At 30.4% G+C, this 144,179-nt stretch overlaps 8 protein-coding genes, 1 non-coding gene and 2 pseudogenes across 11 annotated transcripts; 8 read left to right on the top strand and 3 right to left on the bottom strand.

Moving 5' to 3' along the window:
- Positions 1 to 3,134: 3,134 nt before the first annotated feature.
- On the top strand, positions 3,135 to 23,089 carry LOC129289858 (sterol 3-beta-glucosyltransferase UGT80B1-like). The gene is made up of 14 exons (XM_054926624.1): positions 3,135 to 4,020; positions 5,100 to 5,248; positions 5,549 to 5,788; positions 6,902 to 7,013; positions 8,086 to 8,256; positions 9,497 to 9,560; positions 10,181 to 10,238; positions 10,340 to 10,517; positions 10,766 to 10,896; positions 19,632 to 19,734; positions 21,208 to 21,284; positions 21,447 to 21,494; positions 21,853 to 22,002; positions 22,665 to 23,089. Exons 1-14 carry the CDS (start codon positions 3,876 to 3,878, stop codon positions 22,869 to 22,871), a joined length of 1,833 nt encoding a protein of 610 aa, XP_054782599.1. The 5' UTR covers positions 3,135 to 3,875; the 3' UTR covers positions 22,872 to 23,089.
- A 1,645-nt stretch (positions 23,090 to 24,734) lies between these two features.
- Positions 24,735 to 25,364, bottom strand: LOC129317801 (uncharacterized). Its single transcript, XM_054962221.1, has one exon. The coding sequence runs from the start codon at positions 25,362 to 25,364 to the stop codon at positions 24,735 to 24,737; it is 630 nt and encodes a 209-aa protein (XP_054818196.1).
- Positions 25,365 to 37,349: 11,985 nt separating this feature from the next.
- Positions 37,350 to 41,964, top strand: LOC129304124 (protein PHLOEM UNLOADING MODULATOR-like). The gene is made up of 4 exons (XM_054943782.1): positions 37,350 to 37,794; positions 39,755 to 40,149; positions 40,699 to 40,892; positions 41,331 to 41,964. Exons 1-4 carry the CDS (start codon positions 37,502 to 37,504, stop codon positions 41,721 to 41,723), a joined length of 1,275 nt encoding a protein of 424 aa, XP_054799757.1. The 5' UTR covers positions 37,350 to 37,501; the 3' UTR covers positions 41,724 to 41,964.
- Positions 41,965 to 51,497: 9,533 nt separating this feature from the next.
- On the top strand, positions 51,498 to 53,914 carry LOC129322879 (NAC domain-containing protein 62-like). Of its 3 annotated transcripts, none has more exons than XR_008596304.1 (3): positions 51,498 to 51,793; positions 51,884 to 52,808; positions 52,928 to 53,914. XR_008596304.1 is itself a non-coding variant. In XM_054969336.1 (3 exons), the coding sequence occupies exons 1-2, from the start codon at positions 51,619 to 51,621 to the stop codon at positions 52,108 to 52,110; spliced, it is 402 nt and encodes a 133-aa protein (XP_054825311.1). In that variant the 5' UTR covers positions 51,498 to 51,618; the 3' UTR covers positions 52,111 to 52,136; positions 52,480 to 53,914. The 3 variants fall into 3 exon arrangements, 2 of the variants coding, with proteins under 2 accessions (XP_054825311.1, XP_054825303.1); XM_054969336.1 differs by having other exon boundaries at positions 51,884 to 52,136; positions 52,480 to 53,914; XM_054969328.1 differs by having other exon boundaries at positions 51,884 to 53,914.
- Positions 53,915 to 74,089: 20,175 nt separating this feature from the next.
- Positions 74,090 to 78,515, top strand: LOC129307409 (protein PHLOEM UNLOADING MODULATOR-like; annotated as a pseudogene).
- Positions 78,516 to 84,098: 5,583 nt separating this feature from the next.
- LOC129322017 (NAC domain-containing protein 83-like) lies at positions 84,099 to 85,988 on the top strand. Its single transcript, XM_054968050.1, has 3 exons — positions 84,099 to 84,411; positions 84,500 to 84,780; positions 85,108 to 85,988. Exons 1-3 carry the CDS (start codon positions 84,237 to 84,239, stop codon positions 85,729 to 85,731), a joined length of 1,080 nt encoding a protein of 359 aa, XP_054824025.1. The 5' UTR covers positions 84,099 to 84,236; the 3' UTR covers positions 85,732 to 85,988.
- A 2,669-nt stretch (positions 85,989 to 88,657) lies between these two features.
- Positions 88,658 to 92,040, top strand: LOC129308979 (thioredoxin Y1, chloroplastic-like). The gene is made up of 4 exons (XM_054950334.1): positions 88,658 to 89,038; positions 90,172 to 90,260; positions 90,387 to 90,564; positions 91,759 to 92,040. Exons 1-4 carry the CDS (start codon positions 88,835 to 88,837, stop codon positions 91,822 to 91,824), a joined length of 537 nt encoding a protein of 178 aa, XP_054806309.1. The 5' UTR covers positions 88,658 to 88,834; the 3' UTR covers positions 91,825 to 92,040.
- Positions 92,041 to 95,610: 3,570 nt separating this feature from the next.
- On the bottom strand, positions 95,611 to 97,485 carry LOC129284518 (40S ribosomal protein S18-like). The gene is made up of 4 exons (XM_054920028.1): positions 97,355 to 97,485; positions 96,958 to 97,118; positions 96,590 to 96,778; positions 95,611 to 95,976 (listed from the first exon to the last, which is right to left on the bottom strand). The coding sequence occupies exons 1-4, from the start codon at positions 97,355 to 97,357 to the stop codon at positions 95,871 to 95,873; spliced, it is 459 nt and encodes a 152-aa protein (XP_054776003.1). The 5' UTR covers positions 97,358 to 97,485; the 3' UTR covers positions 95,611 to 95,870.
- Positions 97,486 to 98,769: 1,284 nt separating this feature from the next.
- Positions 98,770 to 98,929, top strand: LOC129296488 (U1 spliceosomal RNA). Its single transcript, XR_008589809.1, has one exon. It is a non-coding gene; the product is annotated as a U1 spliceosomal RNA (small nuclear RNA).
- A 31,545-nt stretch (positions 98,930 to 130,474) lies between these two features.
- Positions 130,475 to 132,842, top strand: LOC129321669 (abscisic stress-ripening protein 3-like). Its single transcript, XM_054967525.1, has 2 exons — positions 130,475 to 130,793; positions 132,389 to 132,842. The coding sequence occupies exons 1-2, from the start codon at positions 130,578 to 130,580 to the stop codon at positions 132,572 to 132,574; spliced, it is 402 nt and encodes a 133-aa protein (XP_054823500.1). The 5' UTR covers positions 130,475 to 130,577; the 3' UTR covers positions 132,575 to 132,842.
- Positions 132,843 to 136,013: 3,171 nt separating this feature from the next.
- Positions 136,014 to 136,533, bottom strand: LOC129317881 (AP2-like ethylene-responsive transcription factor CRL5; annotated as a pseudogene).
- Positions 136,534 to 144,179: the final 7,646 nt, after the last annotated feature.

Genomic DNA, 144,179 nt, shown 5'->3' on the forward strand with positions numbered 1-144,179 from the left:
ATATCACTATTTAAGAAAATTTTATCAATATTAAAAGATTTAATGTCAAAACTTTTTGTTAATATAACTAACAGTATTAAAATTAAAACATTAAAAAGATAATTTATAAAATTAAGGTATTAAGATAAACCTCATGTTAAGTTAAATAAATAAAATTATACTGGAGACGATATGTTTTTTTTTTTTTGGGAGCAAAACTGTAGACGATATTTTATTTGGCTACTTTTTGGTTTGGACGATCAAACTTTAGCCAGCCAATATGTCGCTGTTCCTTCACCCTCCTTCACATACGGAAAGCGAGGGCCGGGTTCAATCCATGAAAAACTTTTTTTTAAAAAAAATACTTTATTTATTTAAAAATATAAAATATTTTTAGTTGAATCTCATTTTTTAATAAAATTATTATTTATTTTAAAATTAATTTTATATTTTTATATTTATCTCAATTAAACACCCTGTAATAAATATAAAATCATTATTAATATGGGTACTTTTGAAAAAGAAAGCAATAATTACACTTTCAAAACTTAAAAATACATTACATTTTTTAACATTCAACTTATCAAAAAATGATTTACATTTTTGAATGGAAGGAGTATACTTTTTTATGGTGTGTTTAAATTAATATAAATTTAAATTTAAATTTAGATTTGAATTAAATTCTTTATTTGGATATATAAAAAAATTATAAATTAAGATTTGGTTTAAATCTAGATTTATTTTAAATTATAATTTTTTATAATTTTAAATTTTCTTTACAACTTAATCATCTAAAATTCTAATTATTTTAGATATTTTATTCTTTTCATATTTTTATTATTGATATTTCTATAACTTTTATATTTTTTATAATCTCTCGTCAATTGAAAAACAACAATAAACTTGTCATTTTTAATTTTTTTTATTTTTATTTTGCATCTCAATTCATCACTCCTTTTCATTTAAAATTTTTTAAACTATTTAAATAAAATATTTTAAATATATAAATTTTAAATATATGATTTAAAATATAAGATTTTAAATCTAAAATTAAATTCATCAATTCAAATGATACTTTAAAAATTTTTGAGGCATTTGTTTACACTTTAAACAAGTAATCAGAATTTTGAAAAAAAATTCTAATTATTTTAAGAAGCTACTTCTATAATAGATATGTTTTATAAGAAGAAATAAAATTAAATGCAGTAGATATGAAAAAATATTATTGAGAAGCATAAAAAAATGCACAGATGTTAGGTCTAAAAAAAACACTGAACAATAAATTATCTTATATGATTATAATAAAAATGTAATTTCAGCTTAGGTATTTTGAGTTACTAACAAGTATCTTCATAGGTAATCTTATTGATATTAAATCTTAATAATTCATAAATTTTAATATTAAAAATTTAAATCTTAATTTATCACGTTATAAAAAATTAAGGTCCCATTTAGTTATTAAAAATGAATAAAATAGAATAGATTAAAAAAATAAAGGTAAAAATAAAATAATCAAAGGGGATATATGAATAAATTCATAAGAACGATGAGTAATTTCATCATGAAATTAAAAATTATAATTTATGAGATTTTTAAAAAATGTAATGATTTTTATATATATAATATATATTAATAAATTTTATCATACTTATCACGTAATGAAAAATAATTTAATTTATTTTTAATTTTATTCTTTTAATTATTTTATTTTATTTTAATAATCAAATGAGACCAAATTTCTTTACTAAACCAAATCCTTATTAATTAGCTGCAGCTTAGGTTACACGTTGGAAAATAGGTTCCGGCTTTTCATAATGAAAATCACTTTCTTTGCTTAAAGATACGGGCCCTTGCGGCTAAAGTGGGCCTTGGCAATAAATGGCTCTCATAATAATTTATGAATTTTCCCGTGACTTTTCAACTTTCATATTGATATTAATCCATTTTTATCTGATCTATACACGATTATCTATCCAATAATTCGAAAAGTAGAAATCACGTGATTGTGACTTGACTTTCCATTATTTTTAAAGGTAATTTTAATTTTGTTCTTATTTTTCATGTTTTAATTTTGAATTTCAATAAATAACAACCCTATTTATAAATAGTAAATAATATTATTTATTTTTGAATAGCTATTTATAAAAAATTAATGATGATCCAAGTGGTGAAAATGAGGTGACCGGTTTAAATTAAGGAGAATTACAATCGAGTTCTAATGCAATTATTCTAAAAGTAGAAGTCACTTGATTGTGACTTGACTTTTCATTTTTTTCAAAGATAATTTTAATGTTGTTCCTATTTTAAATAATTACAATGGAGTTCTGAATGAAAAAATTAATTATTTTTATTTATAAATCAAACTTATTTTCTTTAAATATAAGGACTGGATTTCGTTGGTATAATCTTCCCAAGGTACCGAGAATAATTGGGCAAATCTCTCCTAATTCAATTGCCACATACACAAAAGATTTGAATTCACATTCATTTACTTTTAAGTTCATCTTATTTAAGACTAAAAATAAATAATTTTTAGATAGTTTAACAATATTTAAAAAATAAATTTACTTTATATATATTTAATTAAAACAAGTATTAATTTATATTTAGTTACAATAATTAAAAAAATATTATTAATTGTATTTAATTTTAAATTTTATGATATTTTGGTTAATTTTTTAATAAAATAATTTATTATTTTAAAATTTCACCGTATCTTTTTGCATTCCATTTCATTAAAATACTCTCATTCATTTATCATATTATATTATCAAAATAAATTTTTAAAATAATAAAAAATTACCTTTTTTAATATTCTAATTATTTTTAAAATTTTAAATAAATATTTTTTTTTTGCCACCAATCAAATATCATGATTGGTATGAATCAAAACTGCTAAACACCACTTTTTTTTGTTTACAAGGAATTGGAACTTTAGAGTAATTAATTATGTTTTTTTTAATTTAAGGCCTGTATCTTCCTATAAATTATCCTAATTAAAAAAAAACTCTATTTGTAGTATCGAAAATTAGAAACCAGCGATATGGGCTAATTTCTTTTTAATTTATTTTCGTTTTTTTAACATTCCAGTTTTAATTTTTAAATTTTTTTACATGTTACTCGATTTCATCGGGTTCGTGTTGAACTGGTGATCCTTGTTTGTTAAGCATCTGACTGCGGAACTAGCTTCCTTGTCCAAAACAACTACCATCTAGTTCCGATTTTCCCAGCAAGAAGATTCTCAATTTATTTATTTTTTATTCACCTTCTTTGATTTTCCGTAAGAGTCGCAGCAGAAGCACGATCACTATGAACACTGAATAGGAGAGTTCTCGAATTTAGTATTTCGTCCGCAAATTTCCGTGTGACAATTTGTTCCTCAGTTTCGGAGCTTCATGCTCTGCTTGCACATGCATTTGCTGGTTCTTCGCGCAGCTTTTTCTATTTTTTGATTTCCTCTGCTTTTGCTTCAACTGGTTTAGGCTTACCAAACTTTCTTCGTTCTTGAATGACCGTTGGGTTTGCGTAGTTGGCTAATCACATTCATCACTCAAGCTTTCAAGCGAACTTAAAGTGTTCAGATACTCAGAAACTGTTGCTTCTGAGCATCCGAGTTTACAGATTATTGGTCGCTTATTGGGTTTTTTATCCTCTTCATTCTCAGCTATATGGTGACTTTGAAGTCCGTTCACAGAGTATTACGGTTTTGGTCCTGTGTGTTTTTCCGAATTTACAAGTTTTGCCGACTTAAAAGTACTAGTGTTGAGAATTGATATTGGGGATTCTCAGCTATATGGTGATTTTGCCGACTTAAGGGAGCAATGAGCTAAATTTTTTTTCCAAAGAGTTAGATAAAGAAGGGTTTTGACAGTCAAGAAAAGAAAGATTTCAGGAAAATGAGCGATGCCGGTTCAGTAACAACGCAAAATAAGTTTCAGGATAAATACATGGATTTGTCATCTTGTATGGAGCCACAGAAGTCGACGGTTATAGAGAACTCTCAAGCAAAAGAACCAGAAGCTAGTTCTTCGCCGCGAAGAGGTTAGTGCTCATTGGCTTTCAGTCCCTAGTTTATTGTCACTCTATCAGACATTTGATCACTCTATCGCCATTGTCATCGGTGTATATATCGTGGTTGTATATGGCGTTTTCAGTCAAAAGGAGCCCTCTGTTACTGATTTGAGACAATGTTTTTCCTCCATGTTTGGCTGAAATACTCTATGCTGACGCCGCAGAAACAACGGTTTGTTGGCTTAGTTTTTATGTTGTTGGCAGAGGCGGACTCTGAAAGACGAGGTTATATTATAAATAAACCATTCAGTGTGGTATCAATGATCTTAATGGTTTATAAGTTGGGGTTAATTCGTGATTAAAAATATGGGGCTAATACTATTTATGGGATTAATGACACATAGAAGTAGTGCTTCATGGCTTTAAATGAGGCCATATTTTTGTGGACTTTACTTGTATACATTTTTGTCCTCACTGTGGAGTTCTGTGGAAGAAGTGACTGAACTACCAAAATTTGAATGTAGACTACGCATATTCAATTCCCACTGCGGTGGTCTACTTTATCGCTTAATTTACTTTCTCAGACTTAGTTCTAATGAAGTTCTTGCTCTTCTTCATCTATTTCATTGGGGAAGGAAACAGACTTGCATTTCGTAGTGAAATACCAAGGAGCGTATCTATTTACCTAGGCCCCCCTCCCTCTACCCAAAAAAAAAAAAGGACCCGGGTCTTTTAAAAGCTTTATGCATTAATTATTGTTTTATTTCATTGGGCCTAGGCAAGCCAACTTTCATACCGTAAAATTTCTCATCCAATTAGGCACTTCTTATACCTATAATATGTATAGTGATCATCCTTGTTGGTGTTTCACAAATTTAAATCTACAAAGTTGGAAATAATTTCGTATCCTTTTTTGAGACCTTGATGGCATAATCTCAGTTTGATTTAAAGAACTGAGCAGTAAGCACAATGCTCACCTTTTACGCTGGGAAAATGCTGTTCATTGTCTCTTATTCTCAATCTAGCTACTGTTGGACAGTTAATTTTGATTTACTTCTTTCATAAAGTTTGTTTTTCTCGTATCGTAATATTGAAGATTGTTCTTGAAGGGTTGAACCATCGCATAACAGCACCTGTTGGAACTGAGAGGAGTCAGCTTATTTATCATAATGAAGTTACGTTTTCTAGATCTTTTACAGAGAAGACAGCGTCTCCAAGGCATAGCTTAATATTGGACAGACTTTTAGAGCGCAAAAAGGTAGACACAAATGTCATCACATGTACATGAGGTTGATATTTATAATTGTGCATTCCACTGAAGTAAATGATACTTGTATTTTTTTTGGCTTTTGATTATACTTCTGGAACAAATTTCATCTTGATATGTTTTGAAGGTTGCTTATGCCTTTCCATCCAGTTATTTTGGTTTTTGGGTTATTTGGAAATGATATTGCACGTTGTTATATTTTTCTTCTTGACCTTGAAGTCTGTATTTGCTGTTTATGCTTTAGAGTTACAAGTTAGGTTGGTCATTACACTTTCTTATTGTGTTCCTCAGAATAAATTGATTGGGAACCTTGTGAAGATACAAAGTGATGGGACTTTCAAAGTGGATTTAGAAAAGAGTGAGCCTGTTGCATCAGAATTGTTAGAACTCCAATCATTTGAAGACTTGGCAGTGAGGGACATTTTTGTTCCTGAATGCACAAAACCAATCCCAAGGTTGCAAATTGCTATACTTGTTGTTGGAACTAGAGGAGATGTACAGCCTTTTCTGGCCATTGCAAAGAGACTACAGGCATGTCTGAATGTTTACATTTGATTAAACTGTTTGCTTGAAAGAATTGCATTGTCAAATCATATTATTGTTATCATTATTATTATCAGTGTTGTTGCTGTTGTTGTTATTAATTGTTTTTTGCCTGTCAAGTGGAACAAATGAATATCATGTGTTGACAGTAGAGGATTGAACTCTTTCTAAATAATAGAATCTCGTTTATGCATGTGTTTTCAAGACATGATTCTCTGATGTCCATTAGTGACAACTGTTTGCTCTGGATTTGGTTTTATTCACCTTGGTGTAAGTCACTTTCACAACTGATGATAGCTAAACTGTGATGGCCATTGGCTATAACATGTGTCTTCTTATTCCAGGATTTCTTTTATTTCTTGTTTGAAGGTAGGAATTGATTCTGGTCTTCCGTTTACTTCAGTAGTGAAATCTGAAGTCCCAAAGTTAATTCATACTGATATGCATGATCTTGCAGTTTGATGGGGAACTTTCAAGAAAGGGTCAGGGTTCATGTTAGGGGGCCTGAATTTATCCGTGCCAGGTCTTGGGTTGGTTAAAGCCCTGGCCCAACCTGGCTAATGTACCCTGTATTTGTTAATATCATTTGAGGCATTTCCTCTGACTTCTCCCTTTGACAAGTGCATTATTTGCAAGTTTTTGTGCGGATAATGCAGTCTGTTAAATAGTAATCAACACTCATCTTGTTATGCCACTCTCTTCTTTGTATGGATTTAGTGCCTGTAGTTGTTTAATTGCCTTGACTTGTCATCTGGAAATCACTCATACCTTAAAAATAATTCGTAGTTCAATTATTTCTGTCACAGAAGCCGTAGAATGTTCAAATATCTTGAGTTAGATTCATTTTCATGTTGTAGAGATCTAACCTGTACATCTTGATTGTTGTCATAAGTACATTATCAATCTATTCATACGATGCCAAATCTTGATCTTCCAGAGTATCCCAAAACAACAACAACTACAGTAATAGTAATAGTAACAGTAATAATCATCTTGATCTTCCAGCTAATATATTCTACCTGCCAAATATTATATTTGTTGAATGTCACTTTCTTTAATTATTTGATTTATTATCAGTGATGATTTGATGTTTGCATGCAGGAGTACGGTCATCATGTTAGGTTAGCATCTCATGCTAATTTTAACACATTTGTAAAGTCAGCTGGCATAGATTTCTATCCTTTGGGTGGTGATCCTCGAGTTTTGGCTGGATGTAAGAGGTCCCCAAGTCTAACTATTAATTGTGTCATACCTAAAAGTTCTTATCACGCAGTTTTTGCATATCGTAACTTGGATATGTAGAAATCTCTACAGAGTTCCCTCCCTTTGATTCACCTATTGGATTTGGCCCGCCAAAAACATGCCAGAATGCACTTTTATCCTTTTGGTGAATGGACGATTTTAATTTTCTTTGGAGCCTGGTTTTGGCAATACCGTCTTCAAAAGTTTCTTTGAAAGCTTTGTCCAGTATTGAAACGTGAGATCTTGTTCTACGAACATACCTCTAGCTGTTAGATGTCAATAGGTTTAAGAATAAGGCACAATGATGGGAGTTTGGTATGACATTACTTATCATTTCCCAACTTGCTGGCCTAGAGCTGCATATGAACATTAAACATATCTGAAAGGAAAATATATTTCATTGGATAATCGACATGGGATATTAGCTCCAGGACCATGAACTTCAAAAGGTCAAGGATTCTTTTCATAGCATCTTAAACAACCAATTTTGAATCATAAAATGGGGAAATTTTGATAGGAAAAAGAGGGGAGTTGAAGGATCAATACATATTGAACCTCTGCAAAGGAGATAAATGTTACCTTAGGTCTAACACGAAATAGTTTTAATTCTTTTAGTGTAAGGAACATGCTTTACCCTTAGTGAACATAATTCAAATAAAAACTTCTGCTTGCCTAAACCTGTAATTACTGAAGCTGTATATATCAACATAGAAGCCATTAATTCTTGTGACCATATTACATCTCTAATGTTGATTTGTAAAATTAATTTAGAATTATATCAATATATTTCACATTACATTCTCCTTCTTATTATACTAATGCTGAAGCTCTACATAACTTGCCCACATATTTATCAAGCTCATGCACTCAATGACTGATCTATAAGACTTTCAAAATTGCAGTCTTTCGGTAACTCATGACTCTGTAATTTTCATTTGAAAAATATTGCAATGATTAATTGCTTAACTCTGTTTTAATCTTACGCTCATTTCCCTCAATTCATTGTAAACTTGTTATATTGAATCAGTTATTTCAATTTGTAGATATGGTAAGAAATAAAGGTCTAATCCCATCAGGACCATCAGAAGTATCCACTCAAAGAAAGCAGCTGAAGGTCATTATTGAATCTCTTCTCCCAGCATGCACAGCACCTGATTTGGAAAGTGGTGTTCCTTTCAGAGCTCAGGCTATTATTGCCAATCCTCCTGCCTATGGTGAGTGGTTACAAGCTCAGTGAGTTTTGTGATTCTTACGCTCAATTTAAGCATATAAATTTAATAAGCTAATCTGATTATGTTCTCAATACCTATGATGTTAGATGGTTGTACTTTTTTTTTTTGGTTTTTTGTTTTTGTTTTTGGTCTTTCAAATTGTCCTCTGTTTGATATGTAGAACTCAGTTTAGCTAACATCTATAGGTTTACAAATGATCTCATCAAATTTTTTTACTTTTATCAAACTAGTTCAAAAGAAATTCATTCTAGAAATACAAGTCTACTTTCATTAAAAAGAAAAAAGAAAAAGAAATGCAAGTCTACTTTTGCTACATGACATGCATGCACTAAAGTGCATTGGTATATTTCACATTCATGCATGTGAAATTTTAAATGGTTATGTCACTAATCTGTTTCTGTTTTAACTGTTAATGCTTACATTTTGGAAGTTGGAGATATATATATTTTTAAGAAAAGACAAATTGGAAACACAGGAAAAAAATGAAAGTGGGAAACTGTGCAACTTATCATGAAAATGGGAAGGGACGGTTAGAAATAAGAAGATGGAAAGAAAATTAGCGATGTCCCATTGAATAATTACACAGCAATTATAAATGGAGGCCGGTATTTAGAGTGTGCAGCTTAGTTGGAAAGCAGGGGAATAGGGATTTTGTGATGATCAAGAACTTGAGGGGTGGTAACTCTTAGTTGGGAGGAAATTGGTTAAAAATTGTGAGAAGAAATTGAGAGAAATTTGATAAAATCGAATATTTGGGGATTTTGTTATGACCCCATTGCATGGTATGGGATTTGAGTCTTAAATCGGAAGTGTGAGATCATAATGTGGGGTTCATAAAAACCTTGGGCTCTCCAGCCTCAAGAGGTGACTTTGTGGATAAGGCATTTCCAAATGTTCATATCAATAGTAATTAAACCTTCCACTGCCATTCGTCCTTCTCTCTTTTCCTTTCCACTGTTATATGGGATGGATGGGCTGGGTAGCATGGCGAAGTATCATGAGGTAGTTACAAAATATGTAACTGGAGTCCCACAAAAGTAGTATAGGCTGTTGATATGGGTCTTGTATCCTTGGCTTCCAATGATGGAAAAAAGTGTTGAACATGTACGTGGGAAAAATATGGGAAATTTGGGCCACATAAATAAGTATTGACATTAGTGGATGAATTGCACTTACTTTGTGAAGGATATTGATAGAAATATATCTTCTGTTTGTTTTGCAGGACATGTACATGTTGCTGAAGCCCTTGGGGTGCCCCTTCACATCTTCTTCACTATGCCTTGGACGTGAGTCAATATTGTAATATTACTTTAGTGAAAATTATGATTATAAAAGACCTCTTAGCTTAAAGATATGGTGTTACCAAGAAATAAACAACTAATTATTGGCTTGAAATGTTCATACAGTACAGATAACTGAGTAAAGGAATAACTGCAGCTTTGGATATTCTACTAAATGCCTCATTTTCCAAGCGAATTGTTTTTCATTATTCAATTGTAATTTTGTGCAATGTACCAATTTTCCATCCCAAACATGACCTGGAAAGTTCAGTGTTGTGTTTCTCCTTGTGTACTTATTCTTTTGTAACTGTGGCTAGATTTATGCATGCTAAATACTCCTAATTGTAAATAGTCGAACATTTTCTTTCTTATTAGGATTGGATTAGAATCTTTTTTGAATATATAAGATTATAATCAAATTAGAAGCTGATTCGGAGGATAGTTTACGGATTATTACCTTTCTGTAATTTTGCATCCTGTCTGTGTATACATCACAGTTATCTGTACAGACTTTGACAATCAATGAAATTGGTACAATAGCCCTCACAGCTTCGACTCCATTTTTCTCGTTGCTTAATTGGATACCTTTTGGTATCTTGTCTTACATATTTTTTTTCAATAGGCAGGCCAACATATGAGTTCCCTCACCCTTTGGCACGTGTTCCTCAGAGTGCTGGTTATTGGGTATGTCCTTTTTGAAAATTTTTGGTAATTAGTTTATTAGTATGAAAGAACTGCAGAATTACATTGACCATTAAATCTGTTTTTATTTTGTCTGGATCCAGCTGTCCTACGTTGTTGTAGAGCTAATGATGTGGTGGGGGATGAGAGGAATTATCAATGACTTCAGGAAACGGACATTGAAGCTTGCTCCTATCGCATACTTCAGTATGTACCGTGGATCGATATCTCATTTACCAACTAGCTATATGTGGAGTTCTCATGTTGTTCCAAAGCCAAATGGTATGGACAAGGATGCAATTAATCGTTGATTATAATATAAAGTTCCTTCACTTTGGAATTTCTCAAGTAATGCTTTTTGTAGGAGAACACAATGATTATGCTCTGGTTCAAATTAGATCCTACTCAATACTAAGTTGTCTATGCTTAATGAGAGTTGTGAACAATAAATGTTTCGAAATGTTTGGCAGACACGTTTTGCTTAAATCTGTCTCAATATTAGGAATAACAACATTTAATTTTTTTTGCAGACTGGGGCGCTTTAGTTGATGTTGTTGGTTATTGTTTCATAAACCTTGGATCAGAGTACCAACCACGGGATGATTTTGTCCAATGGATTGAAAAGGGACTAAAACCCATATATTTTGGGTTTGGGAGCATGGTATGGCAAATTTATTTAGCTATGCTTATATCTATCTTATTTGGCTGGTTATTCTTCATTTTATAGCATATAAAATATGCTAGCCCTTTATGAGCTTGTGATTGTTGGTATTCAATACTTCCTGAAATGTCAAACCTTTATCTCCTGCGAATGAAGCATGGATGATATTTTGCTCTCTGTTAAAAATGAAAAGATTTATAAATGACGCTCAATATACTCAGCATACCTGATGCTTAAGAATGCAATAATATTGTCTTTATCCATTAATTGCTTTGACTGTTATACAACTTAATATAGCTCTTTTAGCTGAATAATTGTTGCTGTAATTGATCATCAGATATTCTTTGATAAGTTATGCTTGAATTATATGTTACTTATGTAGGAATTCATTGACATAATGTTAACTGCATGTTTGGCAGTACTACTCGGGAGGAAGTTGTCTTTTTTTTTTTTTTTTCCTCCCTTTAAATACCTATTTGGAGAGTTAAAGAAGTTTTAACCAAGCTTCTGGGGAAAAAACTGTTTTGAGTGGTAACATGAGCGGTTTTTCTGCTCCATGAAGCATATAAATTGAATGTTCTCCTACACTAGCAGAGGTGGGAAATTATTTTTTAAAGACAATCTTTATCCCACTCAATCACTATTCCATCATACCTTTGTTATAACGTCAAATCTGTGCATGTACTTTTTTCTGTAATTTGGTAGTTAAAAGCATTTTCTTGAAAGATTGTAATGTGTCCCAAACCAGAATCACAGCGAAGAGTAATAAATAAGACAGCAACAGCAATTAATATGAGAGGAAAATATTTAGGTTTTGATATTAATGAGATGAATAACCGAATCAGATGTACATGGGAACTCTGATTCTGGCCCAAAACCCTATTTCCCCTAGAAGATGATAAAACACTCTAGCAACACAGATTACAAGCTTCCATACAAGAGTCTCACTCCCATTGGCATTCGAGAGGCCAATCTCTCCTTACTATTCCAGTCTCCTTCTTCTTCTCAGCCCTCCCTTCCTAAACAAAAGACTACTAATACCTTCAGTGACTGACACATCGCCCATACTACCCAAAAGATCCCAATCATTATAAAAGATCACAAAATACTGTTCCTTACGGCTATGGACTGAAGGGTAAACTTCTAGACTGGTTCATGTATTTCCACTAGAGTTATTCTTCCCCTTTGACTTCCTCTGATATGTCTTAAGAAAATAACGGGCCCTATCATCACCCTCCCCTAAGAGCTCCACCTTGTCCTCAAGGGGAAAAGTTGGAAACTGTGTGCAAATTGTTTCTGCACATTCCCAAGAGTTCTCAAATTCAGGTAAGCCTTGCCATTTAACCAACACTTCTCGCTGTCCATTCATAAGCCGGCGCACCTTCCTAATATCTTGAGGCTGCACTTGTAATTCAAACTCATTAGAAAGCATCGGAGGGATGGTAGGCTGTGCCATAGCAGCTGAAACCGTTTGCTTGAGCTGAGAAACATGAAATACAGGGTGAATGCGCGCGGTGGTTGGAAGTTCCAGCTTGTAGGCCACTGTTCCGATCTTCTCAAGAACCTTGAAAGGTCCATAAAAACGTGGGCTGAGCTTCTCATTGCTCCTCTTGGCTAAGGTCTTTAGTCGATAAGGGCGAAGCTTCACATAAACAAAGTCCCCAATCTCAAATTGCACGTCCCGGCGATGCTTATCAGCTTGCGCCTTCATTTTACTTTGAGCCTTAGCTAAATTGTCCCTTAGTTGTTCAATGATCTGATTTCGAGCTTGAATCTGTTCATTCACATCTTCCACAACTGACGGTTCGCCACTAAATTTCAGAAATGTGGGTGGATCCCGGCCATATACCGCCTTGAAAGGTGTCATGCCAGCCGCACTGTGGAATGAAGTATTGTACCAATATTCCGCCCAAGACAACCATTTAGCCCATTGAGTTGGTTTTTCATTAGCAAAATAGCGCAAGTAAGTCTCCAAACTCCTATTTAATACTTCCGTCTGTCCATCCGTTTCCGGATGATACGATGAGCTAAGGCAAAGTTGGGTTCCAGCTTGCTTGAACAATTCTTGCCAAAATTGGCTAATAAAAATTCTGTCTCGATCTGAAACTATGGTTTTAGGGAAACCATGCAACTTCACAACCTCATTCACAAACTTTTCAGCAACATCCTTTGCAGAAAAAGGGTGGGCAAGAGTGAAAAAATGAGCATATTTGGTGAGTCTATCCACTACCACTAGAATGGTGTCGTACCTTTTTGATTTAGGAAGCCCGGTAATGAAATCCATGCTAATGTCTTCCCAAATGTTTTGAGGAATGGTCAACGGCTGTAACAGACCAGCAGGAGTTAGCGCTTGATATTTATTCTTTTGACAAATCTCACAACTCGCCACATATTGCTGAACATCCCTTTTAATTCCTTCCCAATACACCACATTGGATAGCCTCTTGTAGGTGCGTAAGTAGCCCGAATGCCCCCCTATTGGAGAATCATGATATTCCTTCAATAACAAGGGAATTCTGGTGGAATTTTTTGGTAAGACTAACCTCTCTTTATAGTGTAGGCAGCCATGAACTAAGCTGTACCCTTCCACCCCAGTTTTATCAGTTAGGAGTTGCTGTAGAATTTTGCTCAGTTTCGGGTCTGCTTGCACCTCCTTCTCCCATTCTTCCACATCATTATATTGCCATAATGAGAACCCCATTAGTTCTAGTGATTCTTCTCGTCTGGATAGGGCATCAGCAGCCCTATTCTCTTTTCCGGGCTTGTAAATACTCAAACTTGAAGCCCATTAATTTTGACACCCATTTCTGCTGGTTCTCATCAACCACTCTCTGCTCCAGCAAGTACTTTAGTGCTTTTTGATCTGTACGGATGATAAATTTATGCCCCCAAAGGTAATGGCGCCATTTTTTAACTGCCATAACAATAGCCATGAGCTCTCTTTCATAAATAGAGCATTGTTGGGCTCTATGTGAGAGCTTTTGGCTAAAATATGCCACTGGTCTGCCTTGTTGCATCAAAACTGCCCCTATTCCGGTACCAGACGCATCAGTCTCAAGCTCAAAAGGAATGGTAAAATCGGGCATTGCGAGCACTGGTAGTGAAGTCATGGCAGTTTTGAGCTGTTCAAATGCCTTTTCCGCTTCCACTGACCACTTGAAAGAATCCTTTTTAAGTAAATCAGTAAGGGGGCTAGCAATCTTCCCATAGTTCTTGACAAATCGACGATAATACCCGGTCAGCCCAAGGAAACCCCTCAAAGACTTCACATTCTTAGGCTTTGGCCATTTCATCATGCTCTCTATCTTAGCAGGATCAGCTTGAACTCCTTCTCTTGATATCAGATGCCCCAAGTATTCAATCTTGGGTTGTACGAAACTACATTTCTTCAAATTAATCACAAGCTGATTTTCCTTTAAGATAGCAAATACATTCTCCAAATGCTTTAAATGAGTGGTTAAGTCATCACTATATATGAGAATGTCATCAAAAAATACCAATACAAACTTGCGTAAATACTCCCTGAATACCTCATTCATCAAGGATTGGAATGTTGAGGGAGCGTTGGTTAATCCAAAGGGCATCACCTTGAACTCATAATGTCCTTCATGTGTTCTGAATGCTGTTTTGTGTTCATCCCCAGCCTTAATCCGAATTTGGTGGTATCCAGACTTCAAATCCAGCTTAGAGAAAATTTTGGCTCCCTTCAATTCATCCAAGAGTTCATCTATGGCTGGAATAGGAAATTTATCCGGGATTGTAATTTTGTTTAAGGCCCTATAATCAACACAAAACCTCCAACTTCCATCTTTCTTCTTGACCAACAACACTGGACTTGAGTAGGGGCTGTTGCTTGGCTGAATAATTCCAGCCTGTAACATGTCCTTCACCAAACCTTCTATTTCGTTTTTTTGCATATGGGGGTATCGATAGGGCCTTATGTTCGGTGGCTGCTCTCCAGGTTTAATAAGAATAGCATGATCTTGTGGACGGGCTGGAGGCAGGCCTTCAATAACTTGGTAGACAGTAGGATATTTCTCCAATAACTCCTGAATTTCAGGAGAGAAAATGAAAGTACTTTCATTGCTGCCCGTGAGCCCACTATATTCAATTAGAAACCCCTCTCCTTTCTTTCCTACAGAGTGAATTAGTGACCTGAAAGTAGCTTGAGCCCGAGTGAGAGATGGATCACCCTATAAGCAAATTCTCTTTTCTTTCTTGCCAATCTTCATTGTTAACTCGCTCCAATTGACCTTCACATCCCCCAGGGATTTCAACCACTCCATTCCCAAGACTGCATCAACCCCTTTCAACGTGAAAGGATAGAAGGTTTGAATGATTTGGTACCCCTGGACACTCAAACAGAGGTCCTTACACCTTTTCCTCCCTTTTACAACAAACCCATCACCCACTGTAACTGTATATTCAGAAATCTCATCAAAAGGTAATTTCAATTTACTCTGCAGATTTTCAGCTATGAAGTTATGGGTAGCGCCACTGTCAATCAGAATTATCACTTCAGTGCCTCCGATCCTCCCTTTAACCTTCATAGTGTGATTATCGCCGAATCCTCCCATGGAATTGAGAGATAATTCCATCTGTGCCCCTTCATCAGCATTTTCGAATTCCCCTCCTTCAAGTTCAGCCTCTGCGTCATCTTCCTCTCTCTCCTTTTCTGCCCCCATCTCCATTATCAGTACCTGAAGGTTCTTGTTTTTGCACTGGTGGGTCGGGCTGTATTTATCTCCACACTTGAAACACAGTCCTAACTCACGTCGCCTTGCAATCTCAGCGTCAGAAAGTCGTCGTGAGTTTCCCGTCCTCTTCGTCGACGATCCCCAATTCGAAATGCTCGCAGCCTTGGAATGCTCTGTTTTCGTATCCGTTTTCTTCGAATTTTCGGCAGCTGAAGACGTTGCAGTGTGCGTGTTGCGATTCCCTTCAGTCACGTGCGCAACTCGTGTGGAATAAATGGGTTGAAGCGTTTTGGGTTTGGGCCCAAATTGAGGACGTTGGGTTCGGGTGATCCGGGTTTCTCTACAATCTCCAAGTATCCGATTCCTCTCCTCTATACACACCGCCATCTCCATCAGCTCTCGCAGTGTCGGAGTTTTCGTTAACTTCAACTCAGCTCTGATCTCTGGTTTTAACCCAGAACGGAACGCACCGATCAAGCATTCTTCAGAGGCCTCCTTCAGCGGCGCAGATAAGAGCTCGAATTCTTCAACAAATTCCAGCACCGTCCTGTCCTGTTTGGATGTGAACAATCGCTCATATTCCCCCCCTGGCTGAGAAGAGTGAAACCTGCGTAGCAGCTCACTCTTGAACTCCGTCCAGTGACTCAGAGGTATCCTGGTCTCCAGCCATTGGCACCAGTTTAATGCCTTTCCCTCAAGACATACCACCACAGCCTCAAGCTTATCTCGTTCTGCAATGGAGTTAACATGGAAATATCTCTCCACCCGAAAAAGCCATCCTAGCGGGTCCTCGCCTGAAAAAACAGGTAATTCTAACTTTCTATATTTTCTTCCGTCTGTATCACCGCCTGGGTTGCTCACCGAAACCTCCTCATGACCTTCCTGTTCGTTTGCATGTGGCTCGGTTATCTTCTTCTCTATTTGCACCAAGGCATCATTAATAGTCTTCAATGTTTCTTTAATACCGTTTACATCTCGGGTCAATACCCCAACCGTTTCCTTCAGTTCCTGTACCTCCAGATCAGCATACTGGACCCTTTCCGCCATATCTCCTTACACACTACACCCAGAGATTGTACCTGCTCTGATACCAAATAATGTGTCCCAAACCAGAATCACAGCGAAGAGTAATAAATAAGACAGCAACAGCAATTAATATGAGAGGAAAATACTTAGGTTTTGATATTAATGAGATGAATAACCGAATCAGATGTACATGGGAACTCTGATTCTGGCCCAAAACCCTATTTCCCCTAGAAGATGATAAAACACTCTAGCAACACAGATTACAAGCTTCCATACAAGAGTCTCACTCCCATTGGCATTCGAGAGGCCAATCTCTCCTTACTATTCCAGTCTCCTTCTTCTTCTCAGCCCTCCCTTCCTAAACAAAAGACTACTAATACCTTCAGTGACTGACACATCGCCCATACTACCCAAAAGATCCCAATCATTATAAAAGATCACAAAATACTGTTCCTTACGGCTATGGACTGAAGGGTAAACTTCTAGACTGGTTCATGTATTTTCACTAGAGTTATTCTTCCCCTTTGACTTCCTCTGATATGTCTTAAGAAAATAACGGGCCCTATCAGATTGCTTATCAAATATTGATGAAATTAATTATCAAACAATGTTGATAAACTTGAACTGCTTTTCATCCAAAGTACTTCTAAAACTCCATTTGGTAAGTAGTTGTTTAGAAAAAAAAGAAGTGGAAAATCAGAGCAATCCTGAACTGGCCTCGAGTTTCTTTAGGTAACATCTTCACAATCTGAGCTGCACAGTATTTTATAACCGCATTGTGCACGCACGTGTCATTGACAATGGAAAGGGGAATAAAACCACAAGATCTGTGAGGCTCTGATCAGACATGATCTGGGCTAAGCTGCACCTACAGCATCTTCATCTCAAATGGTGACTCAAAATGATGAATTTCGAGCTCATGATTACACGCATGGTTCACGTTGAAGTTTACACATTTGTTACGTTCATGATAGACATGCTTAATCATGACCCTCCATTGTTCATAAATCTCTGCTTGATGCTTTACAAGATAATCTCTAAAGTTCTTTCTAATCATCTAAACCACTTCTGCCTGACCTCACTCTCCAAAACCAAGCCAGCTTCTTAACTAAAAGACATATTAAAGATATATCATTATTGCGCTAGAGTTGCTGCACTCATTGAGACTTAAAAGAAGTAAAAGTGGGTGATTGGCAACCAAGTTTGACCTCAAGAAAGGCACACTTGGGTTTGGCCATAATAAAACACATCTCTCTCTCACATAATGTTGATAGGCATGAAGCATGAGGCAGAAACTTAATGGGTGGATTGCTTGAACATTGTCATTGGTTGGTTCTATACTCTTGCTAGATTGGTGCTCTGTGTAATGCTTACGTCATGCAAAACGCCCAAGATTCCATAACAAACCTGCCAGAGGATTGAAAAGCTTATATATGACTTTATCTGGAATTCTTATCCAAATAAGGAAAACTAACTTGGGAAACTGGAAGGAATGCAGAATGTGGTGGTAATGACCTTGTTTGCTAGAATTGGTCTTTTTTTTGTTAAGAATTCAGTTCAACATAAATGCCCAGACCAATAAACCTTGGGCTAAAGTGATGAGAGATAAATATGGGTGGAGTGACAGGCTGAACATGCCTTTTAAAAGAGAAGTTTACATTTGTGTCATAGCCTTGCAAGTGTGTGAGATGAGCTCCAAATGAAGATTAAGTGCGAGGTGGGTGATGACAAGGACGCAAGATTTTGGGAAGATAATTGGGTTGGAGACTTGAGACCTTTAAATTTTCTTGGAATGAGGGGTGGGAATATTGAAGAAATTGACAAACCTAACACTGCTTTCAATGATGATCTAGGGTAGTGGCTTCGGGAATCCTTTGAAGATTCATTCCCTGTATCGATTATCCTTCCAGTAGCAAGTGTTGAACCTCCATGTAGTGAAGATGGATCCTCATTGTGCTATAGGAGCTGGTTGAGTAGCGGTGATTTTGTTGTCAAGACTACTTACAAGACCATTCAAATAAATGATGAAGATGATAAATGGGATCTGGTGTGGAAATGGCTGAGAGCTCAAAGAGTAAGACTTTCCCTTTAATTGGCTATGAAGGGCAAATTGGTAGCCAATAAAGAGAGGTGCAAAAGGAAGATGAAGATTGTGTGGTCAGGATGTTAAAGACATCATGCTTTAAGGACTGCTTATTTTCTAAAAGAATGCATTGAGGGACTGCATATTTGCTGAAAGAATTTGGTGATGGTTTGTGTCTACAAATTGTTAGGGAAAATTCTTTAGCTCCCATCACCAGGAGTAGCTTGTGTAGAACCTTGAAGGATGAAGACATGGTTGAATGGAAGATCACAACTAGGCCATCACCTTGAGTATCACATGATGGAAAATATTGAGTATTAGGAAAAAATACTTGCTTATCAGAGGATAATTTCTGTGTGGATGAAGCGGTTCAACACATTCTCAGTATGAGGGAGAGCGTTTAAAAAGGCTAGGGTTGTTTTGTGCTCATTAATTACATTATATTCAGAAGCTCTTCAGTGCAGGCTCTTCATGACAGTTCAGGGAACTGAATTGAATTTTCTGTTGCGATTCAGGAAACTGAATTTTCTGGACCTTTCAAAACTGTTCTCTTTTTACGCTACAGAATTTTTTCCCCCATTTTTGTCCTATTTTTCTGAGAGCCTAACCCCATCATCTGATGTGGCCCCGAATTGCAATCATAATTTAATTAAACTATATTACAAAGGAATAAACGTTAAAATAAAAAGTTTAGATAATTTTTATGATTAATGCACTAGGGACATGCATGTCGTGTTGATCTATTCATCAAATTTGAATTCATACTAGAATCAGTTTACTCTAATGGCATACTTGTCACAAGTAAAGCTTGCTTTTGAAGGTATGCTTAGCTCCTGCGAATTTTCGCATTCTATGCTTTGACAATGCTTGACATTTGTAGGCAGTTTTGGAAATATTCTAAATGAGAACTTTATGTTTTACTTTATTAGCCTCTTGAAGATTCCAAAAAAACGACCAATGTTATATTGGAGGCACTGAAGGATACAGAACAACGGGGTATCATTGATCGAGGTTGGGGAAATCTTGGGAATTGTAAGTGTATATCTTCATCTTTACATGATACTGGCCTCCTCTATTCCAAAATCCAGAGGCTTATTTATTGGGATATCATGTAGTTATTTCAAATTTTATTTCTTCCTAAGTCATATTTGTCTATATCCAGTTAAATAATGTACAATGTACATAATGTGTATTACTGAGAGTCAATATAATGATTTCAAAAATTAGGTTCTATCTTATGTACTATGTCAATATTTCTAATTCCGGGTTTACATTATGCAGGATACCAGAGTTTCTGCTTCTTTATTTTCTGTAGTTATTTTATAGTATTTACAAGTTTTTTATGAATTCCATAACTGAATGTTGTCAATATCATTGAATTTTTCATTTGACAGTTTGCTCTCACTTTCACTTAACTTGAGGTGCCTTTTTTCTTTGTTGAAGGATAACTGATTTTGTGACGCTCCTTTTATTCTCTGAGTCTGGAATCTCCTGGGTTAGCATTTGAAATAACATGGACTGATATTGAACCTGTATATTTAGGATGTAATGAGTTAATAATCAGTTTACTGGATGATGAGGGGAACCTTTAAGGTCCAAGAAACACATCTTGTAGAGTTGCAAGAGTGATTCTGTGCATTGGAATGAGGAGTCTTATTTTATTAAATAGGCTACAAAAGTAGATCGATACTCTGAGAAAATAGTCTTGCTTGTGCTGGTATCTATTTTCTCCTACTTTCTAACATCTTTTGGTTTCATTGCATTGAGAGCTCTTGCTTTTGTTCTTCTTTTTGTTGTTTATCTATAATGAAAATTTTAACTCCTTTTTATTGTCATAAAGGAAATAGGATTTCCACTCTTTTCTATTACCATAAAAGTTGGGGAGTTGTAAAAGTTTCCCTTGAGAAAAGTCCAAGAAAACCGGAGGCCAACATTCCAAAATAACAAATTAAGAGTTTATTTAGAAAGGAAGAGCTTCTCAGGATTTTTTAGCGCATGTCCTGGTCAGTGTATTTCTTGCCAGTTGCTACATGTTTGTGTTTTGCTTTAAAAGAATTTGAGGTATTATGAACTGTGCCTATCAAAATACAAGGAAGGGAAAAGTTAACACCGAAGGAATGCAGTAAAGTAGAAGCAACCCAGTGACTGAATATTTCAGCTTTTATGGAGAAAATTCTGCTTTGATTATATTTATATCTTGTGTCAGCTGCTTGTATATTCAAGACTTCCTTTGACTAAATTTTCCGTTTTAGCATTAGCTAATGAAATGCCTTGACCAGTGTCACGGGTTTATTTTCCATTAGTAAATTGAGTCAATGATAACCATCCATTGAATTTCATTAATTCTGATGATGACTACCTTAAGAATTAAATAATTTGACTATTAATGACCAAAAAAAAATCGTCTATAAAAATTTTATGTGCAATACAATAAATACATATTTTGTTGCATGCATTTTAGAATATCAACATAGTTTCACGTGCATTATGATTTCCACCATGCAGTGGAGGAAGTTCCGGAGAATGTTTTCCTTCTAGAGGAATGTCCTCATGATTGGTTGTTTCCTCAATGTTCTGCCGTGGTGAGTTTCTGTTTGCTTTCTTATGGGTTTCTTTGGGGATGAAAGAAATGCTTTAGTTTGTGGCCGAGTTTGCATTCCCGACAAAATCTATAAGGGCCAGGGGGTGAATAAACAAACTACCAAAGGAAACTAACTGGAAGATATGTGGGTGCAAAATTGCAGGTGCATCATGGTGGTGCTGGAACCACAGCCACTGGATTAAAAGCCGGGGTAATGTTGTCTTTGTAAATCTTCTCTCTCTCTTTTTAATCTTTCTCATAATCCAAAAATCTGTTTGAATGTCTTGACTTGTACAAGACACTATTAAATAATAAAATATGAAATGTAATGCCCAGTTGATTCTTCTATCATTCGATGGGCTAGTCTATCCAATAACATCACTCACTAAATGCTTAACCCTCTCCTTACCCCATCCCCTACAATATTTAGCCAAATTGAGTCCCCCTCCCCCAAGTTTTTTGGGGATAGGCCAAGTAAGTTATTGGTGATTGCTTCTGCTGACATGATAAAGTGCTCATTAAAATAAATTGGTATTGATTTTTTTTTATTTAATGTAAAATCATGACAGTGTCCCACTGCCATAGTTCCATTCTTTGGAGATCAGTTTTTCTGGGGAGAACGAATATATGAGAAAGGATTGGGACCTGCCCCAATACCAATCTCTGAGCTCACTCGCGAGAACTTATCAAATGCCATAAAATTCATGCTCCAGCCAGAGGTAATTCTAATTCCATGCATACATTTTGGATTCCTTCCCACTATTCCCTGCTGGACATCTAGAGAATAATATGATTTATTTATAGAGGGCTACTCATTTATGAGCAAGTCATATTCATATCTGATTTGTATGAAATTTACGCGAACTTTATCTCCAACAGCTATGATATATGGCTTTCTATCGTAAAATGAATGTATACACCATAAGTGTTCTCTAATTATGGTATTCTCTATTCTGTATGTATCATTTTATGTCTCTTGCCATAGATGACTTCTGCAAAACCACTAGACATACACATGCAGAAGATGGCTATGTATTCTTTATATCAATTAGATCATAAATTTGAAGTATGACAAAAATGAATGTGTTCCTTCTTTTCGCCCCTGATATCTATTTTCAATAATTGTACTCCTCCACCTTCTATCGAGACTGCAATTGTGAAACTTGATAGTTTAGTGTTCAAGTGTATTGGTGCTCACATCTTGTGATATCTCTCCAATTATGCCCCACTCTAATAAATATGCTGTGCATAACTATGAAGACTCTTAGCATCATTGTAAAGAATCCTGGTCTTGTGAAGTATATCCAATTACTAGTGTAGTCCATGACATGAACACCATTAGTCTCAGATCATAATATGTAAAGGAATTTTAAATCTTCAGGTGAAATCTCGAGCAGTGGAAATAGCCAAATTGATTGAGAATGAGGATGGTGTTGGTGCTGCAGTGGATTCATTTCACCGTCATCTGCCTCCTGATTTACCGCTCCCAAGTCCATCGCCACCGGCGGAGAAGGACCAACCTTTTCCACTGCAGTGGTTTTTTCTTCAGGTCGCAAAATTGTGCTGTGTGCCTTGTGGTGGTATCTAGGCTTTTTGTATTTAACTTCAATCTTCTTTTCTTTATATATATAGAATAGAGGTTCCTTTTTTTTTTTTCCCTTCCTGAATTTAACAACATGGTAATTTGCTATGGTTTACCATTCATTTTAGTCAAGTATCAAACTCTTCGAGAGTTTGATTAATAATTCATATTGAAGATGTAGATTAGACTTGTATTCTACTTTGTGTATATAGGAGGTTTTGCTATTTTTGGGGCTTGTAATTGATATTTAATTATTATTATTATTATTTAGTAAAATAGGGTATGATCTTCCTTCAAGTAGTCAAAGGAAAACTCAAATAGCAAAAAGAGAAAAATAGTAATAACAAAAGGGGTGGCTTTTAAAAAAAAAATTATGTGCATAAAAATAATGAAACAATTCAAAACAAGTTTTGACTTACTCAATCATATCGACTCATATCCCTATATCTTTTATTTAAAAAATAATAAGAAGTAAAAATGATATTTAAATCAATATTTTTAAGAATAAAAATTATCTTTAGGTTTTTACGAAATAATAGGTTGTTACGATATTTTTTTCAAATCATTTTCAAGTATAACAACAAAAGGAAAAAAAAAAAAGAAAGAAAAGAAAACGGAAAAGGGGATAAATGAAAAGTAGCAAGGTAGGAATATATATGGACACAACAAGAAAGAAGAATCAATAATTATTAGAACATAATAAAACTAAAAATAGCAAAAGAGATCAAAATGTTGAAAACTTCGTTCTATTGGCTTTTCTAATGTCCTAGACGCGTGGAAGAAAAGATATATAGAGGGTAAGAGGCAAAGTCATAGACACAAATTATGATCTATCTCATATCCTTCTCAAAGTGTTCATGCTACTAGCAAGAAGGGATATTTGGCATCAACTTTCATTGATCAAACGTGAAGCTTTGTTGTGGAAGGAAAAAACTCAAGAGTCCAACATTGATGAGGGTGACGCATGATGAAGGGCTTGAATTGCATTCTCTCCCAACAAAGATAAAACTATTCCTCCACTGTTGCAAATTGTAACTAGTAAAGTACCCATGCACGGGCTATATGCAATAATTTTTTTAATAAATGGCATATTTATCATTTATGATGAACTCAAGTTTTTTTATAAATAAGTGTCATTCTTGTAGGAAGAGTTTTCTTGAAAGAATAACTTGTAACATACCATCTCTAATACTCCATATCATCCTAAATGTAGTTGGGCTATTTAATTGTCATTTTTAATTTTAAACATGCATGTTAGTATTAAGTCAATGTAAAAACTAAATTAATACAATGTGAATGGACACAATAACCATATTAACAAAAATTTATAATTAATTAGATTAAATTATCAAAAGGTTCCCTATAAATAACATTAGAAATTTTGTTTGTGGATTGACCATTCTCATCAAAAATCAATATTTTTAAACCTTCTCTATTTCGAATACGAGAAACAGCAATATATGATTGGCCGTGCATGAAAACAGGACAAGGCAAGTACAAACCGACATTACATAGGCTCTGGCCTTGACTTTTATTAATGGTCATTACAAAAGCCAACATAATAGGAAATTGCCTCCTTTTCATAGTAAATGGAACCCTAGGATCAAATGGACACATAACAATACAAGGTATACATGCTTTCATCCTTGTGGTTGACTCAAACTTTCTTGGGTTTCAATAATATGTTTTCTTGTTCTTGTAACTATGAGACGTGTACCATTGCACAATCTCATTTTCTTGTTCTTGTAACTATGAGACGTGTACCATTGCACAATCTCATAGACTTATCAATGTTTCGCATCAAGATAATTGGGACACCGACTTTCAATCTTATTTCATGATTCAGTAGTCTTGACATCGTAATTGAATTTAGAAAATCTGAAAAGTGTAAGTCATCAAGTGAATCATGTCCCTATCATCTTTTACAACATTATCAAAACTCAAGTATACAACTTCCTCTCCAAGGATCATGGATAACATATACTTGTTTATTTCTTCAACCACAGTCAATGTAAGGGCTAAGATAGCCCAATATCTAAAATATAAAGAATTATTGACATTGTTAAGGAAATTCATAAAAGTTGAATCAACAGTAGACTTTATTAGATTATCTGAACCATCTAATAACAAATTAGCTGGGATTTTAATATTCACAGATCCTTCATTAACTCCAGCAAAAGTCTCATCACTAATTGAGATTATCCAGTCAACAAAATCTTGAATATCACTATTGGATGCCATATTATTTGTTGCCATAAGTCTCATGTTTCTTATTAGTGTAAGAAATTGACAATTATCCCATGTGTACGAAGAGTTAATGGTAGCAAAAACAATCTTTTTGCTAGATCCACCTGGAATAACAGGAAGGATCTGCCTAAAGTCTTCACCAAGCACAACAACTTTTCCTCCAGATGGAAGATTGGTAGCCAATAGGTTACTAAACTTTAGAATATCTTTTAAGCATTTATCAGGAGCTTCAAAACAAAACTTGTGTGCCATCATCCCATATAATTAACGACGTGTGAACTAATAATTCAGCTAAGTTACTTCCTTATTTTATGCTACATATAGTGTCTTTTATCACAGAAAGTGGAATATAAAATTGTGAGTGAGTTGTTTGTCCTCCTAGAAGCAATAAACAAACTATCTCGCTTGATGCTACATTGAGAACAATTTTATATCTAGATCTTAATGAAGCAGACAGTGTCTTCTAAACATACATTTTCCCAATACCACCATATCCGTAGAGGAAAAACTCCTCATTTGTTAGATGCAATAGCACTAATGATTTTATCATAAATTGTCTTTTGCTTAAGTGTTAGTGTTTGCAGCAACCTTGCCAATTTAGTAGACAACGTAACCTTATCATAATTTAGTTCATTTCTTATTAGCTTGTTTTTACTTGCATTCAAGCTTGACATGTCAGGTAAAGGCATAGGCTTATAATCTGTGAGACTTTTCCCATTAGATTGAAGTAATTTCTCAATCTTAATCAATGTAAAGTTGTATAAATCAGCATCATCTAATTGTAATACTGTGAAAATAATGTTGTTACATCAGCAATGCTGTCCAATAATTTATATAAACTCTATTGATATTATTAGATTGTAGAAAAAATTAAAGAATGCAAATGCAAATGTCTTCATCCAAGTGATTACTTGACGCCTCAAGACTAAAAATAAAATAAGATTATATTTGTATAACTTGCTTATCAAAACCATAATCATAACCCACTGGCAGTAGTATAAACATGACATAACATACTAAAACAAAATTTGATAGTATGACAGACTCACCTAGAAATAAAACTAGAGACCTCTAGAATTGAAGGGTGTACAAAAACTCACAAGCAATACATTGTGCTAGAAAGCCTCCTCATTTCTATGTAAGAATCAAAACATTTAGAGAGAATGCATATATAATTGAATCAATATCGTTCAGACATTTATGTGAGGTAACATACTGTTGAACTCCCTAATCTTAAACCACTACAATATGATAACAATTGGCTTTTTTAGTGCCTCCTCTGTCAAGTTTAGTATATCATCTGCAAAGGCCCCCCACAAAGTACAACTCACCTTGTTTTTCTATAATGATAAGAATAGTATCAAATGAATTTTGATCACAGGCACCAAAAATTAAATAAGGTTTCAAGTATATTAATTGATAAAGTTTGTGTCATATTACTCTACATCTTCTAGGCTTATTTCTATCTGTTTTTGTTCTTTCCCATTCTTAATCGGCTCCTCCAATTCTCCAATTCCAGATAATCTTCCAATCACATCTGTTGTGAAAAAAAGTATACCATTTAATCACATGTCATTAAGAAAAATAGACCATTTAAGATTAAGATAGATAAAAATAGATAATTTAAATTTGATAATTGCCCTACTTTTATTTGATTGGTGAGTTTTTTCCCCTAAAAGCAATGAGATTTTCAATAGAAAAAAAAGGAATAAAAAAGGACAATATCAAATAGAGTTTTTGAAGAAAAAATTTAAAAAGTTTAAATATATACTAATTAAGTAATTATCATTCATTTCCTCCGTATCTACAATATCTAAAATATTAATAAAATTGAACTCAAAACAATGGATAGAACCTGTCTCAGGACACAACTTCACAGTAGTAGAGAACAACACGAACATGACAGATCCAATCACATTGTTTGACTTTCACAAATATTTTTTATGCAAGGTTAATTTAATAATATCAACTGATACTATTAGAGTTGTCTAACAAATAATGATTTCATGAATTGCATGTGCTGTTGGAAACATTGTATCAACATAATTGAAACAAAGAGCAGAAATCATATTCAACACATTTTTTTTATTAAAAAAAGCACAAATTATTGATAAATAATGCATAGCATTGAGAGACCCTCAATTTTGAAATCATTATATATTTTAAAGAGATGTAACCTACAACAATATTGTCCCATAAATAGGATAAATATTATATATTAGACATAATTAGGGGGATCCAAAAAAACAAAATATATAAACACTTACTCTAACATCCTAGGAGACCAATTCAACACCATTGGATTCTTCGGATATATTTCTACCTGACAATCTCCAAATATGAATCACTCTAACCATAATTCGCCAATTTTTTTTTGTTGTGTTGATAGCACAAATAGCATAGATCTCAGAAGTAGAAGCCATGGATAATATGAATAATAGTGGAGAGGAAAATGAACTTAATACAATTAATTAGAGGAGTGATTCAAACATGCAGTTGTGAAATGTGATATTAGCCTAACCTAGTAATTTATAATTGAATAAGGATGATTTGGGAGGAAAAATTAAGAGATGATTTTAAAAAAATCAAAATGATATATATTAAAAATTATTTTATTTAGTGTAGATATTTAAGGAATTTGAATTTTGCCAAACTTAATATAAGAAATTAATATATTGAGTTCCAAAGTTAATCTAAATAAACATGTCTTAAAAAAAAAAAAAAACACACACACACACACAGACACCTCGAAACTCCTTCATGACATTTTTTTTAATTTTAAATAGGTAAAAATAGGTTTTTTGAGATTCATAGAATTATGAGTGTTGAGTTTAGCTATAATAATTTGGAATATATTATGTCAAATTCCATATATTAATAAATGTCATATTTATAATCTTTGAGGTTCATAAGGATAGATTTAAATAGTAAAAACAAATATTTAATTTTTAATTTAAATAGATATGTATTAATTTAAATTTGAATCTAGCTATATATATATATATATATATGTGCATACAAATACACTATATATTATGAACCTAATAAACATATAATTTTGTGTGTGTGAGCACGCGCGCGCGTGTGTACGTGCGTGCATTTGCGTGCGCACGCGTGTGCGCGTGTGAAATTATGAACGTTGAGTTTAGCTTTAATAATTGTGAATATATTATGCCAAATTTCATATATTAATAAAAATCATATTTATAATTTTTGAGATTCATCTGGATAGATTTAATAGTAAAATAAATTTTTAATTTATAATTTAAATAGATATGTATTAATTTAAATTTAAATTTCAATATATATATATATATATATATAATTATATATATCTGCATACAAATACCCTAAATATTATGAATCTAAAATTTTGCCATATATTTAGGTTAGATAGAGTGTTTAACTAATAGATATTAATTTAAATACAAATATAATCAAATTTGAATTTCAAATAGGTAAAAATAGATTTTTAAACATATAGTAATATTTTTTATAAATATTTAAATAGATATATATTAATATAAATTTTAATCCTAATATGTGTGTATATATATATATATGTAGTAAATATATACACAGAATTATGAGTGTTGAGTTTAGCTATAATAATTTGGAATATGTTATGTCAAATTTCATTTATTAATAAAAATGATATTTATAATTTTTGAAATTTACGAGGAGGATAGATTTAAATAGTAAAAAAAATATTTAATTTTTAATTTAAACATATATGTATTAATTTAAATTTGAATCTCAATATATATATATATATATCTACATATAAATACCCTAAATATTATGAACTAAAAATTTAGTCATATATTTAGGTTGGATAGAGTTATTAAATAGATAGATACACCTAACTCCAAACCTAAATAATATATTTTATATTTTTCAAAAAATAATAAAACTTCCCTAACTTAACTCCAAACCTGACTCTAAAGTATAGAATCATACAAAAAGGCATCTCGAAGCATAGAAATGTAGCAAACCTAAAATTGGACGCGTAACATTCTTTTATAGCTTTAAACCCTACTTTTATATATATAATGATGATTTCATTCTTTTTCCTTATTTATCAAGTTTATGATGCAGTTTAAATGACTTCATTTCTTTAGAGAGAGAGAGAGAGAGAGAGAGACAAAATGTTGAAATTTTTGGGAATTATTTTATTAGAATATTTGTTAGTTGTGAATTTTCATTAATACATTATTTTATTAAAATGCACCCATTTAATTTGCATACTCCCTATAAACCATAATATAAGTTGTTTTTAGAAGTTTTATTTAATCCAAAATTTAGGTCATTTGGTAGGTGTTTTATATTTTTTTCCAGTTATACCCTTATTTATTAAATAATTGATAAGGATATTTTGAATAAGTCAAATGTCATATTAATGAATCTCAAGGGTATGATTGAAAATATGTGAAAATTTTTAAAAAATCAAGATTCCAACTAATTATTTTTTTAGATATATTAATTAGCTAACAATGACTTGTATTGTGGTTTAGAGAGAGTAATTATTTAGATACTTTGTCACATGTGGTATTAAAACTAGTCTTTAATTCTGCATTCTGATATCACGTGTTATATAATATTTCAATCCCTACTCAATTTATTTTATATAATTATTGAGATAATTTGTAACATATCTCCCATATATTCAATAGTATTAGTTATTTGATGTATAGTTATTTCTTTTTCAGTTTCATATACAAGAAAACTCACTTCAATTCTAGGGTCAACATATCATATATGTTATTTAGTTTTACCTTTTAAGATTACCTATAAATTATACGAGAGGCGTGAAGTCTCAATAATCCTAAATACCAATTTTAAAAAAGGGCAAATAGACAAAAACACTCATAAAGTTTTCCTCTAAGAGGACTCAATATCCTTAAGTGAAGAAAGGTGCAAGAGTGACCTGGCTATTGAATTGCTTAAACATTCATTATATTTTGATGTTAAATGCTGATTGTGCTTGTCAGCTGGTAAAATTGAAAAAGCTGAGTATGCTTACATGGAAGGTATGAAGATCCAATCTCCTCCATCTTCTTCATCCTCTTCCCCCTCTATTGCCTCATATTCTACAATCTCTTTGCCCGACAAGCCTCATGGCCATATGTTGGTCCTAACTTGACCCATATCCAAACCTATAGTCGCTTCGTCATAGCATTCGCCTTCTATTTAATCCCAAAAACACCAACATCAACAACCTAAGCAGACCTAACAAGCCTTAGATCAACCATAGTCCTAACCCATATTAATGTGAATGAGATTTCATTTTACCTATTGGGTCATATCGCGAGTTGTCTCTTTTGTCCCTTGTCTTAAATTGCAAGAAAGACACGGATGTCCCTCAACCCCTAGTATCTCTAAAACTTGGAAAATTCATGCCATTGTATCTTTGGCCAGGATTTGTGCCAAAAGAGGAAAAGATTGGACTCGATATGGTCTAGGCAGTAAGGACTCACCAAATTTCCTAAATGGTATAGAGAGGATAAGTGACTTTCGAGAGAATAAGGAGGGGTGGCTTTTGAATTGACTCAATGAATTTAGCCAACAACAAAGACACATGTCATATTTTGTGTTCCATGTCAACTTAAATTGGTCAACCATTTTCTTATATGCCATTTTAACGATTAACATCTAAGCAATTTAATTGCCAAGTCACTCTTCCACCCACTTAATCAACTTCATAGGTGCTCTTGCACCTTTTTTCATTTAAGGATACTGGGTACTCTTAGAAAAAAAGTTTGTGGATATTTTTTCCCTTTTTCCCCTTAAAAAAAGTATTAATTTTATAACATATTGTCATAATTTTTTTAAAAAAAGAAATAATCTTGAATCTATGATTATATGAAGAAACCTAAATAGCTAGTTTAGTTGATTAATATGTCTTATGGTAAGTAGTCTGAGAAGGTTTATTCCATGATGACTTTGTCTTAAACTATGAATTTGACACATCCAATAGGTCTAATTTCATAACTACATTCAAAAATTCTCATAAATGTTAGTTGTGGAAAATAGCCATTGGGATTATATTAGACGCCTATAAATACATATGATCCTATTATAATCTCTTATGCTAGTCATCAATGATAGATCTATGTATGATTCAGTATTCCTTTTGTCTCTTATTTTCTCTCAATCTCTTTGATTCTCTCATTCTTTTATGTTCTTCTCTCCAATTCTCTTTATTTCTCTCTCTTTTAATATGATCTACAATAGCAATCTAATTTCATAAATATACACACAAACACTCCCCAATGGCATAGGCCTTCCAAATAGTAATGATTGTTATGATGTGAGAGTATAATTAGAAGTTGGTTCTTGTGCCGACCATGCACCAACATGTAAATACCTCTTGACTAAACTGTTTCATTAAAATGCGCTCATTTTATTTTATATAACTATTTAGATACTTTGTAACATGTGGTAATGTTACATTCTGATTCCACATGTCATAAAATATTTCAATCTCTATTTAATTTACTTTGTCTTATTATTGAGATAGTTTGTAACATATCTATTATGCATTAAATGATGTTATCATACACATATCCTAAGGCCCAAAATACACAATTTAACCCAAATCATCATATAGTGCAAGTAAGCTGAAATAATATAATTTTTCTAGTTGGCAATTATCTAATCAAAATACACAGTACAAAACAATAGAGGCCTACATATTAGGAACCAATGTCCCAAGCCTCTATTGCTTTTTTCTTGTCTTGACTTGAGTTAGGACTTATAAATATTGAAGAGAAAGATGTGAGTATATCCACTTAATAACTAAAGTTAATTTAACCTATACAAATGTATGTCAATTAATTATAGTGATGCAACATTTGCACATATTTATTTCAATTATAGTTATCACATATATCATATTTATAATACAAATAACCATGTGACTTGACAATAGCAAAATGTGAGGACACAAAACTAACAACCATGTACCCTCAATAAGAAATGTAAGGACACAATAATAACAGCCATGTGAACATAGTATAATATACAAGATCACCATCCTTACAAGTATAATATACAAAATCACCATCCTTACACCTTCCTAATACCTCGAACATGAAATCAGTGGCTATTCAATAAGCTCCGTTTGAGTAATTGGACTATCTAAGCCTTCCACTTATAAGGAGCTTCCTGGTCAAGGCCACTACATTTACATGTGAGTCACATTTTTTTCTAATACTAACAACCATGAGGTGTCATATCCCTAAGATAGCTTTCTTATGAGCCGGAGGAGATTAGTTAGGTTTGAATCCCTCAAGAAACAAGTGGGACAAATAAAATAAGAGGCAAGCCATCGAGCTCTGAATGATGGCCTTACCATTTGGATTTAATATTTTCTACTCGTCTTCCTAGGGTGAACTCCTACCTTAAATGATCATGCAATGCAACCATACTTAACATAGGATATGCAATCACCCATCAAGTTCTTTGCCTATAATTTCTCAAGCATTAAGTTTATAATATGCATAATCTCAAACATCAAATTTATACAAAGCATACATGTATCATACTCATTACTCTTCATATTCTTATTCACTCCCATCATAATTTCATTAAATCATACTTAAACAAAGGATAAGACACCATTTCACACAATCAAGTTTTTTTTCACTACAAACTTTTTGAACATACACAATATGCCATAATTTGCATTCTTTTGTATATTCAATTCAATTATAAAATGTCTATAAATAATTAACAAACAAATATACAAACTAAATTTTTTTCAGTTACCTCAAACATTTGACACCCTCAATACAAGTTCTTCTAAACCTCTTCTCAAACTCAAATGGTGTCAAATGATGATTAATCCATAATTAATCACATCAACTATCATTAATTCCCTTATTAGGATGAATTCCCTCACTTTGGCTCAACACTTCCAACTCACAAAAATCGCAATCTCCCACTTAAAAACATAACCATTGGGTTTAATGGCTCATGTTAGCTCTCATTAGCTTCAATAAGTTCCTACATTACCATTAATGACATCATACTCATATCAACCACTACATTTAATGACATTTTCAGCCATTTATGGCCTCCACATACCAAATACTCTTAAAGCCACTAATGCTAGGTTCAAATAATCTAAACAATTCTCATTAGTTCTATTTAAGTCAATACATTTAGATCCATAGTTATTATGAACTAAAAATAATTATGCCAACACAAACCCTAGCTCTTCAACCAGAGAAAATGGAAGAGGAAGAGAGAGAAGGAGCTTTAGAATCTTTCCGTTGATGTTTGATGGCCTAGAAATTCTCACGCCCCTTTAAATGTGCAAGCCCTAGTTGAGGAAATTCCCATCTCTTTGTTTTCCCTTTGTTTCATTATCCTTTTTTGAATTCTGTCGCAGACTTTTTCTATAAAATCTCATCCATACACCGTGGCATGTGATAAAGAAAAGCTTGCTTCACGTTTTAATGGCTCATGTGCTACACATACGATGTGTACATTGCAGCATGTGGCACAAAGACATCTCTTTTTTTTCCCTCCAATTTTGAGGCCCAGGTGTCCTAACTCTACTTCGCTCCTAGGGCTAAAACTACAACCCAACACATTCATTAGCTCTTTATAACAATATACCACATTAATTTGCTGAATTAATCTTATTTAACTTAACTTAATCAGGTTTAATTTTCTAGGATGTTACACAACACATTAAAAGCATTAATTGTATGTAAGGTGTGAAGTCTCAATAATCATAAATACATATTTTAAAAAGATGTATTTTATAGCATGTAGTGATAGTTTGGTTGAAAAGTGATATTTTTAAAAAAAAAAAACAAATGATTTTGTCTATGTGATTACATGAAGTAACCTAAATGGCTAGTTTGGTTGGTTAGTACAACTTACGATAAATAGTGTGAGAAGGTTTATTGTAGGATGACTTCGTCTAAAAATTATGAATTTGACACATTCAAGAGTTCTGATTTCATAACTACACACAAATACTCTCCAATTTCATGGGCCTTCAAAATAGCAATGATTGTTATAATGTGAGTGTAATTAGAAGTTATTCCTTGTGCTGACCATGTATCAACATGGAAGTACCTCTTAATTGAACTATTTCATTAAAATATGGGTATTCTATTTTGTATAACTATTTAGATACTTTATACTTCTATAGCATGTGGTATTAGAACTAGTCTCTAATTTCATGTTAAACTAGTATCTAATTCCACATTCCAATACCCATGTGTTATAAAATATTTCAATCTCTAGTCATTTTATTTTATCTAATTATTGAGATAATTTGCATCATATCTCCCATATATTCAATAGTATTAGCTATTTGATCCACGACTATTTTTTTTCTTTTTCAATTTCATATATAGAAACTCAATAAACTCTTGGATCAACATTTGCAGGAGCCCTCAGATATTTAAAATAGTAGGAAGCATTACACTTGCCATTTCTAATTTGAAGTTTGATTCATCTTCAATAGTTCTTGTAAAGAAAGGTCTTTCTTTATGATTGTACTATCGCATCCCTCCACCATTTTGTTCAATTGATGGACATCTTCAACAAAGACATAGTAGAGCAAGAAGTGATACATCTCCCCAAAGACAGCCGTGTAATTGTATACGAGGAATTTTCACTAGATTGGGGCAACTTTCTCAAATGATGGGGCCATGGTCAAGGGAAGGAAAGGAGAAAGATACTTGGGCTAGAAGATTAATTTGTTTCCTTTGTGTTAAGACATTTGCATTCTAGCTTTATACATGAGTAATATTAATTTTTTATTAAGATTTTAAAATTGTATATTGGAAAGCTTTAAACAGATCTATCCAATGCCTTGGAAAGGCTTAAAACAACGTATACGTGAGTAAAATATATTGATGCTTCATATTTAGTAAAAACTGCCAAGGTTTTATTCTCATTGTTTTGTGAAGGGATTGAGTGAATTGATCTTAAAACTATTGTTCAAGTGGTGACTGATGATGCTATTAATTATGTAGCATATGGCAAGTTGATTAAGGAAAAATATAAAAGTATTAATGGGCTACCTTATGTTACTCCCTATTTGAATCTCACTTTAAAAGACATTACAAGCATGTCTCATGTGTCACAATGTGCAACAATGCATCAAAGATAACTAAAGTGTTTGTTTATAGTTATATGATCTTCTTGTCATGGGTAAGGAAAAGAAAGAGTTGAAAAGAAATTGTGCATCCAAGTACAATAAGGTTTGCTATTACATTTATCACATTGAATAGCATGCATGCATGCATACATACATATACATATATGCACAAGCATGACTTGCAAGTTTTGGTGGTTAATAAGCACTTTGTCGATCACAAATTATCAAGGACTAAAGCTAGAATAATTGTTCATTCCATCATATTAGATAACCAGTTTTAGAATGAATGATATCAAATTGTGAAGATTGTGTCTCCTCTTATTGATTTAGAATTATTGATTTAGATGAGAAATGTTCTTTGCCTTATTATTATTTATAAATATTTTAATATTTAATAATTTAAACATTATCATTTATAAATGGGTACGAGCAAATTGGCCCCTAAACTCTAGATATCGAAGTATTTAGGACTTTAAATTTATCTTTTATGTAATATTTCTCTTTAACTTTTGAAAACAATGTAATTTGACACTTGCCATTAACAAAAATTAACTTTGATTAGTTAGTTGACCTAAAAATGATATAAAAAGATCTCAAAATTACAAAAAAAAAAAAGAAAAGAAAAAGACCTAAAAATTATAGTAAAGGACCCCAAAAAATTATATAAAAGGATCAATAATTTTTTTGGGCCATTTTCTATAATTTTTAAAGTCTTTTTCTGTCATTTTCTAATTAACTAATGGTCAAAGTTAATTTTTAGTAAAGACAAAGGATAGATTGTATTGTTTTTAAAAGTTAAAAAAAAAATATTACACAAAAGATTAGTTTAAAGTTTCAAATGCTTTTAAACTTATAATTTAGGGACCAATTTGTTCATTTACCCATTATAAATGTTCACTCAAAATTTATAAATCCTCTTTAAAAAATTAACAACTCAACTAATGTTTCTCAAATCTATAGCGAATGCATTTTTTACACTAATTGATTTGTGAATTGAAATAGTGTGATAGATTATAGATTCTTCTTCAAAGTTTATAAGTCCTCATCTAAAATTTGTATATCTTAAAAGTTTGACTAGCAAGTTGTGTTTGTGAAGAATGATAACTAATAATATTTAAATTATCATATATTAAAATATTAATATTTAATAAGATGTTATGATAATCACATGGTAGCTTATCAAAGTAATTGGTTAAAATGACATTTTTATTTTTTATGTGGATGAGGAATAATATTAGTTATTGGGATTTAATTATAATTTAATTTAATTTATATAATTTGTGTTAATTTTTTTATAAAGTGTTTTTTTATAATTTTCCAAGTCTATTTTTAAAATTGTTTTTGTCAATTAATGGTCAATCTACGGATATTTAATGAGGAGACAACATTATTTCACTTTTTAATGCTTGAGGGGCGAACCTTTAACTTGAAAGAGCCTAAGTATTGATGGATGAACTCAAAAAGAAAAATATATAAAATAATTACTTGTATTTATTCTCGCTTAACGTTTTCAAAAAATAATCAAAACAATGAATATTGAAACTTCATTTGCAATTGTGACTATGAGTTTGGGAAAAAAATTCGTAAGAGCTACATGAAAGTTAAAACTAAAGTTAATTTCATTTTCTGAATAAAAGTTTCCAGCATTTGTCATAAAAAATTTTTTTGAACATTCATGCCAAACTCTTTTATTTATGGCTCTCAAAGTATAGAAAAAAAAAATTTAACTTTTAGCTCCAAATTTTTTTAGGTAAGTTGAGCTTTTGCACGAATTACTAGCTATTCTTTCTAATTATAATATATGTTATTATTAATTAATTTATATTTTTAAAGAGTTAATTAAAATATTAATTTTTTAAAAATACATCTTTCTAACCATATGCTTGAATATAATAAATATAAATATTTGGCTTATTTAAAACAATTCTATTAATTAAGAGAAAGGTGTAATTTAAAAAATATGTAACATGTATCTAATATTTTTTATTCTAAATTAAAAAAATTTTTAAAAAAATGATCTATATGGTTTGGAGGTATATATTTTATAATTTTTTTTTGTAGGAATAAGTTTTCCTTTACCTACTGTGGCAACCTCAGACCAAGGTCCAACGGCAAGTTTTCAAACAGAGACACCAACGATTCCTATCCTGTGAGAGGATCCTTGTTGCTCACTCGCTTGTTTAATTAATTCCACTTAGTCATCTTCAACACTCATTGTCTATAAGCCCCAGTCTACAGTCCGACTCTCCGTCCCGTCAAAACCATGCGGTGGCCGGGGGCCAGATCTGGCGGCTTGGGCATCGCCGCCATGTCCTACGTCGCCATCGATTACCTCCGACACATATCACCGACCTGGCACTCGCTGCTGCAACCAGCTCTGTGGTTCCTCCTTGCCTTGATTGCCATATCTCGCATCCCCTTCTACAAGCACTGGTCCGCTGAATTTCGTGCGGCGATCCCGTTCGTCGCTTCCATGGTCTTCATGCTCTCAGCTTTCCTTGTAGAGGTTATATCTGTTCGCTCTGTCACTGCCGTGCTCGGCCTCGATTGGCACCGGTAAATATCTCTGTATTTTTTCTGGTGTCTATTACGATCTTTCCTTCGTGAATTGGATTAAATGAACTTCATTTTCAGCTATTCTAGCACACAATTGTATGATATGCAGATCAATTTAATTTCATTTCCACTTTGTTGAGTCCATTTAGGTCCGCGCCTTGCGGTATGTTTCTTTGAAGCTTAGTGCACTATGTAATCTTGGCCACTTTTCATCACTGATTGAGTATGTAGGCCGATGTAATTTTCTGATAAAACTTGCTACTTCATCTGTCAGGATTCTGGGTAGAGGATCTGGTAATCAGAAATATATGGTGTTGAATTCATAAATGTCACTCGTATAACATCTGACAACACTTCAAATTGCGTGTAAATACAATACATTTTGTGGCGTCAGTTATTTTCTCTGTTTTTCCTTATTTTTTTAAGGCTTCTGTTTCACATTTTGGATTCAGTATTGGCGATTCTGAAATCTTGTTAGAAATATGGATTTAAGACAAATCTTGGACGAGTAGCTTAACTAGTTTCTTTTCATTTCAGGTGTAGTCAATAACTATAAGGAGCTCTGATATATTATATTAATGGCCACAATATGACAGTTTAACAATGACAGTGAGTTGTAAAAAGAAGAAGCAGAAGAACAACAACAACAACAATGATAGTGATCTAGTAGCACATACATTTCGAGTTTGAAAATAACTTGGGCCATTCTCGTTGAGTTAGTTGGTTTCCAGTCTGTACATTAGAGAGGACTCAAGCTTATTAGGGACCATTGTTGGCGGAGATAAAATAAATGAGGTTTTTTTGTACACTTTGTATCTTTTTGCAGCATATGCTTAATATTGTAGTTAACAAAACCAAAGCAAGATAATATTTTCTCCAAAGGATGAAACATTTTCATGGTCTATCGTTGTTCAACTCTGAGCTTTAGAGCACTTACGATATGTAAGAGATTGGTGTAGGACAAGGTAGAAATGGGGAAGAAGGAGGAAGAGGAAGAGGAAGAGATAGAAAGTAAGGAGGGAGAATTAGAGAGAAACAGGGAAAGTGATTGCAAATTCTCAAAATTATGGTATTCAATAGGCAAAAAGGTGTCTACATTAAACTAAACCTAAGGGCTACTTATGGAGCCCAGAGTATTGAAATAATGAAAATAATCTAAACTATCCAAGATAAAATGAGATAATCCTAAATAAGATAGAGTAATAGGATAAAGCTTATAAGTCTTCATCCAGCTATATTCATTTAAAAGATCATCTAAATATGCTAATTAAAATAACTATTTAAAAAAAAAATTCAGGTTACCATGAGTATTAGGGGTTCTCGTCCTTCAAGCAATGACTGATATTTCGATTCTTAAGCTTTCAGGTGTTTAACTCCTTGGGCTAACCAAATTGCGGGGAATCCACCATTTGCCCTCTGTATTTTGAGAAAGATTAGTCTTTGCTGCTGTTGGGGGATACTCCTAATCTCACAAGAAAAAAATAAAAGCTATTTAAAAATTTAGTTATCTTAAAATAAAGATAAAATAGCCCTAATTCTGGTTCCCATCAGAAGATGGCTCACAGCTCATTTTGGAGAAGTGATGAGTGATTGGCAGGATTTCTGCAGTAGGAACTGCAACTAGGTTCCAAGTAAATTCACTAGTATTGGGGCCTAGCTACCTCAATGTTCAGTGACTTCAAAAGTTTCCTTATTTAACCATCTGGCAAAATCATTAAGCCTGTTTTATTGTGATTTTCAAATGAACATGGCCCGTGTTTCTTTTAATCAGTTCAATATTTTCTTCAACAAAAGAAATTTTTCTAATAATCAACTTGTGTGTGATTACTAGTTGCTAATATCTATTTCTTTTCATAAGCAGTGTATGTGTTCAGCCTATTTCACATTGGCAACGCTTTAAACTCCTGCAGTATTTTCATAGAAAATATTGATACTAATTTTCTTCTTTTACTTGTGACAGTAATACACCTCCTCTGCCAGACACTGGCCAGTGGTTGATCCTGGCATTAAATGAAAAACTTCCTCAATTAGTTGTTGACATATTAAGAGCACGTATTGTTGGACTACACCATTACCTGATGTTGTTTATGATGCTGGCATTCTCTGTGTTGTTTGACTCTGTAAAAGCTCCAGGCTTCGGACTAGGTGCAAGATATATGTTTACAATGGCAATTGGTCGCCTTCTTCGTGTTATAACTTTTGCATCTACAATTGTGCCATCAGCCAGGCCTTGGTGTGCCACCATGAAGTACAGAATTGCAGCATATCCTCATCCTTGGGCTCAGAAATATTATGCTCCTTATGCTTCAGACCATCATGCTATCAGCCAGTTGATTAAACAAGATTTAGCTTACGGTATGCAGTGCATTAGTCCATTTGGTTTCATTTTTTTCTCCTAAAATTGTTTTAAAAAAAAAATCAAAAAGCTGATTTGCACTTCTGGTGTTAGTTCAGTGCTGCCTACAATGTATCAACACCTTGCCTAGTTACATGTGATATTTTCTATTGGAAAATGAAAGAGAAATATATTATTAAAATTTATAATTATTAAATTTCAATTTTAAAATTTATTTAAATATGGTATTAATATAATATTGTTGTTGCTGTTGCTGTTGTATTACATTAATAAATTTATAATATGGATGTTTAGATTTATCTCATGATTGATAATAATGCGAGTTAGGTGTGGTACCAGTACACTCTGGATTGATGCCCTTCTTTTTTGGGGGGTTGAATTGGGCACAAACAGTTTCCTGGACTTCTAAATGTGTGTATATGGATATTAATGTGTGTATGTGCCTGCCTGTATTTGTGCTTGTCCTGGTATCTCTGAATCCGCTTTCTTTGATATTTTCTTTGTTGCACTGAAAATCCTGCAAATACTTAACGTACTGTTCTTCCCAGTTGACATTGGAAAACCTACCATCGATTACCAGCCAGATTGGGGTAGAATGAGCTTTTTAATTGATTTTCTGCGACCTACAGCCTCAGACGGATCTAAATGGTACAATCTCTTAAAGAAAGCTGAAGGTGGGTGCAATGACCTCATATATAGTGGCCACATGCTTGTTGCTGTACTTACAGCTATGGCTTGGACGGTATGATATGTAGTTCATTGCAAGACTGTATTACTTAGGTCTTGTTTGTTTGGTAGAAATAAATGGAATGGAATGAATTGAAAAAAATTAAAGGTAAAAATAAGATGATTAAATGTGAAAGGGGATGGGTAAACCAAATTCATAAGGGAGAAGGGTAATTTAATTCATGGGATTGAGAGTCATGATTTATGAGATTTTTAAAGAGGGTAATGATTTTTACATTTGTATTACATAATATTGAGTTTTGTCATGCTTATCACGAGGGAAGAGGGTGATTTAGTATATTTTTGTTTTGAATTTTTCAATCAATTACATTCCATTTCTTTCTACCAACCAAATGGGACCTTGATCCTTTTTGTGACTTCCAAAATTTTGAGCTTAGAGTGAGGAGAGACTTTTTCTTCTCTATATTTTTAAAGAAGCTGAAACTATTTGCAGGAAGCTTATGGAGGTGTTAGTTCAGCTTTTATATGGCTTCTTGTATTACACAGTGCTCAGAGAGAAATAAGAGAACGCCATCATTACTCTGTAGACTGCATTGTAGCCATCTATGTGGGGATCCTCTTGTGGAAGGTGACAGGTTTCATCTGGTCAAGACAAGCCGACGCGAAGCTGACTAAGCTTGAGAAAATTCAAGGTAAACTTATCCAAGCTGCAAAGGATTCAGACATTGATGAAGTGAGAGACCTTCTGAAAGACATTGGGTTATCTAGTGAAGAGAACAAGAATCCGGGTGCTAAAGAACAATATCCATGGTGGTTCACTTGTGCTACAATGTTCTTCGCACTTACAATAGTTGTTCTAGCTTTCATATTGACAAGTGATGGGTGATCCTCTCAGGACAGGAATTGTTTTCCATGGGGTTGACATTGAACTTTCTGCAAGCATTTTTCACCCTTTTATTTTTCTGGTAGAATTATCAGCGGTATTTCTTCTGTTATTTCACTTTAAAAGTGTCAAGCACAAGGCATGTACATGTTTTGACAAGTGTTAGCCATGGATAGGGAGAAATTGAGGGGAAATTTTCATCTAAAAATGCGATTGATCGAGGGTATATCCCTTCTAATTTTTAGTCTGTTTGGGTTGGAGTTGTCGAAACTGAAGTTTTCATAAATTGAAATTTGTAATTTGAAATTGGGATAGAAGTTAATTGTTATAACATGATTTATGTTTTGATAATTTTTTTCTTAAAAAATTAATTTAATAAATTGAAATTTGTTTGAATGATATTTCAATGACAATTTCAAAAGCTCGCGTATACCAATAGTAAAAATGATTAGAGAGAAGAGAGAGAGAGAGATGATACGTATTTGATAAATAAAAAAGTAATTTTTAAAAAGGATATGAGAAATGTACTTGTTTCATTTTCTTTTTAAATACATTTCTCTCTCTATATTTTTAATAGAAAACACTTTTTTACATACCAAACATGCACTTAATTTAGTAGTAGAGATCACAAGAGAGGATAAGGGTAACACATAATTTCTAGCTGGTCAAAAAAAATTAAATAGCATTAAATCTACTAATGCAACTTATCTCAATAAGCACTAAAATGCAACTTCTGAGCTAACCTTTATTTTGAACAAGAAGCCATTTCTCTCCAATTTTTATCCAAGCATGATTTTTTTGGCCCCAATCCTAATTGTAGGTTCAAAACCTTGATCTGGACTACCAAAATCTTTGTTTGAAGGTTAACGAAACATAGCCTTTCGTTCGAAAATGTATCATAACTTTTTTTTAGTTATTTATAGTCATTATTCTATTGGAAGTAATTTTGTTCAAAATACTATTGGTCATTAAATGTAGGCAATTAATGTATGATAACTTTTTTTTGGTTGAAAAATGTATGGTAACTTTGTAAGGTAGGCATTGAGCTCCTCAAAATGTATGCACGTTCACTTTGGGCCTGATTAAGCAGTGCAAAGTTTGGCCAAACTAACTGGGGGAAAGAGATGTTATAACATTGCAAATCAATGTTTAAATTCTCATTAAAAGATTTGCTTATATTTAATATTTAATAATGACTTAAATAAAAGTGTATTCAATAGAAAGATACTTATAACCCATGAGTAACTTTGAAAAAAAAAAAACTAGGGGAAAAACAAGAAACCATGCCAAGCTGTGCTATGGGATATATACACTAGCCCACATTATACACTTGGGAAGAATTATGCTCTTTTTTTTTTTTTTTTGGGCCAAAGGGGAGAATTATGCTTAAGGATCTTGAAATTCAGAAATAATTTTGCAGGACCTTGGTCCTTTTCACCCCAAAAGAAAAGGAAAAAAAGTGTATTGACCAAAATGCTCTTGATCAATTGAAAAACAAAATTCCCTCTTCCCTCCCTTGTTTTCATTGTTGGCAGTGCCGCAATAGTATCGCAGGTACCACTGGCACCTGTTTGGACTCATATTTGCAATTTAATTTTCAAGAAAATTTGCTTTGCCTAGTTATAATTTTTCTGACCAAATAAGTATAGCCATGATTCTCTCTTTAAATTTTACATATAGTACAATAAATTGTTTTTAACCAACTATGTTACAATGAAAAAATTAAAGGGAATTTTTTGGTATGTTAATGAGAAATTTGAAAGTTGAAATTTGAAAATTAAAAATTGAAACATGCTTTGAAAAAGAATAATAATTTTACAGAACTGAATGATCCATTGGAAACGCGTGAGATCGGTCAATCTAATTTTCGTGTTCCGGGCTTCTAGCAATTAACCAAATTTCCGTCTTCACGTTCGCACTTACACATCATAACGGTAAGTAGGACCTTACTAGTAACTAGTAAGTCAAGCTAGGTCTGTGTCAAAATCAAAAATATAATTTTGTCCAAAAAAAAATTATATTCCCTTCTATTTCATTTAAAAATCACATTCTAGAATGTTCATTTAATTTTATTTATAAATCATGATGCAGTTTTTTAGATAATATTTAAAAAAATTTAAAATTACCATTCATGAGAGAAAAAATATAACATTAATTTTTAAATTTATTATATGAGAGCATATTTAAAATTTTACACATTTTTGTTCCTTCTACTTTTTTTTTGTATTATTAATGAAGTTAGTAGAAATTACTTATAAAAGAATTGAGGAAGTAGGCTGTAATCAGTAAGTCCTTCCATTTTTATTTGTAGAAAAAGCTATCACTTTTTACTTTTTTTTATATAAGCAAAATCACTTATTTCAATAAGCATTTATTATATATTTTTTAAATCACCCCTCATAATTTATATTAATAAAAAATAATTAATGTATGCTTATGTTGATTAACATGGTGTATTTTAGTCTAATTTTTTTATTTTCAAACATAATTATTATGGTCAATTAATTTTTTTAAACTGTATGATATAATTTTTTATATATATAAAAATAGAGGAAGTACTTGATAGAACTCTCCATGCAAACCTAGAATGGCAGGCTTGATCATGTTAAGGAGGATAGTAAATTTGTTCAATTACTAACTCATCAAGCATCACATAACTCTTTAATAGCGTTATTTTTTGTGATCAATTGTTAGGGTGCAGATCCTACTCTCTTTAAACTATAATATAGATATAGATTGGTCTAAAATATATGACATTTATATATTTTAAGAAAAATTAATTATTTAATTTTTATAATTTTGATTCAGTCATAACTCAATCTTTAAACTTTAATTCTTACAACTCAATTCTTAATATTTTTAATCATTTAAATATTAGTCCCTATATCTTAAAAATTTAAATTATGTTAAAATTTATTACTAATATTTTAAATTAATAAATCCTTTTAATTTTTATAAATATTATAAATGTTAAAAGTTTAAAATATTTTTTATTTTTATAATTGTATTTTTAAAAATATAAAAAATTAATATTTAAGTAGTTAAAACTATAAGAACTGAGTTGTAAGAAACAAAATTTAGAGACTAAGTTACATTTGAATTAAAACTATAAGTGTTGAATTACAATAAGTCAAAATTTAAGAACTGAATTATAATTAGGTGTTGTTATTATTGTGTGAGTGTGTCAAAATATGAATTTCTCATTGCTTACATGAGAGGAGAGGTCTCAGCAATATTTATGAAAATATTTTTGACAAAATTCAAAAATATTTATTTAAAAGAGTTTTTTAGAAAATCCTTCATTTATCTTACTTTAAATTTAAATTCAAATCATAAACTTATTGTCCTTGGTTAGCTTGTCAGAAAACGTCAGCCATAATTTAACTTCCCATTGTTATATCCTAATAGGCCATCTAATTACTACATTCAGATAGGCCTTTTAATTCTTTTGCAACATTCAAAACCGCATGCCTTGATGATGTTTTATTCCATTCAAATTGTGAAGTAATGATGACTTTGTAAACTTGCTGGAAACAAAATCATACAACAAAAGGTATGACTCTAAAAATAAAAAGCTTAATTACAAGCTTAGGAATTCTAACTCTAAGTTCAAAAAGAAAGGAAATTGTTATATCTATGGTAAATAAAGGCATCATGCTGCTCAGTGCAAGAGAAGAGCTAAAGGAGATAATCCTCCTAAGCTAAATGTTAATTTGGTTCAAGGAGATGTAAACAATGATGAAGAGATCATTGTTTCTATGATTTCCAGGCTCTTGTTGTTTTTGATGTGAAAAAATGGATGGTAGAGTCTAGGGCTACCAAGCACATTTGTGCAAATAGGGATATGTTTTCTTCTTATATTCCTATCAAGGAAGGTGAAGATCGAGTTTGTCTTGCTGACTCTCAAACTGCAAAAGTTCAAGGGAAAGGGAAAGTTGATATTAAACTCACATCTGAAAAAGTGCTATCTCTCAATGATGTTCTATATGTGCCAGATGTTAGAGCAAATTTGATTTCTGTGGCTCTACTAAAGAAGGTCGAGGTTAAAGTGTCATTTGAATCTGATAAAATTATAATGATAAAAAATAATGTATTTGTGGGAAATGGCTATTGTAACCAAGGACTGTTTGTGTTAGATGTTGTTGATAAAATGAATAAGAATGCATCCTCTTCTGATTATTTTTATGCTTATATGGTTGATTCATTTGATTTATGGCATTCTAGGTTAAGTCATGTTAGTAAAAGTTATATAATAAATATGCAACATCTTGAATTAATTTCTAAACTTAAAGATAATGATTCAAATAAATGTGAAGTATGTGCAAAAACTGAGCAAATTAAAAAAATCTCATTTTTCTACCCAAAGAGAAACTAAGTTACTATCTTTGATACACACTAATTTGAAAAATTTAAAACAAACAATGACTAGAGAAGGTAAGAATTATGATATTACTTTTATTGATTATTTTTCAAGATATACCAAAGTATATTTATTAAAAAATAAATATGAAACTTTTGAAAAATTTCTTTTATATAAATCAGAGGTAGAAAATCAGTTAAATAGAAAAATTAAAAGAGTAAGCTCAGATAGAGGAGGGGAGTATATTTTATTAAATGATTTTTGTGAAAAAAAATGTATTATTCATAAAGTAACTCCTCCTTACTCGCCTGAGTCTAATGGTGTTGCAGAAAGGAAAAATAGAATCTTAAAAGAAATGATGAATGCTATGTTTGTAAGTTCTTCTGCATCAGATAATCTATGAGGTAAAGCATTATTATTTGCTTGTTTTTTATAAAATAGAATTTCTTATAAGAAGTTGAATAAAACCACTTATGAGCTTTGGAAAGGTTTTCCTCCAAATCTTAATTATTTGAAAGTGTGGGGGTGTCTTGCAAAATTTTTATTACCTAACCCTAAAAAGAGAAAATTGGGTTCTAAAACTTCTGATTGTATATTTACTAGTTATGATGAACACAGTGCTACTTATAGATTTCTAGTTTTAAAAAGTGGTATTCTGGATTACAATACTATTATAGAGACCAAAAATGCAAAGTTTTTTGAAAGTGTTTTTCCTTTAAAGGAATAACTTTTACCTTAAAGAGGAGAAAATTTTCCTTCTTCTTCTAAACAAATTTCAAATAAAAATTTAAGTGAAGGTTTAAGAAGAAGTAAAAGGCAAAGAAAGGAAAATACTTTTGGAGATGATTTTTATATTTATTTAATACAAAATGAATCATGTAATTTTTATGAGGCCATTTCTTCTCTTGATACTCATCTTTGAAAAGAAGCTATAAAAGCTTAAATTGATTCTCTTAATCAGAATAAAACTTGGGTTTTGGTAGATTTACCTATAGGTGCGAAACCTATTGGGTGTTAATGGGTTTTTAGGAAAAAAAAATATTTTCCTGATGATTCTATTGATAAATTCAAAGCAAGGTTGGTTGCTAAAGGTTTTACATAAAAAAAAATGTTGATTATTTTGACACCTTTTTTCCAGTAACAAGAATTTCTTCTATAAGAATTTTTATTGCTTTGGTTTCAGTTTACAAGTTATTTATTCACCAAATGGATATTAAAATTATATTTTTAAATGGTGATTTAGAAGAAGAGATATATATGGTGCAACCTGAAGGATGTGTAGTTTCTGGCCAAGAAAATAAAGTTTGTAAATTGGTTAAATCTTTATATGGCTTGAAACAAGCTCCTAAATAAATGGAATGAAAAATTAGATCATGTATTGACAAGTGGTGATTTTTCAATCGTTGAAATGGAAAGATGTGTTTATACAAAATCTATAAATAATGATTATGTGATTATCTGTCTTTACGTGGATGACATGCTTATTTTTGGTACAAGCATGGATATTGTTTTTGAAATTAAATGCTTTCTTTCATTAAATTTTAATATGAAAGATATAGATGAAGCAAAAGTTGTTTTGGGTGTCAAAATCATAAGGAAGGATGATGGTATTTTTTTTTCTCAAGAACATTATGTTGAAAAAATATTTAAAAAGTTTGGTCATTTTGATGAGTCTTATTTGACTACTTCTTATGATTTAAGTGTGCTATTAGTTAAAAACAAAGGTGATCCAATGGCTCAATCTAAGTATACACAGATCATTGGAAGTCTATTACATTTGGTGAAGTTTGCCAAGCCAGATATAGCATATACTGTATATAAATTGAGCAGATATACACATTACTTAGGAAGTAAACATTGGATAGCTCTAATAAGAGTAATGAATTATTTGAGAGGTGCCATGAATTATGGTACATTTTATAGTGGATTTCCTACTGTATTAGAAGGGTACAGTGATGCTAACTAGGTCTCAAATTCAGAAGAGACAAAATCCACTAGTAGGTATATATTCATTCTTGGTCGTGGTACAGTAACCTGGAGGTCAGCCAAAAAAAATATTATGACAAAATCCTTAAGGGATTCTAAATTTATTGCTATGGAGTTGGTTGGTATTAAATTTGAGTGGTTGAAAAACTTCTTAGCAAATATTTCTTTAGGTGAAAAATTAACACCATAGTATCTTTACATTGTGATAGTCAATTAGTGATAGCTACAGCTAAAAATAAGACCTTTAATGACAAGAGTAGGTATATTTGATTGAGACATAATATTATAAGGTAGCTGCTTAAAAATGGAGTCATCTTAATCGATTATGTAAGATTAGAAGTGAATCTAGCTGATTTGTTGACTAAACCCCTAAGGAAGAAACAAATTATAGAAACATTGAGGGAAATGGGACTTAAGCCAATTCGAAACTAACAATGATGGTAATCCAACCTTTACGATTGGTAATCCCATGAAGAAGGTTTATATGGGTAAGAATAAATCATTTGTTAGTTCTATTAATATTAAAATTATTTTGTCCCTCTTCATATAGTGTATGAGAAAGTGTTAGAATGCATTATTGGTGAGGCAAAGCAAAGCTCTTAATGATTTTATGTTCCTTGTAGAAGGTGTATTAATTGCAGATACAATTGATGAAATCACCTAGACAAATGTGGAGTAGGGCCACTCCTATGAGATCATGACGAAATCTCTAGAGCATTTATTGAAATACTAGGCACACATATAGCCGTCAAAGCGCAAAACCACCATTAATACTAGAAATTGTAAGGGCATAATTTGACTGATAAGGCCTCTAGTATACACCCAAGAGTTGTTAGTTCATAGAAGCATGCTTCACTAACTTCTCTGTGTACTAAGTAGTATTGGTCTAAGTCTGGTTCATAGTCCAAAAGACACCAAATTTAATATGGTTATACTTATAATTGTAACTTAGATGATAAGGTTCTTTGGACTTATGTAGGGAATTGTTGTTATTACTGTGTTAATGTGTCAAAAGATGAATTTCCCATTGCTTACATGAGAGGAGAGGTCTTAGCAATATTTATAAAAATATTTTTGACAAAATTTAAAAATATTTATTTAAAAAACTCTTCATTTACGTTAGTTTAAATTTAAATTCAAATAATAAACTTATTGTCCTTGATTAGCTTGTCAGAAAACGTCAGCCATAATTTAACTTTCCATTGCTATATCCTAATAGGCCATCTAATTACTACATTCAAATTGGCCTTTTAATTCTTTTGCAATGTTGAAAACCACATGCCATGATGATATTTTATTCCATTCAAATTGTGAAGTAATGATGACTTTTTAAATGGATATGCTCGTATTGATTTTCAATATTCTCATACGGTGAATTTGTCTTTATTTACACATTATTGTTTTAATGGTTACTTATAGAGTTTTATTGCAACTGGTGAAATCATGGTGCTGTTCATGAAGCATAAATCATTCTTATAAATAGCCACATGTGCATGAGACAAAATGTTAAGCTTTTGAGTTTTTGAACAACCCTCACTTCCTCTCTTGTGTATTGTTTCTTGAGTTCAAATTTTTTAAAATTATTTTTATTATTCTGTCACCCTATTTATTTTACAGGAGGGTTTCACTTAATCTTAGAAAGTTCTGACAATTGTGTCAAAATTATTCTTAAGGACAATGTCTTTCAACACGACTCAGAATAAATTTTACACTGCTACCACCAACATTAGGTCAAAATTACTGGAATCGAATGATTAATTTTTCTAAAAATAAAATATAAATAAAAAATTAAAAAATATATATGCATTAATTTTTGGGTACCTTAAAATGATTATTAGATAAGATTAATGTTTAAATAAGGGTATTTTAGTTTAATACAAATAACTTAATGATCAATTAATGTTTTAAAGGATGGAAATGAATTATTTAAATTTAAAGTAAAAGAAAAATTTGTATTTTATGATTATTAATTTTACGGGAAGTTTGTATGGGCTTCTAAATTTTTTAAAAAAATGTATCTGTAATTAACCTTCCCACCTGCCATGTAAATTCTATTCATACGTGATATCTATCATCTCCCAATTACTTTTGCCTGATATGAAGGATTTAAAAAAAATGCAAATTTTTAAACTTGGCGAGTAAGTTGTCTTTATATTTATTGTTTATTTCTTTTGCTAGATACCATTCTAGAATTTTCAGTAACATGCTTTTGCTCTGAAGCCAGCTTAACCGTAAAACTTGGGAAGGAAGTTTCTTTTCTTTCTTTTTTTTTCTTTTTGTTTTTTGGGCCAACAACTTGGATAGCAAGTTTCCAAACTGTATAATATAAAATCATAGCCTTAGCCCTTTTTTTTATGCAAAAAATCATAGGCTTAGCTTTAATTTTGTACTGCACTGAGAAAAGTTCCCAGAAGATCCCTCCTTTTTCACGCGCTTTAGCTGGTGACTCTCAACTCCATACGTGTTCAAATATCACTGGACTGGACCTCCCACATCATCTTTTAATTTACGGAGAATTTCAATAAAAATCTCTTAATCATATTTAATTACGATCAAAACTCTTAAGTTTCTAAAATTTTACTGTAAAAATTCAGTAATATTAATTTAATATTAAATTTATGAGAAAAATAATAAAATTATCCTTCATTAAAATTAATATCACAAATGTCCTATGTTACTTATTCATTTACTTACTAAATATTATTAATTACCCATCTTTACTTGTTTATATTTTTAGAATAAAATTAAGTAAAAGTTTGATAATAAATAAGTAAGTAGGACAATTAACAATAGTTCAAAAGTAAATAAACAAGAATCAACAAGTTATTTTAAAATGATTTAAATACCTAACATGAAAATAAGTTAAGTAATATAATTACTAATATTTTGTAAGTAACTAAAAAGATAAAATTGGATAATTAATGAGTAAAATAAGGAAGTTTTGGTAGTAATTTAAAAGAGGGATAATTTTATTATTTTTCTTAGAAATTTAATTTTAAATTAGTACTCTTAAACTGCAATAAAATTTTAAAAATTTAAAGACTTTAAATATAAATAAGTTTAATCAAGTACTATTTAATCTTCTTTATAAGTCATTTTTATTAATCTTATCAATATCAATATAAAAAAAATACAAAGGAATAAAAGTGTAGAATTTTAAATATGTTCTATATAATAAATTTAAAAAGTAATATTATATTATTTTTTTATAAAAGATAATTTTAAAAATGTTTTTTAAATATTATCTAAAAAAATTATACCATAATTTAAAAATAAGATCAAATAAAATTTTTAAACTGTGTCCGGGAATTAAAACAAGTATCTTTTATTAAAATTTTCCCTTTAATTTATCTTAATTTTCACTGCTTATTTGTGACTCCTTATAAAAGGTTGGGTAGGTAGGTTGTCAGAAGGTAAAGCTTCAAGTGATTCAGTCAGTCCTAGCGCTTTCTCTACCCTTTCACGAGTGCCACCCCTCTCTCTCTTGTTCATGCACGTCAAGCATCGTCGTCGTCTCCCTCAAATTCTCTCATTGCCCTTTCCAACGCAACCATGGCGGATCCACCTTTTAAGCGGAAACGTATGCCGGTGGGATACAGATTCCATCCGACGGAAGAAGAGCTCGTCGCTTACTACCTTCACCACAGATTGAAGGCTGATAATCCATCCATTAACGTCGCCATCCCTGAGATTGACGTTTGCAAGTTCGAACCCTGGGATTTGTTAGGTATCCTTCTATAATTCTTTTGTTTTAATTTTGTTTTTTTTAATACTTCGCAATCTTACCCTGTGGCGTTCGATTTTGCTTCTCCTCCAGCTTGGGCTGCTAAATTGACTTCGGTGATCAAGTTCGATGACTCAGAATGCTATTTCTTCACCCCTTGTGATTATAAGTACTCTAAAAGTACTCGGTTGAACAGGACAACGTCGCTCGGCTTCTGGAAAGTCACCGGCAAAGACAGGAATATTTGTGATCGAGACACCAACAACGTCATTGGGATAAAAAGGATTTTAATTTTTCACGAAGAACGTTTTTCATTGTAAAAATAGATGATGTCTGGAAGGATGGGGTGGGTATTAAAATGGAGACTAAATGAACACTCTCATAAATTTAAAGAACAGATCACTCAATATTGTAGTGGTGGTTTCAGTACTGAAGTCAACGCAATTGATGCTGCGATTTTGCCATGTATAAAAGTTTTGGATAAGTTCAAAATTTTTATATATGATAAACCGAAGTATGTACTTCGCACGGATAGTAACGCCATTGTTACTTTCTATAATAGAATCCCTCAAAAGGCTTACAACGCTAATAGATAGATTTTATTCACTGATTATCTGATTTCTTTAAATACAATTGTTAATTGAACATATTAAAGGAGTTGATAATGTATCTGCTGATTTGCTTTTCAGGATTCTCGCCCATGAAAAGGAGAATTTTCAGAATGGCAACAGGCAGAGGACAAGCATAAACTCAATCCTCTAAGAAATCGGAGAAGATTGAAATGTTTTCCTTCGAAAAATATTTCATACCAGCCATGGTCTCTTCGTGATCCATAAATTTTTGCTTCCTTAATAATGCGAAACAGCTAACTTTGCCTCAGCAATCCCTCATTAATGCTATCTGGCAAGCAAAACACAAACCAGAAGAGATGGTTAATGCGCTTAACGCATTACACGTGCATCTTCTAGATTTGAACTCGACCTCTCATAGTAAGAGTGCGTCAGTAAGGAAAGAGCAGGTCCATCGCACCCCTTAAAGCATTCAAGCTCTCAGTCGTTTGAGATTATTTCAGAGTCATCCTCACAGATGATTTCCTCTGGAACTGAAACACCCACTGACGAATTACCTTTGTTGCAGGAACAGGTGGATTCAATAACTGAAGTCCTAAGTTCAGTCATACAACAAAAGCTAAACCTGGAATTCACGTTCCAAAAAACCTTGTTGTCTTTAAATGTCCCTTGTTCCTCGAACAGTGACCCAGCCAAAGAAGAAATTAAATTACTTCTATGCCCCTCGTTTAGAAAGCAGTTCACCGATCTACTTCCTGATAATATTTTGTAGATTATCTCTAGACAAGCCATCCAAAAACAAAGAGATACCCTTCTCTCTGTCCAAAAACAGCAAAACGAATTTTGCTTTGTCCACCAAGCACCTGGATTGGGATAAGCCCACATCCGCAAGACCTTCCATGTCGGTCTGCAACTTAAGGTGCACCAAATTTGGCCAGCTATTATTGATTTAACAATGTTCAATTTTGAAAAGCTCTTTCATTTTGGATTGATTAGAGAAATCTTCTTCCCACCAAGATTTCAAGCTAGCAGACATTACAGATGGAGTCATCTCTTGACCTCCGTCTTTGATCATTTCTACGATGATCCAGCAGGCTTTACCCTAAACATAGCATCATCTCTACCTCTTCATGAGATCAGCGAAACACCAGAGCGCCCTCATTTTAAAGTTAAGGTTCGTCTCAGATGGGTTCATGTCAAGCGTGGAAATCAACTCTCTCATGGCACTCCATTCAGTCCCCTTGACTATGTCAACCTCGACGAAGTCTTACTGAGAAGCTTCGATGGTTTTTCTCTGAGTCTACTCGAAGAAATTGCACGCAATCACATAGTCATCATGGATGAAATTCTTTTTGGAGAAGATTCAACCATCAAGGTGTTGTGTGTGTGTCAAAAGTCCCACATTGCTTCAATAAAGAACTCTCTTAGTATATAAATATTAAAGAATGAAATGAGTTAATAAAATGGGCTTAGAGAGTGTCGGAAATTGTGTTTTAGGGTTAATAATCGTTCTATGCACATTGTTATTTAATAAATTTTTTTATTATCATATCAATTGCATGTTTAATATGATAACTATATCCTTGGACAAATTATAGTGATTGTCATAAATGTTCCTGATCGATCATCTATGAGGGATCATAGATAAAATAAGACTAGTATGACTTTGATTAATTATAAATATACAAATTAAAGTCATAGACACTTGAAAGAGTACAAGGTGCTAGACCGACTCATTATGAGAAAGCTGCATGGTATAAGTTATAAGCTTATCTCATATATAACTATATCACTAAATCCTTTGACCAGAGATCATCATGGATTCCTACATGATGACCATTGAACTTTGATCTAGTCAAAAGTCACCTTTGATCGGGTGATCATAAAAGGCTATGATTGAGTTTAGTGATATTCATGCAAAGGAATATGAGTGGTTAAGATGAAATTTATCCCTCACATTAAGTGAGAGATATTACTGGGCCCCTTGATGCATAATACTGAGAAAATATATGATCATACTACAATGAAAAAGATTTTTTCATTACTCCTGTCCGTCTACTCAAAGATCGAGAAAGTAACAGTCAAGTAAAAGAGAATGACAATTTCATCTCTCACACTTGATCAAAATATCGCATGACAAAAGAGATGTGATACAGTTGCATATAGGTTACATCAGATCATCAATCCCTATGTGAATTGAGTAGTTGTAATGTCTTGCTAAAGATCATTTATGACTTGTGAGTTAATAGCGTAATTAGCCTACTACCAATTTCATGTGCCTACAGGGTCACACACAAAAATAACCTAACTCGAGCTATATTGTCTAAGTTCATTGAATTTGGAATATGTTTAGATTCAATGAATGCAATATAAGGTTTTTGAATTATATATATGTGAATATTTATTTAATAAATATTTATATATATTTATATGAAATATAAAATTTAAAATATAATTATATATATATATATATATATATGTTTTCGAAATATATATATTCATATGTGTGTATGAAAATAAGCTTTTACTAATAATTGTACTCTAGTAATATATATTTCTGTTACTTCATCTTTAAATGATAATTTATTAATTTCAGTATCTATTAAAACTTTACTTATTAATGATATTCTTAACACTCCTTCTGTTAATATTGATTCTATAGGGTGTTTCTTTTCTAATACTACACAAGCATATTTTTCTTGTTTTTTAAATTTTACAAGTTAATGATCTTTGGCTAATATTATTATTAGTTATTAATCTTCTTGAATTGTTTTTATTTTCATAATATCCTACTATATTATCTAATTCTAATCTTAATTGTTTAAGCATTATTATTCTTGTTGGATCTAATTCAATTTCTTGTAATACAGGCATAAAATGTTTATCAATTGTTAATTTGCCTTTATTTCTTTTATAAATTTTATATTCATTTGTAAATACTAGTCCTATCATGATAGTTATACTTATTGTTCTTGATCCTGATAATAATTTTATTCCTCCTAATTTATGATATATTGACAAGGTTTTATTTATATTTTTATCAACTCTTGAAATACAAAAGTTAGTATTTACTGTAAATTTTAACTTATGATATATTAAATTTTTAGTTAATATTTCTAAAATACTGTCTTCAACACTACTTATTATTTTTCCATCAATTATTAATAATTCTATTGGTGAATTTCTTCCTTCTTGAAAATAATCTTTTAATTTTCCTAAATATAAGTTATACAATTATACAAATATTAGAAGAAGTTTCTCCATGAATATTATAAAAACAATTGAACCAAAAATGTATGAAGTAGAACAAAATAAAATTCTAGAAAGTTCTTATATTCCAATAGAAAATTTGTCATGTATTTTAGTACCTTTCTTATTAGGAGGAGAAGGAGATAGTATAAGTAATCAAGCAAATTGAACAAATATATTTTTAATGAAACAATTAGATTGTTATATAAATGAAAATATAAAAGATTTAGAACATCTATTTAATAAAAAAGAAATAATAAGAATGTTATTAGAAGAAGTACAAATAATGTTAGAAAAAGAAAACCCTAGAGAAAAAATGAAAAGACTTAAAGAATATGCTAAATCTTTAGAACAAAAAGTATCTGACATAAAGAAAGATTATAATAAAAAATTAGATGAAATAAAACATGATACAAAAAGATTAAGAACTGAACAAAGTATGATAAGTCATAATATTTATAAAATAATAGAATACTTAAGAATAAATTCTCATAATAAAGTAGAAGAAGAATGGTATCAAGTAAATATGATGAGAATAGTTAAAGATGAACATATGACTGAAAAAAAATAAGAAATAGAAAGAGAATTAAGAGGAGAAAATGAAATAGATGAAGAAGAATGGGAGAGTATAAATAGAGTTGCAGAAATAATGTTAGAAAATTATAATTATAAATTTAAAAATAAAATTCAACAAAAACCACAACAAAGTGTAAAAATAAATATGGCTCAAGCAATAGATAAAATAGAAAATAAAATAGAAGGTCAATCAGACGAATTAGAAATAGAATTACAAAAATTATTAAAAAATGAAGAAAATGAAGAAAGAGAAGAATTAGGAAAAATAAAACAAGAATACAAATATTTGATAAATAATAATTATGATGAAGGATTTATAAATATGCAAAATTTACAATTAGTAATCCATAAACAACAACAATAATAACAACCCTATCGAATGCCTCAAAACTTTATACCACCAAATTTAGATTATTCATCTTATAATAATAGAAATGTAAAATCTAGTAAAATATCAGAAGAACTGATAGATGAAAGAATGTTAAAACCAGATAAGAGAGAAGTATATTATGAAACAGACTTTGTAAAACTAAATAAAATAGATTGTAATAATATACCTTTTCAAGCTATATTCAATATATAAAAAAAATAATGAATTTATACCAACACCTTTAGCACAATATGAAAGTAAACAAATATCAAATTTAAAAATATGGTTGGATTTAGATTGTAATTTAGATAATGGTAAAATAATAAAAGAATGGGGAAAATCAATATTAATAGCATTAACAGGAAAAAATGTAGACATATAAACTGTAACTATATTAATAGAAGCAACATTTGTAGGAAATGTACAAAATTGGTGAAAAAGTAAATCTCATGAATTTAGAGAAAATTTTAGAAAGCCAGATAAAAGTTATGAAAATAAAAGAGAATATTATGCAATGATTATAGAAAAATATCAAAAAGCTTTAAGAAATGAATTTACAGGAGTAACACAGGATATTAATGAAGTAAGTAAAAAAAATACAATAAAAATATTACATGAAATATAATTATATTTTTTAGAACCAGAATATCTAAATACTTTTATATGTGAATACAAAAAATATTATTATGAAGCAAGGCTTGGAGACTTAAAAGAAGAAAGATTTTATTTAGAACTATTTTATAGAAAATTATCAAAATTATTATTAGATACAATTGTGAACACTGTATTTTGTCTGAACATTTCTTTAATTTAATAAAAATAATAATAAATAACCAAAAATATATATAAAGATACAAAAATGAAATTTAATCCTTTTTTAGGATTATATTTTTAAAAAAATAATTTTAACAAAATAAAAAAAATCTTGTTTAAATCTTTTAAATCTCTCCTAAATTATCCCAACCCTTCAAAAATATTGAGAATTAATTTTTTTTTAGACTCAAATATTTTTAAATTTCTCTCCTTAAATCTTTTTGTTCTCCATTTAAATATATATATATATATATATTTTAAAATTAAATTTTCCTTTCCCTCCTTTAATATAAAAAAACATTAAAAAAAAGAAGAATGGATTGAAAAAGGGACATGCATGTACGGAGCTTGAGCACGGAGCAGAAAATGCAGTTATGCACACTGAAGAAGCACACAGAAAACACAGCACCCACACGCTAGCTGAAAAAGAGCACAAATAAAAGACACAAGAGAGAGAACGCAGACTCACACAGAAAAAGAAGTTTGGCACGAATGAGAGAGGAGGAGACATGCATGGCATTCTGTAGCTTCAATGATAAACCGAGCTCTCATGAAAAGCAAGAGGAGGAGACCGAGAATGGGGGGACGAAGAGAAAAGAGCAGACGCAGAAAACAGCAATAAAAAGGAGGAGAGATCAAAATTGGAGGGGGAGAAAAATGAAGAAAAAATAGAGCATGGACGGCGTTCAAAACAGAGCATGAAAATGGAAAGGAAGAGACAGAGAAACACTAGAAGAAGGAGAGCTAAGAAGTTTGAGGATGACTAAATAGAGAAGCTGAACGAGAGAGAGCCCAGAATAGGGACAAAAAAATGAGGAGAGACAAAGACGAAGAGAAGAGAACACAGCTGGACAAAAAATGAAAAAAATAGAGCACGAAAAAAAATTGAAAAAAGAGAGGGAGAGACCGAAAAAAATTGAGAAAAAAAAGAGAGAGCATAAAGCCATAGAGACGAAGAGGAGGCAACACAAAAAAAAAAGAGACCGAAAGAGTGAGAGTGACCGAGAAAGAGAAGAGAAAGCACGAGAATGAGCTCCTTCTTCACTAGGGTCTACTTCTGGATCTTGCTAAGGAGTGTGAAGGAAGGAGAATGAATGAGAAGGAAACGCATGAACAATAGCATGCATGCACACTCACACAAGTTTGGGATGTTTTGCAAGCAATAAAGATGTTCTCTTCTTCCTCTGCTCCTCCCTTCAGAACCAGAAACATGTTCAAAACTTGAAGTCGAGGTGATGAAAGCGTTGTCTTAAGAGGAAGAAAAATGTGTATCTGCTCAGCTAATATTTAAATCATGTCATCTCCCTTATTTTGGATTCATTGATGAACATATATATATATATATATTGATAGATATTAAGAGTGTGAACTGATCCAAATGTTTGTTTAGGCATTAAAAAAATTCAGGAATCAAATACTTTTATATAGAATTTAGAACATATCTGAGAGGTGTTTGGAAAAATAAAAAAAAGCCTATAAAAATATTAATAATTTGTGAGGTTGATTGTAGTTTGGGGCCGCATCTATTATGGTTATGATCTTGCTAAAAGTTTATGCTAAATTTGATTTTTTTTAGAATATATCATTAAGTAGAAAGAATAGTGAATTATTAAATTAATTTATTCTTTCCATTTACTTTATTGCATAAATTGTTTAGCTAACCATAATATTATGCACCGATTACAAATATAAATATTTTGATCATCTATTTGTTATGTGAGATTTTAAAAATCTTCGTAGGCATTTAGAATGATCTCATACCGTGTAAATTAATAAGATTTCACAGGTATGAAAATCAATTTTGTATGTATTTATATGAGTTTCAAATGCCTATTATTAAAATTAATTCTCTTTTTATAATAAATATTTAAGTCTCATGTGAGATTTTAAAAATTTTTGTATAGACTTAAATTAATCACATTATCGTGTAGGATAATAAATCCATGCAGATATCATGATTCACAATTTATATGGTAAACAAATAAATAAATTTTGTAAATAAAATAATAAATATTTTTTATGATTTTAATTAATTAAATTAATAAATTTGAATTATAATCACATTTTTTAATTAGATCTTTTGGTCATGTGAGATTTTTGAAACTCCGTAGACCTTTAGGATAATCGTATTATCGTGTAAGTCAATAAAGTTTTGCAGGTATAACGATTAAGATTTTTATATTTAAAAATATGTATTATATAATTACGCATTAAAATATATTTAAAATAAATATTATTTAAACCTTTTATTGTGAGAGATTTTGAATCTCTACAGATATTTAGAATAATCTCATATCGTGTAAATCAATAAGGTTTTGCAGATATGAGAGTAAAATTTATATGTTAATATGGGCTCCAAAGGCCCATCATTAAAGTTAACTCTCTTTTTATAATACAAATTAATAATTTAAGTTTCATGTGAGATTTCAAGAATCTTCATAGAGATTTAAATTAATCACCTTATCATGTGAGATAATAAGTCCTCGCAGATATAGTGATTCTCAAGTTTTATGATAAATAAATGATCTTTGTAAATAATAATATAATACACAATTTAGAAAAATTAACTAGTCAAATTAATGCATTTAAATTGTAATCATATTTACTGATTATATCTTTTAGTCATGTAAAATTTTTAAATCTTCGTAGACTTTTAAGATAATCGTATTATTGTATGAGTCGATAAGACTCTGCAGATATAGCGATATATTTTTAAATATATATATATATATATTATTAAATCAATCAAATAAATTTAATTCTTTTATCTTGAGAGATTTTGAAATCTTAGCAGATATATAGAATGATTGCATTATCGTATGAGCCAATAAGGCTTTGTAGGAACTGCGATTAAATTTCCAATCATAAAATATAAAAAAATAATTTTAAACCCTTTTCTTTTCCAAAAATTCAAAAATTGAGAAAATAATTGAAATTAAATTACTTTTTGCAATTTAAAACACACATATCAAAATTTTAGAAATTATTTTATTTGTAAAATGGTGAATTATTTCTGATTAATGTCGCTTTAAAAAAAATATTTTCACCCACAAACTTATAAGCTCGAACTACGTGGACTTTGATCCCTACCGTAAGGTACGTAAGCCTCAGATTCAAATTCTGAGTCAAGTCCTCCCTTGTAAAAAAATAAATATTTTTCACTTAATTCTTATCATTTTTTAAACACATGAATATAAAAAGGATCATTAAAATAATTATAAAACTATATTAATAAAGCACAACAAACTTCAAGTAACCGTTCTGACAAACGGGTGTTGTGGGGTGCCTAACACCCTCCCCACACTCAACCGATTCCCGAACCTATTTTTTATTTTCGCAGACCACTCTTATCCACCATTAAACGGTTTCCCAATATTTTTCTCAAAATTTTGGTGGTGACTCCCATCTCTCCAATCTTCTTCCCGAAGGTTGGAACCTCCGCTCTCACGCTGTCCACGTCGCATTTCTAGGTGCAACAACAATATTAGAAGATTATTATAATGCTTATGAAATAACTTCACAAGGAGAAGAAATAATAGATGATTTTAAGGCATGGACTGATAAATGTTTTAAATAAGGTAGATACTATAGGAAGATAAGAATTATTTTTAAGAAAATATATAGCTGTTAAATGTAAAAATGCATGGAGGAATATGAAATATTATAAAACTAATAAAACTATATTAAGATGTGGAGAAATAATGAAAGGACATAAATGGGGATGTAAACTAGAAAAATAAGAAAGAAAAAGAAACAAAAGAAAATTGAAAATAAAATTTAAAAAATATCCAAAAGAAAAATATTATAAAAAACATAGTAAATATAAACCAAGAAAATTTTTTAAAAGAAAAGGAAAACAAAGGATAAATTATAATAAAAAAATCTAAAAAATGTAAATGTTATAATTGTGAAGAATTAGGACATATATCACCAAACTGTCTAAGTAAAAAAGATAAAAAAATTATGAAAATAATGGAAGAAGCCTATAAAGAAAATTTAGAACTTATAGGATATGATAAAAAATTATCTGAAATAGAAAATAAATTAAATGATTCAGATATAGAAATTTATAAAGTAAAATTATTAGTGAAACTGAAACTGAATCAGAAGAAGAAATGAGTTATATGTATATAATGAATAGATTAAAAGATGAACCTGAGAGTAGTAATCAAAATAAATATAAGGAATATGAAGAAGTTGTAAGTGCAGAAGAAGAAATAGTTTAAAAGAGAATAACTTTTAATAAAAAACAATATGAAAAGATAAGAGATTCAAAATTAAATTTAAAACCTAAAGAATTAGAAAAATGAAAGTTTTATGAATAAAGGAGGAAAACTTGTAAAATTTAAAAAATAAAAAAAAATATGCTTGTGTAGTATTAGAAAAGAAACACCCTATAGAATCAACATTAACAAAAGGAGTGTTAAGAATACCATTAATAAGTAAAGCATTAGTAGATGCACAAATTAATAAATTATCATTTAAAGATGAAGTAATAGAAATATATATTGCTGGAGTATAATTATTAGTAAAAGCTTATTTTTAAAAAGAAAAAATTCACCAATAGAATTATTAATAACTTATGGAAGAATAATAAGTAACGTGAAAGATAGTATTTTAGCAAAATCAACTGAAAACTTAATATATCAAAAATTAAAATTTACTATAAACACTAATTTCTGTATTTCAAGAGCTAATGAAAATATGAATAAAATCTTGTTAATATATCATAAATTAGAAAGAATAAAATTATTATCAAGATCAAGAACAATAAGTATAACTGCCATAATAGGACTAGTATTTATAAATGAATATAAAATTTATAAAAAAAATAAAGGTAAATTAACATAATAGGACTAGTATTTACAAATGAATATAAAATTTATAAAAAAAATAAAGGTAAATTAACAATTGACAAACATTTTATGCTTGTATTACAAAAAATTAAATTAGATCCAACAAGAATAACAATACCTGAACAATTAAGATTAAAATTAGATAATATAGTACGATATTATTCAAATGAAAACAATTCAAGAAGATTAATAACTAATAATAATATTGGCCAAAGATCATTGAGGATTAGTACACCAACATTAAATATTAATATAAATCAACCTATTGGAATGAGTTTTAGTTTTGAACCAAGACCCTCTACTAATACAGGCCCAATAAGAGGAGTATCTAGAGAAGAAAGATTATTATTAAGATCTAAAAGTAAAATACTTATAACTTTAAATTTAGAATTATTAAAACCTAAAACACCAATAGAAAATGATAAAGCAAATTGGATAGAAATAATAGCCTTAGTAGATCCAAGAGAAGAAAAAAGTATAATATAATTAAATTTGACAAATAACAATTTAGAAGTGACAAATGAAGGAAACAGAACAATTTCATCTATAGAAATAAATAATAGAGATGTGATAACTGTAAAATTTTAGATAATAGATAATAATAATAATCAATGTAAAATAATTTTAGGAAATGATTTCTTAGAACAAGTAAAACCATAGAAAATACAAAAAGAAAGAATTATGATAAATATTAATTATCAAATAATAGTAATTCAAAAAATAAAATTGATATGACAAAACTATATTATATATTAATAAAATTTAATTATTAAAAATATAGATCAAGAAAATATCATGCTTTAATTGATACAGGAGCAAATATCTCAGTAGCAAAAGCAAATATATTACCAGATGAATTATAGAAAAAGAAAAATAAAATATTAAGAATGCAAGGAGTAGGACAAGAAATAAATTATATAGAATTAGAAGTAAGAGATATTATCATAAAAATAGGAGAATATGAATTGAAAATTAAAAAATTAAATCAATATAATGACAATTCATGTGATGTAATATTAGGAATAGATTTTATTGAACAATATTATTCAATACATATGTTTAAAAAGTAATAATACTAACAATGCATTGTAAACACCAAGCATGGGGAGTAAGAGTGACTAAACCTTATAGTAGAAGAGATGAAAAATTTCAAAAGAAAATAGAAGAATATAAAGTACAATTTCTACCAAATAAAAAACATTTGTATAATAATGAAGTTATAAATTCAGTAAAACTATTGAATACTGCAAAAGAAATAAAATAAATTGAACAAAGATTATTAAAAAATTATAATCCTTTAGTTCATTGAAAAAAATCTAAACCTTTAGTAAAAATAAAATTAAGAGACTATAGCAAAGAGATAAATTGTAAACCTTACCCATGGACAGAAAACGATAAAAAAAATTTATTATGTATATAAATGAAATGAAACTATATGATCTAATAAGAAAAAGTATATCTGAATATTTATCACCTGCCATGATAGTAGTTAAACATAGTGAAGAAAAAAGAAAAAAATTAAGATTAGTTATAAATTATAAAAAACTAAATGAATTATCAATAAGAAATAGGCATTCAATACCAAAAATAGATTTGTTGTTTAATTTAATAAGAGAAAAAAATATATTTAATAAATTTGATTGTAAATCTGAATTTTTTCAAATAAAATTAGAAGAAGAGAGTAAAAAATATATTGCTTTTAATACATCAAAAAGATTGTATGAATAGAATGTATAATAGGACTTCATAATAGCCCTAGTATATTTTAAAAGTATGTGACAAAATTATTATTACCAGTAAAAAATTTTGCTGTAATATATATAGATAATATTTTAATATTCTCAAAACAAAAAAAAAACACTTAGAGAAATTTATAGATCTTATAGAAGAAAAAGGATTAAACATATCACCTAAGAAAGCTAAATTAAGAAAAGAAAGAATAAAAGTTTTAAGACAGTACATAACTAATAATGAAATAGAATTACAAGAACATATGAGTAAGAAAATATTAGATTTTGAAGAAATAAAAAATAAAAAGGAACTTCAATCATTTTTAGGATTAGTAAGTCAGGTCAGGAATTATATTCTAAACTTATTAAAGTTAACAGCAAAAGTAAGTAAATTAGTTGGAGAAAAGACAGCGTGGATATGGGATAAAGATAAAGAAAAAATAGTAAATTAGACAAAAATTTTATGTCAAAATTTACCTAAATTAACTATCCCAGTAAACAATGATGTAATATAGTGTGTGTGTGTGTGTGTGTGTGTGTGTGTATAGATGCTAGTGAAAATTATTAGGAAACAGCTTTATATCACATTAATGAACAAGAAGAAGAAGAAGTAATAACCATATATGCTAGTGGAAAATTTAATGATTCTCAGACCAAATATCATTTTAATTGGAAAGAATTCTTAGCAATAATAAAAGCTGTACAAAAGTTTAAATTATTTAAATTATTTACTATTAGCACAAGATTTATTATAAAAACTAATAATACTCAAGTAAAACATTGGTTAAATAAAGGAATAAAAACAACTCAATTATGTAATAAGATGTTGATTAAGTGGTAATCAGATATGTTTTATTATTATTATGAAATTGAATATATTAAAGAAAAAAATAATCTTGTTGCTGATTATTTATCCAGTTGAAGGCAAATAGAAGAGAGACCAATATGATGACAGGTAGTGGTGGTGGTAGTTCACCTACAGGACCAATAATGACCCCACCAGACAAAGTAATTATGAAGGTAAATATTTTGAAGATAAATATGAGCCTTCTTGCTGGACAACTAAATAACAGTATGCAATCATTATCTAAAACAGTAGCTTATCTCAAAAATGAGGTGAATAATTTGACAAGTAAAGTGGAGGCCTTAGAGAAATCTAAGGAAGCATTATCCCAATCCCCTGAAAGACAAGTAAAACAAGTAATTGAGTCATTTACTCAAACTCTTGATTCATTATTCCAACCTCATAGTCTAACTAAATCCGGCCCAGTAATTCCTTTCACAAAATAGTAAAAGAAGCCCAAAAGTCTAAAGTCCAAATAGTAATAAGAACACCTTAAAATATACATCTACTTCTACCTCTTTTAGGAGAAGAAGTCCAAGAGCCCAGTAACTTCACCATCTTTTAAAACATTAGGCCAATATAATTATTTCAAACTCCTCATCAATAAGACCAACCATTTCCTTCTTCCTAACACCAATAATATTAAATATATTTCTCATTATTCTTTCAACAAAGTTATTGTTTATCCAAACACTAATCCTGAACTTGTAAAAATTCTTAGCCTTATTCACTCAATATATCCTTCTAATGATATGTCTAAAATATCAAAACTCTTAAAATCTATCAAAGAAGCTGCCAGACATTATTTTGGAATAATAATTCAATACCGAGTCTTTATTCAGTGTTACTCAACAATAGCTGAAATAACTTCTGATAAATTTTATCCTCTCATTAATCTGATTAAATTTAAGACAACTAAAAGACCATTCGAGTATGACTAAGAAGAAAAAGAAGACATTATGAATGATGAAGATCTCAAATATAAGATCTCCACTATCAGAGCACAAGAAGTACACATTATTTTTTAAGAACTCAATTGGACAACTACTGCAGAAGAAGAATATTGGACATATTTCATTGGCCCAACAACATGTATTTTCTCAGTAGGAAGAAATAGCAGAAATTCAAGAAGCTTCAATAATTGATATAAAAGATTAAGAAATAATTTAATGGATAATGATGAAGGAACAAAAAGAAAAATATGTCAAGTATTATCAGAATATACAATCTACAAATGCAAATATTGTGAAGAAAGAAGACAGGCTGATAAGGACTATGAAGACCCTTTTATTAACATGAATATTCTGAATTAGCTTGCCGACAAGTAAAGTAGAAGATGGAAGAAGATGGAAGTTGAAAAGACAAAAAGTGGTAGACAAAGTGAATGACAAAGTCAAAAAACCTAAAGCTAAAAAATTAGTCTAAAGCTATGTTGTCTCTTTACTTTTTCATTTTGTCAAAAGTAATTTTATTTTCTTATAATAATTAGGGTTACTTTTTATCAACAATTGACTATAGTCATGTAACTAAAGTTGGAATACCAGCTCTATATAAAGGCCTATAATCACATTAGAAAAACACAGGTGTTCAGAAAAGCTTACTCACTTGCCTTTCTAAATTCCAATTCTCTCTTGTAACTTTGCCCTCTTACTATCAATAAAAGTATTTTGTTCAATTATTTTCAACATTTTCAAGTATTGAAGATTAACAAGTATGGCTAAGTAATTTCTTTTTAGGGGTTAAAGAAAGATTATTATCTGGTGCTTAACAAAGTTTTGAATTTCCTCAATGATCCTATAAGGAAAATTATTGGTTATATGTTGTTATAGCTATGCCTCCAATAGGAAATGAAGGAAGGCTATGCTGTGCTGGTCTAAAGGAAGTGGTTCTGTAAAAAGTCTATAGTCAGGCTTAAAAGACTACCGGCTTCTTAATCTCAGTATAAAAGAGGACTGAGAACCTTTTATGTTCTGCTATGACCCGGATTAATGTCAATCAAATCCTATAGCAATACACATTCTCTTCTATTTCCATAACTATATTAAGATGTGAAGAAATAATGAAAGAACATAAATGAGGATGTAAACCAGAAAAACATGAAAGAAAAGGAAAGAAAAGAAAATTGAAAATAAAATTTAAAAAAATATCCAAAAGAAAAATATTATAAAAAACACAGTAACTATAAACCAATATGTATTGCTACAGGGTTTGATCAATACTGATTCGAGTCATAGCAGAACATGAAAGGTTCTCAGTTCTCTTTCATATTAAGATTAACAAGCTGACAGTCTCCTAAGCCTGGCTATAGGCATTTCACAGAACCACTTTCTTCAGACTAGCACAGCACAGCCTTCTTTCGTTTCCTACTGAAGGCGTAGCTATAGTAACACATAACCAGTAATTTTCCTTATAGGATCATTGCGAAAATTCAAAACTTTGTTAAGCACCAGATAATAATCCCTTCTTAACCCCTAAAAAGAAATTACTCAGTCATACCTGTTAATCTTCAATACTTGCAAAGGAGAAAATATTTAAAACAAATACTTTTATTGATAGTAAGAAGGTAAGGTTACAAGGATGGAGGCAGAGAACTCAAGTGCTCAAGAAAGTTCTAAGGTTCTCGTGTGTTGCCTCAGAGATTACATGGCTTTATATAGAGTTGGCATTCTAACCTTGGTTACATAACTATAGTTAATTGTTGATAAAAAGTAACCCTAATTATTACAAGAAAATAAAATTACTTTTGACAAAATGGAAAAGTAAGGAGACAATATAGTTTTAGACTATTTTTTAGCTTTAGGCTTTTTGACTTTATCATCCACCACTTTTTGTCTTGTCAACTAGTCTTCTTCCATCTCCTACTTTACTTGTCAGCAGGCTAATCTAGAATATTCATGTTGATAGATGGGTCTTCATAGTCCTTATCAGCCTGTCTTCTTTCTTCACAATACTTGCATATGTGGATTGCATATTCTGACAATACTTGACATATTTTCTTCTTTGTCCCTTCATCATTATCCATTAAATTATTTCTTAATCTTTCATACCAATTATTGAAGCTTCTTGAATTTTTACTATTTCTTCCTACTGAGAAAATACATGTTGTTGGGCCAGTAAAGTATGTCCACTGTTCTTCTTCTGCAATAATTGTCCTGTTTAGTTCTTGAAAAATAATATGTACTTCCTGTGCTCTGATAGTGGAAATCTTATATCAAAGGTCTTCATCATTCATAATATCTTCTTTTTCTTCTAGGTCATACTCAAGTGGTCTTCTTGTTATTCCAAACTTAATTAGATTAATTGGAGAATAAAATTTATCAGGAGTTATTTCAGCTATTGTTGAGTAACACCAAATAAAGACTCAATATTGGGTTATTATTTCAAAATAATGTTTGGCAGCTTCTTTAATAGACTCTAGAAGTTTTGATATTTCAGACATATCATTAGAAGGATATATTGATTGGATAAGGCCATAACTGAAAAGAATTTTTACAAGTTGAAGATTAGTATTTGGATAAACAATAACTCTCTTAAAGAAATAATGAGAAACATATTTAATATTATTGGTGTTAGGAAGAAGGAAATGGTTGGTCTTATTGATGAGGAGTTTGAAATAATTATATTGGTCTATTGTTTTAAAAGATGGTAAAGTTATTGGGCTTGAACTTTTTCTCCCATAAGAGGTAGAAGTAGATACACTATTTTGAAGTATTCTTGTCACTATTTGGGCTTTAAACTTTTGAGCTTCTTTTACTATTTCAGTGAAAGGAATTATTGGGCCGGATTTAGTTGGACTATGAGGCTGGAATAATGAATCAGGAGTTTGAGTAGATGACTCAATTACTTATTTTACTTGTCTTTCAGGGGATTGGGATAATGCTTCATTAGATTTCTCTAAGGCCTCTACTTTACTTATTAAATTATTCACCTTGTCTCTGAGATGAGCTACTATTTCAGATAATGATTGTATACTGTTGTTTAGTTGTCCAGCAAGAAGGCTTATATTCATCTTCAAAATATTTACCTTCATAATTACTTAGTCTAGTGGGGTTATTATTGGTCCTGTAGGTGAACCACCACTACTATTATTTGTCATCATATTAGTCTCTCTTTTATTAGGCTCCATCTAGACAAATAATTAACAACAAGATTATTTTTTTCTTTGATATATTCAATTTCATAATCATAATAAGACATATTTGATTGCCACTTAATCAACATCTTATTACATAATTGAGTTGCTTTTATTCTTTTATTTAACCAATGTTTTACTTGAGTATTATCAGTTCTTATAATAAATCTAGTGTTAACAATAAATAATTTGAACTTCTATACAACTTTTACTATTGCTAAGAATTCTTTCCAATTAGAATGATATTTAGTTTGAGAATCATTAAATTTTCTACTTACATATCTGGTTATTGCTTCTTCTTCTTTTTCATTAATGTGATATAAAGCTGCTCCTCAATAATTTTCACTAGCATCTGTATATATTATCCATATTACATCATTGTTTACTAGGATAGTTAAGTTAGGTAGATTTTGATATAAAGTTTTTATCTGATTTATTATTTTATCTTTATCTTTATCCTATATCCATATTATTTTTTCTCCAGCTAATTTACTTACATTTGCTATTAATTTTGATAAGTTTAGAATATAATTTTTGGCCTGATTTACTAATCCTAAAAATGATTGAAGTTCTTTTTCATTTTTAATTTCATCAAATTCTAATATTTTCTTGCTAATATGTTCTTGTAACTCTATTCCATTATTGATTATGTACTACCCTAAAAATTCTATTCTTTTTTTTCTTAATTCAGCTTTCTTAGGTGATATATTTAATCATTTTTCTTCTATAAGATCTATAAATTTTTCTAAGTGTTTTTCATATTCTTCTTTATCTTTTGAAAATATTAAAATATCATCTATATATATTACAGTAAAATTTTTTACTGATAATAATAATTGTCACATACTCTTAAAATATACTAGGGTTATTATGAAATTCCATAGGTAATACATTCTATTCATACAATCCTTCTGATGTACTAAAAGCCGTATATTTTTTACTCTCTACTTCTAATTTTATTTGAAAAAATTTAGATTTACAATCAAATTTACTAAATATAATTTTTCCTCTTATTAAATTAAACAACAAATCTATTTTTGGTATTAGATACCTGTTTCTTATTACTAATTCATTTAGTTTTTTATAATTTATAACTAATCTTGAATTTTTTCTTTTTTCTTCACTATGTTTAACTACTATCATGGCAGGTAATAAACATTCAGATTTACTTTCTCTTATTAGATCATATTGTTTCATTTCATTTATATGCATTATAAATTTTTTTTTATCATTTTCTGTCCATGGGTAAGGTTTACAATTTATTTCTTTACTATAATCTCTTAATTTTATTTTTGCTAAAGGTTTAGATTTTCTCAATGAACTAAAGGATTATCACTATAATTTTCTAATAATCTTTGTTCTATAGTTTTTATTTTTTTTTTGTAGTATTTAACATTTTTATTGAATTTATAACTTCCTTTTGATATGAAGTTTTTTATTTCGTAGGAATTATACTTTATATTCTTCTATTTTCTTTTAAAATTTTTCATCTCTTCTATTATAAGGCTTAATCACTCTTATTTCCTATGCTTGGTGTTTACAAGGTGTTATTAGTATTATTGCTTTTTCAAACATATGTAAAGGATAATATTATTCAATAAAATCTATTCCTAATATTACATCACATGAGTTATCATTATATTAATTTAATTTTTTTAATTTTCAATTCATATTCTCCTATTTGTATCATAATATCTTTTGCTTCTAATTCTATACAATTAATTTCTTGTCCTACTCCTTACATTCTTAATATTTTATTTTTTTCATAATTCATCTGGTAATACATTTAGTTTTGCTACTGAAATATTTGCTTCTGTATCTACTAAAGCATGATATTTTTTTAAATATATATTTTTGATAATTAAATTTTATCAATATATAATATAGTTTTGTCATATCAATTTTATTTTTTTTGAATTACTATTATTTGATGATTAATATTTATCATGATTCTTTTTTTTTTGTATTTTCCATGGTTTTACTTGTTGCAAGAAGTCATAACCTAAAATTATTTTACATTGATCATTATTATTATCTGTTACCTAGAATTTTACAGTTATTACATCCCTATTATTCATTCTTATAGATGAAATTATTCTATTTCCTTCATTTGTTACTTCTAAATTATTATTTGTCAAATTTAATTGTATTATACTTTTTTTCCTGGGTCTACTATTGCCATTACTTCTATCTAATTTACTTCTTGTTTTACTTCTATTAATATATAATTATCATTTTCTATTGGCGTTTCAAGTCTTAATGATTTTAAGTTTGAAGTTATAAGGTTTTCATTTCTTGATCTTAACAATAATCTTTTTTTTCTAGATACTCCTCTTATTGGGCCTGTACTAGTAGAGGGTCTTAGTTCAAAACTAAAACTCCTTCCAGTAGGTTGATTTATATTAATATTTAATGTTGGTGTACTAATCCTTAATGATCTTTGGCCAATGTTATTATTAGTTATTAATCTTCTTGAATTATTTTTATTTTCATAATATCCTACTGTATTATCTAATTTTAATCTTAATTGTTCAGGTATTGTTACTCTTGTTGGATCTAATTCAATTTTTTTTAATACAGGCACATAAAATGTTTGTCAATTGATAATTTGCCTTTATTTCGTTTATAAATTTTATGTTTATTTGTAAATACTAGTCCTATCATGGCAGTTATACTTATTATTCTTAATCCTAGTAATAATTTTATTCCTCCTAATTTATGATATATTAACAAGGTTTTATTCATATTTTCATTAGCTCTTGAAATACAGAAATTAGTGTTTATAGTAGGAAATGAAGGAAGGCTATGCTGTAATGGTCTGAAGGGAAAACGTTTTGAGCTAGATTAAGAGACTTCTGGCTTGGTAATTCTCTGTATGAAAGAAGATAGAGACCCTTTCATAACCCGGATCATTCATAGTCAAACCCTATAGTATTATATATGTACACAACACACATGCACAAGTATGACTTGCAAGTTGTGGTAGTTGATAAGCACTTTATGGATAACAAATTATCAAGGACTGGAGCTAGAATAATTATTAGTTCCATCATATTAGATAATCAATTTTGGAGTGAATGTTATCAAGTTGTAAAGATTGTGTCTCCTCTTATAAGAGTATTGAGAATTATTGATTTAGATGAGAATCATTCTTTGCCTTATTATTATTTATAAATGGGTACAAGCAAATTAGCTCCTAAACTTTGAGTGTAGAAGCATTTAGGATTCTAAACTCATCTTTGATGCAATATTTCTCTTTAATTTTTGAAAACAATGTAATTTGATCTTTGTTATTAACAAAAGTTAACTTTGAAAAAATGATAGAAAAAAATCTCAAAAATTACAAAAAAAAAAGACCTAAAAATTATAGTAAATGACCTAAAAAATTGCATAAAAGGAATACGAAATTTTTCTGGGTCATTTTTTATAATTTTTGAAGTTTTTTTCTGTCATTTTCTAATTAACTAATGATCAAAATTAATTTTTATTAAAGATAAATGTTAGATTGCACAGTTTTTAAAAGTTTAAAAAAATATTACACAAAATATTAGTTTAGGATTCCAAATGCTTTTAAACTTATAACTTAAGGGTCAATTTAATCATTTATCCATTATAAATATTCACTCAAAATTTATAAATCCTCTTTAAAAAAAATTAACAACTCAACTAGTGTTTCTCAAATCTACAATGAATGTGTTTTTCACACTAATTGATTTGTGAATTAAAACAATGTAATAGATTATAAATCTTCTTTTAAAATTTATAAGTCCTCCACTAAAAATTTGTATCTCTTAACAGTTTGACAGGTAAGTTGTGCCTATGGAGATTGATAAATGATAATATTTAAATTATGATATATTAAAATATTAATATTTAACAAGATGTTATGATAATCATTTGGTAGCTTGTCAAAGTAATTGGTTAAAATGACATTTTTATTTTTTTATGTGGATGAGGAATAATATTAGTTATTGGAATTTAATTATAATTGATTTATATAATTGGTGTTAATTTTCTTATAAAGTCTTTTTTTACAATTTTCTAAGTCTATTTTTGTAATTGTTTTTATCAATTAATGGTCAATCAAAGGATATTTAATGAGGAGACGACATTATTTCATTGTTTAATACTTGAGGGCTTGACTTAAAGGTGCCTAGCTATTGATGGGTGAACTCAAAATAAAAATATATGAAATAATCTCTTGTATTTATTCTCGATTAATGTTTTCAAAAAAGATTCAAAACAAAGAATATTGAAACTTCATTTGCAATTGTGACTGTGTTTGGGAAAAAATAGTAAGAGCTACTTGAAAGTTAAAGTTAAAGTTAATTTCATTTTTTTAATAAAAGTTTCGAATATTTGTTATAAAATTTTTTTCTGAACATTCAAGCCAAACTCTCTTATTTATGGCTCTCAAAGTATAGAAAAAAAATTCTAAACTTTTAGCTCCAAGATTTTTTAGGTATGTTGAGCTTTTGCACGAATTATTAGCTATTCTTTCTAATTATAACATAATTTATTATTAATTAATTAATATTTCTAAAAAATTAATTAAAATGTTGATTTTCTAAAATATATCTTTTCAACCATATGCCTGAATATAATAAATATAAATATTTGACTTATTCAAAATAATTCTATTAATTACTCAAACTGAGAAAGGTGTAATTGAAAAAAAAAATAATATTTATTGGGTTGAAAAGTTTAATAAAGTTAATGTTTATTGTTACTCTACAAAAACTCTCACTAATCCATAATAAGTTTTCTATTACTCACTCACTATCAAAAACTATCAATAAAATCAAAAATCTTACCACGTAAGATTGAAAAATTACTTTCAATCATGCATATTGATTTTTTCATCAAGCCTATATCAACAATTTATATGTCCGTATTGTTGGTACCTCATCGTTTGGTGATTATAATCTTTTATATGCTGACATGACTTATCTTATTAATTAACACAGTTTATTTGTGGCCTTCAATTTAAAAAAAATATATGTAACATGTATTTAACATTCTATATTTTAGATTAAGAATTTTTTAAAAAAAATAATTTATATTATATATATATCTATATATATATATACTGCAGGAATAATTTTTCCTTTAACTACCGTGGCAAACTCAGACCAAGATCCAACGGCAAGTTTTCAAACAGAGACGCCAACGATTCCTATCCTGGAAGAGGATCGTTATTACTTGTTAGTTAATTCCTCTAAGTCATCTTCAACCCTCATTCCATAAGTCACAGTCCGCAGTCGGACTCTCCGTCCCGTCAAAACCATGCGGTGGCCGGCGGCCAGTTCTGGCGGCTTAGGCATCGCCGCCATGTCCTACGTCGCCATCGATTACCTCCGACACATATCACCAACCTGGCACTCGCTGCTGCAACCGGCTCTGTGGTTCCTCCTTGCCTTGATTGCCATATCTCGCATCCCCTTCAACAAGCACTGGTCCGCTGAATTCCGTGCGGCGATCCCGTTCGTCGCTTCCATGGTCTTCATGCTCTCAGCTTTCCTTGTAGGGGTTATCTCTGTTCGCTCTGTCACTGCCGTGCTCGGCCTCGATTGGCACGGGTAAATATCTCTGTATTTTCTCTGGTATCTGTTACGATCTTTCCTTCGTGATTTGGATTAAACGAACTTCATTTTCAGTTATTCTAGCGCACAATTGTATGATATGCAGATCAATTTAAGTTCATTTCTGCCTTGTTGAGTCCATTTAGGTCCGCGCCTTGCGGTGTTTTTCTTTGAAGCTTAGTGCATTATATAATCTTGGCCACCTTTCATCACTGATTGAGTATGTAAGCCGATGTAATTTTCTGATAAAACTTGCTACTTCATCTGTCAGGATTCTGGGAAGAGGATCTGGTAATGAGAAATATATGGTCTTGAATTCATAAATGTCACTCGTATAACATCTGACAACTCTTCAAATTGCGTGTAAATACAATACATTTTGTGGCGTCACTTCTTTTCTCTGTCCCCCCCCCCTTTTTTTTTATGCTTCTGTATCACATTTTGGATTCAGTATTGGCGACTCTGAAATCTTGTTTGAAATATGGATTTAAGACAAATCTTGGATGAGGAGCTTAACTAGTTTCTTTTCATTTCAGGTGTAGTCAATAACTATAAGGAGCTCTGATATATTATATTAATGGCCACAATATGACAGTCTAACAATGATAGTGAGTTGTTAGAAGAAGAAGAAGAAGAATGACAGCGAGTCTAGTAGCATATACGTTTCAAGTTTGAACATAACTTGGGCCTGTCTCGTTTGAGTTAGTTGGTTTCCAGTCTGTACATTAGAGAGGACTCAGGCTTATTAGGGACCATTGTTGGCGGAGATAAAATAGATGAGTTTTGTGTATACTTTGTATCTTTTTGTAGCATATTCTTAATATTGCAGTTAACAAAATCAAAGCAAGATAACATTTCCTCCAAAGGATGAAACATTTTCATGGTCTATCGTTGTTCAACTCTGAGCTTTAGAGCACTTATGATGTGCAAGAGATTGGTGTAGGACAAGGTAGAAATGGGGAAGAAGGAGGAAGAGGAAGAGAAGGAAAGTAAGGAGGGAGAATTAGAGAGAAACAGGGAAAGTGACTGCAAATTCTCAAAATTATAGTATTCAATAGGCAAAAAGCTGTCTACATAACCTAAGGCCTATTTATGGAGCCCAGAGTATTGAAACAATAAAAATAATCTCAACTATCCTAGGTAAAATGAGATAATCCTAAATAAGATAGAGTAATAGGATAAAGCTTATAAGTCTTCATCCAGCTATATTCATTTAAAAGATCATCTAAATATCCTAATTAAAATAACTATTTAGAAACAAATTCAGGTTACCATGGGTATTAGGGGTTCTCATCCTTTAAGCAATGACTGAGATTTCGATTCTTAAGCTTTCAGGTGTTTAACTCCTTGAGCTAACTGAATTGTGAGGAATCCACGGTTTGCCCTCTGTATTTTGAGAAAGATTAGTCTTTGCTGCTGTTGGAGGATTCTCCTAATCTCACCATAAAAAATAAAAGCTATTTAAAAATTTAATTATCTTAAAAAATAAAGATAAAATAGCCCTAATTCTGGTTCCCAATAGAAGATGGCTTACAGCTCATTTTGAACAAGTGCTGAGTAATTGGCAGGATTTCTACTGTGGGAGCTGCAACTAGGTTCCAAGTAAATTCACTAGTATTGGAGCCTATCTACCTCAATGTTCAGTGACTGCAAAATTTTCCTTGTTTAACTATCTGGCAAAATTATTGAGCCTGTTTTATTGTGATTTTCAAATGAAAATGGCGTGTGTTTCTTTTAATCAGTTCAAGATTTTCTCCAACAAAAGAACTTTTTCTAATAATCTACGTGTGATTACTACTTGCTAATATCTATTTCTTTTCAGAAGCAGTGTATGTGTTCAGCCTATTTCACATAGGCAACGCTTTAAACTCCTGCAGTATTTTCATAGGAAATATTGATTCTAATTTTCTTCTTTTACTTGTGGCAGGAACACACCACCTCTGCCAGACACTGCCAGTGGTTGATCCTGGCATTAAATGAAAAACTTCCTCAATTAGTTGTTGACATTTTAAGAGCACGTATTGTTGGACTACACCATTACCCGATGTTGTTTATGATGCTGGCATTCTCTGTGTTGTTTGACTCTGTAAAAGCTCCAGGCTTTGGACTAGGTGCAGTTTACAATGGCGATTGGTCGCCTTCTTCGTGTTATAACTTTTGCATCTACAATTGTGCCATCAGCCAGGCCTTGGTGTGCCACCATGAAGTACAGAATTGCAGCATATCCTCATCCTTGGGCTCAGAAATATTATGTTCCTTATGCTTCAGATCATCATGCTATCAGCCAGTTGATTAAACAAGATTTAGCTTGCGGTATGCAGTGCATTGTCCTATGGTTTCAGTTTTTTCTCCTAAAATTGTTTGTTTTTTTTCCAATCCAAACTTTTAGCTGATTTGCACTTCTGGTGTTAGTTCAGTGTTGCTTACAATGTATCAACACCGTGCCTTGTTACATGTGATATTTTCTATTGGAAAATGAAAGAGAAATATGTTATTAAAATTTATAATTATTAAATTTCAATTTTAAAATTTATTTAAATATTGTATTAATATAATATTGTTGTTGCTGTTGTTGTTGTATTACATTAATAAATTTATAACATGGATGTCTAGATTTATCTAATGGTTGATAATAATGCGAGTTAGGTGTGGTACCAGTACACTCTGGATTGATGCCCTTCTTTTTTGGGGGGTTGAATTGGGCACAAACAGTTTCCTGGACTTCTAAATGTGTGTATATGGATATTAATGTGTGTATGTGCCTGCCTGTATTTGTGCTTGTCCTGGTATCTCTGAATCCGCTTTCTTTGATATTTTCTTTGTTGCACTGAAAATCCTGCAAATAATTAACGTACTGTTCTTTCCCAGTTGACATTTGAAAACCTACAATCGATTGCCATCCAGATTGGGGTAGAATGAGCTTTTTAATTGATTTTCTGCGACCTACAGCCTCAGACGGATCTAAATGGTACAATCGCTTAAAGAAAGCTGAAGGTGGGTGCAATGACCTCATATATAGTGGCCACATGCTTGTTGCTGTACTCACAGCTATGGCTTGGAGGGTATGATCTGTAGTTCATTGCAAGACTGTGTTACTTAGGTCCTGTTTGGTTGGTAGAAATAAATGGAATGGAATGAATTGAAAAAAATAAATGTAAGAATAAGATGATTAAAATGTGGAAGGGAATGGGTAAATCAGATTCATAAGGGAGAAGGGTAATTTAATTTATGAGGTTGAAAGTCATGATTCATGAGATTTTTAGAGAGGGTGATAATTTTCACATTTGTGGTATATAATATTGAGTTTTGCCATACTTATCATAAGGGAAGAGGGTGATTTAGTTCATTTTTGTTTTGAGTTTTTCAATCAATTCCATTTCATTTTTTTCTACCAGCCAAATGGGACCTTGATCCTTTTTGTGACTTTCCAAAATTTTGAGCTTAGAGTGAGGAGGCTTTTCTTCTCTATATTTTAAAAAAAGCTGAAACTATTTGCGGGAAGCTTATGGAGGTGTTAGTTCAGCTTTTATATGGCTTCTTGTATTACACAGTGCTCAAAGGGAAATAAGAGAACGCCATCATTACTCTGTAGACTGCATTGTGGCCATTATGTAGGGGTCCTCTTGTGGAAGATGACAGGTTTCATCTGGTCAAGACAGGCCGACGGGAAGCTGACTAAGCTTGAGAAAATTCAAGGTAAACTAATCCAAACTGCAAAGGATTCAGACATTGATGAAGTGAGGGACCTTCTGAAAGACATTGGGTTATCTAGTGAAGAGAACAAGAATCCGAGTGCTAAAGAACAATATCCATGGTGGTTCACTTGTGCTACAATGTTCTTCGCACTTACCATAGTTGTTCTAGCTTTCATATTGACAAGTGATGGGTGATCCTCTCAGGACAGGAATTGTTTTCCATGGGTTTGACATTGAACTTTCTGCAAGCATTTTTCACCCTGCTTTTTTTCTGGTAGAATTATCAGCAGTATTTCTTCTGTTATTTCACTTTAAAGTGTCAAGCACAAGACATGTACATGTTTTGACAAGGGTTAGCCATGGACAGGGAGAAATTGAGGGGAAATGAGATTAAAAGTGAGAGAGTTTATCTAAAAATGCGTTTGATCGAGTGTATATCCCTTCTAATTTTTAGTGTGTTTGGGTTAGAGTTTTCAAAACTGAAGTTTTCATAAATTGAAATTTGTAATTTGAAATTGGAATAGAAGTTAATTATTATAACATGATTTATGTTTTGATAATTTTTTTTTCTTAAAAAATCAATTTAATAAACTAAAATTTGTTTGAATAATATTTTGATGACAACCTCAAAAGCTCGCATATACCGAAAGGATAAATTACTAGAGAGAAAAGAGAGAGACAGGGTACATATTTGATATATAAACAAGTAATTTTTAAAAAGAAAATGAGAAATGTACTTGTCCCATCTTCTTTTTAGATACATTTCTCTCTCTGTTTATATATATATATATATATAGAGAGAGAGAGAGAGAGTACTTTTTCACATACCAAAGAGCACAAGAGGGGACAAGGGTGGCACACGATTTCTAGCTGGTCAAAAAAATTAAATAGCATTAAATCTACTAATGGTAGATCGCAACTTATCTCAATAAGCACTAAAATGCAACTTCTGCACTAACCTTTATTTTGAGCCAGAAGCCATTTCTCTCCAATTTTTATCCAAACATGATGTTTTTTTTTTTTTTGGTTGGCCCCAATCTTAATTGCAGGTTCAAAACCTCAATCTGGACGACCAAATTCTTTGTTTGATGGTTAACGAAACATGGCCTTACACTCCAAAATGTATCAAAACTTTTTCTTTTTGGTTATTTATAGTCATCATTAGTCTTGTTCAAGGTGCTAATAATTATTAAATATAGGCACTACATGTATGATAACTTTTTTTGGTTGAAAAATGCATGGTAACCGTAAAATGCTTGCACGATCAGTATTCACCATGCTTAGACTGCTTAGTGGCCAAGTCTTACTTGGTCACTGTGGGCCCAGTTAAGCAGTGCAAAGTTTGAACAAACGAAATGAGAGGTTATGACATGAGATATTAATATTTAAATTTTTATTAAAAAATATGTTCATATTTAACATTTAATATTTAACAGTGCTTCAAATAAAATTGTAATCAATAAAAAGATACCTATTTATGAGTAATTTTGAAAAAATTAATAATTAGGGGAAAGACAAGAAAAGAAACCATGCTAAGCTAAGCTATAGGATATATCAGTGTTGTTGAAATTAGACTAGATTGGACGGTCCAATCATCACCCGCTGAACAAAACGGTTTAATTCAACCAGTTGAACCAATCTGGCATTTGACTCGGGTTGACCCGACCGGTTTTGAGAGAACTACCTTTGACCCGAAAATTAAAGCCGATTCAACCCGAGTCAACCTGGTTCAAAGATAAAAAATAAAAAAAATTTAGGCTAAGTCGTTTAGATTTATGATTTCTCTTCTCTAATTAGTAATTTCCTTTTTTCTTCTCTTCTTTAATCTCTAATCTCTCCTCTATAACCCGGGCTCAATCTCTACCTTTTCTCCAACCCCTACCTCCAACTCTAGTAATCCAGCTTTTGGCATCAAGATCAAAAGTTTGTGAGTCATAATATGATGGTGTGCCTCCAACTCTAGCATTTTCCTTCGAGATTAGGAGCTTGTGGCCTTGTGCTGACATGCCTCTACCTCTAGCTCCAACGATCCAAGCATCTAGCCTTTAGAGTCGAGATCCCAAGCACCATCGACAAATTAATGTTTTATTTATATATTTACACATATAAATATTATTTTTTATTTAATTTTTATGTCACCGGTTCGACCGCTGATCTAACTGGTTAAACCATAAAAATCACGACCTATTACTCTTTCCAATTCGATGTTTGGTTTTGATTTCAAAACACTAAGATATGTACACTAGCCCGCATTATATGGGAGAATTATGCCACTTTTTTTTAGGGGCCAAAGGTGAGAATTCTCGAAATTTAGAAATTATTTTGTAAGACCTTAGTACTTTTTATATCTATCAATTAGAACCTAAATAGGCTAACCCTAATAAGCCTGATTATACTTCAAAGCTCTTTTTTACAAGGCCCGACCCTTTTTACAAGCCTGATTAGGCTAACCCTTAATACTGAAGGGCCTTGACCCTTTTTTTTCTTTTTTCGATTTAAAATTCTAAAAAATATATTTTTAATCTTAAAAAATTATTACACATAAAATTAAGTTTAATAAAATAAATTTAAATCAATTCACATTACAAGAAATATAGAAAATTTAAACATTCAGGATTAATATCAAATGGCAATATCAAAAGCAATAACAATAAAAATTAGACTCAACTAACATTATCAACAAAATCTTAATAAATGAACGAGGGAGGGATCAATGCGTTGAATATGTTTATTTTTTTTAGTTATATATATTTAATTTTATATTTTATGTTACATTTTTTAAAAAAATAATAAGAGTTTAAAAGGGTCAGTTTTTTTTTGGCTCAAAAGAGTTGGCTCTTTTAAGCTCAAATTACTATTTTTTGCCCCAAAATACCCGCTCGGTCCTAGTTTTTTTTAGATTTAAAAGGATTAGTTTGATGGGCTTAGTCTTAATTAAGAAAGCTAGTCTTTTTTTACCCCAAAAGAAAAGCAAAAAAAAAATGTATTAAAGTTATTGAATCAATTAAAAAACAAAATTCCCTCCTCCCTCCCCTGTTTTCATTGTTGGCAATGCCGTAATAGTATCGCAGCGACCACTAGCGCCTGTTTGGACTCATATTTGCAATTTAATTTTCAGCAAAATTTGCTTTGCCTAATTATAATTTTTCTAACCAAATCAGTATAACCATCATTCTCTCTTTAAATTTTACACGTACTACAATAAAATTTTTTTTTACCAACTATATTGCAATAAAAAAGTTAAAGGAAATTTTTGCGTATGTTATAATGAGAAATTTGAAAATTAAAAATTGAAACTTGCTCTAAAAAAGAATAATAATTTTACAGAACTGAATGATCCGTTGGAAACGCGTGACATTGGTCAATCTAATTTTCGTGTTCCAGGCTTCCAGCAATTGACCAAATTTCCGTCTTGATGTTTGCACTTGACATTAGAACGGTAAGTAGGACTTTACTAGTGAGTCGAGCTATAATTTGGCCCAAGTAGAATTACACTCTCCCGTTTCATTTCTAAATCACGTTTTAAAAAAATTATTTACTTTCATTTATAAATCATGATATGATTTTTTAAATAATATTTAAATTTTTTAAATTACCCTTTATGAAATTAAAAAAATAGTATGATATTATTTTTTAGATTTTTTATATAAAAATGTATTTAAAATTCTACACACTTTTATTTTTTATATTTTTTAAATATTAATACTAATGAAATTAATAAAAATGATTTATAAAAAATAATTGGAAGAAGTAGGCTGTAATAAATAAGATCATACTTCATAGAACTCTCCGTACAAACCTGGAATGTCAGGTTTGATCATGTTTTCAAGGAGGATAATAAATCTGTTGATTTGCAAACTCATCAAGCATCACATGACTCTTTAACAGCGTTATTTGCGATGATCAATTGTTGGGGCGTGGATCCTACTCTCTTCAAACTATAACATAGAATGGTCTAAAATATATGATATTTATATGCTTTAAGAAAAATTAATTATTTAATTTTTATAATTTTAATTCAATTATAACCCAATTTCTGAATTTTAATTTACAGTAACTTAATTTCTAAATTTTAATTTTTAAAACTCAATTCTTATATTTTTAATCATTTAAATATTAATTTTTATATTTTAAAAATTAAAATTATGTTAAAATTTATTACTAATATTTTAAATTAATAAAATATTTTAATTTTTATAAACATTATAAATGTTAAAAGTTTAAAATATTTTTAATTTTTATAATTTTATTTTTAAAAATATAAAGATCCATATTCAAATTATTGAAATTAAAGGGGCCGGATTGTAAGCAATAAAATTTAAGGATTTAATTACATCCAAATTAAAAATATAAGGACATGATTATAATGAGTTAAAATTTAAGAATTAAGTTATTATTAATTAAAAATATTAAAAAAAGTGATTGATTTTCCTAAAAATAAAATATAAATAAAAAGGTAAAAAATATATGCATTAATTTTTGGGTACCTTAAATAATTATTAGATAAGATTTTAAATAAGGATATTTTAGTTTAACATATATAAATTAATGATCAACTTATAATTTGAAGGATTGAAATGAATTATTTAAAGTAAAAAAGAGATTTGCATTTTATGGTTATTAATTTTATAAAAAGTTTGTATGGGTTTTTAAATAAAAAAATGCATTTGTAATTAACCTTTTCGCCTGCCATGTAAATTGTTTTCATACGCGAATGAAATCTATTATCTCCCAATTACTTTTGTCTGATATGAAGGATTTTAAAAAATGCAAATTTTCAAACTTGTAGAGTAAGTTGTCTTTATATTTATTGTTTATTTCTTTTGTTAGATACCATTCTAGAATCTTCGTAACATGTTTTTGACCTGAAGTCAGCTCAACCGTAAAACTTGGGAAGCAAGTTTTTTTTTCTTTTTTTTTTTTTTTTTTTTTTTCTGGGCCAACAACTTGGGGAGCAAGTTTCCAACCTATATAATATGAAATCAACGGCTTACCTTTAATTTTGTGCCACACTGAGAAAAGTTCCTGGAAGATTCCTCCTCTTTTTTAACGCGCTTTAGATGGTGTGGCTCAACTCCAGACGTCTTCGAATATTACTGGACCGAACCTCCCACGTCATCTTTTAATTTAGGGAGAATTTTAAAAAAAAATTTCTTGATTATATTTAATTACATTCAAAATTTTTAAATTTTTAAAATTTTATTGTAACAATCAAGTAATATTAATTTGATTTTAAATTTATAAATAAAATAATAAAATTACTTTTTATTTAAATTAACATTAGAACTGTCATATTTTATTTATTCATTTATTTACATTTATTAACTATTTTACTTTATTTATTTATTTTTTTAAAATAAAATTAAGTGAAAGTTTGACAATAAATAAGTGAAGTAAGATAATTAATAATAATTTAAAAGTAAATAAATAATATATATTATATGAATTAATAAGTTATTTTAAGATGATTTAAACACCTAAAATGAAAATAAATTAAGTAATACAATTAACAACATTTTCTAAATAAATGAACAAGTAAAATAAGATAATTAATGAGTAAAATAGAAAAGTTCTGATAGTAATTTAAAAGAGAGATAATTTTATCATTTTTCTTAAAAATATAACATTAAATTAATACCCTTAAAAAGTATAGAGGAATAAATGTGTAAAATTTTAAATATATTTTTATAAAATAAATATAAAAGTTAATATCATATTACTTAAAAAATTATACTATAATTTATAAATAAAATTAAATAATTTTTTAAAATATAATTTATAAATAAAACTGAGTATCTTTTATTAAAATTCTCCCTTTAATTTATCTTAATTTTCACTACTTATTCATGACTCCTTATAAAAAGAATGAGTTGGTGGGTTGTCAAGGTGAAGCTTCAAGTGATTCAGTCGCTCCGAGTGCTTTCTCTGCGCTTTCACAAGTGCGACCTCTCTCTCTCTCGCCCTCTCGTTTAATCACCTCAAGCAACATCGTCTCCTTCAAACTCTCCGCTTGCCCTTTCCAACGCAACCATGGCGGATCCGTCTTTGAAGCGGAAACGTATGCCGGTGGGATACAGATTCCGTCCGACCGAGCAAGAGCTCGTCGCCTACTACCTTCACCACAGATTGAAGATTGATAATCCATCCATTTACGCCGCCATCCCCGAGATTGACGTTTGCAAGTTCGAACCCTGGGATTTATTAGGTATCCTACTTTAATTTTTCGTTTTATTTTTGTTTTTTAATACTTCGCAATCTTACCCTGTGGCGTTCGATTTTGCTTTCTTCTTCAGCTTGGGCTTCAGCGACGTCGGTGACCGAGTTCGATGACTCGGAATGCTATTTCTTCACCCGTTGCGATTATAAGTACTCTAAAAGTACTCGGTTTAACAGGACAACGTCGGCTGGCTTCTGGAAAGTCACCGGCAAAGACAGAAATATTTGTGATCGAGACACCAACAATGTCATTGGGATAAAAAGGATTTTAGTTTTTCATGAAGGACGTTTTTCTCATAAAATAAAGAGCAATTGGGTCATTCATGAATATCATAATATTATGCTTCCATCCAATCAGGTCAGTTGAAATAATGTTCATCAATTATTTGTTTATCAATTTAATTTTTTGGGCTTTAAAACTGTCTTGCCACTGTGTTTAGTGTGGATGTAGATTTTTTAATTCTGACTTTGTTGTTTAATATTATTATTGGTTATGTTGCGAGTTTTATGACTTAATTTCAACAAATCTCAATGTTTGCCGTCTGGTGATTAATGTTTGTCATTCATTTTCAGCTGTTTACTGTCAATTCTTGTCAATTTCTTTTGAGTTGATGATTGCTGTCAATTCTGTTCTATGCTCTTATTTTGACAACAGAATGCTAACTTATTGTTTCAATTGTTGCAGAGAACTCATGTTCTTTGTAGATTGGAGAAGAAACATGAGAAAAAAATAAAAGAAAAAAATAGTCAAATGAAGGATACCGGTTTGAGGATTCAAATTTCTTCCCAAACACCTTCCCAATCAAATAAAACTACAGACACAATTCAAACACCTTCTCAATCAAACGAAACTATAAACATAACAATTCAAACACCTTCCCAATCAAAAGAAGTTGCAGACAAAGTGATTCAAACACCTTCCCAATCAAACGAAACTACAATTATAGCAACTCAAACACCTTTCCAATCAAATGAAGTTACAGACATAGCAATTCAAACACCTTCTCAATCAAATGAAGCTACTGACATTCTGTTGATACAAATACCTTCTCAATTAATTGAAGCTACAGACACATCAATTGATGTATCTTTTCAATTCAATGAAGATACAGGCATGATTCATACACCGTTTCAGTCAAGTGAAGTTATAGCAATGGCATCTTTTCAAGCAAATGAAATTACAGATCCTATGGATCAATTGTCACCAGAGCTACGGTCAATTATTGAAACATCAATTGACTCGGAAGGGCTAAGATCAATCTTTGGAATTCCGATTAACTTGGAAGAATCTGCATGTAGCTTTCACTGACACCATTGGCCAAGCATGTATGAGTGAAGGGTTATTGAAACTCATGGCAACGGCTGGTGTGAATCGCCATGAAGGAAGAAAACCACGTGTTTAAAGAATAGTATTGTACTGTATTTTTTTTTTAATCTGAATTAGTTTTTTAAATTCTAATGATTTACAGAAAAAATATCATGTACTTTGTTCAGTTCTAAATTTAAGTTATTTAACTTGTAGGCAAACGGATTAGGTATATGAGTATTATTTTTACATTAATGCAATTATGTATTGCCAAAAAAGACTTTGTTTAGCTCCATGATGATAGATTTTTCAGTATAAACCAGAGACTATGGATTGCAAAAATTCTGAATTATTAAACGTGAAGAAGAAAATAAATAAATTATATACCATTTATTTTTAAGCAATTTAAAATTAAAATTTGTGATGTTAAATGATGGTGATGAATTAACAAATATATAATATTACATACCTAATAGGCTAATTCCTTACTTTGTTTATCCAAAAATAAATTTACTAATTTGGCTTTATTTATATAAGAGTTGAGGAGATGTTTTAGAACAACACAAAGTGATCCCAATTATAGTGTCAAATAAATAAAAGAAGTACTTTTTCAATTTTACTATTTAATTTAAGAAAGTAATCATATAAACAATAGGATAATTTTTTATTATTTTTTAATTAATAAGGTACAATTAAAAAGTTGAGATGTTTATTAACAAATAAAACAATATAATAATATTTTTAAAAAAAAATTAAAAATGTTTTAAATATCTTAAATTGAAGGGAGTATTCCTTTATAAGCTAAAGAAGTAATAAGATACCATTTTCCAACAAAAACGTCATTGATATTGTGGAGTTGATTTGTGAAAAGAATTCTCACATTTTTTCTATTAAAAAACTTGTTAAAATAAGGATGACAAAAGGTTACATTTTATGTGAAGATAAAACTTCATGAGCAAGTTTTTCCTTTTCATTTATAAAACTTGTTTTCATAAATAGTAATAATAACTTGGCCAAAAAAATAAATAGTAACAGTAGTAGTAATAACGATAATATTTAGAATTAGAAGTGCTGAGCCAAAAACTGCACGCTAGCAACTTTTAATTATGCATTCCTTTCTCTTTTTTTTTTCCCTTTTATAAAAGACTTTTTCAGAATTTGTTTATCATTTTATAATAAATTTTACATATTTTTAAAAGCATTAAATACTTATTTTCTCTAAATACTCCTAATTATGTAGAGAGAGAAGTCTCTTACAAAAAATAAACCATGTGAGCATACTAACATAAGAGGAAGAGGTTTATCTTTTGTCAAGATTTATGCTACAATGGGTTGAGAGTTTAACAGGAATCACATCCCATCATGATAAACGCTTCCGGCTTTTCCCATCCAAGCAAATAATAAATATAACATCCCAAAAATTTAAATTAAGAAAATAAAATACATTAGTAATTAATTGAAATTAAATTGGGCTTAAATTTGAAAAATTTTATCCCAAGTCATCTTTTTCAGAAAAGGATAAAAATAAATAATATTATGTGAAATTAAATTAAATTATTGAAGATATATTTCTAACTTAACATACTATAAATATCTTGATATTATGAAGATTTTTTTGAGCAAAATACCTGAATATAATTCAATCTATTAAATTTTTTGATTGTCTATGAATCTATTTATAAAATGGAATTTAAGAGAAATAAAAATAAAAATAATAGAACAAATGGATTTTTTTAATATATATATATATATAATTATATTAAAACAATGCACCAAAAAAATAGAAAATGGGTAGCACTTTTTGTTTTTCAATGGGCCATGGCCCATTCAGGGCTTGCCGCCTAATATATGTGGAAACAGTTCCTTTCGCCGCCAACATTCCAGTTCGGCCTATTACCGAAAAACCATTCCAGTTCGGCCTTCATCTTTATCACAAAAAATAAAAAAACATTTCAGTTTGGCGAGAAAAGAGTAAAGAACATGGAGAGCCGTGAAGGGAAATTAAGGGTTAAGTTATACTCATCTCATTTATAAATCATATTTTAAAAAATATATTAAATTTCATTTATAAGTTATAATACGATTTTTAATGTAATGTTTAAAATATATTTTTAAAATTATCTTTTATGAAAAAAAAATAACATAACATTACTTTTTAAATTTATTATATAAAAATATATTTAAAATTTTATACATTTTTATTTTTTATTATTATATTATTATTTATACTTTTTTAATTATATCATTGTTTTCTTACATTACATATAAGGAATTAACGAAAATATTTTAAATAAGTTAAATATTATAGTTATTCTATCCAAAAACAAAATTAGAAATGTATGAATTTTTTAAAAAAATTAAGATTTTAATTAATTTATTTTAAAAATATAAATATAAATTAATTAATAATGACTTATATTATAATTAAATGAAGTATTTGTTTGACCCAAATACAAATTGTTTGTATTTAAGTGACGTTTAATTAAAAAAATTACTTCCGCTTTAGCATCATCGTCTGATCAAAATACATTTTCACAATCCATTAATCCATCGTCGTATTGTAGCACCTAGCGTGAGTACGATGTCATTTCCTTCCTCCCATGTGAAAAATATTTGCGACTATTTTTTATTATTACTCTCTCTATTTTAAAGCATGAGACATTTTTTTTTTTAAATTTTATTTTAAAATATAAAATATTTTAAATAAATTAAAATTTCATTAAATGTATTAATTTTAATATTATTATTTTTATTTATAATTAATTTTTAATATTTTTAAAAGTTTATATTTTTATTTTAAAAAGATAAAATTATTAATTATATTTAATGAAATTTATTAATATAAAAATTTTTATTTAAAAATATTTTATAATTTAAAATTTGTTTAGTTATATTCAATAGATTTATAAGACGACGTGACGACGGCGAGAAAGCGGGAGATCCAGGGTCCAGACGAGAAAACTTTTGTTTAATTATTCAGAAATTTCAGAGATATTCTTTCTCTTCTCGCTGAACAAACAGATATTTTCTTTCTCATTTTCGCTATCTGATTGTCCGAACACATTTCGTTGAGGTGATTTCGAGTTTCGGATTATCTTCTCTTTCGATGGCAGTCTCAGTTTCAGCTTCCAAGATTGTTTGCTTGAACTCCGACCTTTCGACGCGGTTCGGAGTTGCTTCTGCAGCGGTATCTCCTTCTTCGATAAAACTATCTTTTCTTTCATCACTGCAATTTCCTACACGGACTCGTCTTCTTCGAAATGGAAGCGTTGGAGTTGTCACTTCCTTGCGGCCTCGGATTCTTCCTCTGGTAACAGTTGTTGCCTTTATTGGAAGTAATTCCATTTGCCTTTTACCTTATTGTTGTGTGTGCTGAGAGGGAGGGTGAGTTGAGTAGAACTCCTGTGAAGAGTTTTATACGTGCTTCTCCCAGATTGTCTGATTGGGCTCGTGGGTTTTTATCGTTACTTAAAATTATTCATTCCGATATTCAATACCTCGTTGTCTAGTTTGGGTTACTTGCTTTCGCCCCTAATCATTTATGATTTTTCTGTGGGTTCCGTTGAATTTACAATGCCTCTGTGCCTGTTTGGAATTGGATAATTAAAATAATCAATTCTGAGAGCTTAAACCATGGTTTTATTAAAAACAAAAAACAAAAACAAAAAAAAATCCCCTTTTATCCAATAAGCTATATTTACCTGCTTCTGCATATCAATTCTAACTGTCGGAGCATTAACTGCAAGTCAGAAATTTGAACCTACTAAAATATAGATATTTCAGATTAGCATAACTGGCTTGGATAATTTGAGACAATTCAACAAACTTTTCTTGTGAAGGTTCTGGAAAGAAAAAGTGACTACATGGGTAAAATTCGAAAGGATAGTTGATAGATGGGAATTAGGAATAGTTAAGGATAGTTAGGGGAATTATGAGTAGTTTGGGTATTTAAGTTAGTATCTCTATAAATAGGGTCTTGAGGGATGCAATGTGGTGGTGCAAGATGATAGTTTAGTATTTTAGTTATCTTCTCTCATTTCCTATTTTACCGGCAGCATTAGTGACAAGGGCACTATGATTATTTATTTGTCAGATTATTAAAATTTTGATCCTTGATATTTCAGTTAAATTTTCTGAAGATGTGGAGTGTATTGATATTTTATTTAGAACTTTCTGCACGATTCTCTCTATTAATTCCATGGATGGCTGATGATCTGGCACCTCTTTCTAATTCTTATAATTCCGTTTAATTCTGGTTCATATCTGGTATGTACATGGTACATCAAAGTGAAGTAATTCAGATCGGTGCTCCCTATTTAATGGAATATACAGTTATGCTAGTTGCTCTGACTTTCTTTGTGTTCTGTTTTTTGGCATCTGCAGTGATTGGCAGAATCTGTCAGCGAACAACTGACAAGCAATTCTAAAAATCTGTTTTTGTAGGTTAAGGCAAAGAAACAAACTTTTTCCACATTTGATGATTTGCTTGCTAATTCTGAAAAACCTGTGTTGGTTGACTTTTATGCAACCTGGTAATTTATTCTCTTCTTGTCTCTCCTGTGGGTAATGTGCACATTAACTTGTATTATTTGATACAAATCATAACTTTCCATATCTCAAAATCCAAACTTGTGTTAAAACGAATGCATGGTTTCCAGGTGTGGTCCTTGTCAATTCATGGTTCCTGTACTTGACGAAGTAAGTACTCGGCTTAAAGATGTCATACAAGTAGCGAAGGTTGACACAGAAAAGTATCCAAGCATTGCTGACAAATACAGAATTGAAGCATTGCCTACTTTCATAATCTTTAAGGATGGAAAACCTTTTGATCGTTTTGTAAGTTGGATTCTATCTTCTCCTTTCATCTGAATTCTTCTCTCCCTGTCCGCCTCTTTGTGGTAAACTGTGTCTCAACGTTTTTAAATATGCGGAGCTTCACTGTAGCTTTTGCCATGGACTCCTGGCATTTTCTTATAGAACATGTAGTTTTGAACTTCAAATTAGATGCTTCATACGCATGGAGGTATTTATCGGTTTGAAATCTTCTGAGATACCCTATGGTTAGGACCACTCTAAAGTTGCTGAAAATTTGCAGTTTAGTTATATATTATCCTTGATCTTAAATTTAAATTTCTAGGTGGCATAAAAGCTGGAATTTATTTTGGATGATTATTTAGCTGTGGATGACTGATGCCTGTATGATTGCTAAAGGTCATGAACTAATAAAGTTTTGTCTGATTGCCAAGTGGTCAAAGGAAAGAGAGAAATCATTTCGGTTTACGAGAAGCCTGTTATTGCATTCTTTTCTCATTCGCTGAAGTCAAGTTAGCAAAAAAACTAACAGCACTTGAAGTAAACTTCAGCTTCATTGTTCCTTTATCAAGGAATCTTCAAATATTCGAATATTATATTCAAATTCAACAATCATATTTCAGTGATGAAATTTTTTAACACTGATGGGTGGGAGTGATCTATGTGTGTAGGAAGAGAAGGTAGATTAACTAAAGAATTTCTTTTTTCCTAATTTGTTTCAATTTGTTGGTGTAAACTACAATAGGAGAAACACCTGGCAGTTTGGGAAGCATACCACCTTGCTCTACGTTGGACAACACTGATAGAACATTCATGTGGTGTAATAATGTGATTTCTTGATTTTGACTAAAATGGGATATTGGCCACTTGAAGTTATACTACCCACTCTAACAATATTGTATGGTTTTGATAGTTTCCAACGTAGACCAAACCTGCATAATGTTCCTTTATATTCCTAGTATCATCAAATTCTTTCAGCATACTAATTTAAATTTTCTGACGAAATTTACCCGCTGTCAAACTAGTTCTTTTTCCCCCCTTGTGTTTAATCTGTTATTTACATAGAAAGTGCTTCTTATATGCCTTGTTTAGTGGCTATGCAATATTGTTATTAAGTAAAACCTAAGAAGTATAAAATCTCTCTACCTCAATCTGCCCCCTGCCAGATTGGCAAACTTTAAATTGGCTATGCAATAACAAGAGTTTGATGATTTTCAGGAGGGAGCATTGACCGCAGATCAGCTGATTGAACGGGTAGAATCCAGTCTCAAGGTTAAGCAATAATCATACTTACTTAGCCTGTAGTGCTTTTCTGTAGCTTAGCATGACTTTATTAGGATACTTGCTTAAGAGTATCTCTAAGTAGCTTGATGTCTAATAGTCCTCAGTTTCGCTCCAAAAATTCCATATCAATGGTATTTTTTGTGAAAAATATATATATATATCTTCAGCTGCTGTGAAGACACAAGGAAAAAATGGATCTTGTCTGTTGCAATATCACCGCCATTAGTCTTTTTTTTTTTTAATTTTAAAAAAATGGTATAGCAATTACTGTTTTTAAGGTGCTGCACTTTCTGAACATAATAATAGGGTAATTCAACAACACATTTGAAATGGTCTTACAACCATATATGAAAGTGGCACTGAACGGAGACCATAAACTGGTTGTCTTGTCTTGTATTGTAACCAGGTGAAATAATGCATTGCACTTTGAATGGAAGAGCGCTGTGTTTTTTTTTTTTTTAACAACTAATTAATTATATAAAAGATGCCCGGAGGCATTAAATAGTACATAAATTAGTTAGGCTGAAGTATAGTACCATCTAGGGCCAATAAATTGGGTTAAATCTGATGAGTCAGTTGGAATAAATCCAAAAAATTTCAAGGTTAGCTTTGAGAATTTAGATTTTTTATTTTATTTTGGGCTTATTTGAACCACTGGAAGAAATCCAAGTCTTGAATTCGAATAGGCTTAACTTGAAGATCTGAATCCTCTTTAATTATTAATGAAATAAAATTAAAATAAGATAATGGAAAAATATAAATTTAAAGATAAAATTCAAAATTGACTGAAAAAATAAAATAAAATAAAATAATATTTAATAATTTGGGTATTTAGGCCATCTTGAAAGGCTTAAGTGTTATGGTCAAATTTGGTTATATAAGCTTAGATGTTTTGGTATTTTAAGTTTAGTCTGAAGGCTTGCTCTGTTCTAATTATTGACTCTATCATTCTTTGGAAAGCTAGTAAGATTTGGTGGAGTCTCGAGAACGGGCAAGCCTGTGTTTGTTTTATTTGAAGAGCACTAATTTAACCAACCAAAACAGTGCATTTTTTTGATGAAAGTTTCCGTTTTGTTTTAGAGAGAGGAAAAGTTCCGAATGAGTTTTTTTTTGGGGGGGGGGGGGGGGAGTGCATTCTGGCCTCCTTGTTTGTGAATGGTGATTCTAAGAGTGATGTAAAGCGTTTTGTCTCACTCTCGCTACATGAAGGGTTTTGTCTGAGAATGCTCACTAAAATAAGCCTCATAATTGCTTGAAATGTTCAATTAATCTGGTCATCTAGCAGCTTGATTTCTTTCTTCCCTTTGTATTTTTGAGTTGAAGTCACTTGGTTTTGTGAGATTCACACATTAGAACAGGCCAATTGTCCAGGACCGCAATGATTTTGCTATTAGTAGTAGTTCAGATTTTTTTGTCCAACTATAAAAAAACCCAAAAAAAAACCAAGAAAAAAGGGGGGGGGGGTGGATAACAGGCCTATCCACAAGGATAATGTCTAAAATTACTCATCAATAAAATCAAGCCCGAAGATCAATTGGATCGGCCACCCCTTGCAAGTAATTTCAGTTTATACGTCCTTTTTAGTGTATAAAAGTGGTTTTTTTTCCTGGATAAAAAGGCCACAATAAACCGTGCAGAAACAACAATTAAGTCATGTCAAAACTTAAAAGACTTTTATAGTCAACAAGCTGATCAACGAATCTAAATTTTCACCCAAAGCCTGATCAACAAGTCAATAAGTACATTTATTTACTTCTCTATAGGTATGATTAAAAGTTATCATCTAGTTTTCAAGGTAAAGTTCTTGATTTTGATGATAGAACAAGAGAGAGGATAGTTTTGGATGAAATCGTGCTAAATAAGTGAAAAAATTTCAAGTGAATTCAAGTAAATATTGACTTTGGTAAATTTTTTATCCCAACAAAAGATAATAAGACCTTTAAGGATGGCCAAAATTTGACAACAGTGTTAGAGTACTAAGATATTTAGATAAACCTGTAATCTAATTTTTTTTTTTCATTACAAATGAGTTGTCCACAAGCTATAATACAATTGATGTTCATAAGTCATCAATATTGAGTCTAACCCATTTAGGATTTGGTGGAAACTATCTTGCTTGGGATCTATGATAATCTCGAGACATGCAACTAAATTTTGATTGAAGGTTGATGTCATTGATTTTGTCCTAGGTACAAAAGAGTGTGATGTCTCTAATAAAATACTCTTCTTAAAAATAGATTGCTTTGCATCTTTCCTTCTAAATATTCCAACACAAGTGAGTGAAAAATCTCTATTATGGAGTTCTTTGTGTTTGGTCCTCCCACATTAGTTTTTGCATTTTAAAGAATCCAATCTTATAAGGGAAGAGAAAAAAGTATGAAATTTAGATCATTTGACAACTTTCAACAATACTTCAAATTTAGTACAATCATGCAAGATGTGGATTTTCAATCCAGGGTATTGCATCCAAAAGGGCAAATTCCTTGGTGGGGGTTTGCTTCATTGGAACTAACAAAGTTAGTTTGGTGCCTATCCCAAATAGCATTTCAAAGAAAAGATTTGATTGTTTTATAGGTGGGTCATTTCCAAATAATTGACCAAATTTTACAATTAATTCTGCCTTTTTTATCTTCAATGGCTTCGTAGGTGGATTTCATTGACAAGTTTAAAATGATCAAGTCTCCTAACTCACTAAAGTCAACACAGGTTCCATGACTTCAAGAACGTTCACAAAGCAACTACTAATTATCCATCAATAAGATGATTATATTAGCAATCAGATTCATTCTTATGGGACAGCCACTGTCCTGGTTGATTTTATTATATGTATGGCTTACTGTTACTCGAACGACTACAAGCAATAGCAAGTCACATTCAAGCCCCCGTAGATAGCATCTTCCACTAACTTTTCAGCTGGAACAAAAATACCTCAATCAACCCTCCAAAGGCATGGATTCATCTGATACATATCACAAATTAACGTGTGTTGAAAAATGTACATAGTTAATATGACGTAAAGTAGTGTGCGTTTATATCATTAAAATTTGGAAAACAGTTTTAATACAAACCAATGCTCTGTCGATAGGTAGCTTATGACTTGATCGTAAATTTCAATTTACACGAAACTATAGGTGGCGCCACCAATCTTTAGCTCACGTAAACAACTCAGGCATAAACTGAGTTATATTATCGTGCTAGGCAAAACTGCGAGTGATATTTGTGCGTCTTTTATTCCTTTTCTTGATGCATTTTCTTCCATATTTCATCAAATACCTGAAGATATTGCTCTCATCCTCACCTAGACTAAGCTAAACCCTTAATGCGCAAAACCATTATTACCAATAATCCTCACAAGTATCTCAAGAAAACTACTGACATATTTTATTTAACACAACTACAAGCGTTAAAACTCAAACCCCAAACCTCACAATGACCAAACTTGACTCTCCACCATTTGAACCGATATAAGGAAACCAAAATAAATAAATAAAAAACCCTTTAACCTCATTAACTGTCTTGAAATTTTAACTACTTTTCACCTCTACCCCAAATTAATATTCTTAAATCATATTACTAGTATTTTTATTCAAAACATTTAATAAGAGCAAAAATAAAAAGAAGAGTATTCAAAATTGACAAATGCTTTATAAATAAAATTCATTTTTTTTTCTATGCCTGTCCCATAAATAAAACTAGAGGATTATTGTCAATCTGAGAGCCAATGTTCATTTATTCCGTTTCTTGATGCATTTTCTACCACATTAATTATTAAACGACAAAACTTACTGAAAGCCATAAAGAAAATATTCCATTACCTCCACTTCTTAATTCCAAAACCAAATAGCTTCGAAGATGGACAAGTGTAGATATGGCTGACTAGACATTTCAAGCACAAGCAACAGATTCAGAGTCATGTCAAATGGCTAGTAACAACAAACAGCATTCAAACATAAACAAAATTCGACTGCACTCCGAAAACAAAAAATACTGCATTATCCGACCCTATATCTAATTCTTTGAAATAAATAAACCACTAAAACAAGAGCTCAACGCTTCTTAGAGACACCAACAGTCTTGCCCCTACGTCCAGTAGTCTTGGTATGCTGTCCACGAACTCGAAGACCCCAGTAGTGCCTCAAACCACGGTGATTCCTGCATACAAAAGTTTCAGATGTTAGACTAAATCTGTAATTTTCACTTGCCAGAATCGAGTTCACAAAATAGCATTCCAAGGAAATTGAAGAAATGGTCTAGGGGTTATGGGTGGAAATAAACAAATCAAACTCAAAATGGTACATATAACTTCGGGCAAAAAGCTTAAAACAAGACTGATCACGAGTTCCAATAGAATGAAACAGTACAAAGAGTAATATTCTTGGGTATACATAATTTTTCCACCAAAAATAAAATCCAATTATGAAAACTGAAAAGCCTATACTGACAAAAATCAACGCAAAAAAGGGAAAAACAATTCCCAGGTATACATTCAGTTATTTACTGTGTCTGGAGCCTGTTCAGATTTGTGCTACATATGAGATAAACTATAAACCAAACAAGATGGCACACAGCACACGGCAACTGAGAATTGGAGCCCGTTACGTTTATGGATGAGCACAATGTATTTACAGATTCAACAATAAAGTGTGCATTGTAATTTTAAAAAATTAAATAAACAAACAGAAGACAATTATTTGCACAGAACAAAATGAATATTTGGCGAAGAATAGATGAACAAAGCTAAAGCTATAATCCAAATCGTATTTACCTGATTTTCTTCAGCCTCTCCAAGTCATCCCTTAACTTCATATCCAATGCATTTGACACAACCTGAGAATACTTGCCATCCTTGTAGTCCTTCTTCCTGTTCAAAAACCAGTCCGGAATCTTGAACTGCCTAGGGTTCGCAACCACTGTCATGAGATTATCCAACTCAGCAGCACTCAATTCTCCGGCCCTGATAGTAAAATAACCAAACTAGCTAGCTTTAATTTCCTTCCAATCAAACATTAAAAATAAAAACCACATAGAGCATATGATTTAAACCCTAAGTCAGTCAACGATAGAACCGTCGTCCTAATCATCAAACAGAACTTAAAGACAAATCAAGAGGAGTTAATTTCTATGTAATCGAACCTCTTGTTCATATCAATATCGGCCTTCTTGCAGCAAATATTGGCGAATCGCCTGCCGATACCTTTGATAGAGGTCAGAGCGAACATAATCCTCTGCTTCCCATCTACGTTTGTGTTCAGAACACGAAGAATGTGCTGGAAATCCTCGTTCGCCACCAAAGACTTAACAAAACAAAAGAAAAAAGAATTCCAATTACATTTCTAAAACCAAATCAATCTAAACAATATAAAAAGGGCAGATTCGAAGTCTAAGAATTCATTAGAAGCAGACAAATTTATCAACTAAAATCTACAAATTTCAGCTCATCCAACAAAACTCTGAGCATTGAAGATACAAACATTTAGTGAATACACAAAAGGAAAAGAGATGAAGAGAGGATAACACGATAACTACGTACCATCTTCGAAGCTGAGATTCAAGGGACCGATGCGGCTATGCCTGGTTCAGCGAAGCAGTCGACAGATAGCCACAGCTCCTTCAGTCTAAAACCCTAGAATGCACAATTAGGTTTTCTTTATAGTAAACTTACTCAAAGAATGGGCTTGGATTTAGGCCCAACCACTGATTTTGGTTTGGGTCTTATTAGTATATGTAACGTTGATTTTAGTCAATTCGGTCAAGTGGTCAATGATGATGCTTTTCTTTTGGCCCAAGGAAGTTTGATGTATCATTTACGATGATGGGTTTGAAGCCTGGGTCCACTTATATCGGGCCATTTAAAGCTCCATTCATAGAAGCTTACGTAGGATATTGCTCCTTGACCAACAAAAAGAGGGTGGTTATATTGGGCCTTCATCATTGGATTAGGCCTATGAACTTGGTCGGCTTTTGGTTAGAAAAATTAGAACGAATCTGAAACATATTATGAAATTTTACATATAGGCTCGGCCTTCTTAAACTTCAGGCCCAGCAGGGGCGAAAAAACATTTTTGTTGACTGTTAGGTTTCCTTCGGCCATATTTTTCAGGTGTGATTAGTGCGATACTGTTCCCAACTAATCCGAAGTTGAAGGAGGTATTGCTATTTCTTATATCTTAATTTTCATAATCTTTATTGCTTGAGACAATTAATTAGGCTGCGTTTTGCAAATATTTCCTCGTTCATAATATTATATGCTTTACTTTCTTACTTTCTTGTTTTTAAATAAAAAATATATAACTTTAAGTCGCTGTATTTAAAATACGCTTTGTCATTGATCCTTCCACTTTTTTTCAGTAGTTTATATTCTTAGACTTTTGTAGGGACCTAAATACAGAAAAAATGCAAAGATCAATGGCAAAATAAGAATGAAGTGTAAAGATTTAAAATTATGTTTTTTCTTTTAAATATATTAACTCTCTGGCATATTTGTACATTCTATTTATGTGTGCAGAACACGACAGAGAAATTATGGAAGAAGTTTTGCTTCAAGTTTCATCATATTAACGTGATCCAAAGGCGCTTAATTAAAACCCAGTCAAGTGTTAAAAAAAATTAAGGAGGTTAATAATGCTGTCAATACCGACTAATTCAAGAAATATTCTTGACACCTATATCTTTAGAATTTAGCAAATTTCAATGTAAATGTCTATAAGATCTCATAACGAATTTAAAACCAAAGAATTAGTTCAGTGATTAACGAAGTGTGTTTATATTTATTGCGTTAGGTGTTATAAGATCCACTTGATTGGGTCCATGGTGGGATTCACCACGTGAAGAGAGAATAAAGGCGAATATAATGATATGAAGCTTCAAAAGTCCCACACCGGTTAGACTAAAGATTACAATGGGAATCTCTGCAGATAAAAGAGAGGTGAGGCCAACAGTTACAACATACTTACCTGGACGGGGTCAATGGGTGATCACGAGGGCCCATGGCCTAGGCTGATAACTTTCATTGCACTTAGAAAGGGTGTCTGTCTAAGGTCTATCCAAATGATAGAGCCTACGTCATAATTTGTGAAAGTGGGGGCCTGCGTTCGCGCGGCCCTTGCCCAATATTTTAAAAGAGCGGTTTTGTATTTGCTGGGCTCTTGTCTTTGTTATATTAGTGTATAATGTATAAGAGGGTTTTTGTCCTTGGTGTTTTAGTCATGTAATTTCTATTTTTACTTAAATTTATTTTTTATTTTATTACATAATACTCGCAAAAAAAAAATCATTAACTTTATCTTAAAATTTAATAAGTTTTTAAATATTTTTTTATTAAATATAAATATTTTAACAACATATTCTCTCTTTCCAACAATGGAGGATAAAATAGAAAATTTGTGATGAAAATTTAATGATATAACTTATAAATAAGACCAAAAATTTTTTCTCTCTCTGCTTTATAAATAGGAGCAAAGGGAGTAAATAATATATGAGTATATTTTAAGATTAAAGGTTATTTTTATCCCTGAATTATATACGAAATATCACAAATGTCTTTAAACTCAGCTATGGGTTAATTTTGTATCTTAACTTTAAAAATTTTCTCTGTCATTATCTTAATGTTAAAAACATTTAACATTCATTAGTCATCAATGAATTTTACTATTTTTTTAATATTTTTTATCAAGTTAAAGGTCATTTTGCCACTCAAGTTTTATTTGAAGAGTTATTTTTGCCCTTCAACTCAAATATTTTATAATAAAAAATATTAAAAAAATATAATGTAAGGTTGACTATCAGTTAACTAATAATGAGAAAATGACAGCATAATAAGAAAAGAAATTTTTAAAATTGAAAGACAGAATTAACTCATAATTGAATTTAAGAACATTTGTGATCTTTTGTATATAGTTCATGAACAAAAATGACCATTAATCCTATTTTTTATGTAAATTCATTTATCTAGCAACAAGAATAATAATATTGCCCTACTCTTAAATGTATATTATTAACTTATGTTGGTTGCATATTTATAAAATTAAATATAAATATGTTAAAATATTTATATTATGTTGATTATATACACGTACACATAACATTGTCATACATGCTTTGCAATCTTGGCCTGTTTAATTAAAAATTCTGGCTTTACCCGTGTGTGTGTATACATTTAATGCCTTTTTGTGGTGCACAAGAAAAATATTCTAAGCATCATTTCATAATAGAGCAAAGAAAATTTTGAATTGATTTTTGAAAGGGAAATAATGAGATGACTAAAATAATTTTTTTTAAGGAAATGAAAATGGCCAAGCATACTTTGTTTCACCTGTGACGTGGATGATGTTTGTTCTTGAAAAATATAAATTAAATTAAATTACAAGTACTTGAATTAACTGACAAGAGTTGTTCCCTCTTAATTAAAGGTCTCGAGTTTGAGTCTTTAAAATGTAGCAGTGTAAGTAACTAAGGATGCCCACCTTTGTGGTGCTTGTCATGCCTTGATCCGGATTAGTCTGGGCACTGTTAAGTCCTCACAGCTCCAGTGAGGCAGGCTTATGACATCGGGTGCTCACACAAAAAATATATAAATTAAAAAATATATTATTTTTATTCTTTGAAATTTTTATTAAATATCAATTTATTTTTTAAAATTTTTTATCAAAATAACTCAATATTTATATTTTCTTAACTCATAACAATTCATTTTTTTAAATAGTTTTTTTACTTGATAGTACAATTCAACAGTTAAAATTTCTTAACACAATAAATTATAAGGACAAGATTTGTATTTAGTTAAAATTCAAAAACTAAATTAATAACTAAAATAATTTAAAACTAAAAGTTGTATAATTTTTTTTTGATTGCTCAAGAGTATTTTCCTATTGGAGATCATTCCGTTCAAAGAACGATTGTGCATGAAATATGAATATCTCTTTCAATAAAAATTCAATTCTTGTTCCGTCACATTATAATAAGACTAATCCTTTCCACTAAACTTAACATTTGTTAGTTAAAAATTATAAGAAAAACATAACTTTTGGTTCTTGTACTTTGCTTGTGTTTTGTTATAAATTTTTATATTTTTTTCGGCGTTCTGAGTCCCTACACTTTCATTTTTTGTATTTTACATTCATTTTAAGGTTTCTACACTTTATTTATTTTGATTATTTAAGAACTTAAAATATTAAAAAATAAAACTGTAAGGACCCAACATATTAAAAAAAGGTACATAAATTTATAATAAAATAGAAAACAAAAGTTATGTTTTACCAAAATTATATTATCTTTAATGCGAAAAGATGATAGGCGAAATGAGTGAAAAAGTAAACATAAACGTGTCATCACATAGTCATGAATTGAATTGAAAGCCATAATAGACCATACCAAATCACATGGAAGAGGCACCTCTTTATATATATATATATATATATATATATATATAATGGCGATGTGAACAAAACATGAAGATAGAAAGTCGGGTTCGGGTGGATGTTTATGGGTGAGGGGTCAATTAGAGAACGTGGTGGCACGACAAGGCTTTGCTTAAACCACACTCTCATCTCTTCCTTCCCCTCTTAATCACACCACCAAATAATGTCTCCCTAGTTACTTCCTACCTCTCACTCATTTTTCTCCTCATCCTATTTCTGTTGTTTACAATAATCTTTTAAAATAATGTCTGCATTGTCCAAAGTTTACATAAATTGCGTAACACTACTGCAAAAATGTCAAAATGTCAACATCACATGGGTAATAAAATTTTCAATTTTTTAAATTTGTCTTAATTATTAATTTCATTATTCGAGTTTAATTTTTCTCAATTTATTTTCTTATGTTTTTTTAAATTATCATGTCCGCCTTTTTAAGTTTTTAAACACAATTTGTCTCTCAAATTAATCTAATAAGTAAAATATATTAATAACATGAAATGCATATAGAGTTGATTATTCAAGTAGGTTGGACTTATTTGAATCGAGTTTAAATATCTTACCTCATTTAAAAAAGTTCATATAACCAAACTCAATCTTAATTTTTTTTTTTTATCAAGTTCAAGTTGCCCTGCTGGGCTTGGCCAACATTATTGATTCTACATACATATAGAGGTGGAAATTTTAGTAGTCAAGCATATTTAAGCTGAACTTATTTGGATTGAATTTAAAGTATCTTACTCTATTAGAAAAACTCATATAACTAAGTTTGCCCTAACTTTTTTCTAGGCAGGATTGGGCTTGACTTGAATTATTAGCTCTAAATGTATATGTAGCAAAGTTAAAAAGAAAAGTTTGTTCACAAATTAATTTAATTTTTATCAATTTAGTTCCTTACATATGTTTTGTTCTTTTTCTTTTTGAAATTTGAGAGTCTATTTTTATCCTACATGAATAATTAAACTTCTTTTCATCAATCTATATAGTTGCCATCAATATTTTAACAATGTTATCTTCTTTCTAAATGATAAAAACTAAATCAATAACTAATACAAATTTTAAGAATCAGATTGATAAAAATTAAATTTGAGAGATTAAATTGATAATTGATGTAAAGTTAAGGGGTAAAAAATTTTATCATCTATCTCTCTTGTTATCACTCTATTTTATTTTAAAGGAATCAAATACAAGCGCCTACATGCACCTATATAATATTCCTTGTCTCGTAGTAAAGAGTCACCCTTCTCTCATAAGAAAAAGTGACACACAGTTACATGTTCATAACACCCATCCTTCATTGCATGAGATATAAAACCCGCAACCTCTCTCTCTCTCTCTCTCTTTTAAGAGAGTGTAGAGTGTCATTAAGCAAAGAGGCTCTTGTTATCGCTATAGTGTCAATGCTATGGAAGAGAAACTGTTAAGAGATATGATCGAACTAGTGCAATTTTTTTTTTCTACATGTCCAAATAAGTAAACAACTATGTGTTTATGTCCAATGGATTACCTTTCACAACAACAGATTTTTGCCATTTTTTTTTACCATCTTTTAAATTTTAAAAATGTTTATTATTGAGTTAAATTTAAGTATTATCATACCTCATTGAAAATGACTCTCTCTTAGTGACTTTTGTCATTAACAAACTTCTAATCCTTAACTTTGTTTAAAAAAAAAATAATCAAGTTCTTTCACTTAGTAACCGGCCAGACCAATATCAATGGTAACGTACATATGTTTACTAATTGGTATCATATACAAAAATGTACACTGAATATATGCCTTTTAAGTTTTAACCTTTTACTTCTTGTTTTCAAGGTAATTTTTCACGTGGATTTATTACTTAATATTTAAAAATGGAATAGCCTCTTTCCATTTGATCCACAGTTGCGTGTGTGTGTATAATATTTAAGGAGATATAGCAAAAAGTTGATAAATTTAATTGTAAATTGCAAGTATCATAGTGACTTATATGAAAAAAAATAAAAAAATAAAATCTAATTTGAATTTCTCATAATGAATCAATTTGAAAATAACTTTGTTAGGATACTTATATGGGAGAATTTTAATTAATGACTGGGAAGATATTTAATTTCATGTGAGTTCAAAAACATTTTAAAATTTTAATTCAATTTAGGAAAGAAGAGACAAAAGAATCTTAATCGTGAAAAGGACAAAATACTTTTCATGTGTTATGTAGGATCATTAATTATTAATTTTCTTATTGTACTTCTTAATTTATCAATTAATATTACTTATAAATTACATTCGTTTGTAAGACAACAACAGTTATGAATTACAAGACCTGTCAGTAATTTACAATTGATGTTAGTAAATTACACGATCTATCAGGAATTTATAAATGATATTAATAAATTAATAAGTAAAGTTAATAATTTAATAACTAATGTTGCTATTTATAATTAAAAAAATTATAAATTTTATATAATTATTGATATGTCAACTCATGTAGTTTGCAGCTCATATTTATAAATTAACAAGTGAAGTAAGAAAATTAATAATTAATAATTTTATATAATAGGTGAAGATTATTTTAATCTTTTTATCATTGAAATTTTTTTAACTTTTTTTTCTTGAATTAAATTAAAATTTTAAAATATTTTTAAATTCATTTAAAATAAAGTTTCTACACAGATCCTTAATTAAAATTCTTCATATTTATATTTAATATTTAACTGTACTTTGATTAAAATTTTTTTCAATATATATCAATATTAAAAATTTTCTTTGCTGGTTGGAAAGTGAACAGAGCTCCAGCCCTTTGCTTTACACACAGCCCAAGATCACAGTAATAAAGTTAATCATTTTTTTTTTTTTTGCTTTTTAATTACGAAAAGGCAACCTATCAACTTGAAAGCATGTGGGATTGGATCTGTAACATTCCTCGAACAGAGAGCACTTGGCGCTATAAGACTGTAGGGCCATTAGCTTTTCTCCTGTTTATCTTGGTGCATCCCACATTTAATTTAATTTTATTAATAATTTTTATATTTTATTATTTTTTATGAATGCATAATTTTAAAAATATAATTTTCCAATTGCCACAATTTTTTTAAAAACATTATTATTTAAAAATCTCAAATTAAAATTCATGAATTTAATCATGTCATAGTGATCTAAGCACACACCTACACGGTGCTCAATGTTGTGTGGAGCGCCCAATACGAACTTTGCCGCAATCTTCCACGATGGATTTGATCTAATTTAAAGCGGATAGCACGCAGATATAGAAATAGATATTTGTACTTTAGTTAAGCATCATCATTGAACTAGTTAAAACTTTAATTATATTTAATTTAAAAATCAAATTGTAAAGATATTTTATGACTGCCTTTCTATTTCGCATGATTTGATTGGAATCAAAGACCCATTTAACTCGCTAAAATGGGTGAATTTCAATAAAGACTTGTTGATTACACATATTTAAATTAAAATATTTTAAATTTGAAAAATTATACTACAATTTAAAAATATTAATTTAATATTAAATTATTGAGAGAAACAATAAACTTGTTCTTTATTTAAATTAATATAAAAAATTATTTACTTTATTTATTTATTATCCTCCTTTACTTATTAATTTATTTACAAAATATTATTAATTATCCCACTTAATTTGTTTTCATTTTAGGTGTTTAAATTATCTTAAAATAATTTATTAATTTCTATACTATATGTTATTTATTTACTTACAGATTGCTGTTTATTGCCCTACTTTATTTATTCATTGTCAAACTTTTACTTGATTTTATTTTAAGAAAATAAATAAGTGAAATAAGGCAATAAATAACATTTCATAAGTAAATGAATAAATAAAGTAAGGAAATTTTAATATTAATTTAAATGGAGGTTAATTTTGTCATTTTTTTAAAAAAATTTAATATCAAATCAATATCCCTAAACTGCAGTGAAAATTCAAAAATTTATTAACTTTGAATTTAAATAAGTGTGCTGAAGAAGTCTTTATTGATATTCTTCTAAAGAAAATCTTCAATATCAATAGAGAGAATGATAATTAGGCCCTAAAAAATTTAATTAATGACAGTTAAATTTTCGATAAAATTTTCTACAAAATAAATTGTAATCAATTTAAATAGTTACAAATAAAAATTTTTATTATAATTTAAAAGTTACATTTGATATTTAAATATTTATTTATAATTGGAATCACTAAATTTATAATTATCTAAATTAATATTTTCAACCATTTGTTCAAAAAGAATTTGTCAAAAACTTAATTATCATGAGTTCAGAATTTTGGAATTTATCAACCATTCTCTCATATCAATATACCTGTAGCAATTGTTGGAAGTGGCAAATGAGTATTGGAAGCTGTGGTGGTCTCGATCTTTATTGAGATAAAAATTATTCTAAATTTATTTTTTTAACTCAACTGAGGCTATTAGCATTATACACAATGAGCACTCATGTCATGCTCTTAGTGCTATAAAAGGATCAAGAATATTATTATACATAATTGGATTGTCTCCTTAAACTATGTCTTCAGATAAGCTAATAATTATGTTAGCACTAGTTGGTAAAATCTAGTCTGAGTTATGTCCAAAAACATTGTTCTTAAAAACTATTCTGCTACTTTGAATTGATCGGGCAGCAGCTCCCCAAAATTAAACAAACTCTTCTTACTAAAAGTAGGAACACAAAACAACAGAAACTTACAAAATATACTCAAGTAATTGCACGACTAGTATGATGGAAGAAGAGAGAAAAGTCGAGAGTATCAAGGTTCTCTCTGAACTTGTGGCAAGCATTATCTTCTATAGACAGATCTCATAATGTTAGGTAATAAAACTACTTTAATCACAATTGAAAAAATAATTTCAAATAATAAGATTGTTTAAATTATATGTTATAAAGTAATAAATAGACTTAAATAATAATTAATATTACTAAATTGTAATAATTCTTTTTAAAATACTAAAAAATATTTATACTATCTAACAAATTATACTGACTAGCTTGCTCATTAGATTGATCATCATAGTATCATTAACGGCTCACCTTTAAGTTGTGAGAATCCTTTGTTATATGACTAAACTGAATCATTTTATTTCTTACATGGCTTTGATTATGATTCATAACCTTATAATTAAGAAAATAAAATAACTGAATCTAGTGCAAAGCCTAAGAGGCTGCTACACTCTAGTTATATGCACGTATTTTTTATCATTAAATCTATTAACGAATTTTTAGAAAATTTTAATTTGTTTAAATAATTCACTTATTATTAAAAATTAATATTTGGTATCAAAATTTTTATGGTATGATTAAAAAAATTCAAATATTTAATTATTGCATGCTTAATTAAATGATTTAATATTCAACCTTCTTCTTGCCAACAATTTAATATTGAACCTTTAATGAAAGAGTTCTGATTTTTAATTTAGGAAAATGATAATAAAATTTTTTTTAAATTATATAAATGATAATTTGATCTCTTAAAATGTCATATTATCAATGAAGTCTCTAGAGACTTTTCTGTCATTAAAAAATTCATATAAATGATCAAATTATCCTTAGTTCAAATATTAATTACTATTCACAAGTTTTGTTTTAAAATTTACAATTTTTTTTCTTAAAATTGCAAGAATTCAATAGCAATTCACAAGTTTACATTTAAAATTATGATATTTCTTAAATGTTACAAATATCAATTGTCATTTATATGTTTTGTTTTAAGATTAAAAACTTTTTTTAAATTGCAAGAATTTAATAGAAATTCGTAAGTTTACATTTAAAATTTTGATATTTCTCAAATCTTACAAATATCAATTATCATTCACAAATATATTTTAAAATTTACAATTTTTATTTTTAAAATAACAAGAATGTAATAATAATTTGCAAGTTCGCATTTAAAATCCTGAACTAAAGAAAATTTAATTATTTATATTAATTTATTAATAATAAAAAATATTTATAAACTTTAAAAAAATTTCTGACATTTTAAAATATCAACATGTAGTTTATATAATTTTAAAAAAATTTATTATCCTTTTTTCTTTTAATTTCCCTTTGCAATGGTAACTTCTCGAGCTGGGAAAATTATTAATTTCTCCAAGGATTTATAGAAAAATTTATGGATGTTACAGTAAAAAGATGAAAGGTTTGAATATCGATAGCAGCCTAACGATGGGATGTTCCCTGTTGCCGACACCACCGGCGCGGATGCTTGGAGCCCGAACGGGGCCCACATCAGCGACCGTATTATGTCGGTGGCCCCCACAAAATCAATCTTGTGATCTTATCTAATCATTTTCCACTTAATACTCTCTCAGCTCAAATTTATTAAATACATATTGTTGGCCTGAGGTAAATATATATATATATATATATATATGTCGGTCAAAAAAAATTATTAAATATATTGACAATTTCATTTTTAAAAATAAAAATAAAAATATTTAAAATATTATAATAAAAATAATAATATTAAAAAATATAATTAATAAAATTTTATTCTTGTCAAAGCTTCTTTTAAGGTGTTGAATTTTTTAAAAAATGTCCTATAAAATTAAATGAAGTTACTAATTTATTTTTTTAAGGGGAAATATTTTTTATTTAAGAGAAATTATTTTAATTCAAAAGATAAAAATAATTACACATTAAGGTAAATTAGAGTGAGAATTATAAAATTAACTTAATTTTTATATTCAGAAATGAAACATTAGAGCTACTCACTATTTTTTTTTTTGAGCAAAATTTATAGCTGACTCAGTTAAAATTTACATTTGTTATTTTTTATATTAAGATTATCATAATACACTTTTTATCAAATTTATTTAATACATTAACATTAATACTAATAAATATCACTAATATATAATTATTTTGAAAAACAAGAATGGAAATGAAAAGATATGAGTGAAAACCAGTTATGAAATTCGAATAATGTATGTCCAGTTAACTCCGACACAATATATACATACATGCATGTATTTATTTATTTATTTATTTACTTGTTTTTGTTTGAGCCGGGTATTAATTGTTATGTTTAATATCTCAATTTACATAAACAAAAAAAATTAAGCAAAGTAATATGTGTATACCTGAAGAATTCATGACCATTTGAGATATCTTAATTATTTCGAATATAGGCAGATGCACAACCCACAAGACCTCAGTAATTTTTTTTCAAAGAATTCAGAGATAATGGAAAAAGTAAAAACTATCATGTGTTTGTAGTTATTGACTGATCGGCTTATATGGACCAAATCAGTAACTGTTTTAATAAATTAATAAATTAATTATATTTTATTATCTCTGACCCAGTCAGTTAAGAGATAGGGAATAACTAACGACTATACGATTATAGGTTGGGCCTCTACCTGTTGGGTTCACTTGTGTAGTCTACCTATTCCGGTTCACACAAGATTATAAAGATCAATTTGTTCGAGCTTATTAATTAATGTAAATTTATAATTCCAACAATCTCCCACTTGAATTACATAATTAAACAAGTTGTATAAATAAGTCACAAACAAAATTAAGAAAATAAAACTTCACAAAATCAATGGATCTTATGGGAAAACAAGTGATATAATGTCTCATAATGTAAATAGAATAGTCAAAATTTTTATTCTAAACACTATTAAGTAAGATAATAATATAAATCACTAATTCTTATAAGGAAATGAGTGACATGCATAGAGTACTATAATATAATCATTAAATCTTATGGAGATATAAATGATATAGACGCATCTAGCTGCACTGAATATAACTCACAGAAGAAAATAAAGCCTAAAGAGAAATTGTAATATAAAAGATTCTCAGACTCCCACTAAACCAGGGCATCAAAAAAATTCACAATACCGAGTCAATGGATTTGCAAGCATCTGCATACCAGGAATGTGAATCACACGGGTTTGAGACTCAACAATTTTCTCTTTTACAAACATAAGTTTGATATCAAAATACTTTGTACGACTGGAATTTTTAAAGTTATTAGCATAGTATACTGTAGATTTGTTATCACAGTAAATAATTAGAGGACGTGATATTAACTCAACTAGGCGTATGCTAGATATCAACTTCTTTAGCCATATAGTTTGATATGTAGTCTCAAAACAAGTAATATACTTAGCTTCCATAGATGAAATTGCTGCAAGTGTCTGCTTTTCACTTTTTTAAGAAATAGCTCCTTTAGACAATATGAAAATGTAGCTAGTCATGAACTTACGATCATCTAGACAGGAGCTAAAATCTGAATAAAAAAAGCTAACGATTTCAAGATCTTTTAAAATCATCATTAGAATACCCAACAACCTTAGGAGAATCTGACCTTTTATAGGTCAACATATAATTTTTTGTACCTTAAAGATACCTCATAACTTTCTTAGCAGCTTTCCAATGATCCAGACTTGAATCATTTAAATATCAACTTAACACTCCAATGATAAAAGCTATATATGGTCGAGTACACACTTGAACATACATAAGGTTGCCAATAGCAAAAGCAAATGGTATCTTTCTCATTTCAACCCTCTTCTCATCATCTTTAGGATACTGTAATTCTAAAAATAGTTCACCATTCTGAATAAGAGCAGGTGAGAGAGAACATGAATCCATTTTGAATTTCTTAAGTGCCCGCTTAATATAGGTGGTCTGTGATAAATCAAGAATGCCATGAGATCTATCACAATGAATCTGTATCCTAAGAACGAAATCAGCTTCACCCATATCCTATATGTCAAAATGACTAGATAATAGGTGTTTTATCTCATTGAGAAAATTCATTGAATTGCTAGCTAATAAGATAGCATTAACATAGAGAACAAGAATGGAAAAATTATTCCCACCAAACTTTTGATAGATACAATGATCTGAGACATTCTCAATAAAATTGAGAGGTATGATAACTTCATCAAATTTCAAATATCATTGCCCAGAGGCTTGTTTTAGCCCATAGATAGATCTCTTCAATCTGCACACTAGATGTTCTTTACCAGATTCAACAAAACCATCAGGTTGTGTCATGTAGACATCTTCATGCAAGTCGCCATTCAAGAACACAGTCTTGACATCTATTTGGTGAAGATCAAGATTAAATTATGCAACTAAAACCATCGCTACTCTAAAAGCATCTTTAGTAGATACTGGAGAGAAGGTCTCTATGTAATCAATACCTTCTTTTTAGTTGTAGCTTTTAGTTAGAAGTCTGGCTTTGTAATATCCTCCTCTTTTTAGTCTCAAAATTAGACTCGAAACTCAAGTAATTAGGAAAATGAGACAATACTAAATATCAAATATAAAATTCTTGTTGGTTAACAAAATGGGGACCCCAAGTTTATAAAACTAAAATCAATTCAAGTCTTGCAAAGAGGCAAATCAAAGTTCGTAAATTCGCGGAAGCAAGTGATCATTTCAAAAGTGAGTGCATTTGTGTAAGAATTTGAAACAAGAAAAATTTTGAAAAATTTTAAGGTATGTGCAGCGGCTCGTTGAACATGTGCCACGGCGTGTTTGCTTCTGTGACACGCGCTGCGGCTCATGAAACCATATGCTGCAGTGCAAATGCACGAATTTTGATAGTGAATTCTGCTGTCAATTTGACAGCATCAGGGCCAACTTCAGATGCCTTCCAAATCTCCATTCGACATTTGAATGATGTGAACTAGGAGTCTACATGAAGCTCTTTTCGAGCCATAACTAACGGCATTGGTCTCATGCTTAAACTCTTTTAAAACAAAATTTGGACACTCTTTTCAAAACTTATACCTTTACAACAAATGTTACCAATTTTAAGTGTCCTGACCAAAACCAAAGACCATAAGCCACCAACAACAATACGACCACATATAAATCATTAAAACCAACTCGTGCAATGCACCATAACACAAGAGATAATTCAAGATCAGATTTTCACTACTCAACCCCTTGAACTCAAAAACATATGAAGGGGAATTTACCATAATTTTCATCAAGATTTCTTAAGACATCACATAATATCCACTACCCTCACTTGCATTAGTATTTTGGCCCTATCTTCATAACACAATATAATCTACTCTTTTCCTAGGGCCCAAAATATTATTATAATTTACATTCACATAATGCAAGTAAGTAACAAAAAGGGAAATCCTAGTTGGCAATTGAAATTGTCATACACATAAGTTATCCAAAATATGGAGGCCTATTACAAATGAATTGCAATCCTAAGCCTCAGCTTGTTTTCCTCCATCTACACTTCTTGAGTTATTCCTTGAAATATTAAAGATAATGGGATGAGTACAACTACTTAATAACTAAGTCTGACTAGTCCATATTAATGCATATCAATTAGTTTAAATGCAAGTGATAGTTAATATTACTACTTTAACCCATATGAGAACATTTGAAACTTAATATTCACAGTTTAGCTCACGTAATAGCAACTATTAGGAAAAGTAATGCTTTTAGCACTTTTCATAGAAATAGAGTTGATCAAGCAAATCATTGACAAACATAATAGTAGAAATTAATACTCAACTCAAAATGTCATCATTATGGACTCAATATAGACTACAAGTGCCTTGACTCACTGTATACAAGATCACACTTCTCTTATATCCTTCTTATTTCTTTGATATGAAACCGTGGGCTATAACTTAATGGGATAGTCTATAATCCTTAACTTCCCTAACCTAGATACTTGTGAGGAAATTACCCAGCCAAGCGTACCTAACTCACTTATGGATCATGATTTCCTCCATTTCTTACATTATAGGGTGTCATACACCCTAGTCTAGCTTCCTTATTGAATCGATAGATAGCTAACTAAGTTTGAGTTCCTCATTAAACTAATAGGACAATCCCTTGTTGAACTAGTGGGATAATATAGATAGAATTAGTTTAGGCAATCCATCACACGGATGGGGTTTTACCACGTGAATTTCTCATCTACTCCGCTTTCTAGGCGGACTCTCGCCTCTCATAATCATGGAATGGACATTCATGCCATAATTCACATATATACAATTCATAGAAATTCATATTATTATTTTTCATTGAACTTTATCATTACACAATCATTGGACTTCTTAAACACATTTTATAGAACTTCAAAACCTAATAAATCATTGAACTCCTAAATCACAATCATTGTATCTCACACTTTTAAAATCATCAAACTTTCCTATTTTCAAACATCATTGAACTCCTTCTAAAATAAAGATTCACTTTGCTTCTCAATTTGTAAAAATCATTGCACTCCTAATAAACATTAATATGAAAATCCACCACTATTGTTCTTAAGAAAAATTTTGCATCATAAGGCATGAAACTCACAAATTTGATCTAGTGGATTTCTTTACAATTTAAGCCATACTTGCATTTTCTCTAGTTTATACATTTCAATAATAATTCATAAATCAAAAGACTAATAGACACAAACAAGTATAAGATAGAATTTTTCTGGTTACCTCAAACCTTTGAGAGGTCAAAGGTTTCACTCCTCAACTATTCTCTCCTGAAGTTTCCAAGAAGCTTAAATGGTGCCAATGGTAGTTATACTATAAGTATATACCATGCACAACATCAATATCCATTTTGAACTATTTTCCATTAGCATTTCATCATTTTTTAATACTCAACATTTATTCTAAACTCATGTAGAAGTACCCCTAAGACTTCTTAGCTTTCTTTAACTCTCATTTATAATATTGAGCTCTTAAATGAGCATTAATGAAGCCACGTTATTCCCAACCGCAAAATTTATGGGAATTTCGGACATTTAATGTCCTCCAACCACCAATCATCATAAAATCATAAATAGTAATTTTACTTAGCTCAATCTACCCCCATTAACTTTATTTAAGTCAATGGGTTCGAACCTATAATCTCTATGGACCAAAAATTACCATTAGAAATCAAACCCTAACCTCTACCATCAAGAAAATAGAAGAAGAGAGGAAGATTTAAGCTAGAAAGCTTATCTTTGGTGTTTGTGAGCTCCAAATTACTCCCAACAATCAGTTTCTTCAAGCTCTAGCACAACTTTTTTGCTACTCTCTCGTTCCCTTTTGTTTTTCTCTTTTGTTTCATATCAGATTCGTGACTTATTATTACAAATATCTAACCATGCGTTGCGGTGGATGCATAATGCACCGTGGCTTATGGCACAGAGAGCCTCTTTCAGGCGTGTTGTCACGCATACACTGCGACGGACTAACTCCACGCCGCGGTGCGTGGTATAGAATCACTCCTATCAGAAATTCTTCCTCTTCTATTCCCGGGTAACCTGATTCTCCTTCGGACCTGTGTTTAGAACTGAAATCGAGACCAAACATACTCGTTAAGCCTCTCTGGTCGCACACTACATAGATACACTTTATCAGTCTAGTTAAGCTTAATTAATCTGAATTTAAAATTAAGGATGTTACAGGCTTTGTATCTATCTATTTCACTTGTAGCTCCTCATTTTATTTTAAAGCCCCACTTGCAACCCATTGATTTAAAACCCTTTGGTAACTTTACAAGCTCTCATACGTGATTGTAATAAATAGAGGCAATTTCTCCACTCATAGCCTCTAACCATTCAGAAGAATGCGTGCTAGAAATAGTCTCATAGTAAGATATTAGATCTAAACTGTCAATTGCATCTAAATCAAATTCCTACAAATACACCATGTAATAATCAGGAATAGCAGACTTACAAACCTTTTGGGGCCATCTTAGTTCAACAACCATATCCTTATTACCCTCTAAAAGTAGTTCATCTTCATCCATAGCATTATTTCTTTCAACATGAGGATTTGTTAGGTAGGCATGGGCAAAATATTACTTTCGTCATGTAAAGTGATATGCCTAGGCATAAAGCTCCTATTGTCTAACGCATCTTCAAAGAAATAAGCTCAATCAAATTTAATAACCCTGGTAGTGTGATTTGGACAATAGAATCTGTACCAATGAGATTTGATGTAATATTCAATAAAGAAACTATCAATAATTTTAGCATCAAGTTTCATCTATTGTGGATTGTAAAGTTTTACCTATGCTTTACAACCCTAAACTTGCATATGCTTCAGCGCAGGAGTCCTTCCAAAATATAACTTGTATAGAGTCTTTGGAATTGACTTACTAGGAACTTGATTCAAAATATAAACAGTAGTTTTAAGTGCATCACCCTATAAGAATTCTGACAATGAGGAGTGATTGATCATGCTTCTAACCATACCATGAGTGTATGGTTTTGCCTTTTTGCAACCCCACTCTGTTGTGAGGTGCCACGCATAATATAGTGAGCTTTAATGCCATGCTCTTGAAGCTATAAAGTAAATGGCTAAGAGTTTTTGCCAGTCTCAGTATATCTCCCATAAAATTCTCCTTTTCTGTTAGATCTCACACATTTGATCAACTTGCCAGATTTCAATTTGACTGCTATTTTAAAAGTCTTGAATGCGTTAAAAGACTCACCCTTTTCATGCAAGAATTCAATCCATCCATGATGAGAGTAATCATCTGTGAAAGTTATGAAATATCTGAAACTACCTATAGTCGAAGGTGTAATAGGTCCACATATGTTAGTATGGATTAAGTCCAAAATATTTTCAAGCCTCTTTGCCCCTTTGATTCTAGCTTTAACAGGGAATTTTTCCTTTATGCAATCAACATAAGTCTCAAAATTTGAGGAATTAAAGTCTTGTAAGACACCTTGCTTGGTTATACGTTTCAATTTCTCTATAGAGATATGACATAAACGATGATCACATAACATAGAGGAACTATCAATGGGCCTTTGACATTTATGCCCAATAGCAGCATTAAGTTGGAGATTAGGAAATTCAATTGACCAATCATTCAATCTATATAAACCATATATCAAGGAAGTATAAGCAACATTAATGGAATCAAAGCAAATATCAATTTTTCCCTTTTCTTAGACGAATGAATAACCACAAATATCCAATGCAAAAGTTGAAACTAAATTCCTTTTTGCAGAAGGTAAACAACATTGTTCAAATTTAAAATATGTCTATAATTTAAATATAAAGAAATAAGTCTAATGCATTCAATTGATGCCTTGCTCCTTGCTATGCCTAAGATCGACCTCTATGCCTTACTTGGAATCTTCTAGTTTCTTAGCCCTTATAGAGAATTCACAACATACATAGTGGTGCCAAAATCCAGCCACCATGAGTCAAAGGAAGTTTTAATGGTATTAGATTCAAAACAAACTAGAGTTAGAGACACAATTTGGAGAATTGTACCTTCATTTTCTTGTTTGTTCTTTAGTTGGAAGCAATTAGCTTTAATGTGCCTGAGTTTCTTGCAATAATCACATAACCTTTTAAAGGGTTTCTGTCACATCCGAAAATGTGATGTGGACGGCGCACGCGACAGAGGTTTTGCCTTTGAAACGTAAACCAATTTAAGGGAGTCGCCACTAAAATTTTAAGAAATAATTTTGGAAAATTTCTATAAGGAAAAATGGAAAGGATAATCTATGAAAATCAAAATGAGTTTAGGGGTTACTCATATATGAGGAAGGTGTTAAGCACCCCATAATATCCATTTATATGAACGGTTACCTTAAACTCATTGTGCAAAAATTATTTGGCCAATTATCTTAATGCCTATTCAATTGTGTATAAAATGCAAACAAGACAATTATTTAGTTACTAAGGGACTTGATTCAAAATTAACTTTTAAGGCCTACGTACCCTTCTATAAGCATCAAAATTCACGTAGTTTGGGATAGATATTAGTGTCAATGGTTTTGTTTATGATTTATGTGAAAAGGGAAAGTTAAATGAAAATAATTTGTCAATTGCAAACAAAAAAATTTTCTAAAATATGGGTAGGCGTATTTGAATTTGCAAAGATAATTTAGCTTCACTTTCTTACTCTTATTTTATGTTTTGAAGATTTACTTTGGAGATTCATTCTGCCAACATAAAAAGATAATTTTAAAATATTTTTTCTAATTAATGTGCCTACGGAGACTTATTGTCACTCATGGACACACTCATGGTACAAAAAGTGAGGTAAAAAGAAATAATAATTATTTATTACTCAATTGCATATCATGATTTAATTTATTTATCATTATGTTTTATTTCTTGTCAGTATGGTCATTGTTATTGTTAAAAGATAAAAACATAAATAAATAATAATGATTGTTTATTATATTTAAAAAGACTTATTATTTAATTGCTATTTAATTCATTTTGATTCATTATTAGCCTAAAAAAATGAATTTAAAATAAACCACTTTTTAGATAGTAAATTCTTGAAGATGATTTTAAACCAAATTCTGTGGTAATTTATTATTATTCACAGTTTTATTCATCAATATCAAAATATCTATGATGACTTAGTGCCCTCATTGAAAGACAAAATGAATAACTCGCCTTCCCGCTATTCATTTTTTTTTTAAAATTGTGATAAATAGAGAATCAAAAATATTCTTAATACACAAATGCAAGATATAACCAATATTGGTATACTGGAGATTTAATATCCCTCACAGCCCATTAAATATAGACTTAAGTACTCATGGGGACATAATGCCCCTTATGGCAAAAAATCTAAAATAAATAAGTAAATGACTGTTAAAATATAGTTAAAAGACGAGATAATTAGCTTAAAAAATAAATTATTCTCTCTATAATGTTCAAGAGAAGGAAAAGATATGATTTTTGGCAAAATAGTCAAATTATTTCATCCATCCCTATTTGTTAACTTGTCTAATATTTTTTAAAGAAAAACTCAGTCATAAAATTTAGAAACAACAAAAGGTCAAGATTTAGAATCTTTCCACTAGGCTACACATTTTTTTTACACCATGAAAACAATCTAAAAATTCTTTGACCTTGATCACAAAGAGGATCCTATCACACCATTTACCAAATAAGAGAGAAACGAAAATAACACAAAAAAATAAGCTTTCACGTTTAACAAACTAGTGCAAGAATAGCATATGATCAATCACAACAAGAACATCCTTATAAGGCTAAAACACGTATAATCCTGTGGCTTTTAAGTTCATAAAATCGAGACCTGGGTTCAAGAAAATCACATTCCCCTGCAACCGAAGAAAAGGATTTCTAGAATTAATAAGACCATTGCTTTAAGAATGGTAAACCAAAACATGATTTCAACAAGGCAATATCCATAACATTTCTCCAAATTTCTTCATACAACAACCAAATGTGTAGTGAGAAGCAAGTTTATATATGATCAAATTACAAAGGGGAAAATTTATCACGAACAGAAAAAGAAGCAGTAAACCAACCAGAGCATTTGAACCTAAAAATTTCCCATTAAATCTTGTTTTTTTCTTTGCTAAGAAAAACTTCCAAGATGCAAATCTTATGAACAAATGGCAACAGAAAAATGGAAGAATCATAGAACAAGTGAAGAAAGAAAAAAAATGCAATCTTACTATACTTGATAATGTTTTGATGCTCTTTCTTCCTTTTCTATGCTTGATTTTTGCCTTTCCTTCCCTTAGCCTTCCAATCCTTGCCTCTTCTCTTAAATCGCTCCTCGTCCCTCAATCATCTCCCCTTTTTTTTGGGACCTCCCCCTTTCATATAACAGACCTGTATCATACATGAATCACCTAAATCTATGGATTGTGAATTGATTTGGCTGCTCTTTCCTCACACGGTGCTGAATTTCATTTGCAGAGTTAGTCTTCATCAGTATTGTCTTCGATCTTTCCTCTTCTTGCTCTGTTTCTCGATCTAATCTTGAAAGGAAATGCAGGGAAAGGCTGATCGAGGTTCACGTGTGAGGGGAGCGATGTTTGTGTGATTGACTCTACCTTTTGACCTTTGAGGCATGACTATGGAGAGATAGGAAGTGAACCGACGCCATTTCTCCTCTCTGCATGATCGGGGGCAGCTCTGTTTTTTTCCTCTTACAGAAACAGGAGCTGCGTAGAGACTGAAAGGTTCAGTGTTTAACCTTTCAGTCTAAATAAAAAAAATTCTTTTTTATGATATTTATTACTTAATTTAAAATAAAATATCTAGAATGAAGTATCTTGTTTTAAATCTATATTTTTTTATTTTTAAAGTTTAAAAGGAAAATCCTTTTTTTTAAGATTTTGTTTGATTTGTTTAACTATCAATTTTAAGTTCTAATTTCTTGATTGATTTATATATATATATATATATATAAGAAGATTATCTAGAATAGAAGATCTTTTCTCAATCCTGAATTTTCTTACTTCTTAAAAAAATATTTTATCTTAATGCTAGATTTTTTTCATTTTAAAAGGAAAATATTATTATTATTTTTAAACTACTTGTTTTAACAAATAAAAAAGAAGTAATATTCTAGCTAGAAAAATATTATCTAGGCTAAATATAAAGCTAAACCCTATTTAATTAAAATTTATTTTTATATTATTAGAACTTCATTTTTTTTGTTAAATTTATTATTATCACTATATTAAAAGAAAATTTTTAGACAAAATACAGTGTTCATAATTTCTTTCTTGGCTTCTCATTCTTATCACCATTCTTCTTAAAAGTCAAGTTATTAGGCTTTGAGGCTTTTGGGGCCTCAGGCTTCTTTCCTTTTCTCTTATACAACCTTCCAGATTTACTGCTAAAGCCATGAGAAACGTGGTTTATTGAGTGAGAGAAATTCTTCTTTATAACTTCTTTGTCTTGAGTGACTATTAATATCATTTGGTTAATAGACTATTTAACTTCTTGTGAATTGTATTAAGTCCTCAAGAATGCATACTTCGGTGGCAATAATTGAAGAACATAGTAAACTAAGGTACTTTCACCCAAGTCAATTTCATATGATTTAAGCTTATTATATCAATGAACAAGCTTCAGAATATGCTCCCTGACACTAGATACTCCATCATATTGAGTATTGTCAAGCAGTAATAAATAGTAGTTCTTTTAAATTTTATCAAGCTTCTTTTATTTGTTACCAATAGCTTTCAAGTATTCCACTGTAGTATCCTTTTTAGGAATGCTGTCTTTGATTCTCTTTTTAATTGTATACTTGATGATTGCTAGACAAATCCAGTTAGACTCACTCCATTGTTTATGAAAGGCCTTTTTAGAAGTATTGGTCTTGAAAGAGAGATCCGCAGGCTTGGGCTCTCATAGAGCTAAATCTTTCTTAAAAATGATAAGATATATATTTAGGGACTCTTTCTAATCATCATAGTTAGTCCCATTGAGAGCCTTCACAAAGAATAGTTACGCAAAAGAAGAAATTGAAATTGAAAAATAGAAAATGAAAAATATTAATTATGTGTGCACAACATAATTATAAAACAGAATTCCTTAACTAGCGATAATCAATTATGCAACTATAATCATGCACCAAGAAGGCTTAAATACCATAAAGATTTAGCTCATACAAAAGTTCATACAAAATAATGCATTAAACATTTTCATACTTATAGGATACAATAAATATCTAACACATTAAAAGAATGCTATTTGCCAATCCTAAAAAACCAACCATCAAAATTACATTAATAATGTCACACCTATAGGGTATGTCCATTACAAATGCTACAAGATCTAAAGCATCACCAATAACTCACAAAATCACAAATTTTATGGCCTTTGAATGAAACAAAATAATTTCAAAAATCTTTGGGGTCTTTTAAGAATTAGAGAACAAATTTAGAACTTGGGTGAAATTTTATAAAGCGTCTAAGGGTTAAAAGGTAATCCTGGAAGAGACTTGGGTGCAAAACACAATTCTAAAAGTTAAGAGACTAAAATTAATTTCCAAAAATTTCTTGGGGTTACAGCATAAATTCTAGAAATTATGGGCCAAGAACGCAATTTGTAACATCCCAATTTAAATTTTAATAGTTAATTTGGGTTAATAAAAATTTAAAAAAAATATTTAGAGGTAAATAAATTAGTAAAAAATGATCATTAAATCTAACTTAGGATATAATTCTAAATTAAAAATTTTTTTTAAAAAATTATTATTAATTAATTAAAAAAACATATTATTAAATTATTATTATAAAAAAAAGGTATGCAAAAAAAAAAAGAGAGAGAAGAAAAAGAGAAGTTTGCTTCGTCCGCCGCCTCAATAGTAAAATAAAATAATAATAATAAAAAAAGAAGAAGAAGAGAGAGGAAATAATTAAAAAAAATGTGGGACCCACTGAATTTTTATAAAAACTCACCTGTTCCTTCATTTCTTCATTCCTTCTTTCGTGCGTGAGTTGAGGTAGAGAGAGAGCATCTGTGAGCCAAATTCACCGGTGCTGGGTTTTAAGGTAAGAGTTTTTAATGGGATATTTAGGGTGCGATTTTAAGCTTTTTAAGACTAAGTAAGTGTTCTAAAATTTTTTCTTAGTCATCCTTCTTCTTTGGTTTCTGATTTTGTAGTGGTAAAAAATTTAAGATCTAGAAGAGGGATGAATTTATGTCGAATAAATATGGTTTTTGAGGTTGTTAGTAGTATAATAAATATTCTAGAGTATAAATTTATTGGTGATCTTTGAATTTGTGGCTTATGGATCAAATTCTAGACTAGATCTGAAAATATATGTTGATTTATTGAGGTTTAGATGATTATTTGGGATGAGAAATGAATTATTATGGTTATAGGATTATGATTCTAAACTAGAGACTCAATTTTTAATTTTTGGGTATTTTAGGTACGAATTTATGAAATAAAAAGAAAATTTTGATAATAGAAATTAGTTTAGAAGTTGATTTTTAGATTATTAATGTTTATTGATAATTAAAAGAGGAGTTAAAAATTTTACTTAATAGTATTAACTATAGATTTGTATTAAGATTGAAATTAAGAATTATGTTATATTTTTAATTCTATTATTAGAATTATTTTATTAGTTTCAAAAATTGAAACTAATATTTATAAATAATATGTTATTTTGTAGATTGTATTACTAGTGAAGATTGTGGTGAGAGAGAAATTTTAAGGAATAATTTATTGAAAAAGCCACGAGGTAACCATGCTTTTAATTTGTGATTAGTGTTACTTCATGTTAATTGGGTGATTATTGAGAAAATTATGAATTTTGTAATATTGTATAATTGTGCAATATTATTATGAATTTGTTTATTTATTGTGGGAGGTGTTGGGAGACTTGCTATTATTGTTGTATTTATGTGCCACGTGGTATGCCCCTATTGGAGCTCAATAGGTGGCTTGTAAGGGCTCGGGCTAATCTACCTTTGGCCGGGTAATTTAGCACCGAGTGAGGGCTACGGCTCGAGGTTAATGGAGGGATATAAGGATGGTTGTTTGTGTGTATTGTAATATTTCTTATATTTATTAGAATTATATTATTTTTAATTTTCACTTAATAAGTACACACTTAACTGTTTGTATACACTATCATAAATTGGCTTTGGTTACTGGAACTTTTAAGTCTCATTATGTGATTAACAATTTTCAGGAAAAGAGCCACGAGTGACACGTGGAGGAGTCCCAGAGGCTTAGTGGTATAGATCCACTATCTCTTTTGGGTATTTAATTTATGATTTATAATGTGTTATATTGTCAATATTAGGGCTTTTTTGTTTATTGTCAATTATATGAATATATAAATGTAATCATGCCTTTCAAACTATTTCTATTTTTGGTTCAATTTAGATGACTGTAATTTTAATATTTGGTTTACTTTGGATTGGTTAAAATGGCATGATTATAAGGCCAAATAACTGGCTTGTGTTGAAAATTGACTAAATTGCTTATTTTACTTGTTGGGAGTATAAGGATGGACAAATGTGATTTAGTTTACTTGTTGGGAGTATAAGGATAGACAAATGTGATTTAGCCTAATGGCATGTGGGAGGTAAAAATTTATCTGAAATGTTATAGTGTGTGAGTTGAAGCCAATTATAAAATATTTTATATCGAAATTATTGATATAAAAATGTGTTGGGTGTCTGTAACCCAACTATGGTTGAGTTAAATTATTTAAAAAAAAAAATTTTGGTGTGTTACACAATTACAGTATGGGCCCAAAACATAATTTATAAAAATTCTTTTTTTTTGTTGTTGCACTATTCTGGGCTATACGATTTGGGCCAAATATGAGTTTCATTAAGTGAAATGAACGCGGCCCACCAAAAAACGGCCTCCTTTTTATTTATTTAGGCCCATATGAAAACTGGGCCCATAACTTATAGAACGAATCCCTAGGATTTATTTTTTGACCCTGTTATTGGGTTTCCTTTAGTCATGAAGCAACAAGCCCTGGGAGACGACATCGACAAATATGCAACAACCTACCACGATGTTGGCACCTTTCTGGCGACTTAAGAGAGACCTTCATGTGCGACCCTTTGTTTATGTCTAGTTCACGGCGTCAAACCTTAAAGGGACGACTCCTCCAATAGGAAGGTAGCATGAAGATGAAGATCAAGACTTGTTTGTGCTTGGTTTTTCGGCAATAAAGATGATAGAATCACAACACCATTTCTAGCAATGGCGCAATGTACATAGCAATAAGAATCAACAAACGTGACTCGTCGATGCCAGTTTCTTCTATGAGCTAGGTGAACAAAAGAATAAAAGGGAGAAAAGAGAGAGTTGCACAGTAATTTTCATATGGCTGAATCATATGAGGAGTCAAGAATATTCAACCAGAGTTGAATTTTAAACAAAATTTCAATAACATATACATAAGATAATGAATCAAGATATACAGATTAATATTTATAATCTAGGCTCTGATACCACGTGTTATATTTAATATGTCAATTCATATAAACAAATAAAATTAAGCAAAGTAATATGTGCGTATCTGAAAAATTCATAACCGCTTGAGATACCTCGATTACCTTGAGTATAGATAAATGCACAATCCATAAGAGCCTCTTAGTTCTTTTTTGAAGAGAGTTGAAAGATAATGGAGAAAGTAAAAATTAAAGTGTGTTTGTGGTTATCGACTAATCGGCTTATATAGACCAGATTAGTAACCGCTTTAATAAATCAATTAATTAATTATATTCCATTATCTCTAACCTAATTAGTTAAGAGATAAGGAATAACTAATGGCTATAGGGTTGTAGGTTGGGTCTCTGCCTATTGGGCTCATTTGTGTGGTTCACCTATCACATTTTACACAAGATAATAAAAACTAATATGTTTGAACTTATTAATTAATGTAAATCTATAAATAAATATTCCAATATTGATTACATGTAGATAATTTTTCCAATGATGATTTGAAACTGTGGCTAAGCAAAACTCAAATTATGACTTACCACATTTACATAAATGTGGGAAAATATTAGAAAGGTGGGCCTAGTTTAATTTCTCCCACCATTTATCTCTTCATTAATTTTTCATATAACTAGGTTCTTTTATAACTTTAAGATCTCCCCTTCCACTTAGATCAGGATGATATTTCTAAAAGAAATCAAATTAGTTATAGTTATAATTAACCTTAGATCATACTTAATAAACCTTAAGACACCTGTGCAATACACCACAACACATACTTATACACAATTATAATATTTTTAGTACTCAATCCCTTAATAACAAAAACAATTGGGGAAGTTTCAATTACATATAACATCATGTAATTCACCATCAATCACATATTTACTTACTCTTTATTTGCACTAGTATTTTGGCTTTTTCTAAATTTTACAGTTTAATACATACACAATCTAGAGCCCAAAATACACATTTAGTTTAACAATCACATGGTGCAAGTAAGTAAAACATGAAATCTCCTATTTGGCAATATCATGACAAATTATCAATGTTTTGAGAACCAAATCAGATACTAAACTAAAAATGTCAGTAGTTTTAGTTTGTATGATTCAACTTGGTTGGACCAATGGTCAAACTAATAACATAATAATTAAATTAAAAAAATTATATATGTATATAAAATCTATATAATAAATATGAAATTGCTACTTAACTTAAAAATAAAACCAAATATTTTAAATTTATCATGATTTAACAAGCCATATGATACAATATAACATCAAATAATTAAAAAAGTTGGTCATTTCCTAAAAGAATTGATAAATAAAAAAGAATTTTTTTAAACAGTTCGATTTTTAAAAATTAGATTCGGTTCTTGACTTAATTCCAATTACCGATCCATGGCCCAACCTGGCTCAAGACCCAAAATGCTTTTTACATACTGATTGAGTTGAAATTTAGATCTGTTCGGATCCAACCGGTCCAATCTAGTTTTTTAATCATTACAAATTATACACATAGTTCTCAATAAATAAGGCTTACAAATTAGGATGGATATCCTAAGCTTTGAGCTATTTCCCTCAATCATGTATTGATGAGCTAGCTTTTATAATATTTAAGAGAGATGGGTGAGTACAACCACTCACTAATTAAAGTATATTTAATCTATACTAATGCATGTCAATTAATTAAAATGTAAGGCATGACATTTTCACACTTGTATCAAAATATCATTCACAAGATCAATGCCACATTTATATTATTGATCACATAATTACAATATAGACAATCATGTACCCTTAATAATAATATGTATGATCATACTTTCCTTATGTCATCTTTATACCTCTGTCTAAAAATTGTGAGCTATTACATAATAGGCTTGTCCATGTGATAAAACTACCTTAACCTTTCACCCACGAGAAGCTATTTGGTTAAGGTTACATAACTTACTTGTGCATAGTTTCCCCCAAATTTCACATTACAAAGTGTCATTTTCCCTAAATTAGTTTTCGCATCGAACAAGTGAAAACTAGATTAGATTTAAGTCCCTCGATAAACTATGAGACAATTCCTTATCAAACAAGTGGGACAGTTAGTATAATTATATCAAGCTAAGCCATTGAGCTTCGAATGGCAGCCTAAACCATGTGGATTTAAAAATCATCACTTCTATTCCTAAGCGAACCCCCACTTCACATGATCATGCAATGCTCAAATGCAATATCTCATAGCATGCAAAGAAATCACATTGCTGACATGCTTAACAATATCATCAGACCTGCATCATTTTATAATGATTCACATTATCACATCATAATGTTTCATGGAACTCCATAATTATCATACATTCACACATTTGCCCTTTGTCATAGAACTCTTCAATTTAACATTTATATCATTATTCATTACACACATACAGATCAATTCCAGATATTGCCAATTTACAATAGCAATAAATCATTCATTATACCACATTAGCTCACCACATATCACACGCTTTATTTACAAAACCAATTCCTTGACAACTTCATAAGCCAATATCAATGCATGACTATTTAAATTTCACAAACAACATTTCCATGGTAAACAATTTTCACAACTTACATTTATAGCTTACAAATCAAAATAATCAATTAACACACAAAAACATAAGAAGATTTCTTTCAGTTACCTCAAACCTTTGAGAAGTTAAAAGTTTACCATTCAAATACATACTTCCAAAGCTATTCCAAACTTGAATGATTTTAAATTGTGATTAATCTATATTTAATCACATCAACAATCATCAACATCCTCATTAAGATAAACTTTTAATATCTAACTCAACACTTCCAAATTCTCAAAACTCGATTTCCTCACATACAAGGATACCTATAGGGTTTATTAGCTTTCTTTAACTCACCTTGGTTTTAATATGATATCTAACTATCATTAGTGGCCATTAAATACTCCCAACAATCTCCATAAATACTTGGTATTTATTGCCCTACCATTGCGAAAACTCATAAAGCCATAAATGCTAGATTTAAATAACTTAAACAACTCCTATTAATTCTATTTTAATCAATAGGTTTGGACCCAATGTCCTATAGGTTTGAAAATTCACTCCAAGTCCCAACTACAAGCCCTCACTCAAGTCTTTATGAAAATGGAAGAGGGAGAGAAGGAAGGAGCTTAGGAATCTTTTTGGTGTTAGATGGCTTAGAAATGCTCCTAACTCTTCAAATTTGCAAACCCTAGCAGAGGAAATCCTAAGCTTGTCATTTTTTATTTGTTTCTTTCTCCCTTTACAACTATGATGTAGACTTATTTTTGCAAATTTTCAACCATGCATCGTGGTGCATGCAGTGCGGGCTGTGACGCATGGCATAGAGAGGTCATCTTTTGTGATCTGTTGCTTGTGTATCATAATGGATGTGTTGCACGTCACAACATGTGGCACAATCTCATAATCCTCTGATTTTCCTCCCTTTTTGAGGTACAGGTAACCTGACTTCCCTTTAAACCTGAATTCAGGACTGAAATAACAATAAAAAATGCTTGTTAGACCTCTTTGGCCTTACACTACATTAATTTACTAAATTACCCTAATTTAGCTTTTTAATCAAGGTTAAAGTTTTTGAATGTTACACATGGCTAACAAAATTATAGTGTAACAGCCATGTAAATTAATAATGTGGGAAGTAAGAAAGGAGAATGATAGCTAAGTCCAAGATGAAGAAATTAATAATAGTTAGGTTTCCAATAAATTTTTTTTGAAAAATAAATTGTAATATCAAACTCAAATAATTGCAAATTCAAGATTACTACTTATAAATAAATTATTTATAATTCTAAATGCAGCTCTCAATTTGAAATTGGAATGTCTTTTTAAATCAATATTTGCAAATAATTTTAAAAAAATTTATCTGGGACTTATTTATTGTTTTTTTTTTCTTTTTAGACTTTACTATCACTCTCCCAAGTAAAAATGATGATTTGAAAAATTAGGAATAATAAAATAGGGAAATCGATAGCACATAAGGAATTAGGATTTGAAGATTTAGTTTATGTGTATTAATTTTCTTTTGGTTATGGTTTATGTGTAATAATTTATCCAAGTGTACATTTTACTAATTTATAACTGAAGCAAGTGTTCATGATTTAATTGATAGAAATTAAACTTCAGTGACCAAATCCCAAATATAAGGGACTAAAAATTATATTAATCCAAATTATTTTATTACATAGAAATAAAAAACAGGTAGATTTGACCTATATAGACTAGGCTTTGAATATCTATTATTCTAAATTTGATTGTTACCTGAAGTTAGCCTTATTGAAATGGAGCCCCTTTTTATTTTATTTATTTTTTAAATTAAGTTTAACTTTATTACATTACATATCCAACTTCTAAACAATAAATTAAAATAATAAATAATAGAATTCCAAGCTTTTAAAGTATAAACAAATATTTTATTTTTAATTTTATGAGAAAAATACAACAACCTTCATTCAATTTTGATAAAATTACATAAATAGTTTTCTATTTTTAAAAGGGTTATATGCAATTTAGATCTTGAATTATAGATCCAGGAGCAATTTGAACCTTAAACTTTAAAAATGAGCATTTTGAAACTCAAACAATTAAAGTTGAAGCAATTTTATCCCTATCATTAACTTTTAACAAATATCCATCAAATTTGTTTGGGAAAAATTGCACTTTAGACCCCAATTTGATAGATCTTTGTTGAAAGTTAACAGCAGGGGCAAAATTGCCCCAACTTTAATTATTTAAAGTTTAGAATATACCTTTTTAAAGGTTTAAGACTCAAATTACCTCTGGACCTATAATTTAGGAGGTCAAATTGCATATTAACCCATGATAATATTATAAATTTCTCAAGATATGAGAAGAAAGAATTAAAATAAATAAATAATAATAATCATGATGATGATGAAATTATATAGGAGAAGGCTGTAGCCTGTAAATTGTAATAGTGAGTAAAATAGTTTTTGGTAGAGATTATGGTGGGTATGAATGGGACCGTATTGAGTTGAAGATTTTTGTTCTTGCTAGCTGAGGTTTTGATATGCTGTAAGTGGTAGCAATAAAAGTGTAACATAATATTTCAGTACAAGTGCACTTTCATATTTTTTTTTCTTGTTTGTTGTTTCACGTAATGGAATCTCATAATAATATCAGTGAAAAAAATATTATCATTCTTTGTTAAGAAAAAAAATCTAAAATTGATTCCTCTTTATACACTTTTTTCTCTATCTCTTTATTTATCATAAAAGCATTTGGTTCTGTTTTATAAATTTTCACCTTCGTCGATTAATTCAAACCAAAAAACTTATACACTCTTTCACAATCTTTTTAAAAATTGATATAATATGAAAAATACACTTTTTTTTGTTACTGTTGAATTATTATTGATTAGAATGCATTTTTTAACATACAAAAGAGTTAATATGTAATTTGGACCTTAAACTATAGGTTCAGGGGTGACTTGAACCCTAAAATTTTAAAAAGGTACATTATAAACCTTAAACAATTAAAGTTGGGGTAATTTTGTCCCTACTGTTAACTTTTGACAAATTTCTAACAGATTGAGGCATAAAGTGCAATTTCATTCAAATGAATTTGACAAACGTTTGTTGAAAGTTAACAATAGGGGTGAAATTGTCTCAACTTTAATTATTTAGAATTAAAAATGTACCTTTCTAAAGTTTAGAATTCAAATCATCCATGAACCTATAATTTAAGGTCCAAATTGCATGTTAAACCCTTTTAAAACTTATACTTTGATCTATTTTTTTACTACCATAAAAAATATTTCAATAAAGATTCAAAAATATATATTTTTATTAATTGAAATTATGTTAAAATATTTAAAATTATTATTTTATCATTTTAATTCCAATTTAAAGAATTTTAAATAACTTCGATAATTTTAAATAGTTTTCCCTTGTAATATTTTGTTGAACATATAATTTTTAGTTTAAAAATATGTTTAATATAATTTTAATTTTCGCAAGAAATAATCATCAAAAAATTTATAATAGATCATAATTTAGCTTAAAAAATATAGATTTCTTAGGTTAATATAAAAATATTAAAATCATCACTTTGTGGATAAAACTAAAGAAAAAATGTCTTTAGATTTGTCCATGTGCATGCGATTGAAGCTGCTCGCGTGTGCGCATGTGCCCGTGCGCACGTGGGAGAGAGAGAGAGGTAATAAATTTGAACCTATTTGTGTGGATGCAACCGTCTAAATTTATGCATTTAACTAAAAGCTATATATGTAGGCAAGTTCAAGTTAGTATTAATTAACTGAGTGTGGATGTATAAAAGAATGTTGTAAGATTTGTTGACATGTGCCAATTTTTTGTTGTCTAATAACCCTATTTCTTTGTTATTATTGTTTTTTAATATATGAATTTGTTCACCTTAATTTACTTCATTAGTTGAAGTTATTGCTGTAAAACGAGAAGAAAATTTACATATTTTTATTTAATTTATCAACATTTTTAATTGAAATATGACAAAGTTACACCCTTATAATATTTTATTTTTTTAAAAAATATTGATCATATTTTAAATACAAAATATTTAAGTGATATGTTAATGTTTATTGATACAAGAAAATGCAAACAATATAAATTAAAAAAAAGTTAATACTATTAGTAAAACTTGACAAAAAATTCTTAACTATTAACATATTAAGTTTAACTTTTTCAAAATAAAAGTGATTGACACAAAACATAATAGTTTAAAACTAAAAATGTAAGAGTTAAATGATTAAAAAGATACTTTATAAAATTAGAGGATCAAATTGAATATATTATGATATAAAGTTAGAGGGTTAAAAGTATACTTTAACTTTTTGACAATAGTTCAACAAAAAATTGTAAATTTTCTCATTCAGTAAAAAAAAAATTGTGTGGAATGACAATCTTAAAATTTTGGATAGTTTCAAACTAAAATAGTAAAAAGACATAAAGATATTCATAGAAAAATAAATATTCACTAACAATTATTCAACTAGAAGTTTTCTATTATTGTCACAAGTGCCTCTAGACTTTTGAAATCTTCATTTTTCACATGTAAAAAAGTCAAAAAGGTCGGGGGGGTGAGGGGCGGACTTGAGCCTTTGCCTTGCTTTTTTACAATCAATACAGATCTCGTGCATTTGACGAAGTCTGAAAAATAGCCATATTACTAGTGTAACTTGTCAATTTTTTTAATATTAATTAATTAGATATATTTAAGTTGAATTAAAATTTTTATTGTTGGAAAAAGTAAAAATGACATCTTCTAATCATCACCACTGGATTCATTATTGCTGGTTTAGATCAAACATTGGGAAAAAAAAAATCCAATGGCTAAAATAAAGGAAATGAGTCCTCCATTGCGATGCAAAGTCTTAATCAAATATTAAATACAAAATAAATGCACATGAAAACTCAGCAAGTATGGTGGAGGACCCATCCACATACAATTATCTCCGTCCATTTATCTGTGACCAATAACACCTCTCCAACACATGGCCAATTATAAATAGACCTTCCAACCTTCAACATATACACAGACACACACACTAAGCTTCTTCTTCTTCTTCTTCATCATCATCTTCTTCTTCATCTTCCTTTTCTTGTTGTAATTAGTATAACCAGAAAACAGTATGGCTGAAGAGAAGCACCACCACCACTTGTTCCACCGCCACAAGGATGGTGAAGAAAGGCCGCCGGTGGATGCCGGCTACGGCGGTGAGAATCTTGAAGGTGGCTATGGAGGTCAACCTCCTGAGGAGGTTGATCACAAGAAAGAAGAGAAGCACCATAAGCATCTCGAGCACCTTAGTGAGCTTGGTGCTGCCGCTGCCGGTGCTTATGCTCTGGTATATATATATATATATATATATGCATATACACTTCATTTTAATTTCTTATTTTTTCCTTCTAACTATTATTCCCCAGTCTTTTGGTCTTGTTTTATTAGGATATGGTTCATCATGTGTGTTTCCAATTCAAATCAATTGATTTTTCTTTTAAATTTAACTACACTGTGAGTCTATATTGTTTATTAATTTCATCTGGAGTCGGACGAAAATCACACGTTCGTAACTTATGAATATGGGAGATTTTCTTTAGATTTTTGTTGATGATTTAAAGTTTGGACAAGTTAGGTCTTGAGACTTACCAGGGTTAGGGAGGGCATGTCTTCAAACTCAAAGTACTTACAAATAGAGGGATTTAAACTTACATAAGCTATGAATTAAATCCTTACTAACTAAAGTTAATTATATAATATAGATTGATGATATATTGAACATTCTAGGTTTTTTTTTTATCTTGTTTTATAAGGATATGGATAACTGTGTGTTTGGAATTCAAATTAATTCCTTTTTTCTGATTTAATATAATTAAATTGTGCATAACATATTTTATACGGAATCTAAAATGAGTGATATGTTATTTATAATTTAATTATAATAAATACAGTATGACTTTTTATTGACTATATATATAGATTCTGCTTCTTTCCTCTCATTCTGTTTCTTTGGATCTTGTCATCGCTTGTATTTTGGCCTTGAATCAATTCTCTGTGATTTAATTTAATTTGGTTTCTTTTCCCTTACTGATTCTGTTTGCTGAATCTTGTTTAATATTAGTAAGTGTTTATTGTTATTATATGAAGATCTTGATAAATTGCTCATTACTATCAATACGATATATCCCATTAGATCAAGCTTTTCTTTAGCAGCCGAGGATTGAGTTTCCTTACTCATTCTAAGGATGAACACGCTGTGCTCATCTATAAGATGAGATCTGGACCATTCAGATTAAAGATTTAGATGGTTTAGATTTAAAGTATTATTATATTATTATATATTATATTTATTAAAATAAAAATTTATAAAATTTATAAAATAATTTTAATAAATTTTGTATTTTTAATATGGTCTAGATTTAATTTAGAAGGTCTAATTTAATATTAAAATTTTTATAATTAGTATATATTGATTATTCAGATTTATTCTACATAGTCCAGGACCATGTAGAGTGCATTTAAATAATTAATATATATTAATTATAAAAATTTTAATATTAAATTAGGTCCACTAAATTAAATTTAGACCAAACTAAAAATAAACAAATTATTAAAATTATTTTATAATTTTTATAAATTTTTATTTTAATAAATATAATATCTAATAATACATTAAATCTGGACTATTCAAATTAAAATCTGAATGGTTTAAATATGCTCATCTTTGAGATGAGCATATAATCCAATCCCTAGTGGTCAATTAGATCAAACTTGCTAACAAATTAATTTTCAAATGAGAAAAGAAATTTAATTAGGTGGCTTTGTGGAGAAATAAATTTCATCATTTACATTTAGTGTGTAAATAGAATGATTTATTATATATTTTATATTATGCATGAGGATTTACATTGATGGAAGAAATTAATTTTTGAAATTATATAGCATGAGAAGCACAAGGTAGAGAAAGATCCAGAACATGCACACAAGCATAAGATAGAAGAGGAAGTTGCTGCCGTTGCTGCCGTCGGAGCAGGTGGCTTCGCCTTCCACGAGCACCATGAAAAGAAGGAAGCTAAGGACGCCGACGAAGAGGCTCATGGCAAGAAGCACCACCATCTTTTTGGCTAAACACATTACATACATGCGTATACATATATTATGTATGTATATATGTGTGTATATGTATGTATGGATGTAAAAGCACATCACTGAAGCATCACCATGGTGTATTTTATGATTTGCCCTATGTATTTTGTGTTGTGTTTCTTATGTGGTTTCTGGGAATAACTTCTGAGTGAGTTTAATTTGGAGACTGGTTTTTTCTTCTCTCTAGGTGTTGCTTCACATGTCTTTTGTGCTACCAGGTTTAATTATCTATAATAATGATGATACTTAATATCGTTTGTAAATTAATTTTAGATAACTTTATTTAATTATATTTATCATCTTTAATTATTGTTGGGAATTCACTAACTACTATCTATGCTCATTAATTGTTTATCAAGCTGTTTGCCTACCCTTTTTCTTGCCGACACTCAAGTATTAATATATAAAATAAAATTTTTAACAAAATATCACACTATCCCTTAAGTTATAAACATCATTATATTGATATTACTCCGTCTCAAATTATAAAATATTTTTAAACAAAATATCATGTATCAATAATGTTAATTAAATACACTTTACAACTTTACTTTTTTAAGATAAAAATATAAATTTTAAAAAATGCCTTTCATTTAATATTTATTGATGAAAGAATATTAACAACACTGAATATATGAGAAAGGTAATTGTTGCACCTAAAAAAATACGACGCAGACGGCGTGCGAGTGGAGGTCCCGACCTTTACGACTGGAACCGCATGAATGAGGAGTCGCCACCAAGATTTTGAGGTAAATCTTGGGAAATTATTTAAAGGAAGATAAATGTGGTCTGCAAAAATAGAAAATAGGTTCGGAAGTCGGTTGAGTGTAGGAAAGGTGTTAGGCACCCCACAACACTTGTTCGTGAGAGTAGTTACCTGAAATTTGTTGTGTTATATTAATATGTTTTAAAATTATTTTAATTATCCTTTTTATATTTACGTGGGTATAAAATGATAAAAATTAAGTGAGAAATATTTATTTATTTACGAGAAAGGACTTGATTCAAAATCTAACTCTGAGGCCTACGTACCCTGTAATAGGGATCAAAGTCGACATAGTTCGGTCATGAAAGTTGTTGGTGAAAATATTTTTAAAAAAGAAATTAATTTAAAATAATTCACCATTTTGCAAATAAAATAATTTTCTGAAATTTGATATAGGTGTTTTAAATTACAAAAAGTAATTTAATTTTAATTATTTTTTCAATTTTTGAATTTTTGGCATAAGGAAAGAAAAGAGTTTAAAATTATTTTTCTTTTATGTTTTATGATTGAGAATTTAACTGCTATACTTGCAGAGCCTTATTAGTTCATACGGTAATGTAGTTGTTCTAAATATCTATAGAGATTCTGAAATCTCACACGATAAAAGAATTTAACAATTTAATTTATTTATATTTTTAAGTGTTAGCAATAATTTGTTTAAGCATGTATATATATATTTTTAAAGAATTTTAATCATCATACTTGCAAAGCCTTATTAGCTTATACGATAATATGATTATCCTAAATATCTGTGGAGATTCCAAAATCTCACACAATAAAAGAATTAAATTTATTTGATTGATTTAATATATAATTTATATATTTTAAAGACTTAATTGTTATATTTGCAAAGTCTTATTGACTCATACGATAATATGATTATCTTAGAAGTCTACGGAGATTCAAAAATCTCATATGACTAAAAAATATAATCGGTAAATATGATTACAATTTAAATGCATTAATTTTGTTAATTAATTTTTTTAAATTTTGTATTATATGATTATTTATAAAAATTATTTATTTACTATAGAGATTGAGAATTACTATATCTGCGAGGACTTATTATCCCACATGATAATGTGATTAATTTAAGTCTTTATGAAGATTCTTGAAATCTCACACGACTTAAATAAATTATTAATTTATATTATAAAAAGAGAGTTTATTTTAATGGTGGCCTTTAGAATCCATATTAATATATAAGTTTTACTCTCATATCTATGAAACCTTATTGATTTACATGATACGAGATTATCTTGAATATCTGTAGAGATTCAAAGTCTCACATGATAAAATGATTAAATAATATTCACTTTAAATGTATTTTAATGCGTAATTATACAATGTATATTTTTAAATATAAAAATCTTAATCGTTATACCTGCAAAACTTTATTGACTCTCATGGTAATACGATTATCCTAAAAGTTTATAGAATTTTAAAAATCTCACACGACCAAAAGATCTAATTAGACAATATAATTATAATTATAATTTATTAATTTAATTAATTAATATTATAAAAATATTTATTATTTTATTTACAAAAATTTGTTTATGTATTTACTATACAAATTGTGAATCACGATATCTGTGAGGATTTATTATCCTACATGAAAAGGCAATTAAATTAATTCTCTACGAAGATTTTTAAAATCTCACGTGAGACTTAAATATTTATTATAAAAAGAAAATTAATTTTAATAATGGGCATTTGGAACCCATATTAATACATGTAAGATTGATTCTCATACCCGCAAAATCTTATTGATTTACGTGATAAATGATCATTCTAAATGCCTATGGAAATTCTTAAAATCTCACACGACAAATAGGTAATCAAGATATTTGCATTTGTAGGCAATGCATAATATGAATTTAGCATTCAAAGGAACAGAGAAAGAAACTATTTTGAAACTTCATCCTCTCTTTTGACTTAAGGATGTATTCTTCAAGATTTTTCAAATTGGCTCAATGCTCAGATATGGCTTTCGAAAGGAAATAATGAGAGTCATGATTATAGCATCTTACAATTAGAATAAATAGGATTCACATATCATCACCACCATTAATCACCCAATTTATTTTTCGTGGAAATCAAAATTAAGTTGATGTCTTGAAATTATTTATGAACAAACAATAGTCCCATATTAGACATATACATACTCTCAATTTTCCCAAAATAATATGATCATTTGAATGAATGAAGCAAGCATAAGAAATTTTTGAAAGAACTACAAAATTTTAAAAAAGAAAGAGACAAATCAAAGCCATGACCAAGTTGTGTGTGTAAAAGATGATTATAAAGAATGGAACAAAATTATACCTGACATTGTGCATCAATCCCACTCTTCTCGTACTCCGGTAGGATGTTGCTTCTTTCTCTTTAGCATCCATTACAAGACCTTCGATATAGTTTGTCAATGACTACACAACTGGAATGATATCACTTGACAGTAGTGCACCTCTGACTACTGTATGAGAAGCCTTCTTTTATAATGTCTGAAGCCACCTAGTTTTTCAGGCAAGTCATGCCTTCCTCGAACATTGGTTGCAATTGGGGGTCCTTGCTTTATTGCTCCAATGGTGATGGATAAACAGCGCAGCAAGCAACTCCAGAATAATAAGGATGTGATTGAACAGAGATGGGGTCTTATTGTTTGAAGGGCTCCGAAAGAAAGTCAAGAGAATGGTCTCTATTGGATTGAGCCTGTGCAGTCTGGTTGCCATAGTAGATGCTGTCGAGGCTCAGGGCCATTGCATCATAAGTCCCCATAGTTGCACCACCTAGAAAGTCCTCCAATTTTAGAGATGAATTCGGCATCATCACTTGAGTTTGTGATTGAGACAGAGCTTCCATTATACAAAGTAAGCCATTAGACTTGAGAGGCATGGCGGTCAATGAAGAATGATGGCCTGGGTTCTCCACCGCACCATAACATATCTCATAACTACTGAGTTGAGAATGTGATAGATAAAAGGTTGTTGGAACAGAGCTAGAAATAGTAGCAGTAGAAGCTTGAGGTTGATGATGATATTGATGATAATCGTGATGATGAAGGGGGGCTAGAAGTAACCTCCATTTTCATGTGAGGTGGCAGAGAAAACCCCAACCAGTTTTGACTACTACCAATATTATTCCCACTCCCATCGTTGCTCCTGCTATTATTCATGGACTTCATCTTCTTCACGCCTCACTCGATCTTTTTCTTTTTCTTTGCTTGTGTGCATGTGACCATTTCTCTCATTCTCCGTCTCTTTTTCCTTTTGGATCTTGTTCCCAGCTGCTCCTTCTCTTTCACTCTCCGTCTCTCTCTCCTTCATGCTACATCTATTTTCCTTCTTTTTCCATCTCTTGTCGCTCTGTTTTTTCATTTTTGTCCAGTTTTTGTTCAGGCTTTCCTTTCTCGATCTCGTGCTCTGATTTTCATTTTTTTCTATCTCTCCCTCTCCTTTTTTTCTGCTCTGTTTCTCATATATTCTTACTTATGCTCTTTTTTTTTTCTTTCACTCTTTTCCTCCATTCTCACTTCCCATGCTCTTTTTTTTTCTTTCACCCTTTTTTTCCAGTTTTGAGTTTGAATCCCTCTTTTTGTGCTCTATTTTTGCACTCTCTCTGTAACATGCCTCTCTTACTCTGCAAAGTGAAGCTTTTCGCATGTTTTCATCTGCTGCATGAGTGCATATGTCTCTGGTTTTGTCTCTTTTGGGTTGTGGCTGTGTTTGTGTACTTCCCCTTTTTTTTGTTCATTTTATGTCTGACTCTGGTTTCAAGCATGGCTTCCTTTTTTTTTTTTCTGTGCGTTTTCTTCTTCTACTTACGAAAGTCTCTATGTGTGCACATCATGGTTGCTGCTCCTTCTACTGTGTTTTTTTGCTCTCCAATTTTTCTTCTCACATGAGTGTGCATCTTTGCATGGCTATCTATTCTTCTCAGTTGCATGCGAGTCCGCTTTTTGTGTTTTTTCTATGTGTGTATCAGCTGCACGTGAACCGCATAAGGCTTGTGATGAAATGCTGATCCATCAACATTTCATCCAGCCTTTTTTTTTGCTTTTAATTTTTTTAAATTGAATTAACACACGCACACACACACATGTATGCATTTTTTTTAAATAAAAAATAAGATTTAAAGAGAGAAATTTAACTCTCAAAAGTTGACTCTTAATATTTTTGAATGATTGAGATAATTTGGGAGAGATTTTAAAAACTTAACAAGATTATTATTATTTTTTTTTTTGAAAATATGATCCTAAAAAGGATTAAATTTTATTTTTATATTTTTATTTTTTTCTTATTTTAATGAACTAAAAGAAAGAAAATCCGAACCAAAAAAAATTATGAAAAATAAAATTAAACTCTATTAATTATTTTTTTTGAAAATATAATCCTAAAAAGGATTAAATTTTATTTTTATATTTTTATATTTTTTAATTGAATTTATTTTTAAAAAGAAATGCCCGGATTCCCAGATAAAATATAATGTTCACAATAATATTAAAAATTATCATTAATAAAAATTTATTTTTATTAAAGTATTTTATATTTTTGAGATGTTAAATCTTTTTTAAAAGTGTTTTATAATTTGGGACGGAAGGACTATTATGTAGATAATGATAAATAAATCCCATTAAAATAGGTAAGTAACATAAAAATATAGTAAAATGTGATAATTACTTTGAAGTTTCTAAGAACTTATTTGACATCATTTTTTTAATGAAATTGTGTTTATGATCTTTTACAAAATAATAGAAAACATAGCTGTTAAAACTTAAATTAAAGTTGTTAATGACAAAAATAACTTTAATATAGGAAGCATAATTGTTACTTTATAAATAAACTGAATTTATGAACAACTGTATTTTTACCTATTAAACTGAAATTGTTAATTACTAAGTTGAAATTATTAAGATGGAAGTGTATTTATTATTGCATAATTAAACCAACAATTAAGCTTTCTATATTAACAACTCTATCTTTATTATTAATAACTTTAGTTTATATATTAATATTAACTATGCTTTCTATTATTTTGCCAAAGATTAGTAATAAAATTTACAAAAAATTCATGTTAGATAAATCCCTATTTTTAGAGTAATTTCACTATTCTTTTTGTCACTCTTTTGTCGACTGCGTAGAGATTTTTTTGTCATTCTTCATTATATATATATATATATATATATAGATATATATATATATATCCCATTACTTTAGATCATTCTGACACATTATAGTCTAGTTGTGAGTTATTGAAGGAAAAAAAGTTGAAATGCATCACATCTTTTAAATATCCAACCGCAAAATCCAAATCATGGGCCCTGGCTAGCTTCCAAAGACATAAAGTAAACGCTTCAACTTTTCGGTAAAGCTGATAATTATATCGGAGACTTGTCTGATGCTTTAACCCAAACAAATGTATAAAAAAAAAAAAGGTTGTGCTTAAAAAATTAGACATTTTTAGGCCAAATGGGCTCGAAAACATTTAGATGATTGAGCGTGGCCCGAATACACAGATAATACTTTAATTTTTATATATATAAAGCATATTTATATTTTTTATAATAATAAAAATGAATGATTTTAAATTAAAAATAAAAAAATTTTAATAAATTAGATATCCTGGCATTAGCCTAAAGCACGAGAATGCTAGTATTCAACTTGGCTATATAATTTTTTTTTAACATTTTTAAATAAATCTAACCCAAATCAAGACTGGCTTAAATAATCTCCGTTCATTTGTCTGTATCCCCCTTTGGCCGACAATTCGTCAAGTTGAGACCCTATACTGAAGGAAAGGAAGAAGGCAAAGCATTAGAGTGTAGTCAGTCAAATTCTCTTTATATTTCATTATCTCTGTTTACTTAAGCCTCTTATTAGTGTAGGCCAAAGAGGGGAAAACAAAAAAACAAAAAAGCCTCTTATTGGTATTTAGTTTAGGGCAGCTCAGCTGGAAGAGATTCTAAGCGAGGAACAGTACTGAACCGTATCCTTTCCGCGACAGTGACCAAAGTTTCTTCTTCTTCATCATCATTTTCATCTTCTCATTGTACGTATAACCAGAAGCAGTATGTCTGAAGCTGCAGGTGCTAATTATGCCTGGCATATATACTTCATTTTAATTTCTTAATTTTTGTTTCTTCTAATTATTCCCCACCAGTCTTTCGATCTTGTTTTATTAGGATATGGTTCATAATGTGTGTTTCTAATTCAAATTAATTGTTTTTTCTTCTAAAATTTTAACTAGTCTATGAGTCTACACTATATCACTGTTTTATGAATTGGATAGTTGGATTAGTTAGATTGTTAATTGGAGTTGCTAATGGGTCAATTTGAACAAAAAAAAAAAGTTTCATTTTCATGGTCATGTTGTAACACCCTCAAATTAACAAACCAATTTTTCACAAATTATTAAAACTATTATCATGGTAGAAAATTTTCTTATCATGATACATCCAAGACATAATACAAGTCTTAAAAGATCTAAAAAGGCAATTAAAACCATGAGAGACAGACATAATCCTCATGGTCATAAATATTTTTAATAAAAGGATTAGAGTTTACATGCTCCACAAAGAAGATATGTCTTAAGTTGGCACAAGATACATTGTATAATCCAAAATAAGAGGTAACGTAAAAGATGGTGTCTCATACACTATAGTTACACATCTGGTGCTTTTTCAGCCGGACTCGCTCCTGTAAAAATATTAACCATGGGGAATGAGACTTAAAAGTCCCAGTAACCAAAAATTAATATGTAATGATGCATGCGGATGTAACTAATCATGCGATTGCTAAGTGGGCACACAAAACATTTAACCGAATAATATTTCCAAACAAACTGAACAAGTATTTAATTGCATGACTACACCTTATAACCGAACAAGTATTTAAAATAAATAACTCTAATTTAAAGAGTTAGAAAGTCTTAGATCTATAATCTATATTAACACTAATTTAAGATTTATGCCTCATTTAACTTCCCAAATTCTTTTTTAAAATTCTCGTACCCTAATAAGCTATTTTTTTATCCTCAATTCACTTCTAGTATCACAATTTCATCCTTCTATATTCTAAAAATTCATCCAAAAATAAATTAAAAATTTTAAAATTATCCTGAAGCCTTAAATCACCTTTCTAATACCTCAAAAATACTTATTCATACTTAAATAAATATTTAATAATCATAAGTTTATCCCTATATCTTAGATTCCATATAAATTCAACCATATAGATCTAGATTTTAACTCAAAAATTTTTAAACATGAGTTTCAACCTCAAGAAAATATTTTATAATATTCATTATATCCCTAAGAGTTTTAACCTATATTTTTACTCCATCATATCATCAGATTAACTATCCTATAGAAAAAATCTTAATCAGAATATTTACTCTATCTTACAAAATAATTATATCACTAGAAAGCTAATATTATTTAGAAAATAACTATAAAATTAATTTCATAATTAAATAAATTTTTAAATGCTAATCTAAACAAGAAAGTTAGAACATACCTGAAGAAAAAGAAAATAATCCCCCCTTGCGAGAAAACGCCGAGCAATGTGAGAGGAAGAGAGAAAAATAATATAAAAATGGGATTGTGGTCCCAAAATTATATTAAAAAAAAACTATAGGTTTGAATTTAATTATTCAAACCTTTGTACCAAAAGTTGCAACTTCCTCTAAATTGTATCTTAGCCTCTCATACTTCCTAATGCACACACTCCCTCCTTTTTATACATGAAGGCACCTCTTCTCTTCCCTTATCTAACCAATGTGGGACTTAGAAACAATAACCTTCCACCCCTTTTTTTTTGTTCCTTCTACCTTCTTGTTTTTAACACACATAAAAAAATTATTTATGTATTATATCTTAACTAAATATTGCTTATGTGATGTTAAATTTAAATTTTTAAATTTATAATTAAATACCTAACCATAATATCATTTCTAAATAACCTCAAATAATATAAATTCCTATTATTATCATTTGTTTTCCTCAAAACCTAAATTCCACAATTTTTTTATTATATAAAAATCAGGATGTTACACATGTCAAGTTGGATTTGTGTTGAGTTGTTATTGAGTCAAAAATTGAAATAATTTTCAAAAATTCAAATGGGTCTACCATTCAAAAAACATTAAAAATTTTAAAAAATATAAAAATTCAAAAATTAGTACCTATTAGGATATGGACAAAATTATGTGTTTGGAATTCAAATTAATTCCTTTTTTCTTATTTAAGCTAATTAAATTGTGCATCCCATATTTTATGTGGAGTCGAAAATGAGTATATTGTTTAGAGTGCTCTCTCTGGGGCGAGAGATTTTCTGTGCGCGCGGGTAGTCATCACCCATTGTGACGGTTCATTTTCTTTTGAACTATCTCTATAGCCCACGGCAATAGAGCATCTGAGTGTTTTCAGAGTTTTTCTCTAGTCTTTTTTCTTTACCCTGATTGTTTCCTCTGTTTTGGTTCTAGGTTGAAAGCGACTTCCCTTTTGGAATCCACGGAGGGTTCCAGTAACTTGAAATGTCATCTAAATCTAGTATGGAAGCAGACTCCCCAACAAGCATGGTTCAGAGGTGCACTGATTGGGAAGATACTCACTAATAGATGCTTTGATGAAAAAGCTGTTCTTGGAATGATCCAGAACGCTTGGGGTTTGAAGAAAGGGGAAGATGTAGGAGTCACAGACGCGGGAACGAACACATTCATTTTTCATTTGGATTTCATTGCGATGAAGGAGAGGGTCCTTAGGGGGCAACCCTGAGTTGTCCATAATCACAACACATCTTTTCACCTCATTCCTCTATGAGTTTAGTTCCATAATCTCCCTAATGCAGTGATGTGTGATGAAAATGTAATAAACATGGCTTCTATGACGGGTAAGCTGGTCTGTTTTGAGAAACTAGAGGCCGATGGACATCTCCACAGAAATTTTCTCGGAGTTCGAATTGTCTTTGACTAGACTAAGCCTCTTCTTCCGAGGTTCTAGTCTACTAGACCTGATTCTTCAGAATTATGAGTAGCAGTACCTTATGAATGATTGCAAAGCTTTTGCTATGGATGTGGTATCATAAGCCACGATAGCAGAGGGTGTAAAAATTCTTCTCCTATCATGAATGATGATGATAGGAAATATGGGATTGGTCCATGATTATCCATCAAAGCCTCCAGAACCTACGAGTTGACACTGGTAAAACATACAAAAGATTGGAATAAGGAAGATGGGTAGTTGATGGTGGTGACGCGTGCAAAGCATAATCAAGATGGGAGTGTAGAAAAGGGGTACAAAAACCGTTTTGCAAACCGTGGCGATTACATATCGTATCAGCCATCTTGCAGGAGCAGTGGAGTAGGGTGTAACAAAAGAACGGTCTAGTCTGGCAATAAATAATAAAGTAGAGAGAACAACTCTTTGGGCCAGATAATTAGTGAGCCTAGAGAAAAATGGGCCGTCTTCGTCAAGTCTCCATAAATAAGGGCTTTCTTCTCTAAGGCTGTCTTCTGCGGAGCTAGAGACTTCCACACCATCACAGATCCCAATATGCATTACCCCAAAGCATTGTGTCAAAATTATCAAAAACCAAACTCCACATGTTAACTCCACGTCCATAGAGAATGATTTGTCAAAGGCTTTGATTCCTTATACACCTATCTCCCCTGTCTTGGAAGCCTCCTTAAAGCTTCAAGAAGTTAATCTAAAGCGTCGTCAACAGGAGCCTATCTCCCCTACTTTATCAAAAAGGACAAAGCTGCTCATCGAGGAAGATACTCAAGCTGATGGATAATACCAGCCCTACGGAGCTTAAACTCGAACAGCGTGTCTCAATGAGATTAGCAAGGGAGCTAAGTAAGACACAGTTAAAATCTAAAGCTTCTCTTCCTGTTGCTAGTCCTCAAATCTCTACTGATGATTCACTAGTCAATGTGCTTATCTTGGAAGAAATCAATTTCACTCCTGATTCTGGTTCCAAGAATGAGTCTCCCTCTGCTGAAGGTTGTGATGGTTGTTCTAAGACAACAACCGAGGGGCCATGAATCTACTATCTTGGAATTGCCATGGACTCGGAATGCCTTTCGCAGTGCGAAACCTCAAGGAGGTTATTTTAAAAAATAAGCAGATTGTTGTTTTCCTTATGGACACCCGACAAGAGGCAAAAAAATTAGAGGTAGTTCGTAAAAGATGTCGTTTTCAATTTTCTTGGTATGTGGATCCTATAGGTCTTTCTGGAGGCCTAGCTTTATGGTGGTTAGATGATATCTCATTCTAGATCCTCTATTCTTGCAAAAACTTCATCCACACTTGTTGCTTGAAGAATTGGGAAACTCCAGAGATCATTACTTTCATCGACGAGCCTCCAGTGGAAGCTACAAGCAAATTATTTGGAATATTGTTTTTGGTTTTGGTAAAAATATAAAGATCCCTTGGCTGTGTGTAGGGGATTTCAACGACTTCTTTTCTATCTTTGAGAAAAGTGAAGGAAATCTAGGTGTAATGAGAAGGCCTCTGAATTTTTAGAAATTTTGTGCAAATTGTGACTTGTTAGATATTGATTCAAAGGGGCCATGTTTCACTTGGTGTAATCAACGACTGGAAGGGGACTATGTAATGGAAAGAATTGACATGGCAATAGGTGATGGGGCTTTCAGAGATGTTTTTCCTAAAGCTATCTCTTTCATTTTTGGAGCTGTAGCATCTGACTACCACTTTCTGTTAGTTTGCTTTTCCTTTAATGATCATACAACACCTTTTTTAGGTCAGCGGAGCCTCTCACCTTAAGTTCAAGGAAATAGTTAAAAGATCTTGGTATTTGA

This window comes from Prosopis cineraria, unplaced genomic scaffold (genome assembly GCF_029017545.1).
Source record: "Prosopis cineraria cultivar Desert tree isolate PC_DT_omini unplaced genomic scaffold, ASM2901754v1 PC1, whole genome shotgun sequence".
NCBI lineage: Eukaryota > Viridiplantae > Streptophyta > Magnoliopsida > Fabales > Fabaceae > Prosopis > Prosopis cineraria.

Excerpts from the sequence above, each read along its gene's own strand:
- LOC129322017 (XM_054968050.1), top strand. The coding sequence starts at position 84,237 with ATGGCGGATCCGTCTTTGAAGCGGAAACGTATGCCGGTGGGATACAGA. Across the intron at positions 84,412-84,499 it reads CGAACCCTGGGATTTATTAG|CTTGGGCTTCAGCGACGTCG; the intron begins GTATCCTACTTT and ends TTTCTTCTTCAG. Across the intron at positions 84,781-85,107 it reads TTATGCTTCCATCCAATCAG|AGAACTCATGTTCTTTGTAG; the intron begins GTCAGTTGAAAT and ends CAATTGTTGCAG.
- LOC129322879 (XM_054969328.1), top strand. The coding sequence starts at position 51,619 with ATGGCGGATCCACCTTTTAAGCGGAAACGTATGCCGGTGGGATACAGA. Across the intron at positions 51,794-51,883 it reads CGAACCCTGGGATTTGTTAG|CTTGGGCTGCTAAATTGACT; the intron begins GTATCCTTCTAT and ends CTTCTCCTCCAG.
- LOC129321669 (XM_054967525.1), top strand. The coding sequence starts at position 130,578 with ATGGCTGAAGAGAAGCACCACCACCACTTGTTCCACCGCCACAAGGAT. Across the intron at positions 130,794-132,388 it reads CTGCCGGTGCTTATGCTCTG|CATGAGAAGCACAAGGTAGA; the intron begins GTATATATATAT and ends GAAATTATATAG.
- LOC129289858 (XM_054926624.1), top strand. The coding sequence starts at position 3,876 with ATGAGCGATGCCGGTTCAGTAACAACGCAAAATAAGTTTCAGGATAAA. Across the intron at positions 4,021-5,099 it reads TAGTTCTTCGCCGCGAAGAG|GGTTGAACCATCGCATAACA; the intron begins GTTAGTGCTCAT and ends TTGTTCTTGAAG. Across the intron at positions 5,249-5,548 it reads GACTTTTAGAGCGCAAAAAG|AATAAATTGATTGGGAACCT; the intron begins GTAGACACAAAT and ends TGTGTTCCTCAG.
- LOC129284518 (XM_054920028.1), bottom strand. Across the intron at positions 96,779-96,957 it reads GATATTGATATGAACAAGAG|GGCCGGAGAATTGAGTGCTG; the intron begins GTTCGATTACAT and ends TTTTACTATCAG. Across the intron at positions 95,977-96,589 it reads GAGAGGCTGAAGAAAATCAG|GAATCACCGTGGTTTGAGGC; the intron begins GTAAATACGATT and ends TTTTGTATGCAG.
- LOC129304124 (XM_054943782.1), top strand. The coding sequence starts at position 37,502 with ATGCGGTGGCCGGGGGCCAGATCTGGCGGCTTGGGCATCGCCGCCATG. Across the intron at positions 37,795-39,754 it reads CTCGGCCTCGATTGGCACCG|TAATACACCTCCTCTGCCAG; the intron begins GTAAATATCTCT and ends TACTTGTGACAG. Across the intron at positions 40,150-40,698 it reads TAAACAAGATTTAGCTTACG|TTGACATTGGAAAACCTACC; the intron begins GTATGCAGTGCA and ends TGTTCTTCCCAG.
- LOC129308979 (XM_054950334.1), top strand. The coding sequence starts at position 88,835 with ATGGCAGTCTCAGTTTCAGCTTCCAAGATTGTTTGCTTGAACTCCGAC. Across the intron at positions 89,039-90,171 it reads GGCCTCGGATTCTTCCTCTG|GTTAAGGCAAAGAAACAAAC; the intron begins GTAACAGTTGTT and ends CTGTTTTTGTAG. Across the intron at positions 90,565-91,758 it reads GAAAACCTTTTGATCGTTTT|GAGGGAGCATTGACCGCAGA; the intron begins GTAAGTTGGATT and ends GATGATTTTCAG.
- LOC129317801 (XM_054962221.1), bottom strand. The coding sequence starts at position 25,364 with ATGGCACACAAGTTTTGTTTTGAAGCTCCTGATAAATGCTTAAAAGAT.